The sequence below is a fragment of the Eucyclogobius newberryi genome, unplaced genomic scaffold (genome assembly GCF_026437365.1).
Source record: "Eucyclogobius newberryi isolate DKJ021-1_F unplaced genomic scaffold, fEucNew1.0.hap1 SCAF_5, whole genome shotgun sequence".
Lineage (NCBI taxonomy): Eukaryota > Metazoa > Chordata > Actinopteri > Gobiiformes > Gobiidae > Eucyclogobius > Eucyclogobius newberryi.
In genome coordinates this window covers 16,856,876-17,001,054 of record NW_027316167.1, presented here as the reverse complement: position 1 = coordinate 17,001,054, position 144,179 = coordinate 16,856,876, and the positions used below count along the sequence as shown (strand labels likewise).

Genomic DNA, 144,179 nt, shown 5'->3' with positions numbered 1-144,179 from the left:
GTTTGATGAAGTATCCCTCTCTCCGTTTGGCCCGCTCCGCTATAACATCTGTGCAAAACATAATACAGCAATGTTCCATGGTTGATGCTTCTAAATGAGACTCTTTTGACACCATTCACTTGTTTTGTTTAAGAGCCTAAGCCCCCTGCATTCTCCCAGCATGCTCCTGTGTTAGAGGGGTTATTCAGCTCTCCCAGCTGAGGCGCAGCTGAGTACTTATGGGCCCATATCCGACACTACTTCAACTCCTGCTAATCAAATTGCTTCTATGTAATTAACAAATTAGCAGCTAATGTAATTCTTTTATGATTTCCATGTCCAAACATTGAATTTGAACGCTGTGAATCTACTTTTAAGCAACGCCCATCCTTATTTTTAATTAGCTTAGTTAGCTAGTTTGCTAATCCATTATCTACTTCCAGGTGGAGTTGACCGTGCTCTTGCTGATGTTGACGCGCTTCTCTGGTCGGAAAGATAGTATTCCCGGAGCAGCAGCGATAGGAGAGCAGGGATCCTCAGCGGGACGACTTTATCAGGAGTGTAGGTCAACTAGGCCAGTTAATAATGCTGTTATCTCCGAGGCAGGGCGGACGCAGAGAGGGGAGGGAGGGGGAAGGCGTGCACAGAAAATAAATGTAAATAAAAGAACAGGAAGAAATGCAAGAGGGAATTAGCCGATGGTTCAAAAGAAGCTGTGCCCGCGGAGAGCCAGAGTCCCGCTGTGAGAGCAGGATGAGCAGGTGGCAGTCTGCAGGGCTGCTCACTGCACTGTGCGCCTATTTCTTTGTGAGTGCTATGCAAAAGGGAGCTCTCTTTTCAATATTCCTGTCAGTCCAAACTCAGAATACCAAAGCAACTTTAGCGTATATGGATCTATACGGGTGCTTCTGTACTTTTTTGTTCTCCAGCTACTTTATATCTCTCCTTAACGCTGCAGACATATAGACCGACATTTCAGCAAAGGATAAAGTGGAATTTGTTCCTGTGAATAAAATACTTTACTGATCCATTAGACGTATGCTAATAGATAAATAGAAACACTCCGGCAGAGATCACAGCGGCTGCACAGATGTCGGCTGTTGTAAGAGTGACAATTTACACATTTTGATCTCTGTCAGTGCCACAGCAAAAGACTGTTGCTGAAGGCGCAACTTTACACAGATAACAAGGTTTGTAATCTCTGGTGTAAAGGCACATGAAAATAACTTTGAGATGTGTTTTATGGAGTGGATAAAAAAAACAACCAAAATAATAACATTTTTGTGAATTTCTTTCTCTTGCTTTCCTTCACATTGAGACAAACCTCATAAGATATGCTTGCAGTGTTGAGAAGAAGGCATGCTCCGCAAAACAAATGGTGTTAATTTGCCGTGCCTCTCTGAAGCTGCACATTAGAGAGAAGCCTTCAGGGAGTGGGGGAGGTAGACTGGGGTTGAGGAGGAGAGGGGTAGCAGAGGGAGGTGGAGAGGATGGAGGGAAGAGGAGGAGGCAGCAGCAGCTGTGCTGGAATTAATGTCTGCATGCCAAATTAGAAACACCATGCATCTCCGTCAGAGATTCAAGGGAAAAATTAAGGATGGAAAAAGAAAGAAATGAAAAAGAGTGGCACATGTGATGAGATAGATATGTAAATGAATACTTTAAGTCTTTAAATACTATAGTGGAACAGTGGAATCCATATTGTGCCGGATTGATTCCAGTATTTTTGTTGGCCTTGTGCTGAATACAGACAAAAAAAAGATTCAGGTTCTCATGTTGGCTGCTCCATTGTTTTTCAATAACATGATATTAAACACCAGAACTTTTTCCTATAAAACATAAATCAAATTAGTTTTTTTCCTATATGATTACTCATGTGACAGGAGTGTGTCACATGAAGTAACTGAGTTCACATCCCATAGCAGCAGTGCAGAGTGAGGCCACAGGTCCCAGTGGTGCCCCCTAGGGACGAAACCTCCTCATTCAGAGGATCAATAATGAGAGTACAGGCCCTCTCTAATGATAGCTGCAGGCCACAGGGCCAAGGGCCTCAGGGCAAAGCTCTGGCAGCACGGCCTTTATGAATACAGGATTGGACCAAGAGAAGTGTACAGCTGATGTGGGCCGAGCGGTGAGAAGTATGTCAGCTGAAAGACACAAGAAGCAGATGGCTGGAGCTTCACCTACGGCTACACTATGAGGTGGAGAGAGGTTTAAGTACAGGAGCAATATTTTCTTTGTAAGCTTACTATCAGTAAAAGTGACACATTAAGTTGCTTTAGAATGTGGCCTAGTCTTAAATTGTGAAAAACATTTACAGCTTATCACAAGCCTGAGCGTGTACAGAACTCAAACAGCCATGTGGACACCACGTTGTGGGTGAAAAGTGCAGTGTGTGAAAAGAAAAGTGTAGGTACTTTCTTAGACTTAGACTTATAGACTTTCTTACGAGTGAAACGTCCTGGACTTTCAGATTGCAGGTGCATCTATTACAGCTTTAAGATCACTGTCATGTCTTCACGCTGTTGTAAGCTGCAGCAGGTCATGCAGCCTTAAAGAACAACAACATGCTCATTAGCTCAATTCACTTTTCTCTCTCTCTCACTGCTGAGCTAAAATAACCATCGCATTTCTCTTCTTTGTGTGTCCTCTGCTGAAACAAAGCCCTGTGCCCCCCAGCCCCTCCCGCTCTGTCACTGTGCATCTCCTGTCTGACCAAACGCCCCCTCTCCCCCTTGCCTTACCCCCTCCCCTTGCCTCTTCCCTTCACCCCCCGGGAGGTGACATCTGCCGGGATGCGCTCGGTTGGCTCCAGATGCACCGCCGCCACCGCCACCCGAGCGGAGGGTGCGCAGGCGAACGACACCCCGGCACTCATTTCAATTCCATCACCCTCTCCCAATCATCTTGCCTCTCCCCTGTGCAACATTAACGAGCCTCTTTCATTTGAATACATAATTAGCTGCCCGAGCACTCTGCTTCACTAATTTTGAGACAAAAGGATGGAGGAGACAAGGGGGGAGTGTGTCGAGGGGTGGAGGGTGAAAGGGTGGGGGTGCCATGAAGAGGATGAGGCAGATAATGATAAAAAAAAAAAAAAAAAAAACATTTGCATTTTAATTTTAAGCCTATGGGGGTCTGTTTTTTTTTTTTTCAATCAGGGTTTTCCCTTTGTCTCTTTTCTCTCTGCCTTGCTTCCTATCAAATTACATTTTTACTGTTAGCTTGTTGTTGGAATGCGACTACAAGTGCCTTTAAGTTGTTTTGTGTTTGTGTAAGTATAAGTGATAATGCATGCATGTGTGTAAGTGAATCAAGCAGCTGCCCTGAGGGCATGTGGCACTCCCAAGCCAAAATAAACCTCACTTACTGCTGTACAATAAATCATTCTCCTCAATGAGCTGCAGCCAGCTGAGACGCTGCTCAGTGCATTACAGTATCATCCCCATTCAACAAGCATCGCTCCTATTGCCCCCTCCGTCACTGCTTTCCCTTTGCTTCAAATGGCCTTAAAGCTTTCGAGTAGACAACTCAGTGACAGAATGAACCTTACATTGTACAGCAGTCACATCCATATTATGAACTGGAGATCCATTAGCCATTTTCATATCTGTATGACTCTGTAAATAAGAGCTAAAAAAGGACAGCAGATGAAAAGCATCAAAGCAGTGAGACAGTTGCGAGATATTGGTTGCGACAGAAGAACGCAGCAGCAGAAAAGCAGTGGATGTGAGCTTATGTACTGTAGCCTGTGAAAGTGGTGTCGCGTGGCTTCCTTCTTGGTGGCGTGCCAGCCATGGCCTCCTGTCAGCCATCGGGGGAGCCAAATGACAGCTTTGATCCTATTAGGATCTGCGCCAAATCAACACTTTACTCATTAAGTGGTGGCTTCCTGCATGTGCCAGCTAACGATGCGCCCGCCTGTACTGTACCGGAGCTGTGTGCCAGCCGTGGCCTGTGAGAGGCCCGCTCACCTGGCATGACGAGGAAACAGGCTGCTGACTCAGTGCTGATCTGACATTGTGTGTGTGAGCAAATTGACGGAGTTATGTACAATGGAAACTACTGTTATCAATGTAATTGCACACTATCTATCACTGAATACATCATTAGGTGCATGAAAATAAATATATAACTTTTTGTAGTGGAGACATTTTCTGATGGAGCCAGAACAAGTAATTGTTTTTTAAATTCTGAAAATGTCAAAATATGAAAGATTACAGTTTGTCATAACCATATAATACACAGGGATGGACGCTAACAAATATTATCCTCCTCCATCTAATTTTGCTTGATATTATTAGTAGTAGTTTCACAAAAATCCTTACCCTAAATTGAGCCATCTAAGATGAAGCTGGTCCAACTTACATCTGATCCATATAGCAAAGCACATGATATAGGGTTAGACCATTGAGTATATTTTAACAATAACTAGCCTATGACATATGAAGTGATAAATTAACTCAACTTCAGTGTAGTGCAGTCGAACCTCAGACATTCTAATGCAACGTTCTGGACGATTGGACCTCTTCATTGACATGTTATTGGTTATTGACGGGCAGCGGTCAGGTCGCAGGGTCACGCAGCAGGGTTTAGATTGAGCTCAAGGGAAACACACCAAGTCTTATATAAGTGATGAAACCTCAGCTCCATCTTATTTACTGCTCGACCCCAATCTTTGTCCCTGACCTATGACCTCCACGGGGAATACACGTATGGATCTGCACTGCTCGTGCTCTGCTCCAGCGTATTATTGAACAGGGACACTACAGGAATGCTCAGAGCTCTTTCACAAACAAAGAGCACCCCCTCCCATGACATGTACAGTATTTAATCAGGATGTATGAAGAGGAGTGGCCAAAAAATGTGCTTACATAAAAATAGAAAATAGGGAAAGTAAGCATTCAAACTATGTTTCAAATGGTAACAACTTACTAGCATTGATTTAGAATGCCATTTGTGAAAACACTGAAGAAAAAAACAGGAAACCAAAAAATTTAGACAAAACAAAAACTAATTTATGGTAAAAATCTATACGGACAAACCTAATACAACATTAACAGTGACTGAATTTATGTCCGAATATCTGCATTTTAATGTTATGAAGGGGTTAAGTAAATTTTCATTGTGTTGTCTGCTTTGCATCGATGTACATTATGTACTCCTAATTTGCATACTGCAGTGCGAGCTCAATTAAAATGAACTTTTAATTTCTTACAAGTAAATTAGTTTTGCATGCGATGCGTGCAAATGCCGGGATAATGGGTGTTTTTTAATGAGCTCACAAGCTGAGTGCACCCGTTCAACTCCTGGGTCTGAAGAGAGTGACGCTAAGAACTCTGCACCCATCCTCACCTTGTCTCCTGCACTCAGCAACTACACACTTCATCTTTTAGGACTGATTCTCATTTTTTACTGTTGCAAATTTTGTTACAGATTGTAATAATAATAATAATAATAATAATAATGAATAAAAAAATCACTCCCAAACCCCTCTTATTTAATACAACATGTAATTAACGAGAAAGAGATACAGTAGTGTGGTACATAACATTTCCCACATTCTTCATTCTGGTTTGGCTGTAACAAATCCAGTGAAGTCTATGAAACTTTGTTTGCACACAAACCCCTCAGCATGACTTTCCCTTTCAGTGCTCTCCACTCGTGGTTCTTCATGTCTCTCTCACCCCCCACCTCCACCTCTCCTGGAGCAGAGGTGGTCTTTGTGCTCTGAGTGCTGCTGATGTCAGGACTGCAGAACAGGTGCACCGACAGAAAGAACCCCGTTGTTGTGGCACAGCGGCTGGGTAAACAACTCACCAGAGGTCCCTGCCACATTGCCACTCACACACAGACAGACTATTTCACTATTTAGATCCAGAAAACATGTGTGAGTTCAAAAGAGCTGGGTTACAGATGGACTTAAGGCAGTACTCGCCAAGCCGCTTTAATACAGGTATAACTTATCAGGTGTTATTACACACAGTTCATTACAGACACACATTCATAAGCAAGGTGGGTGAATGCCCAGTGCCACAACAGGGTGCAATGTGAACGCTTCCCAAATCAAGATGAAGTAACTTTAAATATCTGTTAACTTGATTAGCAGACAGAGTGTCAGCACAAAATACACATTCATCAAACACATATAGAACAATACAATCCACAAAACAAGCACTACTTCAGCGCAAAGCAAACAAAGGCCTAATTAACCGTTTAGCAGGCGGATTGAGGTGGAGTGGTGGATGTGGCCCTTTAAGTTCTAAGGGTCCTGAACCTGCCCCCTGACGGTCAGAAGTAGCACCCAAAAGGTAAGGCGGGCAATTCCTTGGGGCCTCTTGATCTCCAGGGCCCCCAAGAGGGCAGTCATTAGGATCCTTACAGTAATTAAATTTAATTGATAAGTGTCTCTTTTGAGTGCATTTTATACTATACCACAATAGGTGCAATGGCATCAGTGAAGCCAATTTCTTGACATACTGTCCTCAGCTATGGGTTCAGCAACTGCAATAACTGTGGCACTATTGTTGCAAAGCAGAAGAACCATACTAATGTTTAGAGCCAGCTTATCAAGAGAAGAAAGGGTGGAGTCTGGAAAGCCCCTTGGGATGTTTTGTTTGTGACCCCAAGACACCCTTGCAATGCCACTGCTGATGGTAACAAAGTGTATTGTGAGCGTGTGAGCTGGATGTGAGCCTTTTCTCAGGACTCTTGTTATTGTAGATGGAAGTGAGTGAATCCTGCTTGCGTCCTATGATTTTGCTGCTGAACATAATGATTTTAGTGAGAGTATTGCGATGGATGAACCTTCTGGTTTCTGTTTCTGTACTTTCTTCAGTCCTACCGGATGTAAGAAGCCATTGTTTCAAAAATGTTCTCAATCACCACAACAGGTACACGATAAAGTCTAAATATTATAAGCATGTACATTTTCTTTGCCACGTTGATACACAAACACCACTACAGACCAAGAACTTAAGCAAAAAAACCTTCAAACTTCAAAAAAGCAACTGATTGTTTTTTGTTTTGCATTATTTTCTCTGTGCCATCACTCTCCTTGTGCCCGCAGCCCTTCTCATCTTCCTCTGCAGCTCTTGCTCTCTCTGCTCCTCATTTCTCCTCCTCCACCAGCCGCACAGCTGTGCAGGGCAGATTAGTGTGTTAGTACCTGTGAGGCACAGGCACGGCAACTGCATGCTAAAACCCAATCAGCTAATGTTGATAAAGGAGGTGGGGTATGGACATCTGTTCACACAAAACACCAAACTCATTTGAATCACAAGATGAAATGACTCACATCTGCTGAATTGGAAAATATCTTTTTGCCCTCCTTGTTTTAATTTGGGTGGAGGTGGGTACACTCCAGATGCCAGGGCGAGGCGCTGAGTGACAGGCCTGTGGAAACACACTTATAGAGTTTTATTTCTCATTCATTTTTCAACATAAATTGCTCAGTAAGATCCACACAGGTACACGACCAGTTGGATAAGAGGCAGTTGTCTTGTAAGAATATGCGTTCATCCATTCTGTGATAGTGAACCCTGCACATAGAAACTTCATTGAGTGTCTGTGTGATGTCACGCAGGCACTATATGTTCTTGTATTTCACATATTTTTTATTATTATATTTTCCATGATTTTCCATTTAGCCAGTTTCAACTCCTTAACGCTTCAACCGATTTCAACATGTTATACCTCATTACGATCGCTTTCGCAGTAGTACGTGCGCTTGCTATTACTTTTGACATTTGAACAACTTGTACTTTTGCAGAATTGTCGAATTTTCAAAAGTATTAGTTTTCCTCATTTAAATGAATTTGGGCATCAAGTGTCTGCGGAATTCTTTAGACTTTATTCTTTAGGCTTTATTCTTTAGAATTTTGTGACGGAGCCAGTCGAGGGAGGGAGGGAGAGAGAGAGAGAGAGAGAGAGAGAGAGGGGGGGAGGGGGAGAGGGAGAGAGGGGGAGGGAGGGAGAGAGAGAGAGAGAGAGAGAGAGGGGGGGGAGAGGGAGAGAGGGAGGGAGGGGGAGAGGGAGAGAGGGAGGGAGAGGGAGGGAGGGAGGGAGAGAGAGAGAGGGGGGGAGGGGGGGAGAGGGAGGGAGAGGGAGGGAGGGAGGGAGGGAGAGAGAGAGAGGGAGGGAGAGGGCGGGAGGGAGGGAGAAAGAGAGAGAGAGAGAGAGAGAGAGAGAGAGAGAGAGAGAGAGAGAGAGAGAGAGGGAGAGAGAGAGAGAGGGAGGGAGGGAGGGAGAGAGAGAGAGGGAGGGAGAGAGAGGGAGGGAGGGAGAGAGAAAGAGAGAGGGAGGGAGGGAGAGAGAGGGCGGGAGGGAGGGAGAAAGAGAGAGAGAGAGAGAGAGAGAGAGAGAGAGGGAGGGAGAGAGAGAGAGAGGGAGGGAGGGAGAGAGAGGGCGGGAGGGAGAGAGAGAGAGGGAGGGAGGGAGAAAGAGAGAGAGAGAGAGAGAGAGAGAGAGAGAGAGGGAGGGAGGGAGGGAGAGAGGGAGGGAGAGCGAGAGAGAGAGAGGGAGGGAGGGAGAGGGAGAGATGCAGACACTCTAGCAATGGCTTCAGCCATTGCAAAGTTTCTAGTTTATTGTGTTATTTTTTACCCTGCTTTTAATCTGACATCCACAGTAACCCTGTTGAAAGGGCTGTAATGTTTACAGAGCTGTTTAAATGAATGAATTGATCCCAACAAAAGGTTTTTGCTCATTTTCTTGTCACTTATATAATGTTATTTCAATAGTGCAATTAGGCCTTAGTTATTTTATTACTTGGTTTACGGATCCGCCGCACATTAGTGATTTATACAATATAAATAAAATAAATGATTGTCTTTTTTTTTTTATAAAGTACCGCCGACAAAGCAAAATAGCATTAAATTAAATGTAAAAAGCGGTATTAAGTCAAAAGACAAGAGCGCGTGAAGCAATTTCTCGCCAAACTCCTGCGGAAGTCTGTGACGGAGCGGGTCTGTCCCTGCGCGCGGTCCCGGGGAGAGAGCGCACGCCCGTCTCTATGTCTGCTGCGCGCCTTTATATCGCAAATACACATTTTAAACCCGTTTACCACATTTTCTTCAGCGCGTTTTGCCGTGACTGGGTGGGTGGGGGAGGGTGCACACTTAAGCGTCAAAACACGCTAAATCTACTGTTACACGCTCCTGCGTGCCGCGTCTCCCCCCACCCCTTCTCCCGTGGTGCGTTTTGGGCAAACCCGGAAGAAAACATCTTTTGAAATTTAAATTATTTTTATATTCCGTCCGCCTGTGCAATATGTTTCATTCAAAAATCCGTAAACCAAGTAATAAAATAACTGTGGCCTTAAATAGTTGTTAAATAATGGCAGAACAATCATCTCTGCAGCACTTCACCGATCAGGCCTGTATGGGAGAATGGCCAGATGGAAGCCACACTGAATGCAGCAGTTACAGAGACATCCTTGATGAAAACCTGCTCCAGAGCGCTCTGGACCTCAGACTGAGGTGAAGGTTCATCTTCATCCAAAAAGACAACGTGCCTAATCAGAGTCAGGATAACAAAGGAGTGGCTACAGGACAACTCTGTGAATGTCCTTGAGTGGCCCAGAGGTCAGACTTGAACTGAATATCTCTGGGGAGATCTAGAAATGGCTGTGAACCAACGTTCACCAACCAAACTTATTGATGTCAGGAGGTTGTGCAAAGAAGAATGAATGAAACTGCCCCCATAAATAGGTGTAGCAAGCTTGTAACATTATACTCAAAAACACTTTTGAGGCTGTAATTGGTGCCAAAGTGCTTTTTATTGTTTTCTTAATAAATTTGCAACAGATTCAAACAACCAGGTTTAACTATGTCATTATGGAGTATAGTTTGCAGAATTTTGAGGCAAATAAGGAATTTAATCAATTTTGGAATGAGGCTGTAACATAACAAAATGGAGAAAAGTGAAGCGCTGTGAATACTTCACTGTATGGCACAATTACTTAGAAACACTCCACCGTTATCATAATAATTGTGAGGAAGGCTTTAATATTCTCATCTTGACTTGATGACATTGTTTAATATGTGCATCAGTCGAACCTACTCAAGACGCTTGGAGTCTGTGGGTGTTTTAGTGCAGCTACAGCAGATGTTTCCTTACAATGGCTCTGCAGATGCCTTGAATTCATTTAAAAAAAACAGTTTAGTAGATATTTTCATTGACTTGTTGTTTGGCCAGTACAAGCTTTGAAGATTGAAAAAGAGGCTATAGTAAATTCACCAGAAAGATGTATGTAAATTGGTTTGTGAGTTTTAATATGCAAACTAGGAAATTAAACTATCAAATAAAAGGAATTAAACAAGAACATCATTTTTGTCCAAGTAAGTTAGATTCAAAAACAGTGAAGATGTGAGCATTTCTTTCTGTGAAACAAATTCCACCTACTAAATAAATAATTCGGATAAATTATTTGGATTCTTTAATGGGAAGAAGGTTGTCTCCATAAAAAAACAAAAAGACATGCTTGTTCTTTTACCCGTCCATAATGCAGCAATTGTGAAGAATTTGCTTTCTGCTCTACCCACAGTTATTTGTAATTCAATCCTGTTTATATCCTTTGAGATATTTTGAGGCTAATCATAATAAACCCACTATAGAAAATATACTGAAGCCTTTCTGGTCTATAGGGAACGAGGCAATCCCAGAAACTTTGAAAATAAACTGTTTTTCTAACATTTGAGTTATAGTTAAGTATTTTAGATCATTTTAGAGCATTAGTGCTAAAAGAGTATTGTAATATTACATATTACAAAGCCAGGAAAATGAATGTTATCTTATCTAACTGTTTGTTTTTCCACTTTACTTCCTTCTAGTGTCGTCTTTGTGTGGATCCATGTTGTGATGGTCTATTTATCGGAACTCTCCTCATGCACCCGCACAGGCTCCAGGCATGCATATTTTCTTTTTACATGAATGGCGATTAGCACTGCTCTGCCAATCACTATAATTTACATTAAATTTTGAATTAATTTCACACTTTTTTCCCTCACTGTAATTATGTCAACAGCTGCTGTGAAACCAAGCTGCACACATGAATTTTAATAGCAGTTTCTTTCAAATCCCTCTGAACTTTGGAGAGAAAAACACAACATTATGGCAATATTTCTGTAATAATCTTGCAAGGATTTAATGTGGGGATGGTGAGGGAAAGAGAAATAGATCATCAAGAATTCTGTGCTTAAGTCTTTACCAAACCACAAACTGTCCTTCCATCCATCTGCTGCTCCATCTGCCTGTCCAAATTTAACTCAAACTCAAATCTTCTCAGAAGCATCCAATAACTTAGTTTTATTTCTTAGACACTGATCACAATGCAATTTTAGCTCCTTTGGTCCTGTCTCTGTGTCAGTGGACACTATAGTTTCGATCAACATGTTAGGCTGTTAAAAGCCACTGTTGGGTAGCATTACTTTTAAAATGAATTTGTTTCATTACCTCGTTCCTGTCCTGGAAAACTAACTCTAAAACTAATCCGTTAAGTTAAAAGCATAATGGACGATTTTTCGCCGATTTGAGAACTGAAGCGGAAGTGCGCATTCCCCCCGTGCGGACCTACACAAGAGCATCGCGGCTAGAAGTGCGTTTGTTTATTAGCCAGACGGATCACATCTCTCGTCTCCCGTAGATTTCCGTCTTCTTCAGAGACAGCCCGTCTTTCTCTGTCTTAATTTTGTCTCGTACACTGAGGGAACTATATCATAATAGATCCATGCACTTAGCCACGGGGAAACGTGCTGCTCTTCTGGGGACGAGCCAACGAGGCTGCAGGTGAGCAGTAGGTGCGTTCTACGATTGATACGTGGCAGGACTAATCGGCTGTACACGCCACGAGGAAATGAGACTCTGATTTGGCCCAAAAAAATCATCCATTACGCCTTTAATGTGCTACTTTGTAATATAAGTAACAAGTTAGAGTACTCTTGCGTTACCAATAATTAACATTAATGTATAACCTATGTCGCTTGCCAACAATCCCTTTGCGTAAGTAACATAATCATTAAAATATCAAATAAACCATCAAAGTAAATGCGTTTGACTGAGCTTTATTTATCTTTTATGTTGACAGATGACCACAATACAATGCCACACAATAAGCACATGTAGGTTTGTTCTCAAGCAATGACAAACATCGATAAAACAAAATTAGTGGATTGGCAAGAACAACGTCGCACAAGAACAGAATGGTTGTTTATTTCATTTTTTTTTTTCATAGGGCATGTCAACCATATCTTGCATCAAAAGAAATGCAAGTAACACATCTGTGGTTGCTTGGTAAATCAATTTTATAATCTTAAAACATGGCTAATACCAGATTTACCTGACCATAAAATGTGAGTATATTTGTGACTTTCAATGAGGCGACCTGCAAGGCATATTAGAGCACTAAACTAAGGATCCAAAACTCTACATGACTCTAACTTCCCAGCAGACTGCTGATCAATGAGTGGAAACAAACACTGAGACAATACCAGCCAGAAAACAGGAGAAAGACGTAGAAAGCAGAGGGAGAATTAGAGGCAGGATCAAGAGGTCAGGATGGAGGCAGTAAAGCTCTCATCTCCACACAGCAGGGGCCCACAGCCAGCAGCTCAGCAATTACACAGCCATTTAAGACCGGCATAAAAGGAGGCAACTGACTGAGACCTCAGCTGTACGGACCCCCCAAAACACCACACACCATGACAAGTCAAGAACAGAGAGGGCGTGGGGAGACTGTGCCCAAGGTCAACTTTAACTCATTAATCTGAAATAGGATCATGTTGCACGGACAAATATTCAACGGTTTGGTTAATGGTAGATCGGTTTCACATGTTTTGTCGATGTATAGATAAGATAAGATATTCCTTTATTGTCCCACATGGGGAAATTTCATTGGTGCAACGCAGGAAGATACAGAGGTAGATACAGAAGAACAGATCACTTATAGGAAGTCTGAAAAACACTTTCAGTAGAAGATCTCCTATAAATAAAAACTCCCATAGACAAATAAATAAATAAATACATAAATACCATTGCATGTGATCACGACAGTAATTGCACATGAATATGTGTCACGAAGGCACATAGATTGCACATGAATTTCACAGTAATTGCACATGAATTGCACATGAATTCCAACAGCAATTGCACATATGACGGAATTGCACATCAGTATTAGGTTAGGTCAGTATTGCGAGTGTTCAGGAATAACAGTGTTTGTTATAAAGTCTGACAGCAGCAGGAAGGAAAGACCTCCGAAACCTTTCCTTCACATATAGAATGTGGTCATTGGTCGATGTAATAGATGATCCGATTAAATATTTCTGTTGTATCTCACAACACCTTTATGAATTTTGAATGAGTATTTTAAACTATTTATTCATCCATTATTTTCCAAAAACATCAATTTACTGTTGATTTAGCTTGTTTACATTCATTGACTAATTTCTGGACTCACACTGGGTTTACACTTTCTTTTTTATTCTAGTTTTTGGCTAGTTTGAGTTCAAATGTAGACTTGGTTTGATCTTGTTCTAGTCCTGGTTCAGTCTGGTCTAGTCCAGATTAAATCCGGAGTTCAGTGTCTTTTTAGTCTCAATTTTGATGTGGTGATGTGGCCAGTGTGATCGTCCCTCTGTCCATTTCATATCAGCACTGGACTTTAAACAATTTCCTTTTATTGCGAGTGCTTCAACTATACATCATGGAAGTATTTACAACATCCAAAAGGCTCATTCTCAATGTCTGATCGTTAACATCTTTTGAATATTTCATTCACATTTTATAAAATTTTCACCAAGGGTTAATATTCGTCATAAGGCGCTGGTACAGCTGGCAGCCCGGTGTAAACGCTCTCTCTTCTTTCTCACACTTATTGTGCTTTATCTCCTATATTTTGTAAATATAGTTAGTATATTTTTTCTATTTTACTGTACGATAGGGACACGCGCTGGAATAGTTTTTAATTCAACTGTTTTTGACTTTTTTCGGCTGGATTTGAGCGTTTTTCGTTGCGTTCGTTTTGTTGTTGTGACGTGAGCTAGCTCCGAGCGAGCCCACCAGCCCCCCCCCCCCGCGCCCTCCGGCCGCGCTAAAGTACGGCGTGTCGTCGGTACACGTTTATATACACGTTTATATGAAAGAGGAACTCCACGAACGATCGGGACACGCACTGGAATCGCTTTAAATTAACTTGTTTTGACTTTATTCGGCTGGATTGAGTGTTTTCGTCGTGTCGTTGCGATGTGTCTTGGCTCTGAGCCCCCCGGCTTCGGCCCCGCCCCCCGCCCGGCACCGTACCGCGTTTACACAAAGGAGGAACTCATGAAACTGCGGAGAACAGTCGTCTTACCCGGAGATCGTCACGTTATCCCGGCGGACATCCTAAGGAAAACGCAACGAAGCAGACGGGCTGGACGTAAACTCCGAGAGAAGAGAGGAGAAAACAGGAAGTCGGTTCCCGCCGTAGTCATGGGTAACGTGAGGTCCCTTCAAAATAAAATGACGGAAATAGCGAGCCTCATGCGGTCCCAGAGGATTTATAGGGACAGCAGCGTCTTGATTTTCACAGAGACCTGGTTAACAGCAGAAATGCCAGACTCTATTGTAGGTTTGGACAATTTTCATCTGCTGCGGGCGGACAGAACTAGAGAATCCGGGAAGAAAAGAGGAGGAGGTCTGGCGGTGTATGTGAACACGAGCTGGTCCAAACCCGAACACTGCACAGTGAGGGAGCAGCTATGTAACAAGGATATTGAACTATTGGCTATTGGCATGAGGCCATACTATCTGCCCCGGGAGTTCTCACATGTGATTTTAATCGCAGTCTATGTGACCCCGTCTGCCAATGCTGAAAATGCTTGTGAAGCACTGCTCTCCTGCACTTGTAGGCTGCAAACACAGCATCCACAGGCTCTCTTCCTCATCTCTGGTGACTTTAACCACGCTTCTCCCTCTTCTGTCCTACCAACATACACCCAGTATGTTACCTGCCCCACCAGAGAGAATAGAACATTGGACTTGTTTTTTGCCAACACCAAGGAGGCTTATTCCTCTTCCCCCCTCCCTCCCCTGGGCAGCTCGGACCACAACCTTGTACATCTGAGGCCTGTGTATGAACCCATCGTGCGCAGGCAGCCTGTGGTGTCCCGTGAGGTGAGGATGTGGTCTGCTGAGAGCGAGGAGGCTCTGAGGGACTGCTTCAGCACCACTGTCTGGACTGAGCTTTATGACCCACATGGGGAGGACATCAACACCATCACAGAGTGCATCACGGACTACATCAACTTCTGTTTTGAGAACATTGTTCCCTCCCGGACGGTGCGGTGTTTTCCAAACAACAAGCCATGGATTAACCGTGAACTGAAGGCTCTGCTGAAGGAGAAGAAGAGAGCCTTCAGGTCAGGGAACAAGGAGGAGCTGAGGACTGTACAGAAGGAGCTGAGGAGGAAGATCAGGCAGGCTGAGGCCGGCTACAAGAGGAGGATGGAGGAGCAGCTGCAGCAAAAGAACATTCAGGGAGTGTGGAGGAGCCTGAAAACCATCTCGGGCTTCAAAATCCCCCCTGCCCAGACAGAGGGGGATCTACAGTGGGTGAATGATTTAAATGCTCACTTCTTGAGGTTTGATCGGTCACCCGCCCCTCCCCCTGCACAGCTGCATGCTCCCTCTTCCACAGCTGGACAATGCCCTGCATCTGTTCCTCTTCGCTTATCTGCCCCGGACCATCGGCTCCCCACTTCGCCTGGACTCACCCATCCCCCCAGCACACGGTCCCCCTGCCAACCACTGACTGTCACAGCAGCACAGGTGAGGAGTGAGCTGAAGAGGATTAAAGTGAGGAAGGCAGCAGGACCTGATGGCATCAGCCCCAGGCTCCTTAAGTCCTGCGCAGATGAACTGTGTGGAGTTATGGAGCATGTCTTCAACATGAGCCTGAAGCTGAGGGTGGTACCACAGGTCTGGAAGACCTCCTGTCTGGTACCTGTGCCTAAGACACCGCGCCCCAAAGACCTCAACAGCTTCAGGCCAGTGGCTCTCACGTCCCACCTGATGAAGACACTGGAGCGGCTAGTCCTGGACCACCTCCGCTCCACCGTGAGCTCAGCCATGGACCCGCTGCAGTTTGCATATCGGTCTGGCATCGGAGTGGAGGACGCCGTCATCTCCCTGCTGCACCGCTCTCTCTCTCACCTGGAAAAGCCTGGCAGCTCTGTGAGGATCCTGTTCTTCGATCTCTCCAGTGCCTTCAACACCATCCAGCCGCTGCTCCTGAGGGACAAGCTGGAGACGGCTGGTGTGGAGTATGACCTGGCAGAGTGGATCCTGGACTACCTCACAGACCGACCCCAGTTTGTGAGGGCCCGGAACTGTGTGTCTGACACTCAGACCTGCAGTGTGGGGGCGCCCCAGGGCACTGTCCTCGCGCCCTTTCTCTTCACCCTTTACACTGCAGACTTCAGACATGACACGGACAGCTGTGTCCTGCAGAAGTTCTCTGACGACTCTGCCATCATCGGACTCATCACGGACGACGATGACGCGGAATACAGAGGACTGGCGCAGGACTTTGTGGACTGGTGTCAGCGGAACCACCTCCTCATCAACGCGGGGAAGACCAAGGAGATGGTGGTGGATTTCCGCAGACGCCACCCCACTGCCCCCTCACCAGTGAACATCCAGGGACGGGACATTGAGAGAGTGGACTCATACAAGTACCTGGGTGTTCATCTGAACCACAAACTGGACTGGACTCATAACACAGACGCACTGTACAGGAAGAGCCAGAGTCGGCTCTACCTCCTGAGGAGACTCAGGTCTTTTGGAGTGACAGGGCCACTCCTGAAGACCTTCTACGACTCTGTGGTGGCATCAGCCCTCCTGTACGGTGTGGCCTGCTGGAGCAGCAGCATCACAGAGAGGGAGAGGAAGAGGCTGGACAGAGTCATCAAGAAGTCCAGCTCCGTCCTGGGCTGTGCTCTGGACTCGGTGCAGGAGGTGGGGGACAGGAGGGTCCTGGCTAGATTCACATCTATGCTGGACCATGAGTGTCACCCCCTGCAGGACACTCTCTCTGCTCTGGAGAGCAGCTTCAGTGAGAGACTGATCCACCCTCGATGTGCGAAGGAAAGGTTCCGTAGGTCTTTCCTTCCTGCTGCTGTCAGACTTTATAACAAAAACTGTTAGTACTGAACACTCGCAATACTGACCTAACCTAATACTGATGTGCAATTCTGTCATATGTGCAATTGCTGTTGGAATTCATGTGCAATTCATGTGAAATTCATGTGCAATCTATGTGCTGTCGTGACACATATTCATGTGCAATTACTGTCGTGATCACATGCAATGGTATTTATGTATTTATTTATTTATTTGTCTATGGGAGTTTTTTATTTATTTATAGGAGATCTTCTACTGAAAGTGTTTTTCAGACTTCCTATAAGTGATCTGTTCTTCTGTATCTATCTCTGTATCTACCTGCGTTGCACCAATGAAATTTCCCCATGTGGGGCAATAAAGGAATATCTTATCTTATTCACAAGCCCTGCTCCTTTCATCAGCTTTCACTAAAAAGCATTTTCTTGTACTTGTCTTTTGGCTGTCAGACTCAACTAAATAAATGATTGTTTTCAATATTTTTTTTCTTTTCCACTACATTCTAAATCACTAAATTGGCTCCCTAAGCAAAAAAGTATGAGTTAAATAAATTATCTTGTGGCTACAACAACAGTTTATCAATTGCTATAATATTATATGAAAATTGCTGTTTGTTTCTAAGGATCAGTTCAATAAATATATTTCACTGAAGCGTTTTTAGTGATCTCTTTAGTCTCGACCTCAAAAAGAATCAAGAAGACATGTGTTTTGTTACATACAATTAAATCTAGCATTGTCTTGTGCCAACTGCCCAATAAATACAATCTCCTTCTACAGTTTTCTGTATTTTCCCATTCAGAAGGCCATTGTAGCAACAGAACGGTTCAAATACCACTCCACCTCACTGGGGACACTGATGACCTTTCTGGCACTGTTCTTCTCACATTACTCTATATAGCGTTACATTTAGTCTGGCTCTATCTCCACTATCCTCCCACTTCAGTGTCCCACATCACTGGCCCAGGACCCTCTTTGCAGTCCCCTCCTCATCACCTCTTTATACCTTGAACCACTCTGACAGCCAGGGCCAGGTTTTCTTCTTCCATCAGTCATATCTGTCACAAGTGCTTCACACCCACTTTCATTGTGTTGACAAAAGAAAAAGAGCCTTCTGATGTGTTTATTCTAAACGTCAGGTGCCTCTAGAAATAGAGCACAATGCAGGAAAGGACAAATATAGGATATGTGCTCTGATCTGTAATTAATAGGTATAAAGACAAAAAATATCTAATCTTTTGCTACATCATTCAACATTTATTGTAATCACGTCACAAGTTGGTATAGTGCAAAATCAAATGACATACCTTTTGCTTAAAACTGCCCTGAGCTTGCAAGCAATGTTTCTTAAAGTATGGGTTGGTAATCAATCTTGGGTTGGTAATCAATGTTCAATCATTATCACTCCCTGTCACAAGTAAATGTTCAGATTATGTATTTTTGTTGTGCATGAAAATTAACAGTTTTTTCATGCACCAACCGAAAATTAACAGAAGGAAAAGTGTCAGCAATATATATGGATAATAATGGACTCAGAGCCCCTCACTTTAACTGCCAAATAAAATCAATGACAGCAGCTTTCTAACATCCAAAACAATGCCAAAATCAAAGGTGTCTAAACCGGACCTGGAGAGACTTATCAATGCATTTGTCTCCAGTAGATTAGACTACTGTAACGGCCTGCTCACTGGCCTCTCCAAACAGCTGCAATACAATATTAGTAGTGTTCTCAGGTCTCTGAGAATAGACTTTAGAATAGACGGCAAGGCAGAGAAAAAATGTTGCAAGTTTGACTCCCGGGCCAGACCGGGCCTTTATGTGTGGCGTTTACATATTTCTCCCCATGTCAGGGTGGGTTTCTTCCGGGGCAATCAAGTTTCTCCCAACAACCCAAAACATGCACAAAAGGTAAAATCCTAAGCTCAAGATCTGGAGATGGGTCCCTGAGCATTGTATGGTAGCTGATCACTGCTCCTTAAGCAGCGTTCACACCACTGCGTCCAAAGCGTCCAGTTTACATTAAAAGTCTATGTGGACGCGCGTCTTGGGTGTCCAGCGTTTTTGCGGTGCAAATCCTGCGTTTTGAGCGTCAGACGCACGTCTGTGGTGTTTTAGCATTGGACGCTTTGGATGCTTTGGACGCTTTGGACGCGCGTCCAAAGTGTCCAAAACGTCCAACGCAGAAATGTTGAACAAAGCTCAACTTTTTTGCTACAGACCCAGCGCAGCAGCCAATCAGAGATTACGCTCCAGTGACGTGCTATGCACCACCCGGAAGAAGACCCAAAACAAACCCTGCAACGATAAAAAACATCCTCAAGACGCAGCTCTTGGAGCAAATAATGATATTCAGTAAAACTCTGCGGGTCTCAGACGAGCCCCGGAGCCCATCGCCTCCGTTTTTGGACTTGTAAAATGTATAGACCAAAGCTAGTTTCTCCACTTGTTCTTCTATTGCACAGCTACACAGGGAAACACAACAACTCCTCCACTGCATGTGCGCGGGACGCCTCGGCGCGTCTGCTGGTGAGTTTATTTTTTGAACGCTTGTCCGAGGAGTCTGCCTTCAAATGTACAGGTGTCCAACTCCTGCATCGGGCACAATTGAACGCCACGGTCTGAACGCTTAATGCCCTTAACAGCTGGCCCCAGTGGCATTGAAGGATGGGTCAAATGACTTTAACATGCCATATGAACCATCTCAGACCCTGAGTATCCCAGGGACCTGCCTCCTGCTACGTGGTCAGGATTAAACATGGGGAATCAACATTTCAGTTTTATATGCTTATGACTGAATTAATTTTATCGGTATTTAATAAAGTAATAATAATCTTTTTTTGTATTATAATCATTGTATTGTGATGGCATTTTTTTATAAACCACTTTTAATTGCTTTTAGTATGTGTATTGTGCTATACAAATAAATGTGAGTTATTTGGTTGATTGATAGAGAAGCTGTGGAGCAGGTATTCCCCATGTGGATTCATTCTATGCCTCTTACAGAAGTGTCTACCTGTGCCCCTTCTCTGCTCTTCACTGTGTACAGCTCTGTAAAGCACCTAACATGATGAGCCAAGGAGCAAGAGCCATGCGGTGCTATAGAGGATGAGAGGATGACAGGCAGCAGGATGGAGCAGGGCTGATCCAGGGATGGGTGCACGGAGGTGGAAGTAGGAGGGAGGAAGGAGGAGGAGTTGATAGTTTGAGGGGTCGAGCACCACCTGGTATGCCTTTACAACCAGGAAAATGCCTAGAGAAATTATAATAAAATAGAGAGAAGTGGTGGAGCCTTCTGTTGCTGACAGGAGTGTGTGCGTCCTGTGAGAGGCGCGTGGCGTGTGTGATGAATAATTCATGGCGTTCATTAAGGACAGAAAGTGTGACTGACTGATTGTGTGTATGGCTGTGTGTTGCTCTGCGCCACGTCGCCTGCCTTGTGGCTGCCATCTGGCTTCACGCCATCAGAGTGCCACCCTCCAAAGCCCTCGCTTTTGCAAACATGGCAGCAGAGGGGTTGCTGGTGTGTTGGGGGGAGTGCAGGGGGGTGCTGGAGGAGGGGGTATATTGGGGCAGCGTCAAACAGCGAGGACACAGCCTCCAGGAGAAGTTCTCTGTTTCACTGATATCACATGACGTCCACAGTCTGGTGAGGGAGACGTGACAGGCGTCTGGTCTGATCCAAAGTGATGCACTGTCAGGACAGTTATGTTAGCCTCTCCATTCTCCTCCTTGCTCTTTAACATACACTTGGTTGCTTCACTAACACTAATCTCCTTATGTTTTATGACCAGCTTAAACAATGCTATGCCAAATAATGCTTTGTGTAATGCATACAATATTCACAATAATAAAGGAGCTAAGTTGGAGACAATAATAGTATTTTAATTGCTCCTGATTACTGAGGGCTATATATATATATATATATATATATATATATATATATAGGGTGAGAAGTAGTAGCTCCCAGAAGTTTTGACAATCATCAGGACAACATCATTTGCAAATAGCAGAAATTATGACCCCTCCCGAGTCCAAAATGCACTGGGAACAGGTCTCACTTACTGCTGACAATGCGAACATTGCCGGCCAGTAACTTCAACACTAGTGCACTAAAAAACATAAAATGGGTAACTGTTTTTGTTTTCAATTTTGAAATAAAAAATCCAATGAACAAATAATGCATGGATTAATGTTCTATCTCGCTATTTCACCTGTTGGATGACAACAAGCATCTTCTCTGCTGTGAACTGCTCACTTCTTTTTTGGATGTAAGAAAATAAATGCAAAAATCACTCACACAGGTCAATGCAACCAGTTATTGGTTCAAAAGCTATCACCATATATGTACTGTATTTACACCATTGCTCTCCAGCCTTCAGCAGCCAAATACTGCCTCTTTACGCTAGTGCTAACGTTGTGAAGAAGCCTGACTTTGAACTGCTCTTTGGCCAAGGTTTCCGTTACCGCTAAATTCGGGGATAAAATAATCTGTTGAGCTAACAGACTTGGCAAAGCAGAGCTTTATATCAGCTGTTTCCTGTTACTCACACACTCATGTCAGGTCCCTAAATATTATAGCTCCAGTGCATAATGCGTCCGATATTATCCAAAACCAAAGTATTACATAAAGAGACAAAGCAAAAATGTGCAGAAAAGAGAAATAAATGGCAAAAACCCATCTTTGAAAAGCTATTCTTTTTTGTATGCTTATTTGGTCATTTCCAAACATGCTTATGCTTAAGATACATGCTGTTTTGTTTCATTCAGGTCTATGTAAAAATAAACAACCAGCCGCTAGTCACACCGAACCGAATCGAAACATCTTTCCATATAGATTCTCACCCATAAGTCAAGCCACCCTCTATTTTCTAGTATATCAACTATGCAGTCTACAGAAGTAAACTTGTGCATCTGTACAGTTTCAGGACAGTGCCGTAAACGGGGTTGCCAGGTGTTGGTATATTTTAAGCATGCAGTTGTGTGTGGATGTGGTTGTGTCCATCTGGAAGGGTCCTCATGGGTCACAGTAATCTGGCACAGCAATCTCACACTGTAATCATGTCAAGGCCCAGCAGGTGGTCCAGCAGACGGCAGGGAGGCAAGTTTCTGCGCTCTTATTCATTCAACATTCCCCATACCACAAGTGAATTAGATGTAACAAAAGCTGTGTCCATAAAACACTGTCTAACCCAGGTGCTTTCTGAACCCAGGTCTGCGTAAATTGAACTGTAATATGGCCATTGACCTTGTATCCAAAAGACTTGTTATACCATTTTGTGCCTCTAGATGGAGTGGTGAGTGATGGGGAAATTGCACCACTGACACCTCCACCTCTGTCCTTGTTGGCATTTCTTTGCCCATAGCGCTTTTTACCAATGTCATCAGAGATCACAATAGTCACAAATTCTATAACTTACAACTAACTAATTATGAAAAAATGTAATCTTAATAACCAGAATTCATGATCATTAGCATTTTTATATAAAGTTTGTCAAATAACAGTTAACATAGCTTAAAAAGTAGGGTGAGCATTTTGAGCTTGTGATGATAGGCTTTATGTAGACTTGGTTTGATCTTGTTCTAGTCCTGGTTTAGTCTGGTCTAGTCCAGATTAAATCCGGAGTTTAGTGTCTGTTTAGTCTCATTTTTGATGTGGTGATATGGCCAGTGTGATCGTCCCTCTGTCCATTTCATATCAGCACTGGACTTTAAACAATTTCCTTTTATTGCGAGTGCTTCAACTACACATCATGGAAGTCCTGGTTCATTGTCCAGATAAATCTTTCCCAAAAAATCAAACTAATTGAATACTAAAACAAAATTGTCGATGAGACTTGATGAGTGAGGTTTGATTAAAGAGTGCAGTGTGTGTGCAAAGATAGGAGAGCATTTTAGTCTGATCATTTGAACTGGGTGCAGCTGTGTTGACAGCTTTGGTGCACTTGACACATTCTCATGGTCTGCATGAGGAAAGAGCCAAGTGTGGCATAAGGCCAGCTTTCTCACAGATTACACAATACTCTATGTGTGGCAAGTAAACATAGAGAAACAGCAACACAAACAGCCATGATAGAGTAGCGTCCAACTATTCAGGCGTGGTGTTTGTAGTCCATGGAAGTCCCAAACATTTTTATTTTAACATACCTTCATGTGTCAAACCAATGCTGTATTTTTCTTGTTACATATTTTTATGTTTTCAGTTACTTACTTTAGTGGTAGTGACAATGAATCACTCATGACTGTATTTAAACTGCAAACATAGTGTATGTCGAATGGAAAATGTTTTCTTGGTTGTCAACACCAAAACTACTGACACTCTCTATGCTGTGCATTGGCTTTGTGCCAAATCTAAATAAATGTATGCATGTTTAATAAATGTATGGATGTTTTATACTGAGTTGAAAATAAGTTAATATGTTTACCATCTAATGGTTAAAATATTAAATTATTAAAGTTCAGGAAATGCTAACTGTAGTGTGAATGGGTAGAGCGGGGCACTGTGAGCCAGGCCTGTTGGCCAGTTTCCAGGGGGATAGTGGGTGTCCCTGTGCCAGCTGGCAGCCTGTCTGTCCCATCTGTGGAGCCTAGGAGAGTGTGCAGTAATCTCCTGGAGACAGCGGCTCAGCTCAGGCCAGATTTGAAGGGATATGGCCAGCTGGCCGGGCATGGACAGGTCTGTGAAAGGAGCGAGAAGGGCAGGAGAAGGCCACAACTGTGAAAGGAGGAGCTGTGAGGAGCAGGTCAGGTGTAATGGTGAGAATGATGGGCGGCTGAGCAGCAGTGTCCAGGAGCAGAGAAAGTCATTACAGTCCGCTGCAGCACAGAACAGAACCAGCCGAGTGAAATGTCTCAGTGAGAGCTACCACTGGACCACTGGTTCACTTAAGGTCATGTCCACAAGTGAGGAGACAAAATACTCTAACTATAAGAGCATGAAATCAACTATGACTTTTAGGTTATAGCAGAACAAATATCACGAAAAGCACATTTGACTCTGTGTTTTTTGTGCACTTCGAGTATATGTATGTTTCTTCCAAAATGTGAAGGAGTCTCCGGTTTGGCGCAGACGCTCAGCACAGCTCTGGTTTACTCCTCTGTGTGATTGTTGCAGATGGTAATCAGAGCCCAGCTGGCACATCCACGGCAGCTAAAGGCCCACATTTCAAAATAATATCAATCTTAGCAAGCCGTTTAATCCACTAATCTTAAATTTATTGGGCACCTTTCCAATACATGATAAAATATAGGTCTGTAATCTTCAATGTTTAAAAATCTGATGCATTCAATATACAAAATAAATTTCATGTAGTCCCATGTACACTGTTTTAAAAATCAAGAGGCTTGAATTCTCAATCTGCAGTCCAGGTCTGAGAATTCAGATCTATCATTTTATAAACATCTGACACTTGAATCCATTTCTACAATGGAACACTCATGGACAAACGGGCAATTCAATAAAAAATTTAAATTGGAGTTTGCAGAACAGGTACGCAGATTAAGAATGATTTTCGAATGAAAGTCAAAACGTCTGGATTTATTCACTACAAACAATTTGGAGGGGTCAATTGACCATTTAGTGGCATGGTAGCTGACTGCCAACTCGCTTCATTGCACTTATCATACTCTCGACTCTCGGGTCGCTGAACTTTTCTGAGCAGTGTTTGCATGTTTCTCCTTGTGTCTTCTGGGCACAACCCCATCAACCCAACCCACAATAGGTAAAATGCCCCATGCAGCTAAGGTTCGGACCAAGCCGAGCTCAAGATCTGGAGATGGGTCCCGGGGTGCTGCCCCAGCGACAATGGGTTTAATGCAATGGAAATATCAATATGTCTATGGATAGTAAGCTGAACATACAGTAACATGAAGGACATCAGTATGACTCTTAGAGAAAGGGTTAATGGTATGGGAACTGAACAAACAGCATCACGTTTTTATTAGATGAATGCTCATACTTGACTTCTACTTCCAACTTCTATTGCCATCTACTTATTTTTTTTCATTGTGTATATACAGGCTGTTCTCAAATAGTTTAGCAATTAAAGTAAACAGCTTCTAAATGAAGTAAGATGATGAAGAGACTTTGAGCAAACCACACTTTACTTGCTTCCTTTCTTTGACTAATTGTTCCACTTTTGTGACTCCACATGTTATTTTGCACCCTCAATTTAAGCTCCTCTATCAAACCACCACAGACTAAACTTACAAATACATACAGGTTGCATCGTTTGCACCTGAAACATATCTGAGCACCATATCGCGTACATATGCATACACAGGTGTGCTCCACTCATCTCTCTCACACAACAACCCATCCACAAAATGCAGCGAGACACAAAGAGGCCCACACCCCTGAGGCTAAAGCTGGAGAATACGCCAAGCCATGCAAATCCCCAGATGTGCAGGAAGAAGAAGATGAGAGAAAGAACGAAAGAGGGAGAAGAGGAGAGTGGAGGCAAGGAGGAGGAGGAGAGGATAAAGAGGAGAAGTGATGGAAGCAGAGACAGGGAGGGGCCGCGGAGGCTGTGGCTCGGGTGTTTACGATTGTTTAAAAGCCAGTGGGTGCTGTGCAGATTAATAAACAGGAGGTAATAGCAGAAGGACTCTATATTTATTTTTTATCTTAAATGTTGCTTGTTTGTCGGGCTGGATGAATATTGACTGTGAAATTGGGATCAGGGGCGACACATGCCAGTGCTCGGCCTTATCTCGTGGATGCAGGCAGGCCCGAGGCTCTTATCACCGTGCCACAGTGGCATGCCGGTACTCCAGCGCTCTCAAAGCCGCCACATTCCCTTTGTATCTGCCTGGAGAAGCCTGTTTACCTTTCACTGGCTTGATATTCCTATTAGAGCCGCTGACTATTTACTCAGTGCCACTGCCGCCTCCTCTGCCTCCATCGGGCAATGGGCTGTCTCTCATCTTCCCTTCACGATTTGGAAAAAAGCCGAGCTGGTTTTGACTCTCTGGCTTTTTATACTATATTTTTGTACTGACCTTCATTGTAACACAAAGTTCAAGACGAGGCTTTGTTGATTAACAGTTCACCAAAGAACACATGAAAAAATACAAATAATAAAATACAAGGCATTCCTGGCTTGAACTACTTGGAGTCACCTCTTTTCGATAAAATTGCATATAAAGATTAGTTTATGTTTTAACTAATAGTTAATATAAAGACATAATTAAAGGCGGTATGGACGATTTTTCGGCGATTTGAGAACGCAGGCGGAAGTGCGCCTGCGCACTCCCCCGTGCGGACTGATACAACACACACGTGCGTTTGTTTATTAGCGCAACGCATCGCTCGTCTCCCGTAGATTTTTGTCCACTTCTGCGTCAGCTCGAACTGTCTTTCTCCGTCTTCATTTTGCCCCGTACACTGAGGGAACTATATTATGATAGATCCATGCGCTTTAGGCACGCCGAAACGTGGGGACGAGCCTGACGCGGCTGCAGATGAGCGATAGGTGCGTTTTATGATTGATACGTGGCAGGACTAATGATTTATCCACGCCACGAGGAAATATGATAAAAAATTTGCTGAAAAAAATCATCCATATCACCTTTAATATAGTATTGACTAGTTTTGTAATGCAACTTTGAAGATGCTTTCAGGTCTCAATTGAACTACCAGAGGTAATCTCAAAATTCATTTGGATATTGTATATCATTTATATTATAAAACATAAGCATCAAAATGTATTTTCATATTTTTTAACCAAATTTTCCAACTGAAATTATTATGGTATCTCGACAAAACAAGTACCACAGATGTAGCAAATTCTCGAGTGGAATAAATAGAAATTTTGCACCAAAAATAAAAGATACCAGACAGCCAGCTGTGATGCAAAACCCCAAAGACGTTCTTTGTTACCATAACCAGGTGTGTACCAGTTAAACTCAGCTCAACCTGTAGCAACAACAACTAAAACAGAAAGCTACTAGTTTTAGCAGCAGATCAGTCACTTTGACCCAGCACACAATTAACCTTGAGACACCTGCACCACAACTTTTCATCTCCTTCTCTGCTCCTTAGCTTCCGCTCCTTCTCTACTCTTTCGTCTCCTCTCCTTCTCTACAACCCTGCTTCATCTCCTTCTCTGCTCCCTGACTTCCTCTCCTCCTCTACTATCTCGCTTACTCTCCTCCTCTAATATTATAGCTTCATCTCCATCTCTGCTCCCTAGCTTCTTCTCCTTCTCTGTTACCTAGCTTCCTCTTCTCTGTTCCCTAGCCTCTTCTCCTCTGTTACTCTCTCGCTTCCTCTCCTTCACTGCTTCCTAGTTTCTTCTCCTCCTCTGCTCTCTCACTTCCTCTCCTGTTCTAATCCCTAGCTTACCCCTTGTTTGCTCCATAACTTCCTCCCCTCTTCTGCTCCCTTGCTCCTCCTCCCTCTCTCCTAGGGGAAGGTTACACAGATTCCTTCAGTGATGAAGACTACCTCTTATGAGAGTGTAATCTTCATGGCAGTTTTTTTTTGTTTTATCTTTTGGCTGCATGCAGACTTTGTTGAGGGGCTTGGGGCACGCTGTGCCACATTCTGTACCATGAGGTGATTAGGATAAGAGCAGACAAACATACAGCCAGTCCTTAGCAACCTGGATCAGAGTGTCTGCCCAGGCCCTGATAAGACCACAGGCAAAAGAGGACAACGAGAGGCCCAGGGAGTTGTGATGGCTGCGGCGAGGACATAAACAGAGTCCTGCTTTAGGCCTCTTCTGTTTTTAAAGAGCTCATCAACTCCATGTAAGTGTTTTTGAATGTATAGATATGAGACGAGAGGTACACTGATGACCTTTGAATATAAATGATGTGTATCTAAACCACAGTTTCACTTAACAGCCTCATTGAACTTGGTAAGACTAAGTATAAAACTATTTTTATGAAATATACATCTGTACATCTTCCATCTGGCTCTTCAGAAAAACAAACAAAGTATTTGCTAATACAATGTAACCTAGGTCTGTTTACAGATCAGTGCTCTCTAATTGGCCCTGTCAGCCCTTGCTCACTTTCAGTCTATCCATTTCAATACTGAGACAATAACAACATTATGGAGCTCCATAGCTCATATTCCTATGTGGCAATAATATCTGGATTCCTCCTCCTCTCACTGCAAATCAATGGAGTGAGATGGCCTTTAGCTTCATTTTTCATTTTTAATATTGATTGCTATTCTACTTCGGAGTGCACTGTCAGTCCAATTACACAGAATTTAATTGATTTTGTCTCACAAGCCGGGTTACATTGGATTGGTTTATGCAAAGCAGATCAGCCCGAAGTACTCCCTGGACTCTCCTCTATGTGTAAAATACAGCTCTAATGAGCAGGAGCACACTGACAGTTTCTTTGGCCCACACTGCCCTCCACACTTTTCCTCCACTCAGCACAAAGTCAAGCATCCGCCTGAACATTTACATACTGTTATTTGCAGGAAGACTACAGCACCAAAACTCTGCTGGAACTAACTTCACAAGCACAAAATTAACCCAAACGTGGCCAGTATCAGATCATTTGGACAATTTACAATTTCTTCAAGCATAAGTACATCAAACGTGCATATATGTAATTATAAAACATTGCTAAAAACAAAATCTGGTTCTAGTCAGTGGTGTGTTTTAGTTCAGATGAGTTCAAATTTAGAGGGAAAAGAGTTGATAATTCATACAATTATAAGTGATGAATAAAGCAGGTGTTTCTCCATTTAAAAATTCCACAATGACCTTTACAGGAAGCCTCCACTCATGAAATATACATGACCCCGAGCACAATATGTCAGACAGCCAGACAAGACTAATTAGCTGCAGGTAAATTCAGTCGACACACACACACACACACACACACACACACACACTTTTGGTACAAAGTGCTTGGCTCTTCTGCACCTCGGAGTGACTGGGATTATTGACTTCTGCACAAATTACTGCACTTGTAGCTATAAGATACTTCCATATTCATGCTACTCTAAACAAGGCTGCTAATAGCCTCATGTTTAGCTGAGGAGACGGAAAAGCCAGGACAGTAGAATGTGATTAAATAGGAAGGTACAGAACATCCTTTCTAATATTGTTGCAAATAAAAAGTAACAAGGAAATTCACCTGACCCTGTGAAAGTGAAAGAGTTTTGCTGTGGCTTTTATATCGACCTTATAATTAACTAGGAACATGCAGCGAATAAACATGTCACTATAGAATGCAATAATCAATTATATAATGCATATTCATTTTGTACATTATGTTCCAAGTAGCTTACACAGCAAACTATTCAAATAAATTAACTTTTAAATTAAATTTGCCTTTTGCTCAAAAACAAAAGGCAAGCCAGTTTGCTCTCTCATCATATAGGCTTTCATCTGATCTGGAAACAACAAAAGTGTCCAATCTGATCCAAATAATGTTTCATTGATTAAATGAATCCACTTGCATCCATATGTTTTGATGGGACCTTGTAAGTTCAAAGGCTGTTCTCTTAGAATTCCTGCTTCGTGCTTCCAAAGAGCGCAGATGCTTTCCTGTTTGCTCCAGCTTGCTATAGCTGCTTTCCTTATTTATTTTGCTTTTTAATACATTTTTGTCTTTTAACTGTGACTTTTTTAAGTAAACCAAGGATTTTAAGAATATTTTTACAGTTTTAAAAACAAATCTAATGCCAGTGTCCGGGAGAAGATGGAAAACAGACCCTGGCGGAAAAATCAACAAGAAATTCACGAGCTACAAGCATGGATATTCACTTTAGAATTTGAAAAAGGACTCCACAATACAATTCCAGTCATCCATTGGTAAAAAGTAAATTTTTTTTACAACAAAAAACAGGCTATATCCTGGAACAAACTCGGAGCAAAGCCCAAACGACACAAAGATAATGTAAAGTCACCTATACACAGCTTACAATCAGCTTTTTACCACTTTCGGGTCCTCAGAGATTCTGAGATCTAACGACCTCTTGCTGGTGCCAGAGTCAAGATTCAACATGGGGAATCTGCGTTTCAGTTTTATGTAACTAAAATCTGGAACAGTCTTCCTGAAGATGTGAGACATCCCCCTACTCTGGCAATGTTCAAATCTAAGCTAAAAACAGTTGGAGAACGACCGAGCCAAGGTGCTCTGGGACTTCCAGATGGTTATGGCGAACCAACCGGACATAGTGGTGGTCGACAAGGGTCAGAGGAAAGCCGTGGTGGTGGACATTGCAGTACCATGGGATGGTAACATCCGGAAAAAGGAACATGAGAAACTAGAGAAATACAAAGGCCTCAGAGAGGAGCTGGAGAAGGCCTGGAGCGTGAAGGTATCGATGGTGCCCGTAGTGATCGGAGCACTTGGGACAGTGACCCTCAAACTGGAGGAATGGCTTGAGCAGATCCCAGGAAAGACATCAGACATCTCTGTCCAGAAAAGTGCAGTGCTAGGAACAGCAAAGATACTGCACAGAACCCTCAAGCTCCCAGGCCTCTGGACCCGAGCTTGAAGGGGGAGAAATAGAGACGGAGGGTGAGGAAGAGTTTTTTTCTTAATATATATATAAATATATATTGTTTATTAAGAATGAACCAGGCTTGTTAACTAATTAGTTTAAAAAAAACTACTCTATTAAGTAGTTACCAAGCCTGAATCATTCTTGATAAACTGTTTGTTCACTATAAATGAAATCTTTGTTCACGCTTTATTTAATGTGTAGTTATAAAGTGGTACTAACACCTTTGATACTACGGTAGATTCACTGGATTTGAATTCACATTGCTCAAACAACATTTCAAATTCATAACATGACGGTAGAAGTATTTAGATTCTGAACGTCCACTATTTAATAATTGGACCACATATTATGACCAAATTGTGTGTGTATTTGTGTATTGGTTGCCATGGAGAGCTGGAAAGGTGTTGCGTTGTAGCATTCAATCGCTTGTCTCCTCACTTAAATCTCTACTTTCACATTCCTGGAGGTTGCTAGGAGAGTGAACACTCCTCGGCACCTTTGCACTCCTTGTAAGTGTCTGTATGTGTGCATATGTGTGTCTGCTGGTGCCCCTCGCTAAGCTGTCATCACTCCCTGGCACCGGGTACACTGCACAGCTGCAGGGGAACCACTCTACAGGGATCCTTCGTTTCCATCTGTCTCCAATTCACAGTGGCACATATTTAGAGCATCTCTGTGCCTGTGCATGCCACGAGCCACAAGAGAGGGGAGCGGCTGGGTTTAAGGGGTCAGAAGATACATAGAACGTCATATACTGTGTACCGTATGCTGACAAAGGCATGATAAACCTGCTATGTTTCATTCTAATTTCACATTATCACTTCATCACCACCAGCAGATTCTGTTTCGCTTTTCATTTACTGTGAGATGTTATCAGATTGTCATCAAATGTCAAATTACATTAAGGGAAAGCAGTAATAAGCTGGAAGGGATGATGAAGATAACGATTTATAAAGGAATATTTGTTCTAAATCTTAAAATAATTTGGCATTACAATTAGAATGTTAAGGGCAGATGTTGGCTGAAATGATATTTGCGACTACTCACGTGCTACAGGCTGTGGAGTTAGAAAGTTGTAGGAGCAGACGTTATCAGACTTGTGGGGGCCTGGGGCAAGAACAATCACATAGGCCAGCTTTAAATAGAAGGGAAAAGGTGGTATAAAGACATATAGTCAAGCCAGGCACATTGATCTTATAGTACACTGTTAAAAAAATTACAAAATAAGACATATTCTTTTCGAGATCCATGCCAGGCTTATTTTTTACTGTGGGAAGTTCCGCCACCTGCTTGTCTCCAATAAGATGGTTGTTGCGTTGCCTGAAATGTCCTACAATATGGAATGTATCTTTCTTTATGAGACAAGCAAGTGGCGCCACCAGACAGAGGAATAGGTAAGATCTGTGGAGAGGCAAGCCCACTCACTATAAGAATATCGGTACATGTTTTTCCAATTCATTTTTAATTAATTCATTAGCCAAAAAATAAAGGAAAATAAACGATAACAAGGGTCAATGCTATACTGTGGAACATTTCAAGCATGGCAACAACATCTCCATGGAGACAAATATTGAAATTCTATGATATTGTCAAGCTATATACCCACACTGAAGATAATGCTTAGGATAAAAAACAATCGTCTGTAAAAATCACTACAAAATTGTGTTCAAAATTAGAAATAGCAAATACTAACTTAAAGAAGATGTAAAAGGAAATGTAAAACAAATATTATGACATTTCTTAAAGGAGTACATCTCTGGAACACTCCCTTCCACTTTACAAAGAAGTTTAAATGTATTACTACACAGTCTTAGTTGGTGACGATATTGTATGCTGTGTTTGTCATTGTACAGTTTCCTTTTGCTTTATATGAATTATGGTTTCACACTTAACTTCACACCTAATAAGCATAAGCTTCAGCCTAAACACCTTTTCGGTCTTTTTGCATGTCAAGTGTTATTATTTTTCGAATAATGTCCAAATATACCTATTACCGAGAAAAACTATTCTAACAAATTCACTAACAAGAAGATGGTGGACTCCTCCCCCCATAGAATAAATGCTACATAGGAAACCTTTAAAGTTATACATTTTCCCCCAAAGACAAAAAATAAAAGTACATTCCTGCCATCATACAACTATTTCACTGTACGAAATAATGTGTAATCAATTATTATTTGAACAAAGACACATATTCACACTGGATTGATGATTGATGAGGTCACGAGTGCTACTGTTAAAATATACATTGTTTATGTGACTCTGAGTATAAACCAGACTGTGAGAGTGCACGTACACACGTACACAGCATGTTCACTTGTGTGTATTTACTGTACGTGTACTTTATACTTGTGCTTTATGAGAACGAGCTTCATTTAGCAGGTGCGCTCTGACAGTTCTTGAACGCGTGCCAAGTGTGCTGCTGTACGAGGATGAGAAAGGCAGTGCATGTGTGGAGTTGGACTGTGACAGATGGGGACGGTTTAACTTATAGAGTTCTGTTAAGATCTGGAGGTTTTCTGATGCCGCCGGTGCTGAACAGGTGTGGAGTGTGAAGACGCCACAGCGGAGGTGAACAGGCCTCCACGGGCGTATTCATCTGCTCTTTAAACCAATAAGGGACGACGCGCCATTAATATATAAGATCATACAGGATGGCACTATTGTGAGGGATCTGCTGGGGTTTCTCACTTTGGAGATTTATAATGTGGTTACAATTACAAAGACAAAGAAATCCTTGAATCCACTTTCCGCCGTCATCGTTTGTCCATATATTCAAATAGTTTTACCATCTTGAAAATGTAAAAACTAGAACTAGTTCATTTGCAGCACTGTTTCACTTTCCTAATACATTGCAAGCGTTGTAAATATTGAGTTTATCAGTGCGCTTCACATCTTTCAGAGGCCAGAGTTTTACCTTCATAATAAAGATAACAACAAGTGTACTTTCTGATTCTTAGATGATCACACACTTTATAATTAGATGCAGACAGTACAGCGGTCTCATTTTGACCAAGGGCTGCTTTGACAATATATCTGTTCAAGATTTTGGACTTAAATTCTCTTCACATATATTATACTGCCAAAGAATTAAAATAAGTGTGTTGCAATTTCTTCAATTCTAGGACTTGAGAGAAACTATTTTTTGGGGGACTTGAAGCATATTTTATTTGTCAGCGCCCAAACAATGCCATATTGTTAGACTTCTGTAGTAGCAGATGTCCTTGCCTTATCCTTCAGAATGACTCATGTTGGTAATATAACTCCAAATGAGGCAACAGAGGAACCAGACAAACATTTTTTAAAAGTGGATTCATGGCATTACTGAGTTTCTGCATAAAAAAATGTAAAATAAAATATTTAAACTTTACATCTGACAGCAATAATATGTGCTATAAGTGTGTGCTTTTGAGTTGAAAGGTTCATGTTGTTAGTGGTGTCCAGGTGTCACTGGAAGCAGACAAGAAGCCACACCAACACCATATGGTCGGCTCTCACCAGACGCCAACATCTGACTCTCACATGCCCGACTGCTACTGTACAAGGTGAAGAGTTACCAACGTCTGTCTCACAGTGATACTGAGTCTTCATAACTCTATTCCTTTATCTTCAACCACATTCTGTTGAAGACGATGGGTGACTCATGTACGCTGTAACCATGGCTCTGAAGGGATTCAAGACAGCCAACAATGCACCAAAACCAGGATTACTCCCCTTTTACACAAATTAGTGGTGCAATAATTAAATTATGGGGTTTGCTTCCTGTACTATGGTAGATATAGTGTCAGAATTCCAAATATGATTTGATGAATTTATTAAGGAAAACAATGCAACTTTTACAGCTTCAAAAGTTGCATTTTCGTTGTCTCAAAAGTAGAACTTTGTGACAAAATTACACAATGTACACTGTTTGCATTTTTAAAATTCATTATTCATTATAAACCTTGAATAAAGGCCTTAATATTGCAAATGCAAGTTTTGGGTTAAGAGCGTGTTGTAAGCAGTGGTGGATCACACAGCTTTTCCAAAAAAGCTGTTCTAAAACAGTGCACGTCATGCTTGTGAATACCAGCTATGTGGCACGCACAGGTCTTATGAGGAACATGTTTAGTTTTGGATTGAAATTCCTACTTCCTCTTTTCACATTTTAGAAAATCAGGTATGCCAGCTTTAACTGTTAAATCAGACCAGATTAATCAACAACAACCAAAGTTGTGACTTGAACTTTATGTTACAAACTGACCTATTCCTCCAAGTTTGTGCCACATTAAAGCAGTGGATGTTTGCTTCTGCATGCTGATTGTAGTTTTAAAGAGGTAATGAAGCCCTGATGTGTCCTCCTGCGGGCCTGTATTTGGTGAGGGGTGCCTGTGTGTCGCTGATAGAGGGATCTCTCTGACACGGATGCTCTGGCCCGACGCATCTGGAGCCAGAGCCTGCAGCCGCTGGGGGGAGATAAGGGAGGGCTCGGAACGTCCTCGCTGCCCTGCTCCCTCCTCTGCACCCGTCCCACCATGGCCTTGACCTTATCTCAGGGGAGAAGGTACCACTGGGTTGCCTCTGTGATAGCACCTTCCACAACCAGAGCTGGCCCCTGGTGATTATGGGAGAATCATTATCTTCCTCTTCCCCCAAAACCCATTTTAACCTGCCAAGATCCGAGGGGAGGGGGCTGAGCCAGGACCCTATTACAGGTACATGCAGAGGAAACCTGTGCATGTTGATGTCCTTTGAGTGCATTGGCATGTCGGGATATTAAATGTAGAATTAATATGTGATATAAAGTGTATCATTAATGTCTGTCTGTACATGTTCTATACTCTTACAATAACATGCAACTGTGTGGAACAATATTTGAAATAAATCAATTATAGAGACTCAAGAGTATGTTTTCAAGTTGTTCCTGGCAATGTTTTTTTTTAGTCCGGACACTTAAAGCTTTTCAGGACTAGCACTCACCACAACACTTTGCTTGGCTCTTCATTGAAAACTCTCTCAGACGTTTTCTCTGTAAAAATCTTAAATGTAGCAAAATACACAGCCCGTTCTCCTGAGACAGCAATCCACCGGCTTAAAGTTACTGGGGCTTCTTGCCTCTGCATGTTGAGCCGGAGGCATTCACAAAAACTATTATTGCTGATGTAACCGATGTATTACTTAAAGATATTCAATTTATATATATAAATATTGACACTTATAAACATATATTATTACTGTCAGAAATGGAGGCAGAAAAATAGCCTTCTGTTACTGTAAACTTGCATGCATATGGGGGGGAGAATTACATAGTAGGGAAATCCTGTTGTTTCTTTTCTGATAAAAGCCTCTGACGTTGAAGTGTGTGGACTTGAGTTCAGTAGTCACTTCTCTGTCCGCCTCCACTCAGTGAGTTAGAAAAGCCAACAGAAGTTTGTCTCACTTCCTCTGAGCTCCTGACCATCTGTGAGGTGGTTTCAGCCAGGCCCTGGCACATCTGTGAGCTACATCCCCTCTCACTTCTCCCCCTGTGTCTCTGCGTTTGACTGTGAGTGAGTGAGGCTGCATGTGGTCGCTACAGTCAGTGCAGTGGAGCAGGGCTGCTGTCAGACTGCACAGTTCATTTAGGTTAGGGGTTAATGAGTGCTCAGGGGTCAGGGGTCAAGAAGGCGATAGCAACAGTGTTGGTAGAGTTTCACATGAGAGCACTTTCAGCTGTTGTGACTCTATAAGGTTTATTTTGGCCACATTGATGTCACTTGTTTGACAGGAGTCTTTTCGCATGTATGGGGCAGAGCACAAAGATGAATTAGTTCTAATGGGGTCAACATGCAACGAGAATTATTTGCAATGGTTTTGATTTTTGTTTTTGAGCTTCATAAGATGATTAAAAGGGATGTACCAGACTTTTTTTTTCATGTAATTAAATAAAATATGCTTTTCCCCAGAACAGATATTTAGAATAATCTATTCTGGTGAAATTGCCACCATTATGGGCTATTTGCATCTAATTATAGAGTGTTTTGTTCTCAGCAAAGAAGGAAGTGCTCTGTTAGCATGCTAGTTGTTTACAGCTTTACCATGATGGCAAAACTCACTCTGGCTGCAGAGACCTGTGAAAGGTGCTTAACTTATTGCGGTTTAGGATGCCCGGAATGTATTAAATGTGAGCAATATGTGGACCACTGCAAAGACTCTTTGTGCTGATATTTACACTTAAGAAGGTAAAAATCAGGTACAACGTCTTTAATGTATGTTTCAATTAAGCCATAAGGTGTCATTATTTATTTCTCTGTTAGTGAATGATTTCTCTGTGGTGTAATGAACAAACTACAAGGCCTTCAAATACTTTCAGATCATAGATGAGTCTGAATTTGGGGGAGTGAAAAGTTTTATAATGGACCTCGAGGTCCACAGAACATATGCAGAAGCACACATGGCCTTAAATAGAGCATCCAGCAGGACAAATGTGGGCTGCAGATCCTGTGGTTTCTGGCAGAGGAAGCCCAGATGGAGGTTGAGGTCCTTCTGCTGTCTGATATCACTGCAGCTAGGCCTCCCAGGGGACTCGCTGCAGCTACTACGACGCACTTCTCCTTTGAGTGAGCGGAGAGCAGCAGAGCAGGAGGAGGGTACAGATCAGAGCACGGCCCCTCAGCCAGAGCATGAGACACACTGACCAGCCGTTAACATGCACTCGCACACACAGCATACACTGGGGAGAGACGCCACACCTCGCATTCAGATAGACAGGGAAAGGCTTGTGTTTTTGTGTATATTTTAGTGCATCTAATGTGGTAATGCAGGTGAAATGGTCAGAAGTCAGCTAAGAGGGTGAAACCAGAGGATTATCCAGAACAATTTGAGCGATGCCTCGAGGCTTTGCACAACTTTGATACATGCTCGCAGGCTTTGCGTGTACTTTTATTTTGGACATATACAGAGAGTTTCCTCATTAAATTGTACACCTGATAGATAATACGATCGAACTACAACATGTCAGCTGAGGTGCACCTGGAGCATCTGCAGAAGGCTCCCTCCTCTCCGCCGTTTGCCCTGCGAGTGCCCACGGTGACACTCATCAGCCACAAACAGCTCCGGGACCGAGCCAGCACACACAGAGCCCAGCACCTGCCCCTGAGTACTGGAGCCTACTACAGATGCAGAGAAGGTAGGAGCGGAGTATCCTTAAGGGCTGTCCTCTGAAGTCTTTTGGCATTGTGGTGAGTGATGGAAGCTCCCACAGCTGTCAGCTCTGCTCATTAAGTCGGAGTGATTGACAGATAATCAGTTTGGTTGACTTACCACCGGCAGCATGTTATAAGGGCAATTTAAGGCTCCTTTGTTTCTTCTGCAACAACTGTCTTGTTATAACAGTAACGAGAACTTTTTCAAGGTGAGATATAGTATGGCCCTGGACTGCAGTTTTGGTTTTACGAGAATAGTTTATTGTTACAGAGGCCAACTTCAGAAACAATGCAGCTTCATGTAAACCTTGAGTTATGGGCATGTCTGTCAAATCTGTCAAAGCATTTTTGAAGGGGACATATTTTGTATGTTACAACAGTGTTCCGTCACCATTAGCTTGTGTTGAATTATATTTGGATTTATTTGGAAATATGAATTTGCCACTATGACAACGCAGGTTTGAACAGTCGATCGACCTGTTTCTGTTACTATGCCATTTTAGATCAATATTACGGTTTTCAAAGCACGAAATGTGAAATAATGATTTATATGTCATTCTAAAAACAAGAGGGGAAAACAAAACACAGTATCGTCTTTAAGTATTATTTAAAGGTACATTATCAAACTTGTGTGTTCAGTGTTTAAAGCATCTACATTATGTATACTGGTACTCATTAGCATGCACCTTGCCGTACCATTAAAAACAAAAATACACATATTGTCTTAAAATAAAACACTATTGCAAAACGCCACTGACTTTTCAGCAGTAATAATTATTTATTTACTGACAGTTTTGTTCAATCTGCTCACAATGAAAAATTAAAATTAAATTAACGTGAATAGAAAAATAACTTAAAGTGCACTCTTTTTTTGCCAAACACACAAGGGATACTTCCAGGACTTCCAGGAAAGAAGCCAAATCGGAAAAAATGTAATTGATTCTTAAAGCACTGAAAGTAGGGCCTCTAGGTAAAAACTGCTGCTTAAATCATTGAACGGTTGAAGGGAAGAAGGAGATGCATTAAGGAGCAAACATTAAAGGCCTAATTCTATAGCCTCTAAATATGTAGAAAGTGTCTATAAGCCAGGGAGCGGCCTAATACACGATGTAGTGCATTACCTGCAGAGCTTGCCGTCTCTTGGCTGTAATGAGCTTTGTGAACGTTGCTGTGATAAGGCCTCTATAATTAGGCTTAGTCATAAGCATCCCCTCTGTAATTCTGTGATAAAACCCAGTCGAAGAACGTATTCACACAAATGCTCAAAGAGGTGAATCAGAATGTGTTGGAGGCAATTGTCAACACGACTCTTTGTCTCAAGTAGTTTACCTGATGTACGTGGTGTGTAGTGGGACGGGGTGTGCAGACTCTATGGAGCTGCTGTGAACGTGTGTGTCTTTGGGAGAGCGAAGCGTGGTGAGTTTCAGCAGGGACTTCCTGTGAGGGAGCAGATGTCGCAGAGCTCAGGCACAGCTGCGACGGCCGATAACCACAGTGGCAAGAATATGTCGGCACGCTGGCTCTTCTGCCTGGCTCTTATCAGCCCAGCGCAGCATCCACACACACACATACACACACACACGCGGGCACACACCCACACTGGTACAGACACTTCACAATAAGGAACTGCCACCCACTCACACAGCCGCACAGAGGGACCAGATAGAGGCACCAAGGCAATGAGAGAGATGCAAGAGCAAGGACTAAATCAAGGGTCTTTGAGGGAAAAGGTGCGAGAATCCCTAACAAAGGCCTGGCTCATGTCTGCTATATCATAGACTTCATAATTTGGACCCAATCCTAATCCCTTATTGCTGTGAATAGACTATTCTTCACAACATTCCATACACGTTATTGTAACTTGAATCAAATACTGTTATACATCTAGACTCACTTTGCAGTCAGTTTACAATAAGTAATGTTATATTCTAATGTATTTCAATAGCTATTACTGTGTAAAGCAGTGATTCCCAAACTTTTTTGTCTTTAAGACTAACATTTGTTTCAAACTCTACCTCCTAAATTGTGTACAAGCCCCCACAAAAAACTTTACTATTGTCAATTATTTATACTTACTTAATTACTACTCATGTCATGATTATGTACAAAACATTTTTTAAAGGAGACATGATAACTTTTAAGAGCTTTTAACCAGGTTCTAATTGTTTTCTCCACGTAAAGTTTTACTGTGATTCATACATTTTTCTTTGTTCTCAGATTACTTTTTTCTTAATCTGTGACACACACTAACCTTGCCAAATTGGTGTAGCACTCTGAGTTGCGTTCTACACATTTATCAATCTGTACAGGCTTTCACAACAACGAAACTAGCCTAAAATCCAAATTGAGAGAAAATAAGCACGGACACTGGTATAAATCTGAAGTAGTCGTTGATGGGTGATTATTTATCTTATTGTTTTATCTTTGTTGGTCATAATGAAAATTATTGGTTATACAGTGTATGTGAATGTTAGAATAGATAAACCAGATAAAGCTGACCCAGATTTTCTTACCCCTTGTACAGTGTTTAACGGTGCTTGTGGCTTATGTCAGAAACTGTGGTCCTGTAACATATACTTTACATGGATAAGGACATTCACATGAACTATAGTTACTTCATTGGAAATGGCACCTACAACCGCCACAAAGAAGCTATTAGACCACCTAAACTTCTTCTGTTGTTCTTTAGCCCTTGAGTGACATTGTTCTGATCTTTCTTAATTTCTGAAACAGTGTCTCTCAAGCATGAATGCAAATTATCTTGATTCGATTCACTTGTTATGGAATAAACTTGACTGAAGTGTGTAAAAACTAAAGGTCACAGAGGGCATCTGTTCTACAGGAAGCAGGATCAGCTAATGAAGCTAATGCTAAATATGGAAAGGCAATGGCACGTGTGTAGGAGGGCTGGTAATAAGGTGTGTGTTAGCCAGAGGGAGCGCGGTGGGCAGAGGAAAGAGAGCAGTTCTCTTCTGTATTTCCTCAGCAGCAGCCCTGTGGTTTCTATGAGGAACAGATGTTCACCACTTGATACAGTGGCTCATCCCCCTGCGCGCCCTATCTCCTGCTCCAGCACACCAACTGTCTGCTCTCACACTTATATTGTCTCTAGGGAAATGCACCAGCAGTGACACGTGATGTTAGGCTGCTTTCACCTGGCTTTTACTGTCCGTTTCCCTCACTCGTATCCTGCTCTTGAGTCAACACTTGATTTAATCAGGTGCTACTTCCTTGTCAGTCTGTTGGTCAGTGTTGGCCCTGTGCGGTGTGGGCAGAGGAAATGCCCATGAAAATAGGACCTGGTGTGCTTTGTCACAAGTGTGAGAATGACATACAAACAAAATGTGAGAGGATGATTTTAGTTGTAATAATTTGAACATGACTTAATTGACCTCAGTAATGAATTAAGAGTTTGGAAGCTCTTGTTTAGCACTCCGCCAAGTTGTGAACACATATTTTTCATGTGTACTGAACTTTGAAGAATATGTTTCATTTAATAAGAAAAGCAAAGCACTTGAAATGTGTGTATTTGTTCAACCTTTTTCACAAAGACTAAAGAGAGTCTAAACACATTATCCAGGGTAACGATCCATTTGTTTTACTTCACACAATGAAGTGATGTCATGGTTCTATATAAAAGCCTTTTGTAAAGTACACAAGTAATTTTACAGAATGTCATGGCCGCAGTAAACTGTTATTATGTAGTGCACTTGTTAGAGTTGTCATGTGGCACAAACAACCATGAAAGTCAAGGGCATTTCTATGGATTAAATTCAGAAATCCCATCATGTCTGAGAGACTCCAACAAACAACACTTTGCTGCTCAATTACAAACAAAATGTCAGGGGTCTGGCGGTGCAATTTGTAAAAGCAGCCTTGGTGAGTGCGTGCTTGAGTGGGCGGGTCAATGATCCGTTACACCACGTCATATTCTCTCACATTCATATTTGTTCGTTGCATTGCAGAGAGGCTTGAAAGCAATATTTTCAAGATGTTAACATAGGAAAACATCCTCATGGGTCATGTGCTACAACGGACATAATAACTTGATGCTACTGGGTGTTAGTAATAATAGTTCTTATAGAAGAATTCACAAGATATAACTGTAATGCCATGGCTATAAAGCTAGTTTATTAACATCTTTTGCTGCAATTATTTCACTTCTCTGTGCCTCTTGATGTCCATCCATCTTCTTCCACTTATCCAGGGGCCGGGTCACGGGGGGAGGTGTCTAAGCAGGGACTCCCAGATTTCACTCTCCCCAAATACTTTCTCCAACTCCTCCAGGGGGGTCCTGAGGAGCAGCGGCTCTACTCCGAGCTCCTCCTGTGTGATTGAGCTCCTCACCCTATCTCTAAGGGAGATAGGGCGGAGGAAACTCATTTCGGCCGCTTGTATCCACGATCTTGTCCTTTCAGTCATTACCCAAAGCTCATGACCTTAGTGAGGGTAGGAACGTAGATTGACCGGTAAATTGAGAGCTTTGTCTTTCGACTCAGCTCCAACTTTACCACAACGGTCCGATGCAGCGATCCGCCTGTCGATCTCACGCTCCATCCTTCCCTCACTCGTGAACCCCGAAATACTTGAACTCCTCCACTTGGAGCAAGGGCACCCCACCCACCTGAGGAGGGCAAGCCACCTTTTTCCGGTCGAGAACCATGGCCTCGGATTTGGAGGTGCTGATTCTCATCCCAGCTGCTTCACACTCGGCTGCAAACCGTCCCAGTGCATGTTGCAGGTCCGGGTTTGATGGAGCCATCAGGACAACATCGTCTGCAAACAGCAGAGATGAGATCCTGTGGTCCCCAAACCGGACACCCTCCGACCCCTGACTGCGCCTAGAAATTCTGTCCATAAAAACTATGAACAGAACCGGTGACAAAGGGCAGCCCTGGCGGAGTCCAACATGCACTGGAAACAGGTCTGACTTACTTCCAGCAATGGAACACAGCTCCTGCTCCAGTAGATAGATAGATAGATAGATAGATAGACCTTCTAGTCCAGGGCCTTCTTTTGATGTCTCGTTATGTAACTCAGCGAGTTTGGTTAATGTTAGATGCATTGATATAATTTTGTTTGTTTTGGCACAAATGGCGTGTGTCGATAAACTGGAAACAGGTGAGGCCCATGTGCACTAGCTTTGTTTTGCTAAGTATGTCAGCTCAAGTTCAACATAGATGTTTCCATTACCGGAAATATTTTATTTTACTTTTGTTGTGAATTTGAAAATGTTTCTGTCTTTATATTTGTTTTTGCTGTTTTCGCCTGTGGTGTAGCTCCCCCTCCTTGTGTGGGATAGACCGCTTTGGGGGGTAGTGCTGCTCGGTACAGTTCATTTAAGAACGTGCGAATACTGTACTAATCCACTCCAGAGCAAAGCCATTGAAATGTGCTTTTTGTAATGGTTTACTTTTCTCTTGGTGATAGGGAAAGATCCTATAATTTACAACCTTCATTTAACCAGGTACGAACCCATTGAAATCGAGACCTTTTTTTCAAGGGTGACCTGGGGCAAAATAAAGACATTTTAATAAAATATAAAAATAAAATAAAGACACATTTAAAATAATTACACATTCAAAAGACACCGAAGCAACACAAACTACATTTAAAACCACAGACAGACAATTGTTTAAAAGAATAAATTTGAAAAATATTTAAAATACAAAATGCTTACACAGTTAAAAGAAAAAAGACTTGCTTCCGAGAACTATAGTGAAAGATAATTTAATGAACAATATCATGTAACAATTTCTGACAGGGCTGCCTCTCCAAAATGATTGCTAACAGCTACGGTACTCAACATTAGTCTTGTGTCTCCTTTAATCAAGTCAGATGTAGTTCTTTCCTTTTTCACTGAGCTGTGGCCAACATCAATGTCTTAAATGGCAGCCCATACAAGCAGGGCCGTCGTATAAGACAGGAGAGGAGAGAAGAGCTTGGTAATACAATGGGTTTCTTTTCAGTAAGCCTAGGGCCTTATCTCCTCTCAACACACCAGCCTGTGACTACCACTATAGGAAAGGATTTACAATGTGTGTGGAAATGGTGCAAGTTCTCATTTTTTTCTCTCCCTTTAACCCTACTGACACACAGAGAAATTTCCATACAGACACAATGGCCAGACCTGGGCCTTGTAACTTGCACACAGGCATTCAGGAGATAGCAGCAACATAATAGAGTCCAGAATAAGGTGAGGGAGTGTGGACTGACAACGTTAGAGACAAAGCCGTTTTCGTCATTAATGGCATCAAAGGGGCTTCAAATTGGCGTATTATAGTGCAAAGAGTTCATCCCACCCAGTGCCTTTCTTTGTGAAGTTTATCAAACCGGCCACATGGAGTGTTGCAGCTAACCCAGTGACCGCTCAACAAAAGGCCAAATTAAGAGGACTGAGACGGGGACGAACAGAGGGGCTGACAGGTTGACTGACGCAGCTCCCGAGGAGAATAGCATCCTGTCAATCTCCAAGCTGTCACCTTGACGCCAATCCTTTTCTTCAGATGCAACCCCCATCGCCAACCTCTGTCACTCAAGGCCACACAAACACATACCTTATTTTTCTTTTCAATATTTTGCATTCTGTGGCAAGAAAAATAAAGTAATCAACGAGCAGAAAAAGTATTGTGGAGGCCTTCAAAACCTTTTCCTGCGGAGTAAACACAACAAGCTACTCATGATGAATCCATATGAACTTGGACAACAACAAGAGTTAAATGTTTGGGGAAAGGTAAATAATCAATAGTATTAGTTCCTCTGCTGTTCCTCACATGCACTCCAGGGAAAGTGTTTAATGCATGCAAGATAGATAAGTTACTGTCATACTGTGGAGCATCACAATAATCAAGACACTTAGCAGGGGGAAATGAGTGCCAGTTAAAGATCTTTTTAACTCTTTGCTATTTGTCCTAATTTTTTTTTTTTTTTTTTTACCAGATTGTAAAAGAAAATCAAATTAAAAGCTTTGAAATGTTGAAGGAATTGGTTTGGAAAAACAGTTATAAATAAGAAGTTATTATAATCAAGAAATAAACAAAGTAACGACTATTATAACCCCCTGACTGAAATATGTATTAAAGCGTATAAATAAGAACTTACAAGGGGAATAATATCTAAACTATATAATGCATTCTGACATTCACTCTACTAAATACATTAAAACTAAATGGGAAAAAGAGGTTACTTTTGTTTTGACGGACAAGGAATAGGAAAATGTAAGTACTTAGCAAAGGAGGTCTACAAAGTCACATGTTTGGAAAGAATTCTGATGAAAGAATGGGATTTGTTTTTTACTACACCATGTCAGAGTGCTCATCATTCATAGGGAGGGGCTGCATGTTGGAGAAACTGTGGTGTCCAGAAGGCACGTAATTAGCATGTGTTCTCGGACTGTAGTGTTGCATAAAATATTGGACAAAAATTAATAAGGCACTACAAACTGTTGTTGACACCAGCATCCCACTCAATTTCCGAACAATGTATTTGGGCAACATGAATAGATAACTTTGGAACATATTTCTGGCGGCAGCGGAAAAGGCCATCATGAAGAAATAGATGACACGTACTGCATGACCTATATGCACTATAAAAATACAACAATGTATGAATGCAATGAGCAGGCATTTTGAGCTCAGTCGGGAGGTAATGTGCAGGCTTACTGGAAAAGAGTCAAATTGCACTACTTCAGCCATGAGTGACGGCAATACAATATTTAAGTAAATATAATAATGCACATCAATAGCAGTGTTTGGAAGGCTGTATGAGCATTATGAGGCATATACCGGTAGGTGGATAACTTAATAGTAAAAGTTATAATGTGATGTTATAAGTGACACACATTCAAATTGTTTTAGGCAATCTGAAAAGGAAAATAAAAGAAAGGGTAGTGCTTTAGTTTAATTCATTTTTTAATATTTTGATTGTTGCTTTGAAGATATGCAACATTTAATATTGCGTGTATTGTTTAGTGAAAAATGCTACAAGAGGTGATTCAAAATAAGATGAGTGTAGTGAATTAAACTTTAAATTGGTTTATTTAAAAAAAAAAAAAGATATCCTTGTAAAACAAAAAATGAGTGAATAGTCATCAGTGAGTCTTTACGTTTGGATCGCAGACACGGATCCTCCCTCTCCCTTGTCTGTGTGGCTTGTTGGTACTAGGAAACAGCGCCGCCCGCGGGCAGTAAGCGGTAATGTCACAGAAATGCACTCACCTACAAACCGCACTTGAACAGTCAGTGACCTAAACAGGAAAAATGAAACAAAGTGGGTCAAGTCAAATTTAACGCTTTACATTTTGACTTTTAACTTATTTGTCTATGTTTTGTCTTTGATAGACCCATGTTTCTGTGATATTCCACAGGGCCATGCTTTATGGGAACCCAGAGTCCCCTGATTGTGCAGCTAATAAAAGCTGCACGTTACTATAATGTTAAAATGACTTGTGTTGTTTGATTGTATTTGTGCTTTAGTGTCCGCAGCTGGTACTCTGGTAGTGGTATCTAAAGAGAGGGAGAGGAGAGAGCGGCTGAGCTCGGGAGGGGGAGAGAGAGTCTCCAGATGGTGTTTAAACGTAGACAGAAGGCTACAGCGAGGACAGAGCGCGAGGAGGAGGAGGAGAGAGCTGCGGTTAGAGCGCGCAGTGGGCCCGCCAGCTCCGCTCATCACTCAAGACTAAACAACTGTACCAAAAAGCTAAAAATACATCAGCTGATCGGACGGTTCGACTTGTGTGCATGTGCGTGGTTTTGTCCTGGAGAAGTGAACTCGTATTTAGGTTATGCGGCGATCTGCTGCGCGCCGCGCGTCTGTGTGAGCGCACCAGAAGAGAGGTCTGGAAGACGTGACACAACGGCAGAAGAACAAGACACTTTGGATGTTTATGGACCACTTTCCAACACGTGGGGCTGTGGCAAAACTGTCAAAACGCGTGTTACGGTTTGAAGTTGCAGAAGGATTAACAGACGCAACCAGGTGGAGCCACTTCTTTATCGCGGGACTCGGACACGAGGATTTGTTGACTTATCTTAACAAAGACTAAAAGACACTTGCGCGAAAGGACACTGATAGTTGTGCCTAGGATGGTTTTAACCAAGATAGAGGATTTACATGCACGGAGAAAGTTGTGATTTTTCGCAAAGACAAAAGAAGCTGAAAAGACAGACTGCAACACCAAAGACACCAAGAAGGAGCCGGGGCTTTGAATTGCCCACTTTATTCCCCTCACTTTAAGTCAGCTAAGAAGAGAGAAATACCTCATAATTTATTAAACTTGGAAACCTGTAAACCCCCAAAGGAACAATTTCTGACCGTGGCTTCAACCTGTGTCTCCTTTCAAAATAAGTAGATCTGTCATATTCAGCACTATATAAAAGGCTTTATTTTTACAAAAATGTGCATCGAGACGGTCTGAGAATCCGTTTTACAAACTCCGGTGTGGATTACCACCGCTACTATTACCTCAGCCTGACCTCGACCTTCACCAAGTGAGTACAAGTCTGCTTGTGAAATAGCTGTTAACTTAATTAAATGATGAAATGCACTCACAGACGCCGGTTACCTGCCAAGTCACCTATAAATCTCTAATGCTTAAAATCTGTTAACTTTGTGAAATCTTTGAATTTTCATACAATGCCTTAAACCTTAAGACTTATAATGAAATCAGAATTATGCAGTCGTCATCATATTAAAATGCTACAAAAGAATCTTTAATTTAAAAACGACTAACCATCACCTTATAGAAAAATAATGACTGAAATAAATAAATGTTAACAAAAAGTTAATAAACAATTTACACTGTAGTCATATGCGGTAAGATCACAGGATGAGTAATAAATAACAGATAAATAAGTTAATAATGTAGACTACACAAGGCATTTGTAATTCATTTTACATTATGGTACATTCAACCCCTTTGTGAGGCAACCAAGCCATGGTCCTCTCCAACTCCTTTAGATCTACAACATCACTCCATACAATGAAAATAACTTTTGTATTTTCATAATATTTACACATTGTAGCCTACGGTTTGTCTGTTCTGGTAATGTAAGTGAGTTAGTGGGCAATCCTGCATTGACTCCTTTACAATGTAGTTATTTTTTCTCTGCTTGTTGACATTGTGTTGTGAGTGAGACTGGCCCCTGTGGTGATGATCAAAGTTGTGTTTGGACAAAGCGATGACACTAAATCTTGTGTAAGTGTGAACCAGAGCTCCACCTGGACAGAGCAGAGAAGGAGGTGTAAGTAATTTGAATTGTGTTTGAATATATATATATATATATATATATATATATATATATATATATATATATATATATATATATATATATATATATATTAGTACATGTATAATTGAGAATTGTATTAGAAATTGAGAATATAGATTTATTAAGTGTTCAGTACCGTAAGTGCCATGGCAAGTGCTCTAGAATAATCTACCATTGAATGATATTAGAAATACACAGATTATAATATTATATCATTTTGTGTCTGGTCTCTGGCTGTGGGGACACTCCCTGGAAGGAACAAGCCAAAAGGTCCTGATCAGAGCACTCTCCTGCCTGCGCCCGGTGAAACACTCAGGCCATTTTCTCTACAGGACGTGGTCCAGTATAATTGGCGCTGGTAAATATCATCTGAATAATTGAACAGCGCATAATAGTCTCCAACAAAGGATAAAAGGTTGCAGGGGTGAAACCGCAGTGCAGACACCCCACCGCACATTATACCAGCCTCCATCACAGAGAGCCAGCATCTCTCTCTATACAGACTGTGTGCTTCCCAATAGGCATGGAGCAGTTCAGATTGGCCCACTTCATCATTAAGTAGCTATCTTAAAAGGCGGCCCATTCATTATGACTCCAGCAAGTGAAGTGTTTATTCAATCTGCATCCAGCACAGGTGCACGCATGCAACATACAATATCATTTTCCCTTAGGCGGGTGCACCCTGGACAGGGGCCAGCTCGTCGCAGGGTTAACACAGAGACACAGACAAATATTCTCTCTCACATTCATTCACTAGGGGCAATTTAGAGCCAACTTTGCCTAACACATGCATGTGTTTGGACGGTGGGAGGAAGCCGGACAGCCAACACGTAACTCCCAGAGATATCATGTGATGTTGGTCTGGCCCGGGAATCAAACAATCTCTTTCTTGGGAGGCTAACCGCTTTGCCACTGTGCACCCCTGAACACCCCTGAACACCCCTAAACACCCCAAACATCGTGGACCCCTAAACATTTGTTTTGCTTTCAAATATGTGCAGTCTGAATGAGTAATAGATATGTAAATATATTTTCTGCACGACTTTCTATTGACTGCAATTTTTGAACATCCCTTTAAAAAGTATCATAATAATCAGATTTTCAAATACTTTTATTGATTGGAAACAGACTGGATTTGTGACATTCTTAAAGTATATTGCATGTAGCACAAATATATATATATATATATATATATATATATATATATATATATTTTGTTATGTAAATTTCACATAATATTTTCTTTTTTCTGGCCCATATTCTTATGTACGCACGCAAAATCATTAAAAAAAAAATTGGCAGCTAATGTATATCAACCACACATCAAATGATCATCATATCTCTACGGCCTCTTTAAAAGTTCAGCTGTAGAATATCAGAGGAAAGTTCTTGCCTTTCCTATATGTTCCAGTGGAGAATGAGTACATGCGTCGCTTGTAGAAGTGTGTGGGCTTGTTGAGTGCACCCGGTGTGTCTGTGTGGTAATTATTGTGATCTAAATGCGGGCCGTGCAGGTGAAAGCGGCTGTCTCTTAATTAATGAGGGAAGCAGATGGCCTTGTGGTGGGCGGGAGCTGCAGCGGCACAGCGCACACGGTCAGGTGGTCAGCAGAAGACACACACACACACAAACACCTGGGCGGTCAACACAGGCTGCCTGCATGTGTCCAGGGAGCTGTTTGCATATTGTTATGTCTGTATTGTGCAGGTTTTGCATGTTTCTATGATTGTATGTTGTCAATCAGCCAGTGGTGAGGGTTTTAACAAAGAAAGACGAAAATGGACCGAAAAATGTGTGTGACAGTCACTTGTAGATATGTAAAGTGATGCATATAACCAGAGATGTCAGCAATGTGAGGGAGCAGATTTGATGGTGAAGGTGAAGGGTGGGAGGAGACACAATTCCCATTAGAAGGCGAGATTGAGTCCAGAAGAGCGAGACAAGACAAGAGTCTGACAAACATTTTTGTAAATAAATTGTTTGAGTTCACAATTTTTGATTTCGATTGATTTGTTGTCGTTTTAACACTGCTTTATGGAATTACAGTTTCTCAAGAGGTGTAAACCTGTTTTTGGTCTCAAAATTGCTCTACATGTGTGCACCTTGTGACAATATTATCTTGCAAGATCTTATGGCATGCGGTTTGGTCCCATCTGTAGTGAAAGTAAGACACTGGTGATAATATAAAGAAGACAATGGAAGCTGGCCGGGCTGATAGTTCTGCTGCTGTAGTGGAGAAGGTTGGAGGCAGGTTGCAGTGGATAAGTAAAATAAAATTACTTGGAAAAATGATGTATAATGAATTGGTTGAGGGTTGTGTTGTTGATCTGAATTTGATTGATTGACTGCATAACAGGTGATCAGAGTTAGAAAGGACAGTCAGTCTAAATAGGTTGAAAATGCACTTGGTGTTAAAGGGGAAACAATATTATAATCAGGTTATGACAAGACAAGTCAGTGCATTGTTAGTACATTTTGTGTAATTCTAAGCAACACAGCACATCATTTGAATTGGTAGTTTAGTAAAAGATTGCTAACCTATGGCTCTGTGAATAAAATCAGATACAGGACTCACAGAGTCCTGTATCTGTGCAGCCCCGGTGTAGTTCCAGCTGCCTCCTACTCTGCGGCTCTGGTCCTTTCTGCCTTTAAGTCTGTTCCACATGTGTTTGACATTAGTGTGACAAGGCTGGCCGGCCTCTCCGGGGATATGGGGAATGTCAGAGAAGAGAACAGCTTCCCAACATCTGATGGAATGAGGAACAGGCTCGGAGCGTTGGACTGGCCTGCTGACGCCACTGTGTGGGAGTGCTGGGCGGAGGTACAAACCAAAACCTCAAATGTGTGTGAGAAATCAAGCTTGTATTGCCTTTAATCACAACAGCATGCTCAGAAGGATTCTTAAGTCATCCAGTAACATCCAAGTGGCCTAGTTGTACGACTCAGCATGGAGTGTGGAAAAGTAGCACAAAACAATTAAGCGTTATCAAAGCACGAGCTAGGCTACAGTTCTCTTGCATCCAATTGCTTTGTTTTGCATTGTGTTTCAAAAGGCAGGCCGCTGCATTTCTTGTATGTTAACATGCCACCAAGATGCAAATGTTGTCAGAATAGTTGAGATGGGTATACATCTCGATAATGATAGTAAGACAATATTAAGTCAGTCTAACAGTAAATGTGTTTAAAAATATCTTAAAACGCATTACTTGAGTTTGAATTATCCAACAAAAATAACTCACAAAACTGCAGCAATATCACCACTGTTTATACAACATTCATTTTATTTTGAATCAGCTCTTTTAGCATTTTTCATTATAAACAATATATGCAATATTCAAATTTTGCATATCTTCAAAGCAACAATCACAGTATTTTCTCAATTTTGATATATTGCCCACCTAGATGGCAGATATGATGACACTGCAACAAGATAACAAATAATATTGTTATTTTTCAGCCTGACAGAAGATCCCTTTTTTCCTCACCTAGATGACATCGTTGACCACCCATTTCCATTTTGCTTGATATGACATATCTTTTTTTTTACATTTATAGTCCATAGTTTAAGCCAAACTTCCTCCTCCTCCCTTCCTTGTCTTGTGCCAATGTCACCCTCTGCTCTACTTCCTACTTTTCACTTCCTCACCCATTTGTTGACCTTTGCTCCTCTTCTGACCCCTTTTCTCTCCATTGTCCCGTCCGCTTTCTCCCTCTGCACCTACTGCCCCGTGCTTCATATGAAACATCCCCAGTAGGAAGCGTCTCCAGATCAGAGACAGACACAGGAAACAGCTGGGCTAATCTACAGTAGCACCAAGCCCTGTTTTAATCAAACCACCGCACAGAGACAGTATAAATGGGAAGTTGATATCGCAACTGCTACCTGATATAATGAATCCCTCCCTTTCCTTTAGGTCCACACACAGGGTCTTTATCAGAGGCAGCGGGTAAACAAGCACAAAGGAGCGCACCCTGAAGTTATTAAGGCTCTGTCTCCAAAGTCTCTGGACGTCTGTGAGAAAACGCAAGGAAGCAAAGACTGGGAAGGAAGGCATGTTTCCCTTTCGCTCTTCCTCTCTCTCTTTCTGCTCCGTCTCTGTACAGTATTTTCGAAATTAAAAAAGCTGTTATCTCCTGGAAACAGATCCCTTGCCACACACAGATGGTTCCGTCTCTTCAAATGGGAAGCTGCTGTTGTGTTACCAGTTAGTTGTACAGACCTTAATCTCGGCACCAGCCTTCCTTCCTCTACGCACACGAAACACACACATACATACATACATACATACAGGGAGACAAGCTCAAAGAGATGTCTAAAGTGCTTCATTTGGGCAGTGAAAAGCACATTTTATCGTCCCAGTCCAAGATTTCTCGACATGTCCGCAGAGCAGTGGTCACTTTGAGGTGCGGGGTATTACACTAAAAAGCACCGTGGGCTTTGGGAAGGTGGGGATTATGCACACTCAGGCTCTAAGGCACACTTCAGAGAGACCTCTTTAAAGTAATAAGCTCTGACATTTGTGGTTATCACAGAGGAGATTGCTGGGTTCTGAGTGCTTTAAGGCCACTGGTAAAGAATATACTCAGGACTTAAGACTTTGCAAATTTAACAATGATCTGTAAGCTTTTGAAACATATACCGACGATATGACATATTAGTTTTCACCACTTTACACAAGCTTTTGACAAAAGACCGGGCATTCCTACAATGACCTATACTGTACAAGGCTTATGGGAAAATCACCAGCTTTTATATAAAGACTTTACAGTACAAAGTTTATTATGTGGATGCTTCATTTGACTTTTTCAGTTATTCCCTGCCAGTCAGTGGGTCATGTTAATTTGCCACCAGCTCCCAGAGTTATTGGCACTGTTGTCACTCCTCGTAGTTGACTGCTCTGTTTTTGTGGCGGCGTCCCGTAGTCGGCTCGTATCCCAGAGGAGTAACTGGTATTTATTTCGGCAGCTTCCAGCATGAGCAGGCTGTAGGCTAAATGGAGAAACTGTCAGAGCTTCTCTTGAACCTGTCACATGATTGTTCCCCCTCCTCCTTGTGTGTTGCTTTCCCACTGGTCCGCAGTGTGAGTCCTACAGGATAACACACAACACTCTGCCCATGCCTGGCTAATGTCAGGAGCTATTGTTGCCGTGCCTGCGGGCCAAATGAAGAGCTATGGGAAGACTGGCAGACTGGGAGCAGTTCAGGCTAGGCACTTGTTTCGGTGCTGACAGCTCATAGTGACAGAAGAGGCGTTTAACAGTGAATCAAATGAAATACATGACATGGAGCGGCAGAGTGACTAATCTGCTGTTTGTTTTCCCATCTCAATGACTCCGTGTTCATTTTTACAGCTCTCAACGCTTTAGAGAGGGAGAATAATTCACACTTATGTTATGTTCGCATATGCTTTGAATTGGGCTTTCTGCAGAGAAAGTGTTGTGATGCTTCATTTGCTGTTGTGTGGTCGCGTATGTCTCCATGTTGCCAGGGTCAGATCCAAGTCTTTTGTCCTCCATAAATCAGTAGGCAAAGGCACTGACGTAAGAGCAAACAGAGCTGTGCTGCAGCTGGCTGCAGAGGGAGAAACAGGAGAGATGAATACAGCGGGCGCAAGAGCAGGACAGCAGCTGTCAGGCCTCCGATGCGCACCTGTCACACAGGAAGTGAGCCTGGCCACTGTTTCCTGGATACACCTCCTCACACACTGTCCTGCGGAGACAGAGCTGAGGACATCTGCTCCATCTGAGAGGACTGGCATATCTAGTACATGTGTAGAGGACATCTGCTCCTTCTGAGAGGATAGGCATATCTAGTACATGTGTAAAGGACAGGGGTAAAACAAATGGCAGGGTTTCATATTGACTGTGTTCCCATATCTGCTGTTCTTTCTGCTTGTGTGTGTCCAGTTAAAGGATGTTTGTGTTATGGCTGAGCTCTTTGGCAGACAGGTCACTTATGGAGTCCAACTCTCCCACAAATACAATACATGCCACAAACTTACAGTGGGACATTCCCACGCTCTGTCTGTAATATGGACCTGAAGCTACACCAGACCTCCTTGTCTGTGACTAATATGAACTGATCCAGATGTAGCAGATTCTTCTTTTTCTGCTCTGTTGTTATTCTTGACCTTAACAACCACTCTCATCACCCTAGTGTTCGGATGATGTACACTGTGTTTGAATGCTGAAGCAATTTAGAGCACAGTAGACAACCGTTCAATTTTGGCACATTCCAATCACAATTTATTTGTAGCCTTTGTCTCTCATTCATAGGTTATTGTATCAGTCAGAATAAAAGAAAATACATTTTGTTTCATTTGTTGATTCAGCAGAAATCAGCGTGTTTGTTCTCTTCACCATTTTCTTTTCTTTTTCTACTGCCATATTTGTTTTGAGACTAAAGGACCATGCATTTTTCTGATTGGTTAATCTGCATGTCCGTCACACCAATCGGAAATCGTACAAACAGAATCCATTCCAAACCTTGCGTCTTTGTAAAGTATTGAAGAAGCATATGGTTGGCTGGCTAGGCAACTGAAACGTAGACTATTGTTCATAAAGATTTCCTCCGCTCACAGTCTCCAGAGTGATGGTGTTGTGGTTGCTTCTCTCTGTTTGTCAGGCTTGTCAGGCTGGGTCCTCAGGAGGCTCCCCTTGCCCTATTCCCAGGCTGCCCTTCATGCCGCCTGTATGCAATTAACAGGGTAATTAAAAGCCTGATGAGCTAATTGGTACTGGGTGAGGCTGCAGGTGTTCACATCAGCACATTCATGCCAGTGAGTGCACATAAATATGATATCTAATCTGAGAAGGAGGAACGTTCAAAGCATTTATTCAAAGTGAACACTTTGAGTTTACAAGTGTTTTGTTATTGAGAGTGAATCAACTAAATATGTGTCAGAGAAGGTTTATGTAACATAATTTTCCAATCGCTTTCATAAATACCAAGTCATGGATGCAATGCAATTTTTTCACAGATCCACTTCTTAGATACATTAGATACTTTCTCTAATTATGAATATTATCATGGAATATATTCATCAAATACAACTTTCTCAAAAGGGAAATAATTTTTAAAATTGTCACTCTTTAGCATCACATAGGAAACATCAAAACATGTTTCAGAGGAAACAAAGTGAGTGGTACAGTATTTCTTTGTGTCTCGCTGCCTGTTCCCAGATGTACAAGTCACTTCCTTCTCTAGCTGCCTCGCTCGTCTCCTTCTCGTCTCCTCCTCCCTCCCCCGTACTCCTCTCTCTGTGGCAGCTGTGCTGGTGATGGCTGTGTGCCCATGGAGCAGGCTGGCTGTGGGGTCCCAGGTGGCCCGCATGACAGTTATTGATGTTCAGGTGTTCAACTCCCCTCACACAGAGACCCTAGAGCCACAAACACAGGCGCCATACCCATGCACTGTATTGCACCTCAGATTAGACATGCAACTAAACAGCATTTGTAACATGTACGGTTGGAGGTTTGGCATACAAAACTGTGTCAATACGTGTTGACTGGTGTTATAAAGCGAAAAGACAATATTGTGTGAATATTTGCTATAAAGCAGACATTAAGGCGCTGTATATGTGATGTATTCATATGTTTATAACCATTTAGTGCTGGAGCGCTGGTCCCATACCCACTGCAGGTCTAACACAGTCCAGATGTGCTGCCGTCCTGGGAGTTGTTCTTGGCACTGCCTGCCTCAGCTGAATGTCACAAATACTTTCCTTTATTTAGGAATGGTTCTGGGTTAGTGGCTGGAGCGAAAGAGCCGGGCGAGGATGGATAGACTGTGAATCGAAGGGAAGGAAAGGTAGATGAAAGCCTGAAAATAAATGATTAGCAATGAGGAGGAGGAGGGGTGGGAGGTGGACAGGACAGGGAGATAGATAGAGCGAGAGCGAGAGAGAGAGAGAGAGAGAGAGAGAGAGAGAGAGAGAGAGAGAGAGAGAGAGAGAGAGAGAGAGAGAGAGAGAGAGAGAGAGAGAGAGAGAGAGAGAGGAAAGAGAAGGAGAAATAGAAAGAGGAAGAGGCAGAAAACAGCTTAAGTCTAGCATCTGGATTTTATTAGCAGCCGTTGGGAAAATCTGAAAAGGAAGTTTTTTCTGTGTGAGCACATCGACAGCAGTGATACGCCGCACATAACCACTTCACTGCCGACGAGAGGAGCCAGGCCCTCCCAACGGAGAACAGATGGTCGCTAGAACTTCAATACAATTACATCAATAACAGCTTTCACAGATATAAGCCCGGTATGACAGCATCCCTGTAGCTCAGAGAAAGAGAAACACAACTCTTCTACCCTTAGCACCTCTGGCCTTGGATAAACGCTCTTTAATCTGTCTGTCCTAAGCTCCCTCTGGCTGGCTGGACTTTTTCTCAACAAATAGTGCTATACTACTATTGCAGTTTATATATAATTGTGACTTCCTCATTGTCCTCACTCTCTTGTTTGTTCAGCCAGTTCTGCATTTCTCATATGGAAAATGGTCTCAAATACCATGTGGAAAATATCTTAGGTCTGTGTATGCATCCTATATAATACACAAATAAAAACATGTTTTTCTTTTTTTATGCTTATCCATGATGCTCTGCACATGTCTGACTCCTGCTCTGTCATTAGTACGAGCTGTAAGCCTCTGAACTCCAAAGCAGCTCAAGATGAAGTGGAGTCTGGGATGTGTCTGCTGAGGCGGCGTCTCGCTCACTCAGCCTTACATCTGATGCGGCTTGTATTTTCCACTGATAACATAAAAATACACTGAAAGAGGAGTGCTCATTTTAGATTGCCCTATGTGTTCACAAGGCTTGTTATTGGTCCAGTGCTGCTAACTGGGACTTTTAATGGGATTTGGTTGGCTGGTGTGAGAGAGTAGAGGGGGTTGTACAGGCGTTGTACAGCCCTGTGTTTTAGGTCCATTGCACATGGGCTACAATTCCCATGTTTTGATATGAAGTCCTGGTGGGGGGGCTGGGGCCAGAGGCTGCGGCGCTGTTTGTGTGGACTCCTCAGCGGCCTGATAGGGAACAGATGTGGGAAGGCAGGCGGCTGGGCAGCCAGCCAGAGCAGCTGGGAGAAATTAAAAACAACAGCATTCCTGGAGACTGGGGGAATTACAGTGAGAAAGAGGGAGGATGTGAGAGCGGGAGACAGAGGAGTGCACTGTGGTCACTGTGGAGGCTCTCTGCGGACTACTGACGGGGAACAGGCAGCAGGGATTTAAGAGACTATTCTACAGCGGTTAGGTGATGCTAATAGGTTGCAGCTGCATTCTAGTGCCTATACATATGCAATGCAGAGATATGCCAATGCAACATGAAACTTTTATAACAGTTATCCGGTTACATTTGTTTTTATCCAATGCAAAATTAAAAAAAATATTTTAAAGACCACATAAGTTTTTGGAGTTTGAATGGGTGCAGCTGCATTTTAGTGCTCAATAGCAGCGCTAAGACGCAAGGATATGCAAATGCAACGTGAAACTTTAACCAGTCTTTTTTTTTTTCTATCAGACAAAATAAACATTTTGCATTGCTTCATTTATTTACTACTTTGCCAATATGTTGATATATTCCACCTCTAATAAGATGTGTTTTGAACACGCTGCTGCATTGTAGGGTGCACTTGTACAGCCTGAGATCTATGGTCTGGCTTGTCTCACAGTGAATTGTTTTTCATCTCATTTCATCATGGCACAAAGGGAGTGCAGGAGAAAAACATTTTTTACAGCTCCGACTGCAGACAGTTTCTTTGGTGAGCAATCTTTTAGTCCTGATTACGTCAAATGTGCAGACGTACAGCTGTTTGGAGAGCCAGGCAGATTGTAGCAGAGATGATGGATGCTGTTTGTGGCTCGGTGATTTGATCTTGTGTCAGTATCTGATTGTTACAATTTTTTTTTCCATTGTCAAAAGTTACAATTAATAGGTACATTTGCCCTCTATAATGACCCAGCTATCAATGCTACTAGGACAACATGTCAAGAGTTGGTGACCGCAGTGCAGCAACCCATCTCCAGATTTAGGGGTTGGCCAGGATTACCTAATTTGAGGATTTTTTCAAATTTAGTACATGGTTTCAGTTCTTTGCAAGTTACAACACCTATACAAGTACACTAACTATAATTTCTAATATTATCTTTATAATTATCATTATTAGACCAGAGAGAACACAAGAAAAGTAATTATACATGACATAGGAGGTGGGGGAGGTGGGGGCTGGGGTTTTATTAGGGGATAAATGAAGCTCCTATGTCAAGTGGTCAAGTTAAGTTGAAGTTGTTCCCACCCCAAACCCAGATCAACTCCAAATGTAGAACAATAGTCAGTGCCATAAAATAAACTAAAAACAAACAGACATTAGGCTTGGAGAGCTGTTTCATACAATAAAGAATATACATTTCCGTCTGATTTCTATGTTTGAGAAATGAATCCTGGCTGCTATTTAAGACCTTCACCTCAGATCTTCTCTTACCTCTCTTTGAGCAGGAGCATTTCGTCCTTCAGCACAGACCGTGGCACAGATGGCTGCAGATGGGATTTCAGACCTTGCAGACTTCCTAATGTATTAAAAGTGAAATCACCATGGGGCGTATGTAGTGCCCTGTCCCTGTAGCTGGTCAGATTAAACAGCTGTCCATAATCCTACAATGGGAGCAGACAGACTGGGAAGGCCTTTCTTTCCTCCATTGCCTATAGCATCACTTAAGTAACCAAAGCCTGATGACACGGTGGTTCCAGTTCAAACCAATAGCAGACATACCAGTGCAGTTACTTTTAGATACATAATTTGGAGCATTTGAGGTCCTATATTACATGCTGTGTGAAACAGAGACTTCCTGATGTTTATGGCCACCAGTCTATACCCATTCTGCCCTGCTTTCTGCTTGTTTGTGTGTTTAAGGTTCAGTTCTATTTATACCAACTCAAGCGTTTGCCTTTATCTGCAACCCAGTGTTTATGCTCTGAGCTTGTGGCATGAGACAAACAGAGGCATGCTCTTCTTCTTCAGGATCACTGTGTCAATGGCCCTCACTGGACTCATTGCAGAGGCACTTTGAATACAGACTGCAGCAGCTGTTAAACACTTCTATATGAGCTTCTAACATAAAGAGAGCTGTAGGTTTAGCAGGACATGGTTAACTTTATAGAAACATTTTGCCTCTGTGTCAAAACTTTTTCTTGATCGGGTTGTTTTTCTGTAGGATTTCTGAAGAATGGTCTCTTTTTTAATGATTTGTATATCCATTTCTTGATGCTTTGTTTGCTTGATTTTTTTGTATTGCACATTTAACACATGCCCTGCGCACATATTCGAAAGCGATTTTAGTGCAATCTGCAGAAGCCATCACACCTTAGAGCTCAGGTTTACATTACAGACAGATCTGGTTCCAGCAGCTGCAGGGACACATCGACGGAAAGAGAGACAGTAAACATGCAGACACTCACCTCTCACATACTCCTCGGAATAATAACACAGCTGTTTATGTACTGTCAATATAGAGCACAGCGCATATGTACCACTGAGTAACCTTACCCCTATTACAAGTATTGTCGCTTCTAAATTCAACTAATGTAACTAAAATTACATATTTAACATTTTCAAAACATGTGGTGATGGACAGAGATAAACTGTACTCCATGCATGTTCTCCGGGTGTACTTTCTGACCGTCTTCAAACTTGTCTTGCCTTGTTTGGTGCTGGTGAGTGTCTGGCACGGAACAGACTGTGGGCCTACGATGACTAGATGGGGCCCTAGTCACCGTGATGGACAGCAGCAGATCCAGCTGCACTTGTCACTGACTGTCAAACTGTCTGGTGCTGAGGACAAGCGGGGACAGGCGGAGGTGCAGTGTGCATGGGACCGGGGAGGCTTCAGAGGGCTGGTGGAGGTTACTGCAGAAGGGCTCTGATTGGGATGTCAGAGCTGCGTGGAGAGCAGTGTTGTGTGTGTGAAGGAGAGAGCGAGGGTGAGAAGGAGGGAGGGGGAAGGCAACAGCTGAGCGAGTGAGCAGGTGTTGCTGTAGCTCTCCCAGGCCATGAATCTCCAACAAGACACAATACAAGTTTGGGCTCATGTCCACTCCCTATTACCATTTGTTTTGCTTCTTGTATGAAGGGTTATGGACAGGATCTATGTATGCCAGGTTTAAAATCTGCTTTCTCTTGAACTAGCTTTTTCTGTTTGTTTCTCTGATCTCTGTTATTTTTGTCCATATTACAGGTAGCAGAGTGCAGAAGGCTGGAACAATGCCCGATTCACCTGCAGATGTGAAAACCCTGCCCAGGTCCACCCCGCCTACCATGCCTCCTCCACCTCCGGCTGTCAGCCAAGCAACCAACCGCAGCGCTTCATTCACCCCCACCACAAGTAAATCAAGTAAGAGCAACCTGCAATTTACACCTATACTTAGTATGAGTAATTATCTATGATATACATTATTTATAATTATATGTTTTGTCTCCATGCACACGTTAACAGTATATTCGGATACATGGCATGTAGATGGCTTTTCGCAGGACATTTTTATAGATCTGTGAAAAGGTGTGCTACAGTTTAATGATGTGAAAAAATTAACAAAGTGAACACACAGTGAATTTGCTTTTAAAAAAATATGCTTAATTCATTTGACCAGCTGGGGCATATTTTGCGGCCTCCCAAACGTGGCATCACTAGCTCTGCGTACACAGCAAACATAAATCCACGCTGCATCTGTCCACAGTGGGCCTCTTCCACTTTGATCAACTGTCCCCTTGGTGCTTGACTAAAAGGAGGGAAATTCCAAAGATTTCTCCCATGTTTTCAAATAACAAATGTCCATATGTGTCAGGTGTGTTCCTTAAGTGTCCTGTCCAAATGTGTTTTGCTGTTCTGAATTTCTTTTCTGATTGAACAAGTGTCACAGAGTGCCAGTGGACACTGCGGCTGTGCCATTGTTAGGACATTGGTGTATGTGTGTTGTTTACCAGCTGGATGTGTGGTGTGAATGAGTAGGAGTTGTGTGAGCGTAGACTACTTTCTTCCCTATATAGCAATGACAGGCCGTGTTGTTTCACCTGTTGTGGCGGGCGGTCAGCAGTCCAGGCTCTCTCCTTGCACCTCTCCATATCTAAAACCAGAACACAAGTGCTGCCTGTTGGGATCACATGGGTTAGTCCATATGTGTTCAGGCGCTGCGCCCTCAGATTAGAATATGACAGAGAAGAACCGCAAGCACCAGACCAGTCTCAAACTGCTAAACTATAGTTCTCTTTTCAATTACAAAGTACACTCCACAGTGCCGTATTGTGGTTGACTGCATTTTGAAAAAAAGCTGTAGCGGAAGCACAATTATAGTCTGGATGCCATGCTCTGTGTAAGTGCTTGCATATGCTAGTATAATGAAATCATGTCACTTTATTACAGGCCCCAGCTTCTCTTACAAAGGCAACTCTATCCATTTAATCACAAAGAAAACCGTTTTTTAGCATTAGCGACTCATATTTGTATTCAATCCAAAATGTCAGAGTGACACAAAATGTCTTTGACAGGGTATTTCTTAAACGTTTAAAACAGAAACCTACTTGCACTTGGGTTAAAAAAAATGGTCAGCCTTATTTATTTGTTTATGCACGGCTTAAAAATAATATGCTAGTGATTATAAATGTGTAAGAAAACGCGGACTATTCTGAACCTCAAAGCTGCAAATCTACTTTCAGCTGGTGGACATGTGCTGAGCCAGATTTAGCTGCACACCTGCTATTGGAATAAACGTAACACAGGCCAAAAGGCTATTTTTGGCACCTCTTTAACAAGTTCCTCTTATAGTTGTGTTCTACTAGTGAGTGACGGAGCAGGGGTGAGCAGCAACATGAAATAAAGTGATAGAAGGAGATAACACAGGTCATGGGGGGCGTGAGGGGGGAGGGCGGATAGTACCACTCGTGAGACAGCGGAAGATGTGGCAGGCTCACACTGACAGCCTTCAGTCATACAGACACTAAACACCACTTACAGTACGAAGTCACTGGTATTCTGGTATATAGATTAGATAGAGTACAGTGCAGCACTTTGAAGGAGGCCTTTGAATTCATTAAATGTTTCTGATGTTCACTATTACTTTACACACTACACTATCAATCAGAAACAAAAAAAAATATCTAAAGCAGCAAACAACAGAGTTATGCACTCAGAAAGCATTCAGAAAGCATTTTAAATGTTCATTATTCATTGACAAATAAAAAAACATTACAATTAAGTAAACACGGGCTAATGATTTGCTTATTTTTTGTCAATAATTAGTGAATGTTTTTATAAACTTTTATGAATGCTTTGTATATAAGCCTTATTATAAAGTGTCACCAGTAATTATTTTATGTTTAATTTATTATTATGTGTTCGTGTTTAGCAAACAAAGTGAGGAATATTCAAAACTACTATCCAAAACTAAGACTAATACTTTTATTTGGATACTAGTATTACTTCTATTATTCTTAAGTAATACAATTTCATTAGTTTAACCATGCATTTTAACGTGGGTGCTAACAGTGTGTCTTTGTTGCAGTGTTAAACGGGAGCAGTCACTCTCCCACCTCGCTGAATGGTGCTCCGTCTACCCCAAACGGCTTCAGTAACGGTCCAGCCATGTCATCCACTGCGTCTCTCTCAAACCAGCAGCTGCCTCCGGCCTGTGGCGCACGGCAACTCTGCAAACTCAAGCGCTTCCTCACCACTCTACAACAGTTCGGCAACGATATATCACCTGAGATAGGAGAGCGAGTACGCAGTCTTGTGTTGGGGCTTGTGGTAAGTGTCTATTTTGATTTATGAGATCGCTGCATTGTGAAAGAGAAAATGTTTCTTTTATGATGCATTTTATGAAACCAAATTTCTTGTTTTGTGACAGAACTCATCCCTCACAATCGAAGAGTTTCACTCTAAACTTCACGAGGCCACAAATTTCCCTCTGAGGCCTTTTGTCATTCCCTTCTTGAAGGTAAACAGCTACAGAACTGTCTTACATACGCAAAAATCAACACAACACACACAGACATAATCGTATTTTTTTGTTTGTTGCAAGATACTGTAGATATAGACAAACTATGTTTTGTTCCATTAATTGCAGCTCATCCTACTCAATTTAAAAAGGTGTTTGGCTTCAGCTGGAAACTCAAACTTTGACCCGCCAAGATGTTTTTAAAACCATTGCAAAGTCCACCAATTTCTTAATTTACTTCTTGATAAAGTCAGATTGAAATCACAACACACTTGAGTGACTATACTTGTAAATGTCCAGTCTGAATGGAGTGTATGTGTGTTTTGGGTGGGGGTTAGACCTCCCGGCACGCACTGATCCTCCACATCTGGGACATCGCGGCTATTACTGTGCTTTATCAAACAGACAGGTCTCAAAAGAGTTACGTGACAGCAGTGTTACATACAGCAACACAGCCCAGCAGCTCATCCCAGACAGAGAGCGACACATGGCAGACCAATGTGTCAAAGCACCTGTCTTATCTCATTCTGCCTCCCCATTTATCACCAGATCTATTTGTTGTGCCTTTGTAGCTGCTTTCAGCCAATTCCTGTCTCCTTAACTCTTCTACATCTACACTTTTTCAATAAATCTATATACCCCCCCACAGCTAGTTATTTCATTGGATGTCTTTCTTTGTTTCAATTCAGGCAAACCTACCCTTGCTTCAGAGGGAGTTGCTCCATTGTGCGAGGCTGGCCAAGCAGACTCCGGCTCAGTATCTGGCCCAACACGAGCAACTTCTCCTGGACGCCAACGCCAGCTCGCCCCTAGACTCCTCAGAGATCATGCTGGAGATGAATGAGCATGGCAAGAGAAGGACCCCAGATAGGTACACTCACAGACTTGCACAAAATATACATATGCCTTGAATTACTTATTACTGCCTATTTATGAATAGAAGTAACAGAGAGGCCATACATCCGTGTTGTGGGAGGTGGACGTCTGGACAGTCCTAATGCCATGTTGCCTTCTGCCAGCTGCTTGTGAAGGAGGCAGTGTGGAAAGAAAGGCAGAGGAGAAGAGAAGTGATTAGGGAATCAAGTGCGGTACACTGGATGTCCATAGCACAACCCTAAACAAAGCATCTTTAACCAGTCTAATATATGACGCAAAACCTTTGGTAACATTTAAATATCACACATTTTGTTTATTTCATATTTTTTGAAGTGAATCACTATGCAAATATCTTTCTTACTTTGTATTTAAAAGTTGATTAAAATAAGTACGGTATTAGAGGTGGGTAATATATAAGAATTTAGATAGCATTGTGAATGTTGTTTTGATAATGTAACATTTGAATATCGAGTATATCCTTTATAGTATAAATGTAATATAATGAGCAACATGACCTTAAAAATGTTATGTTGTAAACTCTCAAATAAGAGTACCGAGTATGTTTTCTGCACTTTTGTGATTCATTTTACAGACATTTCACATTAGCCTGATAATGAAACCTCAACTAATATGTTTGAAGACACATTTTAACACATTTCCATTAGATTGACATAGTATTGTTTGAATATAGTTCGAGATACTCCCAAAAATTATCCAGATATAAATTTTTGTGTATTTCGCCCGCCCCTATTAAGTAATGCTCTCCATGTAACATATCTGCAAAACCATGTACAACAAGACACAATTTGAGGCCATGCTCAGATGCAACGGAGAATCTGAATCTCAATTGGACTTTCCTGGTGAAACTAAAATAAGATTCTGGTCTATTTTTCCTCCCCCCCATACATATACATTTATGTCCATATATAAAACGTGCATCCACCTTTTGAACATCAGCGTATCTGCTCTCCACATTGGACGACCCAACCCTTCTCTCTCCTGCCTCCTCTCTGGCTGCCTGACCTGCAGTCTCCCAGCAGCTGTCCATATGTCAGGGCTGTGTCCAGATGGTGATGTGCTGACCCTAACACTGAGCACATCCTGAGCTCAGTGCGAGATGGTGGGTGCTGTGTAGAGGGTGAACACTCAATCCCACTGTAATCTGCACACCTCTGCCTCCCGACCTCTGCTTCATCAAGCAGCTGGGGAGGGCTTGGATTGAGCACAAGGGGGAGGGGTCCACTGGGCTAGAGCCAGCTGTTCTTGCGATTTGCCAGGTACCAGAGGCCTGGCAGTGTAGGGTAATGTACTCAACATACACATGGATAACCACACACATTAGCGCACACACTCTACATGTTGCATTTATTTGATCCGCTGGAAGATTTGATGCCTGTCTATCGCCGTCCAGCTAAACAGATTAATATCAACACTCCCATTTAAACTGTCCAGATGGTGCAAAGACACAGCTTCACGTACACATAAACTAAAGGCACACAAATAGATGAGCGCCACTGAACATCTGCCAAGCACACAGTATTCAGTCCATGCCCCTTAAGCTTAAAAGTGTAGCAGGACACAGAGAGATCTAAGAGTGGGTACAGGGATTGAGATTTAAAATTAGAGATGCTCTACAGCGGCTGCAATCTTTGTTTTGATGGAGAGTACAGATGTGCAGTGGCTTTGTCTTACTGTATCCGAACAACGACGAGGGAGAGGTTGCTCTTTTGTGTTTGCAAACATCAGGGCAATGGACTAATTAACCTTTTAATTCACATCCAGAACAGAATAATATCTAATGATGCGCACATGCTATGTATTACAATGTACAGTGTTGTCTATTGAGTTTTCTTCTGTATTTAACTGAGTGGAATTTATACAATTTGAGGATTGGCATCTTTTATGTCAAGACAAATCTGTGCTTACTTTGTGCGGTAGAAATGTTTTCACATACAGTAAGGGGCAAAATATCCTCCCAGTTAGTTGCTTTGTTTACATTCTTTGCCAAATTCTGAATATGTTCTGATTTCTGGACTATTATTACTTATTTAAATGACATGCAATCTGCAAAATCTATGATTTTTTTTATTATTTTCTTAAACATATTTTAATCCATCTATATTAATCTATATCATACATTTCCAAAAATCAGATGAGAATCAGATTGTGAGTGCGCATGTAAGCATAGCCACTGTGCAGCATTGTGTAGTGAAATGTGAATTAACTTCATATGCAGGAAACTCCCAGAAACCAATTGTTGTTATTTGTCCCTGCAGGACCAAAGACAACTCAGACAGAGACCTCCACCCGGAGCACCTGGCAAAGAGACCGTGCACCATCAGCCCGAGCCAGCGCTTCAGCCCGAGCACAGGGCTCCCAGCTCACGCGCCCCCCAACGGCCTCTCCACACACCCACCTAACGGACTCCCCCACCCGCCCAACCCCCAAGTGGGACCCCAGCACTACCGGCTCGAGGACATGGCCCTGGCACACCAATACAGAGACGCTTATAGACACAGTGAACACCGAGATGGGCGGGACAGGCACCGACAGACAGGTATAACAGCTGACAGCGGTCACGTGGCTGCATATAAACCGCATGTAATCATAGGGGTCAAGTATAAGGCTAGTGTATGTAAGTAGGGTGCATGTGGAGAACAAAGGCCAGTTGGCAGTCCAGTGTGATAATCCTTATGGCAGTGTGCCTATAATAAGCTCACAGCCATACATGCCTATGTGCTACAACTGTGACCACCATATATGCCGTGTGCTAGTACTTTCCCAAAAAGAGAGACAACCTGTCCCACTTGAATAGGCTTATGGTCCAGGCTGAATGCTGTAAGCCTTTGTTTGTGGTTAGAATGACATTTATAACTCCTTTAGCCTGTCCAGTCTATAGTGTACATTTCATCAAATGAGTTATACTAATCAACTCACATTTGTTAAACTACAATTAATTTGCAATGAAAAAGAAAAACTTTGTTGTTGAAGGTAATGATGGTTATTTAATCTTTTGTCAATAATCTACACAACAAATGATGTAGCCTGGTCAATTATTCAACTTACTAAATCTCAAATAGTAGTAGTATTCATTAATATGTCCAAAATAACACAAATGAAAAAGGAGCATGTTATTGAAACACTTATACACTACACAGGTGTAGCTTTATGGCGCATGTGCTGACTCTAACATAGATACTTATACTTTATTTTGCAGCTGTGCATGGAGCTCGCCAGGAGGAAGTGATTGACCACCGGCTCACAGACAGAGAGTGGGCAGAGGAGTGGAAGCACCTGGATAATGTAAGTCATACTGTGTTCTCTGTTGGACTCCGTTATAATAAGGTCAGTGGGTGAGGGTGGTTCTGGGGCTAAAGATGGCATGCAGATGACACAAGACACTGCCCTTGCTGAACAGCCGACCCCCATTAGGGAACAAACATTTAACAAAAACACACAGACACCTTTCTATCTGGCTTTCTGGCACCCAACACCACCACAACATCATGTAGACAAGACTTACTAATGCACACATACGCTGCACATGGACGCACAAGAATAGGGGCCCAGATGGAGAGCTGTGACCCAGCCGAGAGTAACTCCAGCTGGGGATAGCAGCTGAGAAAAGAGCTGGAGTCATGGAGGGAACCGGCTAGGTTTGGACCTCTGCCAAATTAGAAACACTTCAACAAAACAAATATAGCTAATTTGGGGCGACAGAAGGGGTGAGGTAGTCAAGGGACAGAGACACACAGAATAAAGATGTGTTAAAATAAGAATATAGATTGAATGTTAAAGACAGTGAATTCACTTTACAGCCAGCAGCAATGAGCAGTGTGAAAAACTGTGACGCTGTTTACGACAGACTGAAACAGAGAGGAAATCTGTTGGGTTGGCAGCGAACAGAGCAGAGTGGTGGAAGGAATTGGATCAACTTTTTCATCAGCAGGCCAGCTGTTACATTACCATTGTTGTAAGGCTGTTCCTGCTGAAATTTAGTGAGAGACATGCAAGCCCCAAATTAGCACACAGAATCAGAGATGTACATACTTGATTTTGTTGTTTATTTTTGCCCAGCAAGGTGTTTTTTTTTAAGTAACACATAAGTAACACATCTAAATATGTATCAAACCAACAAGCATATTTATCAAAGGGACATATTATGCTAAATCAACTTTAATGAGCTTTTAACCATTTTTCCTCATCATTAGGTGACTGAAAGTTTGAGTAATCCTTTTTTGTCCTGCTTGAGTCGTGAGAAAATGTCTGTTTTCACCCACCCCCTATCCCTACCCACATCCCTGTACTTTGTTCTAATTGAAAATATCAGGCTCTGAGGGTTCTAAAATGTCACATAGCCACTTTTCAAAAATAAAAAACATGTAAACAACAAACACTGTTGGCCCTAATCATGTGTCATTCAGCTTTTTATTATTCATGTGCAATACTGTGACATAATGTCAATCATCCCTGGTGCAACATTTTCAGTCCATAGCTGTAAATTAGAGTGCTATTATTATTAGATAACTGTTGCTGTTATTAGATAAGATTATAAGATTTATTTCTACATTATGTGTTTTTATTGTGCCTAATCTGTTTCTGTACCTAATCCGTGTTGCAACCCTAGAATTTTCCCATTGTGGAACAAATAAAGGTTATCTTATCTTATCTTATACAAAATGTAGCTATAATAAAAAATTGTTCAGTCACAGAGATCACATGGTAGGTTTCCATTTGTATTGTTCCAAGCTAAAACTGGTTGAAGATATGTATGCAAATTATGGCTTTGGAGGCTCATTTACTTTTACATAGCACCTATACAGAGAATGATATACCGCTATATAATAAAGACCACTGTTACCTGCTGTACCTGATGTTCTTGAATGAGGTTCTAATGTGTTCCCCTTCTCTTCTGCCTTCTTGCAGCTCTTGAACTGCATCATGGACATGGTTGAGAAGACGCGGCGCTCGCTGACAGTGCTGCGTCGATGCCAGGAGGCAGACCGAGAGGAAATGAACCACTGGATCCGACGATACAGTGACGTTGAGGAGATGAAAAAAGGTGGGAGTAACGGACCGCACTGCCTTCCTCCTCTTCCTCCTCCTCATCACAACTCCTCCAACACAACTAGCAGCAGCGAGCCACTGCCCCTAGGAACCAACCCGGCCGCTGAAAGGCAGACAGGCAGACAGACAGGTAGACGGACACAAAGCAGCACATACACAGGGAGGTAGGGGTTGACCAGATTTGAAATTATACTTATACAACTTATCTTGACTGAATGCAATTTCTCCACCCACATTGGTCATGTTCATTAGTGATTGACATGACAGGAAACAACAAAGTGACCTGAAATTAGTCAATCATGGTGTATAATAAACACTAAATACCCTAAACTCATTATACAAGATGGCAAGATTTGTTATAGAGCAGTCTTTATCTGCTTTATGAGCTAATGTTGACACTTAGTAGTACTATAGGGATGGGATGAGACACAATTCCCACAAGATGAGATGACACATTTAATATTGTATTATTTTTTTATGTTTTTGCTTCCCAAGCTGTGTAACCCACCAGAATTTGACCCTCTTTTTTGGGTTAGGGTTAGTTTCCATATACATGGGTAATCTTGTCACACGATATCTTGTCCCATCCCTAACAATTATACAAATAGGAGAAAGAAGCATGGAAACTATTCTGGAATATTTAAGAATTACAGGTGCATTCACACACTACCAATTTGAGCCTTGTTTATTTCTGATGTAGAATTGATTTGATTCTGTTCTAGTCCTGGTTTAGCCCTGGCCTTGTCTATGTTTAGTTTGGGTTTAGTTTAGTCCCAAATTGTATGATGTGCTTCTGAAAACACTCTAAATATGTTTTGTTTTTTCCTGTATGATTCAGAGATCCACAGAGACTTCTTGCATAGGCCTCCCTCGGGATACCTGCCTGAAGAAATATGGCGGAAAGCTGGTAAGAATTGTCACTTATGCATTTTTAATGTAGTATTTTATGATATTGAACATCCATCATTGATTGCCTTGGTCCTCACTCCTCACCCTGGCTAACTGAGAGGGATAGTACAGAGGCCTCCGAGCCATAGGTCCATAAGGCCAGAGGATTGGAGGTCCTCTGTGTCATTAAGGCTAAACGCTCTCCATCTGTCACTGCGATGAAAGGCCACTGCAGTTAGAGCTGCAGCGAAAATGCAGTCACCTGGCCAAGGGCAGGCCGCAGCAGCAAGTCTATGTGGAACAATAGTTTCTATTGTCTTGGATTGTAATAAATGACCAAATGTCTAATAGTTTCTTTGTGACAGCAACATTTTATAGCTATATATACATCACCTGAAAGACTGTTTGCATATCACATAACTTACTTTACAATACCCTTGTGTAAAATCCAGCTTTTTATGATCAATGATTGGGAAAGTGTGTCGCAACATTTGACTAAAATAGTATTTCACTCATTGTCCTCCTAATATGTGTAATAGATGTTTCAATAACTACAAATTTGTCGTTACATAACAGTGGAGAAATTCACTAAAGTTCTTGACTTATGACTGTACTTTTTCTAGACGTTATAAACAATTCAAACAGACAATTTAGATTCATATAATAGAAACATTTTATCCCTTGTTTATTGCCTGAGAGGCGCAGGTGAGCGTGTTGCCTGGCTCCTCTCGTATATATTGCATTTTAGATCGAGCCCATCCCAGGAGTCATCTGGCTCAGCCATGGTTCCACCCCAGTCCCAGCACTATTATGTAGCAGTCATACTCTAATACCCTGTGGAGGGGAAGATGCTGCTGCTGTCGGCAAAATACTGTGTACTGCATTTTCACCTGCACAAAAAGCTATTTTAATTGCAGTTGTTTTTCAAACAGGTACTACTACTACTACTACCACAAGCATCCCGCTCTCCCCAGCACTAAAGCACCTCCAAAACAAGCAGGGTGAGTAATTAATCTCACTCAAGCCCTTAAAAATGTAGTATTATAATGTTGAATGTTGTGTTAGACTTTTATACTACACTTTAGTCCTGGCTCCAAATGCGAGGAACCTATTATACATGTTTTTAGTGTACCTTGTACCTTCATTCATTAAGTACAATATTATAATAATAATATTAGCACTGTGTAACTGTTATAACATGCAACTCAAATCTTCATGTCCCAAACCAAACCCTATGTACAATGTAATTACACTTTAATTACAGGTTGTTAAACAGTACATTAGGTTGCTATTAATGAGATAGGTACAGGGTATCATGTAAAATGTAAAAGTGTGTGCCTGCAATATTGTTACACTATGATTAAACCAAGATAAGTCAAATCAAATCAAATCAATTTATTTTTGTAAGGCCCAAAATCACAACAGTTGCCTCTGAGGGCCACAGGGAGAAATTAATCAACAATGAGATAAAGCTATTACAGGATAGTTGTGTAGACAATTTATAATGTTCAATTATATAGGGTGTGAACTGAACTGCCTCTCGTTAAACCACAAATCTATTGGTCTGAATCAGGTCAAATGATGGGAGGATTTTTTGGGGTCTGTAAAAGTCATCTGAAATAACACTCAGACTTACCAAATCCTTGTTGAATTAAATGTTAATATTGCTGCTCTTGTGTTTTCCATTAAGTGCTAATTGCCCCAGCATCTGCTATGTCGTCTCCTTGATAAGAATTAATTAAATTTGCAAAGTAATCTTAGTGGTGTATGCATTAGGCCAGATAATTGAGAAGCACAGGATAATGCAGATAGTGTTTGCAAAGTCGTGAGTTTGCTGCCTAAAAAGGAAAAACTGAAATTAAAGGGCTGATAAAAGTAAAGCTGGCATTAATTCAAGAAATGTGTTTTCTGTTTGAGTGAGTAGTCTAATGATCTGTGACACAGTAGTGAAATAGTTACTGTAGGTTTACCTATAACCTTCAAAGAATCGTTATATTAGAAATGTATTCCTCAATCCAACAAACATTGACCTGACATTGAACAACTGACCTGTGTTGTATTGTGCAGTTGAAAAAAAGCATGCATACTTATTCATCATTATGGTTTAAAATTACTGCCCTGGTTATTTGCAACTAATATAATTCTAGCATTCATTTGTGTTACTGATTAACTGTGTATATTTAGCAACCTATTTCTCTGGAGTAAGCTTCCAGGTATAAAATCATGTAGTGTACATTTGTTGTTCACTGTGCGGCCAATAATGAAAGACGGCAAAATATAATCACTCTTGCCTCATACTGGGAAGGGACTGCGGGATGTTTCTATTTTCAACTACCATCTGGAGTCAACACACCTGCCTGTTGTAAACCACCCTCCGCTCTCAGATATTTGTTAGGAAAAACAGAAGGTCTCTAATAAAATGTATATCAAATCAGTTTTACTTTAATAATAAACAGTGTAACCATTTTATTGAAGACCATGCTCCAATTTCTAAATTGTAATAGCAAGAGGACAGCCGTACGAGCAGGGAATCCCAAATAATAAGGCACAAAGCCAAACCACAGACAATATTTGAGAGACATCTGCTTGTGACAGATGAAATTATTATGACCAAACATGTGGGAATTAATGAGTGAAGTCATTTTTTTGGCAGCAATTTTGAATTTTGGATGATGTGCATCTGCTAACTAAGCTGTAACATAATGGTAGTTCAGGAGGCTAAGAAGGGGAGATCAGACTGGGATTGGTCAGTGGGTATTAGAATTTTCTATTCTCCTTTTTTCAGAAGAAGCAGTGAACGAGGTGAAGCGTCAGGCCATGTCAGAGCTGCAGAAGGCAGTGTCTGATGCTGAGAGGAAAGCTCACGATATGATTTCTGCTGAGCGCTCCAAGATGGAGAGAGCCCTGGCCGAGGCAAAGAGACAGGCCTCAGAGGACGCACTAACAGTCATCAACCAGCAGGAGGACTCCAGTGAGGTGAGCACAAAGTCCTGATCTTGCCTAAATTCATCCCAAAAACATACTCTCACCTCTCTGTCTTTGCTCCCAATTATAGTCCCTGTGAAGTCCTGACAATGTTTTATCATTAGGCCCAGCTGGCTCAGTATGAGACACTCTGTATTGTCATATTATTAAAGCAATCCAGCCTTGGTAAATATGGCAGACAGACGCAGATGGCTGGTGCACACGGCCAGACTGAGACTATTACAGAGCAGTTGACCACCACCTGCTGGCAACACAAATCAGTGGTCTTGGACCCAGGCTTAATAACAAATCCTTACAGACCAAGCCACATACAAGCTCTTCCTATGCTCAAAGATTCCAAAACTAATGTCTTGTGCAGAAGAGTAAGGCTTTATTAATAATTATTCTTCCTGTTTCCCCAGAGCTGCTGGAACTGTGGGAGAAAAGCCAGTGAGACATGCAGTGGCTGCAACACAGCTCGCTACTGTGGCTCTTTCTGCCAACACAAAGACTGGGAGAAGCACCACCACGTGTGCGGCCAGGGCCTGCAGGGTCTGCCCGGGGGCAGCAGTGTCCCTCTGGGCACGCCCTCCTCCACCTCCTCCAGCGCTCCCCCCACACACTCAGAGAGCACCCCGCCCGGACCCCTTTCACTGGCAGCTCAGAGCGGTATGACAGCAGGCGCAGGCAGCGGCAGCGTGAGTGTCTCTGCCAGCCCAAAGGAGAGCAGTTCCAGCAGTGCCTCTCGCTCCACGACCCCAGCCACACCTGCCCTTCTGGACGCCACCTCTCGCTGACCCCTGATCTTTGAACTCTCATGTTTACTGATGAGACAATGCCCACACTCCACTAAACCAAACTGAGGAATCTCCATCACACTACACTCCCCTTCTTCAGTGGTCCTTGTTTCCTCACTTTCTCTGAATGCGTCCCTCTGAATTTCAGAAACATATCAATTATGTTTAGCCAAAATATGAGTAAAACTTGAAGATGCCCTATAATGATGATTGATGTCCACATAAGGACAGAAGACAAGGGCTGTTGAACTGCAGCTGTGATGAAGAATGAAGCACTTGGGTAGGATTTCCCTTTAATTCAGTGAATATTAAGTGAATGACACCCAGCCTTTAGATGTGCACTACTAATTGAAACTATTTACTTTAATAGCGATAGACAGAAGATTTTTTTTGTCTGTCTTTTAAAAAAGAGGGAAACTTGTTATGCGATTCATTCCTCAGACAAACAACTTAGTATTTATTTAGTTCGTTCTGGCTTTAAGGGAAATGAAAAGTCCAAATATTCTACGTAAAGAATAATGATGATGATATGAAACAAATACATTTTAAACTGCTAACTACCTTGCTAGCGAGCCAAGAAATCTACACCGGACTCACCTCTCTCACCATTGTGAACCCAAATGAATTCAAAGATGACAAATAATAAACCTGATCCAAACTTTTGTATTACACTGCCAAAGTGAGTAAGTAAGCGATAAAGGAGAAGCACTCAAAACCAAACGCAAAAGCAACACCACCTCCTCAGCTGCAGAAAAAGCCACTCTTGAGAAGACTTAGCTGCAGATACCCACAGCTGTCAATCAGTGATGGCCCAGACTGTGAACAAGGACTATGCTGTGAACTACATGAGAGACTTCATGGATTAGACTAAACCCTGCCACTTTGTGATTTAGGTAAATGGTAACCAAGACTGGACAAAACAAGAGGAAGGGAAGACAGCCTCAAAGGATTTTCGGAGCTGCCAAAAATCTCAACTCTGCATAATTGTTGCAGATTGTTTGTAAGTTGTTTTTTAAAGGCTCCAATGCAACACGGAATAGCTGTTACCTTTACCATCCTTTTCCAAAGCATGAGACAAATAGAGCATATCGAAGTGAATGGCGGTGTAGACTTGGTTCTCCTCTTTCTACCTCCCCTTCGCCCCAAATCTTCCTTAGACGCTTTTCCCTAAAGACTACAAACATGGACGCCCAAAACTCCCTGAATCCTGCTTTGGACTTTGCCTCACATTGCAGTGGGAAACTCACAGGACTTTTACTTGCTTGTAGATATTGTTCCTCTTTTCAACTTTTCAATAATGTCTCTTGTCGCTGATGTCCACATGTGCTGCCCAATTGTGTATATTCTGAAAAATGGACTTTGTTTTGATTCAGCTACTTTTTAGTTTCATTTCATTCTTGTCCGTTTGAAAATGAGCAGTGAAGTCAAGAGTTAGGACGCTCTTTGAAGGGAAAAACTGTCCCACGTTGTACTTATTGTTTGATTTGTTGTATCTATATTAATGATGAAATGAAAGCCCACTTGTAGAATATTTTGTACTGCTCGCATTGTAAGACAGTGAGAGGACAGAGGTGCAATATGAAGAGAATTCAGCTACTGAATGGAACCTCAACAACTGCCCATAGGGTGTCATATAATATAGATACATATAAATATATTTAAAACATCAGTAACTTAATTAATGTGAATGTACATAGTATTTAATGAGGTCCAAAAATGTGTTTGCCAAATAACAGAAACCTTTAAGGATTAAAGTCAAGAATATTTTTTTTTTTTTCACAGTACATTTGTTTCTTTAATTTAGTTTTATCATTTCACAACTGAACTCAACTGAAAAAGATGACCCAATGTGGAAGAGATTGTTTGGAACAGAGGTAATGTGGCTCCAAGGATGAAAACAGAGCAAGAATAGGTGCTGTCAATCTTTCCTCATCAAGAGGAAATTCTACCGCTAATTGTACTTTGATGATGTAGCACCACGGTCATATCAAAAACGAATTAATATGCTGTTTTTTTGTATTTTAACACGACATGCAAACCAATAAGATGCAAGGAAAACTGAATCGCATCTCGTATAGTCCAAAATAATATACCAGTGTTAAGCTAAAGCCAAATTTGACACTCAATCTAATGTAACGCTTTATTTTAAGTTTCTTTAACATACAGTTTACGCTAACAACCTTCCCAGATTCATAGTTACCCATTTAAGCCCATTCTGTAGCAAAAATACGGACCAAACAAGGGAAAACTAAAATCTTTTGGCATTGCAGACAACAGGAAAATGACTGTTGCTATCTATTCATGCAGAGATTTGTGCCATTCACTTCTTAGCATTGGCATCACTGATCGCTATTCCACGATCTCGTTCAGTTCACGCACCAGCTACCTCCAGTGACCATACAGCTAACCACCAGGAAACATTGGCCTGGGTTTTTGTAAAGCACGGCCGAAATGCAGACATGGATTCATACGAAATGAAAATGTTGAAAGGAGTTGTCCCGAGTAAAGTGCAGTTTCCATAACATACAAATAACATAAGTCTGCCCTTGCATAACACTACTTCAGACTGGTTACATGTGCAAGGGTTTTGGGAAGTAATCGTGCTTTAATAATCCATTTGAACTATTCATTTCGCTTTGTATCCAGATAACTGTTAACCGTCCAAACTTCCCAAGGCAATTGCACAATGCTGTACACACCATAACTTTACTGTATAAACCATTTCTTCAAAAACATGCTATTATAGTTAAACCAATAGCGCGCAAACCAAAGTTATCCTGCCATTGCTACATATACTTTGATGTGCTGTTTGTTGCCAGTAATAATGGCGTTAGAGCTCTCCTCTTTGCCAGATAACCAAAGCATCTGAAACACACATAGCAAATGAATAGCAGTGAATAAGCTGCATCTTTACATGTGGAGATCTTACTTAAGAAATTAAAGCTTTTGTTCCTTACACAGTGAATAGTGCTTGGCTCAAACAATGTGAGCGTCTTCTTTACAAATGCCTGATTACAGTTACAATGCCTTTGCAGAGATATTACGAATGCATGGTGGATGTGTGATTGTAATTGTGAATGGCAATTTATTGTTTTTTTAATCATCCTATTATTTATATCAATAAAAGAAACTACTTGAAACCTTAAAAGCTTTAATCAAACATCGTTGACAAAGTTATACAATACATAATACATTTACATCAAATGGTGACAAGGTCTTCTCAATAATTTGCGTTTTTCCATGTCTGCACGTAAGCCTTCACATAAAACAAATCAAACCCAACATATCCAACAATGACCAAAATACAACCAAAAGCATTTGTGCAACTTTTGTTTGGCTTTTTGAGCCCAAAAACAGGTGGCGGATTTTACTTCAGCATATATTTTGTTATTCAGAAAATTCGTAATGCTTTTTTGTTGCTATAGAGATGTTGTAAATGGCAAACACAGGAGGACTCTGTCAGTGAACATGTGAGATGTCAGAATTTGGTAAAGATAACTGAAACACAATACAGTAAAGACATAATTTTGACTTAATACTAGTTATCCTGCTCCAGAAAAAAAAGAGTCCTTTAGTCAAACTGACACTGAAGACAAAAGTGGAAAAGGTTTCTTCAAATGCCATTTCTCTAGACAAGGGGTGTCCGAACTAGCCCAGGGGCCAAATGTGGTCCTCAGACCAATTTTTGTTGGCCCTCTGGCTTCCTGCTGAATTGGCCCAAACAACCAAAAGTAGTACTTTTTAAAGTAAAACTGGAAATATTCTGCTATCATAACCTAAATTACCACAATTTTGATGTTGTACAGACCTAATATTAATGATCCAATTCTCATTAAATATTAAACTACATCAAATGCAACATTCAGAACAATTCACTTCAATGTGTGTGGCCCTCCACTCCATGTATATTTCAAAGATTTCTGTGAAAAACATTTGGACACTCCTGCTCTAGACGGTCCAGTTTCTTTACTTTAAAAGGTATTGTTTCTTTGTTGGGAAGCATACTGTATTGTGCAATAATATGGAAAACACATTCTAGGAAAGGTTGGCTCTTTAATTTTTCTCTTTTTATTTTAATTTTCCTCCTCAAAAAGGTCATGTTGCTGTTTTTAGATGAAGTAAACTGTGCCAGATGAATTAAATTCTGATTTATATTTATTTCTTGCATGCTTTCCTCCCTGTGGCTATACTGCTCTTTAACTGTTCGCTCTGTTGGATGTGTGAAGCTGTAAAACATTCTAATTCAGGTTATTGTCTGTGTTGAACAATGTAACTGTGTAATTAAAACATGAAATCAAGTATTTGTTGTGGCGCTCATTCAATCATGCCTCTTAAATGTGCAGACATAATAATAATTATAAAATTAACAATGTGTTTATTTATACAGGGATTTAAGGCTTCATGTTTCATACACACACACACACACACACACACATATATATATATATATAATATATATATATATATATATATATATACATATATATATATATAATATATATATATATATGGAATAAAAGTGGCACTTGTTCCTTGTTCCTGACAGACGTTTTTTTATGGTTAATAATTATTTCAGTTATCAGCGTCACATTCATAAGAACTTAAGGTCTACGTTTCCATTGATAAGAAGCAAAGTTATGAATGGGCGTGGCTCTGGGAGCCTTGTGCCAGCACGTGCTCTGCGCCAATCATCATCAGCTCTGTGCGTCATGCGTCCCAGTCACACAGGTGATTTCTATTACAGCCTGAGTAGCCGCTGTCAGGTGCGCAGTCTGGAGTCCACTGCGTCTCTTTTCTGCGGGAGCTGCAGTGTGACAAACTACTGCAGTTAGCTTTGCAGATGTGCAGTTTGAGCAGTGAACATGGCGGACAACCACATGGATCAAGATTACATGGGGGACGATTCCTTCGGGGAGCATTACGCGGAGGACCCTGTAAGCAATTTTCTCTTTGAACGCTGAACATTACTCCTGTGTGAGAAGGAGCATGCTTGATTGCTTTGAGGTGCGCTAATAAGACAGTCTAGCTCTTTCTTGCTAATGCCTTTTTATATTACAGTTTTGGGAGATAAAGGGTGCTGAGTGTTTGTCATGATTCTGCAGAAGACGCCAATCATGCTGCGTAATGTCGCATTTCCGGCAAAAATGTGGGGCAGTGTGTCGCGTTATTTTACTTTGGATGTTGCTCTATTAAACCACTACAGATATCATAAATATGACTGATCTACACATGAGACATTTTGGACATATGCTTACTCAAAAGTGCACAAAGACAACATTGTCACAAGCAGACTTTGATATGCTTAAAGTTGTAAATATCTAAAAATTACTGTCACCGCAGTGTTTGGTCCATGAGAGGAAATGACCGGTTAAGCCTTTAGATAATCTGGAGATATAGGGGATATTCTGACAGATGCCCACTGTTTTGGGCTTTAAATGTGAACTTTAAGCTTTTCTGGTGTAGGGTCTGCCATAGAATGCACTCAATGGAGGTTTTATTAAGTTGTAAACCTTTTGTTTCCATAGGAGCTGGCAGCAATCAAGGCCAGGGTGCATGAGATGGAGATGGAGGAAGAGTCTGAGCGGCTCAGAGAGGAGGGGGAGCAGCAGTGTGATGCTGTTGACATGCAGCTCCTGACCAGCGGCCCTCGGCTCAGTGAGCCTAAAGGTCTGTTACTGTTGTCTGTTTGGCTTACCTACTTTTGCTTAAATTGCGTATGAAAGGTTTTCACAATTGTGTGATTTAGACTTTATTTGCTGTATTGATACCGGTTTACATATAAAATGTTACATTAATAAAGTAGGAATTTGTGCAGAAATTGTCAGGAAGTGACATTACACTAGGATACTAAGTCAAAGTGTGTGTAACGTACACAACTTTTGACCCTCTAAATATGAATTTAGAAATGAAGTCACTCAAACAGAATTATAAACCTAAAAAAATGAAAGCTAAATTTAAGATTTAAGTCAAAATGTATTTATCTTCAAAGCATTTTAGTTTAAGGATTTGTCCAAACTGTACGTAAAATTTTATTTAGAGCACCTTTCACAGACAGAAGTCACAAAGTGCTTCACAAAACACAGAATAAAACAATAAAAACACATAACTAACAGTGAACAATACATATACAACAATATACTGTAAAATCAGGCCGTAAAACAAGTGCATTTAAAAGGCTTGACTAAATAAAAAGGTTTTAAGCTGACCCTTAAAACCTGTCATACAATTGGGAAGTCCAGAGCATATTTTTAGCCAGGTGTGGAGCTTTTCAGCCTCCAGGCAGGTGAGGCAGTGCATCCTTCACCATCTGGTGAACACCTGGGACACTTCAATGTGTCCGCAGCAGCATTCACATGTGCCTCATCACTGCCCAATGAGACGAGAACCAGAAGGTCCTCCTTTCTGCCTCCAGACATTTTCTGCCTTTGTGGTTCTCTTGTCTTTAAGTCCTGTTCATTTAAGGGCTTGGACATGTGTATGGCCCAAGTGATGAAATCAAATCACAATATTTTGAATTAATTTGTTTTTCAGGACCGTTTTACAACATGACACCTGATGAGAGAATAGATGCTGACAACAGATCGGTCTATGTCGGAAATGTAATATATAGTTTTGTTTATATACAAGCGTATACATACAATCTTTTAACCTGAAATTCAAATGCCAGGTGGACTATGGGGCAACCGCAGATGAGTTGGAAATCCATTTCAATGGCTGTGGTCCAGTGAACAGAGTGACCATCCTTTGTGACCGGTTTTCTGGTCATCCAAAAGGGTATGAACATACAAATGAAAATAAATGTACTGATAAAGTCCCATATAAATTGTCCCTTTTTCTCTTTAGCTTTGCGTACATTGAGTTTTCTGATCGAGAGTCTGTGGAGAATGCCGTTGGATTGCATGAGACCTTGTTTAGGGGTCGAGTTCTAAAGGTAAAAATGCTTTTGTATAAAATTAACTCTGAGCTGTTTAAAAAAAAAAAAAACATATGTAACCACACATGTTTTAATCCATTGCACTACATGAAACACTTAATGGATTTTCAGGTTTTGCCCAAAAGGACAAACATGCCTGGCATCAGCACCACAGATCGAGGAGGTCACCGTGGAGGTCCACCCAGAGGAAGGGCCCGAGGTTTCCGGCCTCCCAGATACCCCAGCAACTCTCGGGGCAGGTTCAGGTACCAGACAACCAGACCACAACATGAAAACCTACACCCGTACTACAGAGGCCCACCTGTGGGCAAAAGGCAGTGGGGACACATGGATTATCAAGAACAGGTGCCCAAACGTTATCCTTGTCTTCTCCTCATCACACCACCATCAGAAGAACTGGGAGCTGGATCAGCTGGACACCACTATCCACACCAGCGTTAAAATGAAAACTCCTGGGTCAAATGATGGAATTAAGGTGGACAAAGGTTTGCCTACTATAAGTACACAAATCTCAAAGGATTGTTGTGCATATTTACATTATTGCATGGACAATCTACATCTGTCTTTTTAAATTATTGTAAAGTGATTTGGCTTTGTATGTAAATAAATATTCCAGTGTTTTTTTTACCAGCTTGCAATTTATTTACAAATTCAGTGTTCCATGTACCACACCACATTCAAAGGGAAGGTTTATGTACAGTGGAGATGTTGATTGTAGAGGTCAAGCAGTTTGAACCATCATCCCAGACACGATGCCATCGAATGCCCTGAAAAATGACTAGTGTAAATGTAAAGTTTGATTAACACATTGACATTGTCTTACTTGGACTGAATCTGGTCTCCGGGGTTGTGAAAAGGGTTGCACATGACATCAGTGAAAGAATTGTGCAACTTTCTAAACATCTGTAAAAGTAAAATGAAAAGTTTAATCATTTATTTCCAATGTAAAAGTAAATCCACTTACACTTCTAATTTCGTTGTCTCGTAGAGATGTATTTGATGAATCCACAACAATAACAAATTTTACTTTAGAGTTGGTTACATGACCGTAGCTAATTAAATTGTCAAGGAAGGTTATTCTGCAACTTACAAGTTTAAAAAAATGTAACTAGTTTTACAAACTTGAACTTTAAAGCAGGGGTCCATTTTGAAACTTCTACAGAGCTGAAGGCCACAAACAACCAGACTGTCAAATTTGTCAAGTTAATTTCAATGAACACCTTAAGATTTTGAACATTAGGTTTGTATAACATCAAAATGCTGGAGTTTGACCAACTAAGCTGGAGAGCCAACAAAAAATGGTCTGAGGGCTGCAGTTTTGACATGCCCGCTTCAAACCCTACAATTTTCAATCTTATTACCATTAGTCCATAGTGACCACCTGTTCATCTGCACAGCTATTTTGGCCCACTTTCCCTCATCCCGTGTGTGTGTACTGGCATTCTGGGTTGTAATATGTTGCCACCTATTCCAATGTTACGATTGATAAATTATATTGCAGTAATTTATTAAATACAACCCACCAAATTATTAAACTTCACCTCTTTTTCTGCATTTGAGGTCACCCTATTGGTATAACGTTTCTTTTTAGCTTTCCTATTCTGGGTGCTGGACACTTTCTATAAAAAATATGGGCCTTATGTAGGGTACACCGATACAAAGGTGTGTGAGTAAAGAAACAGAAGGATACACTTTGTAGTCCTCGGTTGGGTAGAGCAGACCCAGATACAGCTCTCTCTGGTCTCCAATAGATTTGCCCACAGCTGAGATCTTTTCCTCCACCACATCCAGAGACGTGTGGACTGTGTAGTGAAATTTCAGCTCATTTTGAGTAGGAACACTTCGGATATACAGCGGGTAGTTCTGGAGAAGACAAGGCAGATCATATTTCAGTGATAAAACATGCCGCACACAGAATCCATCACTGGAAAGATGCTAACGCTGCTAGCTTCATTTCGTTAGATTGCCTGGTTGCCGCATAAACAGACAAAACAAGAGCCTAAGACTTTCACTAGACTCTAATCACATTGGGAAAATGTACAAGTGATCAGATCTACGCATCCCGGTTGGTTTTTTGCATAGATTTAAGTGTAAAATACCTCTTTTGCGATCACCGCTATGCACACCGCCATGTTTACTTCCGGCTTATGCTCTGTGACGGTCATGTGACAAGCGGCGAGTTTCAAGAGGAAGGAAAACGCAAGGCTCTCAAGGGAAACATTTTACACAGCAAAATTATTACTAAAATAACGTTATATGTTACAAATATAATCGATAAAGCGTTTGGTTTCAAAAAAACTAAACCAAAACCCAAATATCTTGGTTTTCAGACCGAGCGCGCATGTCTCTACTGGACACGTGACGCGTAAAGAAAAAACAGAAGACTTCCTCAACCAGACGCTCACATGATTTAATGTTAACAATGAGAGGACTGTCTTTTAGTACTAGTTTAAGTCTGTTCTATGTAATATCATGTTTTTATCTGACGAATACAGTTGCAACTGCCAGGCTTCCAAACATCATTATTATGCTAATGGATGACGTGAGTTAACTATTCTTTTACAAGTAGTTTACAAGTTATATTTGCATGTCTTTATTATCATTATATCGTGTTCAATTAATGTTTGCTATTTACGATGCTGTTATTATTGATACCTGGACCTTATTTTCAGATGGGTTGGGGAGATTTGGGGGTTTTGGGTCAGCCCTCTAAAGAGACTCCAAATTTGGATGCCATGGCAGCTCAGGGGATGTTGCTCCCAAACTTCTACACTGCAAACCCACTGTGTTCCCCTTGTAAGTCTGCATCCATGCTGGTATTTAACTAGTATAACCAGAATATCTGGTCGCACATAAATGTGTTTTCAATGATGAATTGCATTTTATTGACAAGAACAACCTGTTCTCTCATAGCTAGAGCTGCTCTTCTTACTGGGAGGCTGCCAGTCAGGAATGGATTTTACACCACTAATGCACATGCACGAAATGGTACAACACTCACTGGTGTTTCAGTGTTTTAAGATTTTTGCAATACACATTTCTATCATATGACAAATATTTTTTACATAATACAGCATATACTCCTCAAGAAATAGTTGGAGGAATCTCTAAAGATGAGATTTTGTTACCAGTAATGCTGAAGAAGAAAGACTATGTCAGCAAGATAGTTGGCAAATGGTATGAACCGGGATATTATGTTTTAAATATATACATACAATAAAATATACATTTGTATTTTGATGATAACTTGTTGATAACTGCATTAATAATATTCAGTTGTGTTAGATGTTCCATGCATAATTAATATCAGTTATAATGTATGTTTTTATATACATATATGTGTTTTTGCCTCTTGTCTCGTGTCTATTACAAATTATCTAGTAATAATAGTGGTAATAGTAATAGCAGTAATATAATAGTGCACATTAAGTAAGTAATTTAATGCTGTATGTAGTTTTAAGTTTCTTTTCATGTATTACAGGCATCTTGGCCACAGACCACAATATCTTCCCCTAAAAAATGGGTTTGACGAATGGTTTGGTGCTCCAAACTGCCACTTTGGCCCTTACAACAACACAAATCGACCTAATGTTCCTGTGTACAACAACAGTGAGATGGTTGGAAGGTAATTTTCAAGCTGTCACCCATAATAAACCTATTTAAAATGTCTAGGATCTATTTAAATCAACTTCACTCAGTGTGGACTTGGATATGGTAGTTAATTGTGAATGGTATGCTATTTATTATGTAATTATATGGTGACAGAACATAATGCTCTGCCAATTAATTTGCCACAAATGTGTCTAACGTGTAAACAGAAACGGTTCACCAGAAACAACAAGGTTGTAGAGTTGTATCTTGCAATACTTCGAAGGGCGTGGCTGAATAAAAACAAAATTACCTTTTTGTGCATTTGTGTTGCAGATACTATGAAGAGTTTGAGATTAACAATGCAGAATCCAATTTGACGCAGATATATTTGCAGGTGAGAGTATTGACTTTGATGTTCTGTCTATTTTTAAATCTGTAATAATAAAACTGTCCTTAGAGAGACCTGCTTATTTTTAATAAAATTAGACAGAACATAAGTGTCACAAGTGTACATCAGCCCAAATTACACAATGCTTTAGATTTTTGGGACCATGTATGAAACACTGGTATAGATTATGTTTGATATGGGAACAAAACCATACATCATGAGTATAAATGCATTTTTCTACCCTGCACTGTAAACAGGTATTGAAATATTAGGACAAATAAGTTGATAAGTGCCCCCTTTGACATTGTGTAAAATCTCTTCCTATCTATCCAGGAGGGTTTGGACTTCATACTCCGTCAGACTCGAGCTCAGAAGCCTTTCCTCCTGTACTGGGCGCCTGATGCCACGCACGGCCCGGTGTACGCATCCAAGCGCTTCATAGGAAAGAGCCAACGTGGAAGGTGCTGGCATTTTACTCATATGACATTACTTCAAGATGCACAATGTAACTTTTCCAATGGAGGATCTGCCACCTGTTTGTCTCATGGTAATGCTTACGGGAATGTTCCCCCGTATGGCATTTAAATTATTTGTTTCTATAGAGACAAACTGGCCATGTCACCAGCCAAGTTAAAGGTCAGTAGATGTGGAGAGGCGAGTTAAGAACACAGTAAACTGCTTTTTACGCTCATGTCGGCAATAAAAACATTGAATACATGCAAGATAAATAAGCTTAATGCCAACTGTAGGACATCTCCACGGAGACAGGAAGGTGACGGACCCCTTCAGAAAAGTTACATAATGCACTTTTAAATATATTTTTTAGACAATAGTGGCACTACTATATTTAATTGTATTTCTATATCTATAATTGTTTGTAAAGCACTTTGAGCTGCTTTCAGTTTGAATCATGCTATACATGTCTGTGTGTTGCAGATATGGGGATGCTGTGATGGAGCTGGATTATGGTGTGGGTCAGATTTTGTTGTTGCTGAAGTCTCTGGGCATAGACAACAATACTTTTGTGTTCTTCACCTCAGATAATGGTGCTGCACTGATATCAGGGACTCAAGGTAAATTTGAACTTGTCTAATAATTGCAACAACTTTACCCGAGGGACTATGTGACTATTTTTAATTCACAGGTGGCAGTAATGGACCTTTTCTCTGTGGGAAGGAAACAACTTTTGAAGGGGGAATGAGGGAACCAGCCATTGCTTGGTGGCCTGGACATATTAAAGAAAGCTCAGTAAGAAATTGACTTTATCTTTGAAGCAAATCACTCTTTTCATAACAAACTCACCAAGGACAATTTTCACATCATACTTGTAGAGGAGAATATGACTCATCAGATCATTAGTTCCTCTAATGTTTCCAATCAACAGTTTTTCAGAGTTTGCCAAAGCAGAAGTAAATTGCTCTCATAGTGTATCCACTTGTTTGCATTATCCCTTAACACAGAAGATACGGGACAATGTTGAACTTGCTTCAGAAGATTGAGCCCTGAACACAAAAGATGTACTGCTTGATTGGAGCAGCAAAGTGTGTGGGCGCCTTTTACTGTTTCCTAAAATACTGGATTTTTGGCAAAAGCTGATGCCCCAACTCTTTTCCCCCTTCCCAATTTAACCCCCCACCCACACGGTGATCCTCTAAGCCTATGCATTCTACAAATGACTTTTAATTGTATTAGGGGCAGCTGTGACACGGGGCTGTGACGCAGGGGGATTTGATGCGGAGCGTGCAGAGGCTGCAGTCTGCGCAGTAAGCCTTGCCCCTGGCTCATCTCACAGGGGTGTGCTGCTGCCTGATAGCACTGCAGAGGAGCCAGGGAGAGGGGGATTGGGAGCGTCTTAAGCGGCTAATCTGTTTGTGTGTTTGCTGAGGTTGGATTGAGCTGTAATGAGGACTTCAGTATCTGAATATGCCAGGCGCGCAGGATAAAGGAACCAGAGGAGGAGGGGGGCAAGGAAGGAAGCAACTAAGAAGTAATGGAGGTGGTTGGTGCAGGAGGAGAGCTGAAGAAGCTGGCACGGCCTTGCTGCCAGGAGAGATTTTACGTTTGCCATGCTCCGCCACATTTTAATTGACAGCTGTTTTTACATTTGCATGTGCAAGTGTGCAGAACATGTCTGTGTCCTTTGTTTTATCCCACATGCCAATGTAGATGCTTGATTAGTGGTGTATGTAAACACTATACAGAGGCTCCATATTGAACTGAATGCAAACATGTACATACTAATGCATCATTATGTGTCATGAGTGAATGCACTGAGTATGGAGATCCGCAGATCCTCCTGAGGCTCTCAAAGGTTGTGATGACAAACCTGCTTTTTCTGACTTGTACTTTAGCACGGATTTATCACTTTGTGCTTCTTTGGCAAAGGACAAAGCCAGAGTGGGGCTCTTCAATTTCACATACTTGTGAAATCTCTGTTGATCTGCAGGCAATAGTCTATAAGCTGCTGGAACAAAGCGTGGTAGGCAACAAAAAGCAAAACATGCCATTGTTCAAAGGGATTTGGAGCAGTTTTATTATCCAAATGGGATGTACAAACATGTACTATATTCACAAAAGAAATGCAGCTGTTCTGTTCTAACAATTTAAAGTTTACAAACCCTGGTGTTTGAGAACTCAGAACAGCTAGAGAGTGTAGTGGAATGAAGCTGCCCAGTGTAAATGCATTCCCCCAGTGCCTGAAGAGGCCAAGTCTCAGTCGTAGGGGGTGTGGGTGGTTCATGGACCTGCACTATTGTAGTGTATCCCATCTTCTATTGTTGTATTTTATCAGACTGTGGACACATGAGCAAAGGCGCAATAATAGGGATTGAAACACTGGTTTTGTGATAACCAGCAGGAGTCACAGAGCTGGAAGAGACACGGAAGAAAATATTTTTTTTTAAACAAAAAATAGGAAATCCGAGGCTGTCTTAAAATGAAAGTCCTTTATTGTCTATAGGAGCATACCAACCACGTCTTGATCTTCTTTAGGGCATTCATGATTTTTCAAATATATAATATTAAATAGTACCTGAGAATATGCTGCTCCATAACATGAACCATATAACCATCCAGAATGTTAGTGGAATCTCAAATTATGCCTTATTTGTTGCTTTTAATTGAAGCCAGGTTTTGCATTCTCCTGTCCTTTTGTCCTGTCTTTAGTTTAGCTGCAGTGTTTGCATATATCTGTGTGAGGGGGACTTTTAAAAGTGAAAAATGGAGAGGAGCTAAATGTGTTTGTGTGTGAGAATGAGTGTCTGGATGTGCAGATAGATCAGGGAATGCATTGCAGAGTCTTTTTCGCAGCTAGTTCAGTGGCGACAGAAGAAAAGGGAATTCATTTCAGTGCTCAGAGTTAGTGTGTGTGAGTGGAGCCGTGTGTGTGCCGGCCGGCGATAGCAGCAGCGGCACATGGCGGTGCAGCTGCAGAGCCCTGATAGTGCTATCTGATTGTGCGCGTGCCGTCTCCCTCTAAGGCTCGCTCAGGAGAGAATGGAATGGAAGATCAAGGATGACAGCAAAAAAATGGCATTTTATCTGAAAATAGTTCAAAGTTTATAAATAAAATAAAGCTTTTCAGTGGGACTGGGAAAGGGAGATAAAACAGAAGCTCGCTCCAGCTCTAGCGCTGCCCGGCCCGTGTCCTCTCAATACTTTTACCATTTTCTCATCCAATAAACTAATTTAAACACACATTTGAAATTTAAAATGAACGCAACTGTGTGCCTAAAGACACACATATCACATCAAAACTATGTAGTGAAATCATGTTAATCATGTTTGTGTAACATGTTAAAAACACAGATTTGTTTCCCTGCAAACATTTAATGCATGTACTTATGTTTTGAATTGTAGGTGAACTTTCAGCTCTCCAATGTAATGGATCTCTACACCACAAGTTTGGCTATAGCTGGCATTAGTGCTCCTGGTGATCGAGTCCTGGACGGACTAGACTTGACCCCTGTGCTGTTAAATAACTCTTCCTCTCTGAAAGACAGGTATGACATCACTTGTATAGGGAACATGTTGCTTTCTAAATGCAAACAAACATAGTAATAATGTATTTTATGGCTATTTACCCATTTTCAAGGCCTATCTATTATTACCGTGGGAATGAGCTGATGGCTGTGCGGCTGGGTCAGTACAAGGCCCACTACTGGACCTGGAGCAACTCATGGGAGCAGTTTAAAACTGTAAGTCGTCTACAGACTCTGTCTTAACTGTTTTATTTGCTCACCCTTTTGTCTCTCCTAATCTCTCTCCACCACACAAACACTTTCTCTGTTGGAGTTATCTCTAAAATGCCTCATCAGTTGACTGCTGTGTACATCAGAGCATAATGAATATTAATGAAGAGCCCCCACATCAGCAAACTTACATCATTCATCAACTAGTTGACGTGTTTGTTAACTCCAGTGTTTTTTTCTTCCTGTCTGTTTGTGTGGCTTGCTTCCTGCTGTAGTCATTCTTTTTGGTATCACGGAGCTTAAAAGACGGAGGCAGCAGTGTCTCTGTTCTAATTACTTGAGCAGTGCTGATTAGATGTAGCAGAGGAGCTCTGACTCTGAGGCAGGACACGAGGGTGCGTCTTCACTTCTCTGTCCATAAAAACATGTCCCACTCTCCTCTTCTTTGATCCAGTTTGTTTTATGCCCCATCGGTCGCTTAAATTGCTCTCTCCTTCAGGGCTGCTGAATCAATAGTGGCCTCCTTTATCAACTCATGTGAACTGAAGTGGAACTTCACAAATAATGGTGTCTGATTGCTTGTGAGTTGCCTATTGATTGGTGTGTGTACATGAAAGGGAGAATAAGAAAAACATGCACTTGCATGTTGTGCCCTTCATACAGAGGCACATGGCTCTGTTGAATAGAGCAGCTCAGCTTGCTTGTTTTCAGTTATTTACTTACAGAGTTACTTATCAGATTTTGAACAGAATTTAAAATGCAATTCAATTACATTTCATACAAGTTATGTACATTGCCCATTTTGGTTGGTTAGATTATTTCCATTTTTTACATTTTTATTGTAAGCATAGTGATGTTTTAAATTAAATTAGCTAAATTTTACCAGAGACCAAAGGAAAATAAACAGGGGGAAAAAATAAAATAGCTGGTTAATAGCTGCTGAAATTGTTGCTCTGTCTGAGCTGTATTCTTGCTGCTCAGCCAAGGAGAAAATGACAATTTTCACAGGATTTAAAAGGCTCTCATCAAGTTCTCCTGAGGCAGAAAAGTGATGTTAATAGTATAGTCTTGTCTCTGGATTATATAAAATCAGTTATGTTGCTCCATGAGATATGTGGCAGACAAATAAGTCCTTTTAGCCTTGATGAATCCTCTTTGTGCTAAATGAGCACCGACATGAGGTTTCCTAACACTTGTTCTTGTGCATGCTGCAGACTTGTGTGGCAGTAGCAAGGGTTCAGAACCTTTATAGTCTTACATTATGCATTTCAGACACACAATACTATTCTTTTAAATATATGCTGTACAAAATACAAATAAACAATGTGTGATTATATTGGTTTAATTAGATAAAATGTGTGCAAAAGTTACAGAAGAAAAGTTAGATTTTTTTCCTCACGCTTCAGAGCAGCTGCAGAATATTACCTTTTCCAAAAAATCCATCTGGCCACCCCTGGGTGTCTCTGCACCTTATCTCGTAATAGCGAGCGCTCTGTTCCAGTTTGAAAGCGGCCTAGTTGTATCCATAGCATTAATGTCAAGGAAGATAGGGAGTTCTTCTATTCAGTCTCACTACAAGAGACAGTCAGAGAGATACACACAGCAGGCCTTTTTCTCGTTGCTCTGCTGGGATTGGAGGCTATTTTTTTTTACTTTTCTGCATTTCTAAGCTGCTGGCTTCACAAGACAGGACAAGTCCAGATCAGACGGGGTTGTGCGGGGCGGGGGGTATCTATCTTCTCACACACTCTCTTGCTTCTATATGTATTTTGAGGTGCTCTGTTTAGTGATCACAGAGGGGTGCAGCAACAGTGGCTTACAGATGAATGCATTCTCAATATTGCTTCATCAGAAAGTGTGTGTATGTGTGTGTTTGAAGGCAGTAGCACATCTCCAGGGGGTTGTGGAGGAGTGAGAGAGACTCAATCAGCCTGTGATCACTGCCAAACCCTGGAGAATGGAGTCAGGGCAGGGCTCACAGAACTGACTGAAGGATTAGACCATTTACTTATACAGTAGACCTGCTTTATGAGCTGCAATGTGTGACACACTTTCCTATTTATCTTAGCTGCAATGAGGCAATTTTTGTTCTGTTGGTCATAATTATTTTGCAAGCCGAGTGTTGTAGAGGTAGAATACTTTTTTTTTATTAGGAATATTTGTTTTATTAATTCATCTATTCTAATTGTGTAATGGAGTAATCAAGATTATCAACAAGTGCATTCAATATAGGGCTGCAAGATTAAGTGTAATGGAAATCGCAATCTGAATGGACATAATTGGCAAAGACTATATTTTTTTGAGTACTCCACAAACATCTTCTCTTTTTCTGCATAAAAACTGCTAACCATGTAGTTAAGATCTGTGCCAACACATTTTGAAATGTGATCTAGTTTGTCTGTTTAAAGGCCAAGTTCAGCCTTTTTCTCAATTTTCCTGTTTGCATTTAAAAATGGGAACTTTGAACAGAATCCTATTACCGGTAATAAAACATGAATCACAACAATTGCAATTCAATATTTTTTCCACAAATCAAAATGCAGCCCTTGATCAATGCGTAAGCACGTGCTTCCTTGTAGAGATATGTTCATCAGGTTGTTCTCTTAAGATAAGATAAGATAAGATATTCCTTTATTGTCCCACATGGGGAAATTTCATTGGTGCAACGCAGGTAGATACAGAGGTAGATACAGAAGAACAGATCACTTATAGGAAGTCTGAAAAACACTTTCAGTAGAAGATCTCCTATAAATAAATAAAAAACTCCCATAGACAAATAAATAAATACATAAATACCATTGCATGTGATCACGACAGTAATTGCACATGAATGTGTCACGACTTATTTTATTCATTTTATTTGTGCTAATGCCCCACTTTAATGACAATTATTTTTTCCACGTACTCAAATATAAGTAAATACTACATCTACTAGACTACAGGAACAGATTTTGCATTGAAAACTGTCTACTGTCTACAAAAAAGGAGATTGGTATCGCGTATCGAGCCTATTCCAATGCATTGATATTGAGTGTGATTTTTTTTATCTATGGTTTACTAAATAATTTAACAAACTAAAAATGACAATGCCTAAGGCCCAAAGTCACTGGGATAGGCTCCAGTCACACGCGACCCCTTACGGGAAAAAGCGGTAGAAAATGAATGAATGAACATAACAATTAATTTTAAACCATATAACATTTCTATCACTGGGCATTGTAAATACTAAAACATAACATTAACTTATCCAGGGTATTATGGACTCAACATGAAGCAAAACAAAAACAATAGAAGTGGTACTTTTGTCTAACCCTCAAAAGATTAAAACTAATAATTCATAAATACCAACATTTGTGAAATTAGAAACCGATACAAGCTCAAGTTTTTCCTTTTGGTCTGGCAGGGTATAAACTTCTGCCCTGGTCAAGAGGTTCCTGGCGTGACGACTCATGATCAAATGAACCACACTTTGCAGCCAGTTATCTTCCACCTGGGGCGAGATCCTGGAGAGAAATACCCCATCAGGTCAGTCAAAACTGTACTACTACATCTACTTACTACTGTTGCCACCGTGGTACCATTGGGGTATATTTGTGTCTGATGCTAACACGCTGTATGTTGGTGTATGATCAATGGTGATTTAGTGGTATAGAGAGGTGGAGTGCATTGATTTGCTCAGCTGCTGTGCGCCTGATTACACTCTCGTCTTTGTGATTGCAAACAGCTCAGTGAAGATCACAATCTGCCTCTCGACCCTCTGCAGGTCACAAATGCAGGAGAAATGGTGCAGCTCTAAATTGAGACTGAATGCTGTTTAATGGGCTTTTGTGTGTCTCTGCTGCGGCTCTGGGGAGAGTTAAGAAACACTAAGGACACAGACAATAACGGAAATGTGTAATTAGTCCACATAACAAGATCATGATTTTAGTTTTTTAGTTTTTAAATATACAGTCAGCTCAAAATATTGTATTTATTTGTATCCATGTATAATTTATATTGCAATTTTAAAAGGACATTTATTCTTATAGGCAAACATTATTCAAATAAAAGCTGTTGCAAATTGGCAAGTTAGATATAAGAAGCTTACTACTATCTAATTCATCGAATTTTAATCGAGATTCAGTCACTACTATTCGTTATTTTAATCAAGAGGTCCACAGCCAATCCTCTGTCAGTAAAAGCATATGGTTTGGAGCACAGTTCAGACTTTGGAGGAAGAAATTTGACTATTTTTATGTGAAATGTGAATAATTATTATTATTAATGTTCAGGGCATCAATTTGAAAAGCCATTTCTTATTACACAAGACAAAAACTTGTTTGTTTCTATAAAAGCAGTGTTAACAGTTTGACCTTTCTATTCTCTCTACCCACGTCTAATTCACCAAGGTCCTCTCTGGCCTCTTTTGGTGTGAAAACTTTCCTTTTTTTTGCCTTGCTTTTTAAGAAGAATAAAGAATATACAAGGCTAAATTCAATCAGTATGTAGAAAAGTGGCTCTTGCTGTAATACAAAATGTATATCAACCCTTAAAATACCCAGCCATAAGTCATGTCCACAGAGACAGAGACGGTCTACAAGGTCAGACGCCGCGCCTTTCTGCGTGACACTGTCAATGCAATCTGCTGTTTTATTTATTTCACTCTGAAATCTTACTGGCAGGGTTTATTTCACCGCTTATACCACAGGCTGTCCTTCTTGTATCCACGGGGACCTCTCTTCTCCGTGCTGTGTGTGTGTGTGTGTGTGTGTGTGAATGTTTTGTCCATGTGCTCCTCAGTCCCCCAGCTGGACCGACTGCCCAGATATCATTAATCTCTGTCTGCACCTAAAGAGCCACTTAAGATGATGTAGGGGCTGTCTGTGCACATACCTTCAGTAATGTCGCACAGCACTGTACACCGGGCACAGTCCCGAATCTAAAGCTGCCATTAAGACTAAGAGAGCTGGTGCATCTCTGATAGAGTCTGAGGTTTGTTCTCATTCTGGTACGGCTGCTATATAACAATTATTTTAGTGGTTGACCTGGCAGCGATTGTTTTTTTTTATTAGTTGCCTAGTCAATAGATTATTTCTCTTGTACATTTTAGACTTTTTAAATACATTTTTCACTAAATAAGGTTAAAATAAGATATGCGAGTTTGTATTGATATAGAATATTTTCAAAAAAGTAGCTATTGGTATTAATAAACATAATAAATTACTTGGCAGGTGTTGGAGTCTGTTTAGAAACAAGACTGTGGTCTATTGACTATGAACAAGGCAATATGCAATCTATAACGCGACACATAGACAAGATATTTCATATAAAAAAAAATGTAAAAAGATAATTTGAAGGGAAGAGACGAATTCAGAGACATTTAATGAGCTACAGATTATTTTTTCTTAAACTTTTACCATAACTGGATGATTGGAGAGGTTTCTGTCAGAAGAAATCTGGTATATCATCATAATTAATATGAGGATCACTACAGGCAGGGGATTTGCTGTGGCATATACATACATATATACACACATACATTATATGTATGTATGTATGTATGTATGTATGTATGGATATATATACACACACAAATTTGGGGCGACCAAGGACAAGGTGGGAAACACCTCCAAAGGTGGTGGAGAACGACAGAGCCAAGGTCCTCTGGGACTTCCAGACACAGACAGACCGAATGGTAATGGCGAGCCAACCGGACATAGTGGTGGTCGACAAGGGTCAGAGGAAAGCCGTGGTGGTGGACATTGCAGTACCATGGGATGGTAACATCCGGAAAAAGGAACATGAGAAACTAGAGGAATACCAAGGCCTCAGAGAGGAGCTGGAGAAGGCCTGGAGCGTGAAGGTATCGATGGTGCCCGTAGTGATCGGAGCACTTGGGACAGTGACCCTCAAACTGGAGGAATGGCTTGAGCAGATCCCAGGAAAAACATCAGACATCATCTCGGTCCAGAAAAGTGCAGTGCTAGGAACAGCAAAGATACTGCACAGAACACTCAAGCTCCCAGGCTTGAAAGAGGACCACCCGCGGAGGGTGAGGAAGAGTTTTTCTTTTTATTTATATATATATTTTCTTCAGACTTTTGTTCTAATACCTACATTTGCTATCTATATTTATACTTGTAGTTTTGGTGCTTATACTAAATTACTAGATGGCCCTCAGTCTCTAATTGGTTATTTTAGTTGCACGTAGGCTGGGACAAGACTGATCTGACCGGTTTGGGGGCAAAGGCAAATTAATTGAGTTTGGGCGTTTAGCTCACTCCGAGTTCTCATGTAAACGTAGCAATGTAGTTGTAGTTTTGGTGGTCCACGTCTCTCTGCTGTCGGTGGATCCCATCTGGTAGTAATCCTTTCCCTGCCTTCTCCTTGTCCATCTCTGACCTGTATAGCCATAAGGTTAACTCATCCTCCGCTCTTAGCAGCAGCCTTCCTCCGACTCCCCGTCCCAAGAGCCCCCCTCGGTCATCCCAGGCACAAACCAGGCCCTCTCTCTGCAGGCTCAGACTGGCCTCATCTGCTGCCTGCCACCAAGCACTTGTATCGCCAATCAATAGTCCTCAGTGAAGTGCTCAATTTCCAGTGGGGAGGAGAAGACGCAGAGGGGAGGGGCTGGGCAGGACAGATGTATTTGATTGTCTCGTCAATTCCCCCACCTTCTGCTCCACGCTTGTGTGTGTGTGGGTGCAATCCTGTTATGAATCAGTAATCAGAGTAGTGACACACCTGAGCAATGCCCCCATCCCCCTTGGGTGCCATACATTATAAATCAAAAGACTTAATTTGCATACTTGCTGCTTATTATTCCAGATTTTGCCTCTACACCACTAAGCTAAGGGTTATAATCATGATAATGAGCTGTGCTGACTGTGGGCTTTTCATTATGTGTTTGCGGAGGGGGCATAAACAAATGATATTATTAGTTTTTGATTTAGAGGCGTGCACTATAAAATGTTCAGTGCATAGACAAAACAATAGAAACTTTGTGTCCAGAGCAAGTTTCTGGGTGCATGACCGTGCTTTGCTTGCAGACACGTTTGCAGGAATTGAATGCCGAATGCACTCTGATAAATCTTCCTTACATTTACTTGTAATAAGATGCTTTATCAGTTATCATTAAATTAATCGCAGCTATCGGGAAACAGAACAGATAGTAAGAAATGAAATATGCCCTGTGCTGATTGGAATCATGGGAAGCAGAATTTGCGATTTTAGATAGCTGAGGCAATTTAATCTGAAGCCACGTGTTTTTCCCTGAAAGATAGAAGATGTAGCCTTATCTGCTTTGGGTCAAATTCAAACATTAGCATACCTATGATGAGCATGGCACACAGAATGAGACTAATTAAGCCAAAGCAGTACCAGTCGAATAATTGTGGGGTAAACCAAAGAGTGAGTATCGGGGATAGGAGCAGGTGCTAGCTGATGGAGCAAGTGTGGTGCCCGGTGGGAGATCCGAGAGGGAGGGTAGGTGTGAGCTGGACAGAGCCTGAGGTTATTACTCTAATTGACACTTCACCTCAGGCACATGCACATGGTCCCTGGGGGCCAATCAGAGGGCTGGCTCAGAGCACAGGGAGGAAGCCGCGCTGGCACAGGTGCTGCTGGAGAGTGTATCAGGGGTGTAATTGCACTGCTCATATTTGTCTATACGTGTGTCACCACCAGCACAGAGCCCAATCCCCAACACACACACACACAGCCCATTAACCTACAGGTCCTACTGAGAGCAGCGTTCCTTTGAAAGCCTTCGGGGCCCCATGTTTTACACTCTGAATATAATAATACACAGAGGTGCTCAGGCTCGCCGCTGTCCAACAGCAGTAATTGAGAGACAGGGGATGGGATCGGGGTCACACAGATCACACACTGAGTGGGTTTTCCCAGAAGCTATGAGCAGATGACCCATGTATATGTATGCACTTGTCCTGGCTTTCTCATCTGAAGTGTAAAGCTTGTACTGTATATTTACACATGCATAACAGCATATTTACTTGAGATTTTAGCGCACTTAATTGTTTAGCTTGAAATCCTTGCTTTATTTTGTTTGGTAGAATGACTATTGTTGTCTTTTTACATCAATAATAATGGTTTGAATTTGAATGCACCTTTCAAGCGAGAGCTCCTCAAAGCAGTACATTATAATCCCTTATTAATCTATTTTACAAGCTTCTTCCTGTAGCCACATCTGCCCTGGGGATTTATGCTAACATGTTTTCCAACCACCATCACTCACTGACCACATTCACACAGCAGCAAAGTGTGAAAGTCTTGTCCACAGACACCATAAGAGTATGAACTGATCGTGCTGGATTCAAACCACCAACCCACTCTTGCTGCTTAAAAGGGGGATTATTTCATTAGATTACATATTTTCCTATAATGATCTCTGTTTTTGTAGTGTGCTGAGCAAAGAGTACATGGATGTCTTAAGTACATTCACGCCAATTGTGCAACAGCATCAAAAAGACTTGATCCCTGGAGTTCCTCAGCTCAACATGTGTGACCTGGCTGTGATGGTGAGTGCAAGTCATGTTCAGTGCTGCCCAGTCGCAGTGGTGTGAGTTCAAATCCAGACACAGGCAATTTACTGCATGTCCTCCCCGCTCTCATCCCCCATTTTACACTTTCCTCTCCTGTCTAATAAAGCCATAAAATCATGTTTAATGATTAAAAAGGACAATCTACTTCAACTGCACACATCAGAGGTGTTGTTCACTGTGTTAACTTAGCAATGGTACAAAATCTGTAGTAAAGCAGACACTGGATCAGACCATGATCTATTGGGCTCACAATTGATTCATGTTGTAGCATTGCCCCCTTGTGATGCTAAACAGAATCACACCTGTGGGCAGAGAATGACCATTTAGACACAATTAATTATGGACATGTTACTGTCAATTACATGACATGTTACAGTCTCAGAGTTCAGTAATACGTGTAATGTAATGCTAAATGGTATTATTTGGGGATAAACAAAGGGTGGAGCAAATACATATTTGTGATATTGTAATATTTGTGTCTCCAGAACTGGGCTCCTGAAGGGTGTGAGAAACTGGGGAAGTGTCTGAAGCCACCAGATTCCAAACCATGGAAATGCTTTTGGCCGCACTAAACTATTCCTCTGGGACTAAAGCACAACTTGCACAGAATGATGGTGAGGGAATGTATTATCTGTATATTTTTGATCAGATGTAAAAGACAACATTTTCAAAAGGGGTTCATATGTTTTGTTTTGTTTGAGTAACACTGATGCTTCTTGCTAAGGACCAGTGCTTGTTACAAATGATTGACTTATTTTTGTATTATTCATGTTTTTTTCAAAAAAATTAAATAAAAAAGGGAAATTCTGCTTCCAAGTGAACTTTAAATAATTGCATTCACGAGGACATATAGTCAGAGCAATCATAAACATTGTATGAACGTTGTACTGAAATATATTTCTGCTTAGCGTTCTTCTCCATTCCACTTCTCCATTCTTAGTACATTTGTAAGAAGACAACTTTTAGTAATTTCAAGTCATTTCCTCATCACAAAGGAAATGGCTTGATGCAGGAAACTGAGCAACCAGTTTCAGTTGTACACCATCATGTCAGAGGGCCACAGCAGAACACCACAGATGGAAGTGGACTTTGCTTTTCTGAGATCCTCCAGAGGGATCCTGAAACTCGCTGAACTGGTAAGAAACGCGCACATTCACACGCAAACTGTGGTTTCCAAAGCCCTAATGAAAAGTGACCTGAATGTGACGTGTTCCAAACTGTGAGTACAGTGCTGCCCTCTGCTGGACACTTGTTACACTGCATTACAGCGAATACAAGTCATTTTGGTGTTGTTTTTCCCTTTCATAGACGACTCTGTTTGCTGCTTTTGTGAGTTTTTGTGTAGCTTCAACACCAAAATACATCACCGCTACAGCCATAGAGTGTGCCTTAGTGTTACTCCTGATTCTACTGTATGCACTCAAACTAAACAAGAAGATTCTGTTCATATTTTGGCCTCTTGCTGTAAGTATTTTATAAGACCAATGTTAATATTATTTATAGCAATTTTAAGGTAACTTTTTCTTCATCAGGATGCTTTCAATTCACTATTTGGATCACTCTTCATCTTGGTCTTGAGCCTAATTGCAATGGTGACATATACTTCAAACGGGACACTGGCTGGAGGGGTAATACACCTAAATCTAAAATGTGTGTTATTTTGGTCCTTTGAAACTCATTTCCTTTTCTTCACAGGTTATAGGTTTCATATCATCTCTGCTGCTGGGTGCAGACTGCTACTTGCTTTTTAAAAACATCACTCTCAACAAGCCAAGGACTAGTGACCCTCAAAATTGAAATGAAAATGTATTGTACACTTAGTATGTATTAAAGCAATTATCGTCCATAAATGTGATGGTTTAAAGTACTTTGAAGTGTCATTTACATTATCTTTCTGGGCACTTAAGAGAAAAGAGAGAGCGACAAAAAACATAAACTTTATATTAGATTATCCTCTCTTAGGAATAAATGCCTACCAAATATACACAGTGTCTCATAAAAACCTCTTCATGCAAGCTCCTGCTTCAGGGCTGACAGTAACTAATTACAATACAAAAGGTACTGTAATTGAGTGGCTTTTCTAGTTAATTGAATATTTTTGAGTTGGCTATACTTTTAAACATGTCATCTACTTGTAATTGTATCATCCTAATCCTGTAGCACCTAACCATCTATTTGTTACACTGTCAGTAATGTATGCAGCAAATTTAAATAGCTTAATTCTACCATCATAACCTCAATAAAATGAAAGCTATGGAGGCTTTGTCTAGTCTGAATTGTTCACTGTGACTTTATCACCAATAAGCTTGGACACCACTGACCAATAGCACTGCACAGCCTCAGACAACATGCAGATTGTGTTTCAAAAAGACTTAATTCAGCTTCAAACTGTTTGATGAATCAGAAACTAGTACTTTGAGTATAGTCTGGTACTATTGGAGTGTTCTAAAGGTGCACTATGTCACTTTTCAGGTGGAGGGCCCCGTCTGCTTAAGTTGCTTTGTACCCCACCAAATATCTTCAAACATTAACACTGATACACGTCTATGTTGCCACCAGGCCAAGTTACAAGTCAGATCTGTGGAGAGGCAAGCTTACTGAAGAACAAGAAAACACTCGTAATTACAGAATAGAGAGAGAGCTTTGAATAACTGTTTTTTTCCCAATAGCTTTTCTATAAACACACCACAGATGTTACATAGCCCACCTTCAAGTACACGTTTGGCAGTACTTGTAATAGTGTATTTCTGTACTTTTAGGCTACACATTATCACTAGGCCAGCTCTTTCCACCTCTGCTGGCCGGTTTTATGATGCTTCTTTGTGCACCCGGCCCTTGTTCAACATCTGCACAGAGAAAACGGTCCAATCTCTCTGTCAAACACAAGCTGTCTGCAGTAAATGTCTTCACATACAATAATAACAGTCTTTCTCGCTCATGAGTCGCACACATGAGTGGGAAGAGCTCATGGAAGAGCTCCGTGCAGCTGCGGGCGTCACATTTCAACATGTGCACAAAGCAGATGTTTCCGCGCTGTCATTGTTTCCGTGTCCAGCGCGCCCGCCCCCGCCCGCCTCTTTTTTACCCCGAAAAACTCTGCTCGCGCTCTCCGGGCTGTTCAGAGCTGTAGAGAAGGGCCAGAGACAGTTGTTTGGCGCCATGGGGGACATCGAGGCTCCCAGATCCAACGACGCGCCCTCGTGCCTCACGGTTCTTATGGCGGTTCTTCCGAGCAAAGAGTTCTCCACCTCCAAGAAAGGCGTGCTGCTCATTGGAGAAGTGGTAAGCATCACCACGACTACTGGAACTAACCCATCACCACGACTACTGGAACTAACCCATCACCACGACTACTGGAACTAACCCATCACCACGACTACTGGAACTAACCCATCACCACGACTACTGGAACTAACCCATCACCATGACTACTGGAACTAACCCATCACCACAACTACTGGAACTAACCCATCACCACGACTACTGGAACTAACCCATCACCACGACTACTGGAACTAACCCATCACCACGACTACTGGAACTAACCCATCACCATGACTACTGGAACTAACCCATCACCACGACTACTGGAACTAACCCATCACCACGACTACTGGAACTAACCCATCACCATGACTACTGGAACTAACCCATCACCACGACTACTGGAACTAACCCATCACCACGACTACTGGAACTAACCCATCACCATGACTACTGGAACTAACCCATCACCACGACTACTGGAACTAACCCATCACCACGACTACTGGAACTAACCCATCACCACGACTACTGGAACTAACCCATCACCATGACTACTGGAACTAACCCATCACCACGACTACTTCTGGAACTAACCCATCACCATGACTACTACTGGAACTAACCCATCACCATGACTACTACTGGAACTAACCCATCACCACGACTACTGGAACTAACCCATCACCACGACTACTGGAACTAACCCATCACCACGACTACTGGAACTAACCCATCACCACGACTACTGGAACTAACCCATCACCACGACTACTGGAACTAACCCATCACCACGACTACTGGAACTAACCCATCACCATGACTACTGGAACTAACCCATCACCACGACTACTTCTGGAACTAACCCATCACCATGACTACTACTGGAACTAACCCATCACCATGACTACTGGAACTAACCCATCACCACGACTACTGGAACTAACCCATCACCACGACTACTGGAACTAACCCATCACCATGACTACTGGAACTAACCCATCACCATGACTACTACTGGAACTAACCCATCACCATGACTACTACTGGAACTAACCCATCACCACGACTACTGGAACTAACCCATCACCACGACTACTGGAACTAACCCATCACCACGACTACTGGAACTAACCCATCACCATGACTACTGGAACTAACCCATCACCACGACTACTACTGGAACTAACCCATCACCACGACTACTGGAACTAACCCATCACCACGACTACTGGAACTAACCCATCACCACGACTACTGGAACTAACCCATCACCATAACTACTGGAACTAACCCATCACCACGACTACTACTGGAACTAACCCATCACCACGACTACTGGAACTAACCCATCACCACGACTACTGGAACTAACCCATCACCATGACTACTGGAACTAACCCATCACCACGACTACTGGAACTAACCCATCACCACGACTACTGGAACTAACCCATCACCACGACTACTGGAACTAACCCATCACCACGACTACTGGAACTAACCCATCACCACGACTACTGGAACTAACCCATCACCACGACTACTGGAACTAACCCATCACCACGACTACTGGAACTAACCCATCACCACGACTACTGGAACTAACCCATCACCACGACTACTGGAACTAACCCATCACCACGACTACTGGAACTAACCCATCACCACGACTACTGGAACTAACCCATCACCACGACTACTGGAACTAACCCATCACCACGACTACTGGAACTAACCCATCACCACGACTACTGGAACTAACCCATCACCATGACTACTGGAACTAACCCATCACCACGACTACTTCTGGAACTAACCCATCACCATGACTACTACTGGAACTAACCCATCACCATGACTACTGGAACTAACCCATCACCACGACTACTGGAACTAACCCATCACCACGACTACTGGAACTAACCCATCACCACGACTACTGGAACTAACCCATCACCATGACTACTGGAACTAACCCATCACCATGACTACTACTGGAACTAACCCATCACCATGACTACTACTGGAACTAACCCATCACCACGACTACTGGAACTAACCCATCACCACGACTACTGGAACTAACCCATCACCACGACTACTGGAACTAACCCATCACCACGACTACTGGAACTAACCCATCACCACGACTACTGGAACTAACCCATCACCATGACTACTGGAACTAACCCATCACCACGACTACTGGAACTAACCCATCACCACGACTACTGGAACTAACCCATCACCATGACTACTGGAACTAACCCATCACCACGACTACTGGAACTAACCCATCACCACGACTACTGGAACTAACCCATCACCACGACTACTGGAACTAACCCATCACCACGACTACTGGAACTAACCCATCACCATGACTACTACTGGAACTAACCCATCACCATGACTACTACTGGAACTAACCCATCACCACGACTACTGGAACTAACCCATCACCACGACTACTGGAACTAACCCATCACCACGACTACTGGAACTAACCCATCACCATGACTACTGGAACTAACCCATCACCATGACTACTACTGGAACTAACCCATCACCATGACTACTACTGGAACTAACCCATCACCACGACTACTACTGGAACTAACCCATCACCACGACTACTGGAACTAACCCATCACCACGACTACTGGAACTAACCCATCACCACGACTACTGGAACTAACCCATCACCATAACTACTGGAACTAACCCATCACCACGACTACTACTGGAACTAACCCATCACCACGACTACTGGAACTAACCCATCACCACGACTACTGGAACTAACCCATCACCATGACTACTGGAACTCTTTTAAACATGACATTATAGCAGCCAGAGCCTCCCACAAACCTAGCTCTATTCCCCATGTTACTTTACTTTACTTTACTTTACTTTACTTTACTGTGCTTTACTTTACTTTACTTTACTTTACTGTGCTTTACTTTGCTTTGCTTTACTTTACTTTACTTTGCTTTACTTTACTTTACTGTGCTTTACTTTACTTTACTTTACTTTACTTTACTTTGCTTTGCTTTGCTTTACTTTACTTTACTTTACTTTACTGTGCTTTACTGTGCTTTACTTTGCTTTGCTTTACTTTACTTTGCTTTGCTTTACTTTACTTTACTTTACATTACTTTGCTTTGCTTTGCTTTGCTTTGCTTTGCTTTGCTTTACTTTACTTTACTTTACTGTGCTTTGCTTTGCTTTACTTTACTTTACTTTACTTTGCTTTGCTTTGCTTTGCTTTACTTTACTTTACTTTACTTTGCTTTGCTTTACTTTACTTTACTTTACTTTACTTTGCTTTGCTTTGCTTTACTTTACTTTACTTTACTTTACTTTACTTTGATTTACTTTACTTTACTTTACTTTACATTGCTTTGCTTTGCTTTGCTTTGCTTTACTTTACTTTACTTTACTTTACTTTACTTTACATTGCTTTACTTTACTTTACTTTACTTTACTTTACTTTAATTTACATTACTTTACTTTACTTTACTTTACTTTACTTTAATTTACATTACTTTACTTTACTTTACTTTGCTTTACTTTACTTTACTTTACTTTACTTTACTTTACATTGCTTTACTTTACTTTACTTTACTTTACTTTACTTTACTTTACTTTACTTTACTTTACTTTACTTTACTTTACACATATCATTCATAACCTTCTAGTTCCTCTGGGGGGAAAACAACTCAAAAGTTTCTCTTGTTTTGTCTTAAATCTTGCTGCAGCCTTTATTGTGTTGCAGTACTTTTATAGCTACTTTTTGAGCACTCCAGCCCTGTTATTCTGTTATTCTGTTATTCTGTTATTCTGTTATTCTGTTATTCTGTTATTCTGTTATTCTGTTATTCTGTTATTCTGTGTCATGTGACGTCCCCGTCTCTGAGCCACCGCCTGCAGCTCAGTCACACTCAGTGCCCAGAATATAACCCATTCTCTCTCAAAAGGCAGAACCATCACATCTGTGAATCTGCTGACGTTTGAATGCAGAAGTTCTGCTCTGTGTATGTTTCTTGCAGTCTCTAGATACCGTTTTAGAGCTAAGATTGAGTATCGCTGCATAAAATGGTCAAACATTCCAGTGTTTTACATCGAGCCCCAGGAATTCAGCGTCAACAGACAGTGTCATTGTTTCATTCAAAGTTTAAGAAGTATTCTAGGTTTACTTTAGGGAAGGTAAAGCACAATCGCCTATACTTTACTGCAGTACAAGACTTCATATCAAATAAGGACACAGTATTTTCAGTAGACTATATGGAACTTTAGTTGTTCAATAGCTTTTATGCTATTCATAATATGGGGTCTAGTATTGGCCCATGTCTTCAAAATGTGTTTTCCATTATCCGTCTCTTTTCGAGCTGTTGCAAAACATTTCTTGTGCTTGAAATGGGACAAGCTCAGTCTGTATTAGGCCGTCTGTCCTTGGAGATAATCAAAGTATGCTTCTATATCTACACTACTAAGTGAGAAAACGGCTCGTAGCAGTCCTCGTCTGCATTAGTCAGTCACATGTCCTGCTGAGCTTGCTTTATTGTAGTTTGTTGGACCACCATGTCACTCTCATAAGGATGTGTCTACACAGCCCCAGAAGGAATGTGCAATCACAGGGAACGTGCTTAATATGCTGCACGGAGCATGCTTTGTAGGTCTTAAATATTTCTACAAATATAACAAACTGTTTTATGGAGACAGCAGTGTGCCAAATGTTTGGCAAATGTGTGCCAAGTGCTGCTCCTCTGGTGCTATTGCGTTACAACTATGGCTTTTCAAAATACTGACTGCAGTATGTAATGCGTTTTTGACTACGGAGTGTGCTTTTATAGTATCCACTCCACTTGAAACAGTGTTTTGATTCTGAATTTGAAAGAATGAGAATAAGTTACAGCGTTTGAGTTCAAAGAGAGGGAGGACGTGGCCTCGGGCTGGACTCAAATGAATGACTCAAAGACAAGATGTCTGCACTTAGCAGCAAACTGTCTGGACTGAGACTTATCATCTTTGTGTGGGTCTATTTAGGCTTTATTCCTACTACACTACTACTACTACTACTACTACTACTACTAATACTAGTACTACTACTACTACTACTGCTACAACTACTACTACTACTACTACTGCGACTACTACTGCTACTACTACTACTACTACTACTACTACTACTACTGCTACAACTAATACTACTACCACTACTACTACTACTACTACTACTACTACTACTACTACTGCTGCTAATACTGCGACTACTACTACTACTACTACTACTGCTACAACTACTACTGCTGCTACTACTGCGACTACTACTGCTACAACTACTACTACTAATACTAGTACTACTACTACTACTACTGCTACAACTACTACTACTACTACTACTGCGACTACTACTGCTACTACTACTACTACTACTACTACTGCTACAACTAATACTACTACCACTACTACTACTACTACTACTACTACTACTACTACTGCTGCTAATACTGCGACTACTACTACTACTACTACTACTGCTACAACTACTACTGCTGCTACTACTGCGATTACTACTGCTACAACTACTACTACTAATACTAGTACTACTACTACTACTACTACTGCTACAACTACTACTACTACTACTACTGCTGCTACAACTACTACTACTACTACTACTGCGACTACTACTACTATTACTACTGCTGCTACTACTGTGACTAATACTAATACTGCTGCTACTACTGCGACTACTACTGCTACTACTACTACTACTACTGCTACAACTACTACTACTACTACTAATACTAGTACTACTACTACTAATACTGCTACAACTACTACTACTAATACTACTGTGACTACTACTACTACTACTACTACTACTACTGCTGCTACAACTACTACTACTACTACTACTGCGACTACTACTGCTACTACTACTACTACTACTACTACTGCTACAACTAATACTACTACTGCTACAACTACTACTACTAATACTACTACTACTGCTACAACTACTACTACTACTACTACTACTACTACTACTACTACTACTACTACTACTACTGCTACAACTACTACTACTACTGCTACTACTGCTACTACTACTACTACTGCTACTACTACTACTACTGCTACAACTACTACTACTACTACTACTACTACTACTACTACTACTACTACTACTACTACTACTGCTACTACTACTACTACTACTACTACGACTACTACTACTACTACTACTACTGCTACTACTACTACTACTACTACTACTACTACTGCTACTACTACTACTACTACTACTACTACTACTACTACTACTACTACTACTACTACTACTGCTACAACTACTACTACTACTGCTACAACTACTACTACTACTGCTACAACTACTACTACTACTGCTACTACTGCTACTACTGCTACTACTACTACTACTACTACTACTACTACTACTGCTACTACTGCTACTACTACTACTACTACTACTACTCCCACTTCCACCATTCTTACGACCCTAAATGAACATTAGTCAGCATTATCTCCAGCTGTATTTCCTCACACAGGAAGATAGGCCTGAAGGCACAGCACAGCCGGCTGGAAGCTTCAAGGAAATAAAACCTTTTGTTTTATTTGATTATAAACTTGCCACTGGCTGTCACTTAGACTAACAATTGAATAGGCAAGAACAAATAAACAGTAACAAACCCGTGGTGAACTGAAGTGTGCACGTCTTTAAAGAAAGAAAGATTGAGATGACGGCTGTTTTCACACTTTTTTTGTCCTAAATTGAGCCCATTTTAGCCCCGATATGGACTTGGTTTGGACCTGTTCTAGTCCATGTTAAATCCCAATCTAGTCCAGGGTTAGTGTAGGGTTTAGAACGGGTTTAGTCCCAATGTTGATGTGGTGAATGAGCAAGTGTGAACCAACCCAAATATGAAGACAGATTCACCCAATGAAGGAACAGAATCAACAATTATCTACTAAAACCATCTGTTCCCCTTGAGTGAAAATGTACCATCAAAATTGTAGCATTCCCATAATATTATCCTCAGTTAACAGTACAAATCTTGGTGATTTTTTACCCTTTCTTATATTTTAGGCCATGTCCTTTATAGCGTTTGTGTGCTTCGCTGCAGCCTCGGCAGCAGCCTTCGTCACTGTTCCTCTGATCGAGTTCTTGGGAGCGCTCTTCATACTGTTCGCTTACGTCACCAAATTCAACGAGCGGTTTAAAGGGTTCATATGGCCTCTCATGGTGGGGTTTGTAGTTTTTGCTTTATTCAATCTGATTGTTCTTTTATTGTGTTCAAAATAGTAATTCAATACCTTCTTTTGTAGGATTTCCTGAGGTGTGTGACAGCGTCCATTATTTATTTCATTGTCTCCATTATTGCCGTATTCAGTTATCGAGATGGCTCCTCCAAAGCTGCAGGGGTAAAGAAACTACAGACTTCTGAGGAATAAGACTCTCACATATGCAAAGCTAATCACGTGTCATCTTTGCAGATTTTTGGGTTTATTGCCACCATTATTTTTGCTTTAGATTTTTATAACATTTTTATGGAACTGGCAGAGTTCCTCAAGCAAGGAGGAGAACCCAGGGAAGAGGCTGCACCACAAGGCGAGTTCTTTTAAATATTTTGACAAATGAGAATTTTGATTTTTGTTTTACAATAACAATATAACAATATACCAAACCTTTAAATGTAATTTAAATTAATTTACCAAAAAGGCTATCATCTATAAGTGTTAATAGTTTATCTCTTCTGATTTGTTTATTTTACTTTTTCAGAAAAGTATTCAGAGTCAGATCAGGATTCGGACTGAAATTAAAAGTTCAACTTCAACAACAACAACAACAACACCAGTAAAATGGGGGCTCCCAAACAGGACATACGGTTCTCCCACTGGTGATTACTGTATCTGTTTGGTTTGTAATACTAGCTCATTTTATACTTAAATGTGATGAGAACCAGGCTTGTCTTTTGCCTTGTGTAAGCTGTGATGTCCACACTTTATATAAACCCTACGTACATGTGTGTTACTGATAATAAGGTACTTTTCATCTTTGAAGTGGTCTTAATAAGGATTCAGGGATCACAGATGTAGGTTGGCTGGTTACAACCTAAGTTTATACACTTTTTGTTAGAGATAACTTGCTCAAATCGGCTCGAGATATCGGTTGGCAACTGCAAGAAAAGTGTTACATGTTGTATTCATACTCACAGTAAGGGCAAGGATTACAGTGCTCCTTGATGGGTGATGGGCTTTTATTTTGCAGAGCAGTGCATTCTATAGACAGGAAGAGTTTGTGGTCATTTTAAATAATATACTTTGGGGGGAAATAGTGGTTTCCAAAAATAGTGTTGGCCATAAAATCCCTTATCCGTCTCAAACACTTCCTCTTACACTGCCTCACATGTTAACAACAGCTAAAATAAATCTTGCATACACTGTTATTTCCAGCTTAAAGTATAAACTATGTGTTTTATTAACCTTCGTCGAAGTACTTGTTTGACTAAACTTCACTTTTTACGTTCACTGTTCCTCTTGTTAATGCCACAGTGACTGTACTGCACTAAAGTATATTTGTTTGGGAGCGATACCACTTGCTTTTTATACATGATTTGTCTTGTGAGACAAACTTTAAATAAAAACATTTGAAAATGTTAAAATGTATTTATTCCAGATCAATTAATCAAAGCTCATTGAAAGAATATTAAATAGGCCTGTGGTCTTCATGTGTTTACTCTACATAAATAAATGTAAATACAGTAGATGTTATGATCCATTCATTGAAGCTGTTGGAGTATTTGTAGCAATTTATTTTACATTCAGTTGATGAAACAGTTATAATACAATGTGATTGTCATTATAATTTAGCAACCTTTGGTCATCCAAAACCAGAACAATTCATCATTCTTTGTAGTGTGGCGCATGATGCCATTGCTACTGTTAAACCAAGAACAAACCACCCCTACATTTAACAACAGTATTTTAGTGTTGGCATACCATGTGACATTGTGACACATTAAACATTCAAGTACTGAGAACATACGAAACAAACCAGCAGAGGGAGCTGTAGAGTGACTCTTTGACTGCTCTTGTGTAGAACCTGCCAGCTTCACTCAGTTTGGATTTGCAATGAGAAACATCAATTAAATATAAAGTTACAAATTACATATTTATGAAAGATATTATTCATTATTAATACAACATGATACATTGTCATTTCCATCTAAAATCAGCATATTATGTATTATTGTTGAACTGTTTTGAAAGACTAATATAAAAAATAATGTAAATGGTTTGGATTTGTGTTTAAGGCACAACAGTAATTAATAAAGAATTAAACATATCAATTTAAGGTTTAGCAATGTTTGTCTTGTTTGAACTAATTTATGAAATTTCTAACAAAGGTTTGTCTTTAGAACAAAACATAAGAGTTCTGTCATTTGGATCGTTTTCATGGTTAACCCTGTGTAATAATTGAGAGGATCTCATAAGCTGCTCAAAGTCACATGACAAAACAGAATAGAGAATAAAATGGTTAAATCAAATCTTCCAAAACCACACATGTGTTGTCCACAGTGAAAGGGTTAAAAAACAGGGGATTGAATCATTTTCTTACACAGCAACTCATTTATGTCGTTTCTTCTGTTTGGTCCAGTATGCGAGAGTGGAGCTTAGCAAAATCCATGAATGTACTTCTACCAACTACGATGTCATTCACAGTAAGGTCAATCCACCAGGGGGCAGTCTTTCTTTGGCTCAATAGAAACGACAGCCAATATCTTCAGCCATGGCACAGTGGCCAGGGCTGGACATCACAAATGAGTCTTCATCTGTTGGGTTTTGTCTCATTTGCCAGCTGCACGTCCAGTTCTGTAACTTCCATTCTAAAAGCTCAGGCGAGTTCAGGCCTGGCCTCCATCTCTCCTCTGGATGCAGTGCGAGCTCTCGTGTACTCGCCCGTCTGTGCTCCGCCCTGACTGTTGTTGCCACGGCGCCACCTGCGAACGGCCAAGAAGGTGTTGACGGCGTAGACAGCTGTAACCAGGAAGCCAAAGATCTGCAAAACAGGGGGTTCAGTTTATGTATTAAAACTTATTTATAGACCTGTTGTAATTGGGGATGTCAAGATTATTCCATTAATCAATATTCAAGTATTAAAGGTCACAATAATAACAATTTTAGAAGGTAAAATGTGTCATTTCAATTCAACCTATGCTCTAATAAAGAAAGTGTGTAAGATCATAAGCCACATTTAACTTTCTTGTTTGATTTAATATAATATTGCCATAATGCTTAATCCATTAGACATGCTAATGGAGGATAATGAAATATTTCACTTTTGTTTAGTTATGATGTCAATAATTGTGAATAATTGTAAAATCATTATGTTTCTTTTTACAATAATCTACCTGTAGTCACAGTACCACAATTTGATATGTGATTTATTATTACAGAAAATATTACTATATATAGCCTATATACAGACCACATACTGCCTAGGGCCGGGAAATATTGAGAAAAATCAATCATTTGTGGGTTTACAACAACAATCTTTAGACAATATTATGTCAGTCCAACAGAAATATGTTCAAACATGTCTTTAAACTTGTTACTTAAGTCTGTGAAATGTCTTCAAAACAACATTCATAGTATGTACATTTGGATATATAGCCCATCTTTAATATGGCTACTAACAAAATAACCCTGAAACAGTCAATCCTTTTTTCTACATAAACCATAAAGGAGTTGCAAACCTTAAATGGAAAGCACAACTGTAACTTGTAAGTTAAAATCTATAATGTTTACTAGATGTGTTAATTTTCCTTCACTCTACAGCTCCTCCCCACTAGAGCAAATAAAGGTGCAGATGATAAACACTGAACTCAAAATGACACTGTTCCTTTTTCAAATACACTTATCTCTCATAAACGGTTAAATTGACCAAACGTACTCACCGTAGCGGCTATTTCTGCCCCTGTGCTGTGATTGACAAACGCCAACACCAGAGAGCAGAGGAAGAAAAAGATGGTGCTGGTGGCTGTGTTGGCCAAGTCCTAAAACACAAAATAAAAATAGTTTTAACAACATGAACACACAAAGTGAATCATTCTTGTGACACAAACAGCCAGTCATAAAAACAAACAAAAAAATCACATTTCATTCAACATTTAGGTTTACTTTTTGGGAAAAAAGGTTTGAAAGTTAAATTATGAATTATCATCATCATTATTATAAAATTATTGATATGTCGATAATGTTGATGGAAAATATGATTTATTTTCAATTTATGTTGGAACTAAAATGAGCACAGTAAAAATACTTTTTTTTTTTTTTTTTAAAAAGCACAGTATTAATCTAGCTTTTCAAAAATTATCATAAAGTATAATTAAAAAAAAACAAAATTAAAAATCATGATCAACATTGTGTTCTTTTGTGAGGCTGTACACTTTTACACCACTAGAGGGCAGTGTACCAGAGCACAGAACTGCAACTCTGAAGTGCTTTTGCTGTTGGTCAAGTCTTTTTCTATGAAACAGGTGAAGCAGAGTTTTGCCTTTGAAGTCTTGCAGCTCAGTTTTAGGCAGGGGAGCTATAAAAAGGAGGAAGGGTCCATAATAAAGCGCTCAGCGTGACTGGGGTTAGGGCCTCGTGACCGCAGGCCTGATGGTAATAGATGGAGACATGGCCTCTCATATGACACAGTTTCACAATGGGGATTACAGTGCTTTTCCTAACTTCAAGATTTCAGCTGTGCATTTATAAAGCCATTTACAACAGTAAATAAAAACCCAAGTGTATTTATAATGACGTAGTAAGTAAACATCTACCACATTCACAGTTTTCTGGAGGACTTTGAAAGAAGAAGTGTATTAAAGGGCTTGAGTGTAATAAATAGACACAACATTAAACTGTTTACTAACCAACACCACCAATGTCCACAGTAATCCTAATCCAAACATGTAATCCTGACTCCGCCCACACTCATTTGGATGAGTAGTCTACAAACACAATGCAGCCCTGTCTGTCCAGACTAACTAGTTTAACAGGACGCGTTCACAGTCCAGTGTCCTGTTCTGTGGAGCAGAAACGATCTATACAGTCTCACTCTACTTTTGACTTCACATTCCACTGTTTAACCAGAGCAGCGGGCCGGAAACCACAAATAACACACAAAAAAACGGGAAAATCAGTGGGTTTCTGACTCTTTTGTTATTCCTACAATTTTCTTGCTACCTGCAAAAACAATTTGACTTGGGTGATTTCTACCAAAACTAGGTTTAGTTTGTCTAAGAATTACTATGTATACATTATGTATGGCTGAAGTAAGAAAAGTATTTGGCTTTGAATCAACTATTTAAAATGATCATATATTAAATTACAATATGAAAGTATGAAAAGTATGAAATAATCCTCTGTGTTTGGTCAACTTGGGAGGTAGACATGAGCAATCCAAACTCAGAATAGTTTTATTGGACAGCACTTAAAGTAAGTTAAAGCAGTTAAAGCAAACATTTGAGAGAAGTGGTTTGAAGTGATAGATTTATGGCAACGCAGTGTCATATTTGCGTCAATAAGGAACAATATACTTAACACATAAATGAGAAGTTAAATTCCATCAACAGAACCAAGCTTTACAGAACCACTTATTTTACTTTAATTTAGCAAATAACAAGGGTCAATCCAATTTGTTTTTGTAAAGCCCAAAATCACAACAGCAGTTGCTTTGCAGGGCTCAACAAAACTGTTGATTTCGACAGCAAAAGGTTAGAAAATCAAACAATGAAACTGAAACAGAATAACACACGTTCATTATGACGAGTGAAGATAAATCTGTTCAGACACTGGCCACTCGAAGATTTGTACTAAAATACCGTATTACCTGTTGCTCCAAACTAGATCTTTATTCACAAGTGATAAAAGAAGAGATTTCATTGTACATGAGAGCCGGAGAGAAACATGGAAGCAGAGTTAATGTGAGCGAGCGTTCAGGAAATCTCCTTGGTGAAATAAATTCCCAAAGGCCTGAAGAGACTGGTGCAGCTTTGAACCTGATACACACAAACAGCAGAGTTCAACAGCCCACACGGCAACCAAGAACAGGCTCATTACCCACTGGAGCCAATTCAACCAGGACTTCACTTCATAGATACCACGACCAGGAGGAACAGCCCTACAGGCTTCAAGATAATCTATATCCATGACAACAAGAAGATGATGCCAGAAGGCCAAGTGGGAGAGGCGACCTCGCTCTCAGTATTAATGTGTATTTTTCAAGGTACCAATAAAAACAGGTGTATATTAACAATAACATCTCCATGGAGACGTGCAGGCTGAGGATTTGACTGGTACCTGAAAAGTTACATAGTGCACCTTTAAATGTGTGCACTTTATCTTCCTGTGTCACTCTAAAATTCATCCTGTGGTTAGTAGGTGGTTAGTAGGTGGTTAGTAGGTGGGTGGGTAGTAGTAGTAGTAGTAGTAGTAGTAGTAGTAGTAGTAGGTGGGTGGGTAGTAGTAGTAGGTGGGTGGGTGGGTAGTAGTAGTAGTAGTAGGTGGGTGGGTGGGTAGTAGTAGTAGTAGGTAGGTGGGTGGGTAGTAGTAGTAGGTAGTAGTAGTAGTAGGTAGGTGGGTGGGTGGGTGGGTAGTAGTAGTAGTAGTAGGTGGGTGGGTGGGTAGTAGTAGTAGTAGTAGTAGTAGTAGAGGGTGGGTGGGTAGTAGTAGTAGGTGGGTGGTTAGTAGTAGTAGGTAGGTGGGTAGTAGTAGTAGTAGGTAGGTGGGTGGGTGGGTGGGTAGTAGTAGTAGTAGTAGTAGGTGGGTGGGTGGGTGGGTAGTAGTAGTAGTAGTAGAGGGTGGGTGGTTAGTAGTAGTAGTAGTAGTAGGTAGTAGTAGTAGGTAGGTGGGTAGTAGTAGTAGGTAGGTAGGTGGGTGGGTAGTAGTAGTAGTAGTAGGTAGGTGGGTAGTAGTAGTAAGTAGTAATAGTAATAGTAATAGTAATAGTAATAGTAGTAATAGTAGTAGTAGTAGTAGTAGGTTAAATCGTTTTTGGCCACAGAAACAAAGAGAAAGTGTTAGCGGTCACCTCCAGAGTCTCGCTCTAAAACCTACAAACCAAATTAGAAATCTGGGGGTAATAATGGACTCAGACTTGAACTTTAATAGCCACGTCAAATCAATAACATCAGCAGCTTTTTACCATCTAAAAAACATTGCCAAAATCAAAAATATAGTGTCAAAACCAGATTTAGAGAGACTTATCCATGCGTTTGTCTCCAGTAGATTAGACTACTGTAACGGCCTGCTCACTGGTCTCTCCAAACGAGTTGTAAAACAGCTGCAGTACATTCAGAACGCTGCTGCTCGGGTCCTGACCAGAACCAGGAAGTACCATCACATTAGTCCTGTTCTCAGGTCTCTGCACTGGCTCCCTGTGGCTCAGAGAATAGACTTTAAAGCAGCTCTGCTTGTGTACAAGTCTCCATGGCCTAGCACCAAAGTACATCTTGGATATGTTAGTGCCATATGAACCATCTCGGACTCTGAGGACCTCAGGGACCGGCCTCCTGCTGGTGCCCAGAGTCAGGACAAAACATGGGGAATCTGCGTTTCAGTTTTATGCAGCTAAAATCTGGAACAGTCTTCCTGAAGATGTGAGACAGGCTTCTACTCTGACAATGTTCAAATCTAAGCTAAAAACAGTTTTGTTTAGCTGCGCACATGACTGAAAGGATTTTTTCTTTGCACTCTTCTCTTTTGTTTGTGATTTTATTAGTTTAGAAAATCAGTTGGATTGATAATTTTTAATTTAGTTAATTTTATTGTATTTCTGTAATTTCTTTGTGATTTGAATGCATTTTTCCTGCTGTGTGAAGCACTTTGAATTGCCTTGTGTATGAAATGTGCTCTACAAATAAACTTGCCTTGCCTTGCCTAATAGTAGTAGTAAAAGTAGCAGTAGTAGCAGTAGCAGAAATCTGATGAATGGTTCCTCTGGTTAGATTTGGACAAATGCCTTGACATCCAATGGTTTTACAGTACAGTATAATCTGTGTGGTCTCTGAGTTTAATGGCATTTTCCACTGTCTCTGCAGCCAGTATTCTGTGTATAGTAGTATAGTCGTAGGCAAATGGAGGCTGATCAGTGCCAGAGATCACCCACCAGCTCATTTGCTTCTAGCTGACAATGCAGATCCTACGTGCTATGAAATGGAAGCCACCCAACTAGCCTCAAACTCAGCCTCAGAGTTTATTATGTTAAACAATGAAGCTAAATCAAAGCCAATACAAGAGTTACAAGCAGAGTGTGAACTCAGAACATTCTACAAACTGAATAATGTTTTCTATTGTGCCACTGTCATCAATACCATGAAACAAAGCAAGCAACAACATGCTAAAAAAATACAGATAAATACTTGACAGATCTAGGGATGTCACGATTATTAGGTTAATCGATAATCGTGATTATTCAGGTCACAATATAATCACAAGAACCAAAATAATGATAATTGTGACAATTTTAGAAGCAAAGTTAAGTATTTTTAGTCCAATCTAGAATCCAAAAAATAGACAAAAATGTAAATAACTTTTTATCTGGCCATTTTTGTCACATTTAACTGTATTTTGTCTTTCAGAAGGTTAAATTTCGAAAAGTCAGTTACAATTTTGAGGAAGAGTAACATGTGAGACAATGGAAATAAAATGTTCATCACAGTCTCAATAATCGTGAATAATCGTTAAATCGTGATGTTTTTTCTCATAACAATCGCAACACTAAAATTGTACACCGTGACATCTCTGGTCATAGATCTGAATTTTGCTTTGTAATAAAACAGCAGCTCCAAATACAGCAGATTTAACAAAGACCGTCCTCTCCCATTATGACATCACTGAGCTAACGTGATTGTATAGATAGTTTTGGAGAAGCTTTAGAGTGGGCGTGGCTGTGTCAGAGATCATGTTCTTAGCCAATCATGAGGTGTTATTGTGATACTCCACAGCCTCAACAGTCCATCCAGCAGTTGGGCCACAATCTAGATGTTGCAGAGGCGGCTGTACTATACGACACTACAGTTCTGCAGCCGGCTGGGGAGGACAGAGCTGAAGAACAGAAGGAGCACCGTGTGGCTCCAATGACTGCAGGCAATGGAGGAAACGTATTCAGTGTTTGTTCTGTTTACAGAGGAAGTCAATCTGATCCACATTATATGCAAAAATCTTACAAAAAAAAAAAAAAAAAGGTCATCCACAAAATAAAACTACCATGTCCTCATAGTTATGACACAGATCTTATTAAAATGATTCAGGAAAGGTGTAACTTCGTCCTTTTTATGATTTTTCAAAGTTTCAGCACTAGTTTTAGTATAAATTTGTTTTAATAGTATTGGATGAGCAAGCAGACCTGGGGTGTTCGTCAATATTTAATGGATAACACAAAAGTTACACAGAAAGATTCAATGCAAAGTGGGGCTTTGAACCCCTGTCTCCCTCTGAGCTAAACTCTCATACTTGATCAAAGTGCTGAATGGATTAAAACAAGTCTACTTCACCAATCAATTCATACAGAAATTAGCGCTCTGTGTTGTTAAATAACTGCCTGTATTTCTAACTAGCGTTTAATCATTATTAAAGTGAACAGAGCCTTAGCTACAAACAAAGACTTGTCTCTAAAAGATAGCTTTAAGTCCGTTTGTTGAAACTTGGCGCTGCTATTGCTTCGCTTCTCCTCTGCACACGCGCAGTTAGGCCTTAACCTGCAAACATTCAAGATTACCACACAGGTTTATTCAGCGTGGTTTGTGGTGGCATGTCCAGACCTTAAAAGAAGCTGCCGTCTGCTCTGGTTCTAAAAGCTCATGTTAGAGAGCGGAGCATGAACGAGCCTCTGAACACGATCACAGACTAAGCAGCTGTGGGAAAAGAAGAACCAAGCTTCCTGCAGTACTGCCCAGTGGCCTCTAACGTAACTTCAGCCAAGCTTCAGCAGCAGAAGTGAGTGAAGTGAGTGGATAACAGGCTCATTATGATATATTTCAGAACAATTTCTATATCAATTTTGACAAATGGTAATTTTAGATTTCATTGGTCAATCACTGCTTGCCTTGATTGCCCTGACCGCACGCCACCGAGCCAAAACATCTACTGCAATATTTTCAAGTTTTCGATAATATATACTACACTGTATATAGTCATTTGAACACATGGAAACATAAAACGAACAAAGTTGGACTTAACAATTCCAAATGTTCTTATATCTATATCAGATGTAGTATAAGACCACATTGTACTAATACTAGAGAAACTAATATTACTTTGTATTATATTATATTAAAAGAAAGTTTGTTATTATCATTGTATATTGCAAATTTGTAATGAGTATCAAACCTTTTCCTTAGAATCAAAATCAAGTTTGATATTCTAGTATTGTACACTACTTACTGTGAGGCTCCAGTTGATTTGGGGCACCTTGGTGTGTAAGTTGAGGCAGAAGAGGAACAGAAGGACCCCCGTCATCACACAGGCCGTGCAGCTGACAAATTCAAAGAAGTAGATTCCTCCACAGGGCAAGCACTTATTTATGGTCTCTATAGAGATGAAGCCAATCAGCGACAGAACCTGGGAACAAATATGGAAGAATTAATTATAGGATGAAACTGTTATTTAAAAGCTGTAAAGCAGAAGGAGCAGGTGATATTGACAACAAAAATCATTGTTGTATGTTATATTTTACACTTTAACGCCCAAACAAGTTCCTATGTTTGTGAATTTTGTTCTCTGATATTGGCAATAAACCTTTTTTCTGATTCTGAAGTATTAGACAAACGTGAAACTGCCCATTAATGTGCATAAATGTCACTTTGAAAGATTAGATTTATCTTCAAGCAACTCTTATTGCCTCATTCACGCTAATTTAATATATTCCCGACCTCTACTGTAAAGATAAATTAAGCAAATCGAACCCATGTTGAATTTAAGTTATTCTTGGCCTTGTGCGTGAAGGGCGTTTTGGGTCGAGTCATATCTGACGTTTATTATGATTTGTTTCTCCAAGTGTCGAGATGATAAAGTGATATTTCTATGAATAGACTTGAGGACATATTTTAAGCTGCATCGCTGAGCTTAGATTTAGTCAAATTCCATCAACAAACAACTTTGAAAAACTCATAGAAGAAATGTTTGTGATTTAAATATTTTAAACGCTTTAAAACACCAACTCTTCAAGTTCCCTCAACTAAAAGGGAGGCACAGGAAAATAGCTGTTTTTATTGTTAAGTTGGCCATTTGTATACAGTATATATTATTTTTTAAATACCGATTACATTTCAAGGTAAAATAACAACATAGCAATGGAAAGCAGGGAGCGCAAACACTTAAAATTATTGATTTAATTTCATTCATTTCTCTCGCTTTCAGGCGAACAGTTATACAAATCCAAAGAAGGAGAAATTTAAAAGAATTTTGAAGGTCATACTTATTGAAAGACTGTATTATTAGTAAGAACATGAGGTCATGGGCAAGTGAATGTTTTAGAAAAGGGGACAGTGACAGGTCTTCAGCATGATGCCAAATTCCTTTTCTGCTCAGTGTTCTCTAGTATTTCGTTTGTTTATGTGCTCTAAAAATGCTGTCTGTTATTAACATTCTATGACAAGCAGCCCAAGAGACTTGATAAAAGTGTAATATGTAACTTCTGGTGAGAGTCTGCCACCTGCTCGTCTTGTGGAGATGTTATTACTTTACCAGGAATGTTCCACAGTATGGCATTTATTGATAGACAAGAAAAAAAAAAAGGCTTCAGAAACGTGTATTTTTACTGGGACGGGATCGCCTCGCTGTAGATCTGACCTGTAACGGGGCCTAGTGGTATCCCTTTCCTGACTCCATGGCGACACATTTAATGCTACAATGTGGAGCATTCAAAGCAAAGCATTGGAGAAAAAAATGCATTAGATTATATTGCTGTCTATTCTTTGCTAAATCATGAAAACAAATGAGGTGATGCCCAGATTTCCAAGCACATGGTCTGAATTTGAAGTGTTCAGTTTAACAACCTAAGATAACACAACTTAAAAGGTTACACCCAATCGTGAGGAGGGTCTCAGCGCTGGCTGATGTCATGGCTGTTGAAGACATCATTTCTCAAAGTCCCTGCAGCAGGTGGAAGAGGGCAAGTCCCACAGGAGGATCATAATACATTTTACCAAATATCTGGTCAATAATAATTTTCTTACAACATTTTCTACCTACTTTGGCACATAAAATCTATAAATCACATTCTAATCTATATGCTTATGCAGTTTATTGTCGTCTTTCATCGTCTTGAACTTGGATTTCCTCCTTAAGCACCATCTGTCTCTCCTAAAGGGGCGAGAAAAGCCTTGCTGAAAAGATTAAGCCACAATATGCTCCACATGTACAGGATATGGTGCCCAGACAAAGGATCATTATTTAGACTTATTGTGTTGTAGTATGCACGACTGTCACTGTAATACTGTGTGCTCTTAAGTCTGTGTTTTGGTCCAATAAGCGGTAAATAAGGGAACTGATGGAAAAGGAAAAACACATTTGCTGAGGCATAAGTTCAACACATGGGTGAATCTTTTAACTTAATCACACGAGCTTTTCAACTAAAATAATGATAAAACGCACACGAAACATGAAGTAAAGTGGAAAGAGTAATCACAGTTAAATATCAATTTGAACGCTTGCAATCAGCAAATTTCCCAAAGTTGCATCTATTTTAAGCAATAGAATGTACAGCCTGCAGACAAATATCCTGTCTCATGGTGTCTTAATATGTAGGCTATTAACCACGCTGACCCTTTAGACTTTTACAACCGTGCTCTGAAAAGCATGCCATTCATTCTCATATTAGTTTAGCTGTTTATATGTAAGCTTTCCATCACATGATAATGACCCGGGACTCGTTTCAAATAAGCCTTGTGAACTGACCATTTAAGAAATCGAATTGAAATACAGGGGTAAATGCAATTAGATACCGTTCCAAACTCTTTCAATCCTTGTATGAAGTCCTGTTATGATAATACAACTGAGCACATGGGCACTGGATTTCCATTGCGCTTTGTTTACTTAATCAGCAATGAGACAAAGGATAATCGGCGGCCAAAAAGGACACGCCTTGCTCATGTTTCATCCTTCTGGTCCTGGGGCATTTCTCTGGCCAGTCCAGAAGAGGCAACATCCATTATAATATCTATGATAACTCATATCAATTTGTTATTCCTGTTTTTATTGCTTTATAAAATCAGGAGTGTACTTTTCCTATTTCATGCATTAGTTTTATGGGCATGCATTTTAGGAATGTCAACATTAAACATGGGACAACATTGATATTTTGAGTGAAGATGATAATTGCCAAAACAACTGCGATAACGATAATATCACAATAATGATTTAAATTGCTGACTGTTTAAAAATACAAGGTAAAAAGACATGAATAATTTCCTTTCATGAATAAGTTCTGTGTTTCTCGAGCTCAGGATTGTGTCATAATGCTAAGTAAACTTCTGACTCTATAGTGGATAGTGGATGTATTTGCAGTAGTGGCGCAGTAGTTTATTTGTCCTACAGCTCTTTTCTTTACTGTTTTACATTGTTTTTGCTAATGCGGTTATTTCACAGAATTCCATTTTGATAAGTGAAAACCACAATAATCTAGAGGAAAACCAAACATATATGTATCTTTTCTGCACAATCAGGTGATATATAACAGCAATTATCTTAGTTAGCCATAATCAACGATAATCAATGTCTTTCCTTTTCATCACAATGAGAAATATTACTTCCTTACAATGAAAAACATCACGATTTAACGTTTAGTTACAATTTTCATCATGACCAGTGAAATCTGTATTTTTGTTAATGACCTTTGTTTAATTCATTTTCCTTCCTGTATGTGACCAGCTTTATGAAATCTAACTTCCTGAATGATAACATAAAGTCAATCTGTTCTGAAAAGCCACATGAAGAAAAAAAAAACACTTTGAAATTGGGATTTACGTTTTTGGATTATAGATTTAATTGAAATGATTTAATTAATGTCACAAATATCATATCTTTGTTTTTATGGTTACAGTATGACATGATTAATCACAATGATCAAGTATCTGAATAATCCCTAAAGCAGGGCACAAAAAGAGTGGGATAAATTTAATAATACTGTATATAAAAAGGCTCAAATATTAGTGTGACAATATTTCGCAATCAAACAAAGCATTTTTGAGGCAGTAATGAAGCAGTGTAAATGACAGGGCAAGGTCAGACACTGCTGAAATCACTATTTTAAACACAAACACGACAAGAGCGGGGCGACTTTACTGTATAATAAACATTTTCTTTGGCAAAGTTACCAATGATTGTAAAGATTTACAGCCAGTCAAGTACCACTACAGATAAATGCTCATTCTGTCCAGTTCTGTTAAATCCTCCGCTGTAGCAAATGAAAACTTACTGGTGAAGCAATTCAATTATAACGTGTCACAAAAGCAGTTGCTAATGAGATGAGGTTTCTAATGTATGGACAGTTAGACACATTGAAGCTTACTTTGAAACGCTACTTCTAGATTCATTCCAATGTGAACTTGGAACTTGGGAACATTTTGATATGAGAGATTGCAAAGTACTCGTGATAATAATAGGGCGATGGCATTTGGCTGATTAAATATTTAGTTTTGCAGATAAAATATAGCCTGTGGGCGTCTTTTATTTCAGATTGAAGCTATTGCTCAATGTTTTAGTCTAACAACAGGTGTCTTTTTTATGCAAACGTCCCACGCATAGAAAGGTAAACATATGTGCAATATTGAAAAGGAAGTTGTGCAGCATACAGCCTTTTTCCTCTTTGTGCTCATGGGGTTTCTCTGGCTTATTCTACCCACACGGCTCTTGGACATAATTGCTAGTTTCCTCGGACGCATGAGTTTTCCTGTAGTGGATCCACTGTGTAGTCTGGACCTTTTGGCAAAATTACAAATTAGTACAACTTTGGTTCCCTGGTAACTGTTACTGAATGTCTTGGGTTCAATGCAGTGGGCAACAAACAATATACAGTAAAATAACTTATATATATAGCGCATGAAATAAATTGAACATACAACATCAACATCCCTTTACCAGATGCTTGTACTTGGGAATATACTTCAGCTGTAAATATATAATGGCAATGGAAAAAAACAGCTTGATGAAATATTAACTTTTATGTGATGGCACTGGGCAAACAGTTACTAGACTGTGCAATGCTCACATGGTGACTCTCTGACAATAGGAGGCCACTATTGTGACTTGCAGAGTAGGTGTAACCTGAAACTAGCAGCATCAGTGCATGCTTTGTTTTGCATTCATTCACTCATTGTAGCAGTGGAAACTCCATACAATGTAACGCATGTCGAGTTATGCATCTTTTAATCTATTGTGTTATGAAACTCACCACTTCGACAACCTTCAAGATCCCGAAGTAGGACTTGAGGTAGTCCATGTCAAACCTAAGTCCCCAGAACATGTCTCGTGAGTGCACGGGCTCTGTGGTGGGCTGGTACGGGCTGCTGGCACCAGAAATCATGGAAGTGTTGGAGGCCTCGCCGTCAAACGCGTCCCCCTCCTCCGAGGTCCTCATGATGGCTTTGGGCAGTGCCGAGTTGAAGGACACAATAAGAAACCTCGCAGTGTAGTCTAAGTGACAGAGAGCACACGCAGTCTCATGGATGAGCTCTTCAAATGCAGGTCCACTTTTCTAAGGTGCGCTTCACATTGCGGCGCCGCTCTCCGCTCTCTTCACCGCGGGCTCGATCCAGAACACTCGCTCTTGTGAACTCACTTGTTAACGCACCACGACCATAACACACGCGGGGGAATGTTCACTCACCGCGACCTGGAAGCGCCGAGAGACAGCACGTCGGTGTTTACAAATGTAAACTTAAGAGTTTGCTCTGCTGCCGCTCGCGCTGAGGCTGGACGCGTTTGCTCGGTTTGTGGATGCGGAGGGGCCTCGGGAGGAGTCAGCTTGTCTCCGCCCCTCCAGAAAGGGCACATTCTTGTGAGAGGACGTGAGCCAGTTTAAGTGTTCCCGACAAGGCTGCAAAAGGGACCAGACCAGAGCCGCGCGGAAAGGACCATCCGTGCCGAGTGTGGGCTAAATGTCAACGCAAATGCAGCGGCCTCGTGTGCAATGGCCCGGACATTCTTTTATCTCATTGATCCTCTACAAACGCCGTCAGGATCTTCAGCTCTGTCGTCTGCCTGGTTTAAGAGAGGCTTCTGCTCACACACGTGTTATCAAGATGGTGATCATCAGCTCATTTATTAATGACGGCAATAAGACCCATCATAATGTAAAGAATGTGTGTATGTTCTGAATAAACATCTTACACTCTGACACATGAATACGATAAAGTGATATTGTTCCAAAGACCTGGCCTCTCTCTTTAGTGACTTGCTGCCCTCTTCAGTTTGTCTGTTGTAATGACATGTCACATCAGCACAAGTCTGAGTGATCGTTCTGTCATTACATTCACATGAAAGGGTGGCCTAGAGTAAGGATCATTTTGCATTCCGTTTGTGGAACAGAATGGACTAAACTCTTTCCCCTCCCCAGACACTTCCTTCTGAGCCTCTAAGGCCTAATACCAGCTCACCTATGTCGATATATTAGCCTTCATTATAAAAAGTGTAACTGGTGATAGTCTCAGCTGGCTCCTAGGTTCTCAATTCTAAAGGAAATGCCAACCACCCTGTGAAGAACGTTTTTCTTTAGCACATTTATTTGGGATTATGGTCCTTTTTGTTATTGCCAAAAGCGAATGGCCTTGATGTGAAAGTAAGAATGAACCTAGACTAAACCGATATTGATACAGGTGAATTTAGAATCATCAGTGACAGTAACCAATGTCATGTGTTATTAGTGTTGTTAGGAGCATGTAATGCAAAACAATAGACTCACTACAGTTTGGATTCTTGTTTTATTGAAGCCAGGGGGTTCGATTAACATGGTTTCTTTGTAGCATGAGCTAGAATCCACATGGCTGCTGCTTATAAGCGACTCGTGTTTTACAATCAACCTTCAGGACAGAAAAACAGCCATGTGCTCACAATGGACTTATCCTGATTACAAACAGGCTAAAGCGGATGCTTGTAGCCCGTTAAATGTGTAGACGCCAGTCAATAGTGGTCGAAGGCAATTGAGTTAAGAAGTGAAGAGGCAGTTGCGTTCCAACAGTATTCAGTACAAAAGTTAGAACTGATCATGGTTTAGTTCAAACTGTACAAAGAGCAAGTGCAACTTTCAAAGTGCGCAGCATGGGAGCATCATTCCACTCAGATAATGCCAAATTTAACAGTGGTGGCTCTAATGTATAGGATGGGATGACTTCATACCAAGTTCCCAAACAACAAAACTTGCTTGTACCAAAAAAGGAAAAAAAGTAAACCGCTTTGAATAAATCAAAATAAAGGCTTGAAATGTGTTAAATAATTCATTAACTGTATTTCTTATGTCAAAGAAACCATTAAAAGGTAGCACTTTTCAAAAGGTTTCAGAGGCAAATGCATTTATTTACTTTGCTGAGAGTTAAGGTTTTTCTTTTGCCTGAGATGTTTCATGCTTATGTTATTTGCCCAGACAAAGGGCTGGTTTGAATTTACTGTGCCACTTCCAAGATGTTTAAATTGTGCTTTACCAACTTAGGGGGCAGTTGTTCCTGCTGTACAGTCTACAAGATTATATCAAAGGCAAAAACATAAAAAGTGGGGGGGATAAGTGCCTAAGTGTTGTCAATTTGTACTAGAATTCGAATTGTAAAGATAAATGGTGTTAAAGAGTTTCGGTTGTCACATTCCCAAATGTAATGCCGCATTTTGCATTTCAAACTGGGAATTTGCAACATCTGAGGATCTATTTACTGTAGTGGAAGCAGCAGCATCAGGCAGAGGCCTGGGATGCACAGGCTCCATGCAGGCCAAGGGAAAACTGGTTAATCATATGGATGCAAAACAACATTTTACCTTGATTTTTCTTTGGTTACATGTCATTTATGACTACTGTATGAAAGTTGCATCCCCTTCTGCTTCTATTTTGAAGAAAGAGGCACTTAACATCCATAGGATTAAGCAAGTTCTTGCATATGGTTTGATATTAGGTTGACATATGACATTATGGTGTAAACCTTTAAACAGTTGATATAACAGAATTGTAAAAAAAAAAAAAAAAAAAATTACAGGAAAATAACAGACTAGAATACACATATCAATAGAGTCAAGGCAAGGTGCCAGTGTGAAGAACATAGCAGTACAGTGAAGGCAATGGTCAGACTGAAAAGGGCACAATCACACACCCCAAAACAAAAAAGCTAAAAATGTCTGCACTGGTGTTCCTACAGCAGCTACATTTGGGAATGTTCATCATGCAGGAAACAGTTTGAATAGTATGAGAAACCCTTAGCTGCAAATATGACGCTTTTTAGATCAGATTTCGTTTCAACAACAGCTACTCAACAATATATCTGGTTTGGCAGCAAAGCGAGTGGTTTTAACTGTTCAATTGAGATACGGATCATGTGGTTTCTAATAATACAGTATCAGCAGTTCGCTTGAAGGCATCCAATCTATTTCTCTACAGATTTCAAATTTCTAGGCCACATATATCATTTCAAAATAAAAGACCACAGGCTTGTTGCACAATGACAATAATGTAAAAAGAAATAAATTATTTGAATGACAAGAAAAGGGCAAACACCTTTAACCAATAACACGACAGAGCATTTCCTCAAAGCACGTCCACAATGACAAAACCAGCTAACTCTGCGAGGCACTTGGGAGTAATAGTAGGAAAGACGCTGCACTGTTCCCTCCCCAAATATACACAGCTGGAGCTGAAGAAGTCATTTTGTTGCAAACTCTGGCCTATCAAATATCTACTCGTCTCATTTAGTCTACGCTGAAGCTCAAAAAGAATTGCATCTTTGAAATGTCAAAGTTAACCTGAATAGATTTTCAAAGTATATTTACAGGATCTTTGAGATGGCGATATGGTGCACTGTCTGGACAAGTCATTAGTGTCGTGACGTCAGTGGCATTTTAAAGTGTTATACAGATGAATGTTTAAACCAATAAATGGTGAACAAAAATAAAATAAAAATAACTTTGTATAAATACATAAGTATATCCAACATTTTGTACATACTACATAATGTTTGCAAATAGTTTAATTTATTTTCTAAGTGAAGAGTAACATTTTAAATACCTTTCCAATCACAACAAAATTCCTTCCATAACTTAAGTTGAACCAGAAGTATTTCCACTTATTTACCCCGAGAGAGAGCGTGTTTTACATTAGCGACCCGCAGCCCAGCGCTTCAGGGCTGTTGCCAGGGAGTGTGCACACGTTTCCATAAACCGACATCCGTCACAAAATGACATTTACAGTTGACGAGAGAACAGGATAAAGCCAAGCACAAGTCCCTCATCAACACCTGTGTCTCCCATCTCTCCCTCTCCTCTGTTCTCCCATTATCACATTCGATCGCCACCTAAACCTCATTTTGTCCAAACCACTGTGTGCTGTCTGTTAGAAGAATTGGGAATTTGGTCATTATTTTATGCTCACATACACATTTATCTTCCAGAGGATTAACGCTGTGGATGATGATGCTGATTTGTTGCCTTCACGCTTCGCTCTCTGGCGCCGGTAAATTGTTCGCTGAAACCATGGAGTCCTGCTTTCGTGTCATCCTGTCCAACTCTGCCTGGACGTCAGTCAAACCCGGCTTCTGCCCTTGGAAAAGAGGCAGAGAACAAAAACACCAAAAGTAATCTCCTGTAGCGTCTGTGTCAAAGATGAGGTCAGCAAGCAGATGGAGGGAGGATGGAGGTGAGATGCTGCCAATGGTGGGTTCACTGCCACAGGTACATGCTACAAAGGGTACTCATGGAGTGTTATATCTATGTTTTATTTTAGGTTTGAGGTACTAATATTGCTTGTGAACCAATATGCAGATGTGTTTTCCCAAGCTCAAGTCTCAAATCCTGAGGTACTGCATTGTCTTGCCGGTTAAAAGTCAAATGAAGCATGACGAGAACACATGCACGATAGGAAACGTTATAAGTTAGTCGAGCCATGACAATCAAATGCAAACAGACCCACTCAAAATCAACACCAAGGAAAAGATCCAAATAGTTGTGACTTTTCCTTGGTCTTGAGTGTGTGCCTGGGGCTGTATAAGGGATGCAGATGGGTGGATGCTGAAGGGAAGAACATACAGGCCTGACAACTCCTCAGATTTAAGAGGTTCAAGATTAAAGGCACGTTCTCCTTTGAATGTTTATTTCAGACTGAAAAACTCAAGACAATCCTCAAGACATGCTGCTATTGTAGCAATTGTTTTCTTGACTTAAACAGACTTTAGACGATACCTGTTTTCTTGGCAGAGCCTTGTACTCCGGCCCCGACAGGAGACGCAGGGCCCCCGGGAGACCCAGTCTTTTTACTCAGCAGACTGTTGAAGAAGTTAGCCAGCACTCCCTCATTGGCTGCACCTGCTACAGGAAATACAATAAATAGTTTTAGAGCCATAGTTAATCAGATGTTGTAAATGCCCTGTTTGAAATGCAAAAATAATCGAGACATTAGAGACTAAAACATCCAAAAACAGTTTATATACTTCACAACAAACCTTGGCAATACATTTCTCATGGCACACACAAGTCCACATCTGTGTTCAACACTGCCCCCCTCAGGCCCTGTTCTGTAGCACACTTAAAGGCTGACGGGCAGTGCAACTGAAGCTTAGCTTTAATGTCTTTTTGACTTCTACCTTTCATGTTTGGATCCGGCTTCTTGACAGCAGCCATGGACCCAGCCGTGACACCGGTTTGGCCTCGGCCTGCAGGTCTGGGTGAACCTGAGGCTGTACGAGCTGGAGACTCCTACAACAGAAAAAACACTGCAGTGACTCTATAAAGGGCATTGTATGATGACACTGTACAACAACTCACTGTGGCTCCTCTTGTCGGTGTGGCTGGCTGCTTTGCTAGTAACGACTAGGAAAGTAGAAAATATAAACATTACACAAGAACTAAACTAGAAAAACTTCAAAGGCACAGTCTTTGTGACGTCAAATTGATTTGAACTGAATATCGAATGTCAGCGCAGAGAGTGAAAAGTGTAGTGCATTTTAAAACACTGCCATGTGTGTAGTACACACCTGCTGCTTCATGAGGAAAACCTGCTCATCCTCAGAGCAGATTTCTTTGTCATGCACCAGCTGAAAAGTAAATTTGGGAAAAATGGGTTGACAAAGGGTGACCGCCATCAGTACAATGTGTTTGAATAGTTATTTCCTTACCTTTCGCACTGGTGGCTGTGTAATAAAATCCTCAAAAGGATCTTCTGGTCTTACTGTTGATAAGTTTTCGTGCAAAATTCCAATTTTTTTCTCATTGTCCCATCCAGATGGACTGAAAAAAAACAGGGCACAAATAGTGTGGGTGCTAACACTCAAAATATAATATTATGGCATGATTATTTTAAAAACAGTTACTTACATGAAAACTGCATCTTTCTCCACCACTAAGGCAGGCGTGGTGAACCGGAAGTCATACAATTTATGAACTATATATTTGTAAAGCAAATCCAGATTCTTTTCTTCTTTGACTGAAGTGTAGATCAAGCCAGCTCCATCTAATTAGTGGAGTTAAAGACATAATTTGATTCAAATGATTCAACTAATGCATTTTAAGTTCTATATGAAGCCTTGGAACACAGTAGCCATAATATATTTGAAATGGAAAGGATACATTGTAGACAAAATGTTCTGATGTGAGACTGGATGAAATCAAAGTGCTCATCTCTGTAGTCTTGCTCCTTTTCCAATACAGCGACTGCATCACACTGAAAAGGAAAGATTATTTTTAGGTCGCAATTTGTACACAGAGTCATTTAATATATTTATTTAGAGACACATTAAACTCACAATACAAATAAAAGACGGGTAATAAAGTGAAGCCCTGACAAACGGGCTCGGATGGTAGAGGGAAGTATGAGGTAAATGTTCTAGTCACAGAGGCATGTGAACCTGGGCTGATGTTTCACTGTGTTCTAAAACAAGCTGTTGCCTTATAATACAATAATGCAGGCTTGTTACAGGACAATGGTTCAGAATATATTACAATAACGCCATGGAAATATGATACTAGGCATTTAAAGTATGATGACTTGCATTTATTTAGTAGTGAGCACTTAAAAATGTAAATACATACAATATATATAATGTCTCAGACTGTAGCTGCGATGGTCAAATGTCATTGGCAAAATAGACTTTTTTTAACATGCAATTTACTCCCTTGTCTCTCATCCCCCATTTCACACTGAACTTTCCTGTCAATAAACCCTATGTGCAACAAAATTGAAAAATAAAATATCGGTAACATTAAAACAAACCTTTTTGCCAAGATTCAGGACACAATTAGTTTAAATAAAACTTCATGTTATATGTAAGTGCAGCATATTGCTAAAATATAAAAGGTTATCATTTCATTGTTCAGTTTAGGACACTGATCTTTTTGTTGGTACTCAATGATGGTTAGGATTAGCGGCTTTGAAACTAAATGTTCCAGGTGAGACCATGTGTTTGTCTTTGGTTTAAGGCCTCCGCCTTCCTGCTTATGGGAAACTCTAGTACTCACCTTTGTGCAAACTACTAGCACTGGAATGCCCAGGTTGTGCGTTAGTACGTTGTCTCCAAGCGGCAAAACCACAGCGTCATCCTCTGGCCCTGCAGGAGCTCTTCTCTGAGGGGAGGACGGGGTGGCCTCCTCGGGCTCTGTGTACTCCTGAAAGGATTTTACCACTAGAGGAAACAAAGACATAAGATACAAATATTATATACAGTATATTGATCAAGGAAATCTACAAAAAGCTGCATTTGATCATGTGCTTTAATAAACCAGAAGCTTCCTGTGCTCCCAGCTGTGCAGAGCTTCAGCTAGGTTCACAACCAGGATGTTTTGGCCCACTTCCTCAGCAGCAGCTCAGGGAATGCAGACAGGGACAAAACACAACGCCTTCACATTCACACATGGGATTAGCATGTGAGGCCAGCAGTTATTTCATGTAAACTTAAGCCCTCAGTAACTAAAGTATGTGTTTAAGTCCACCAGACTGAAATGTGACAGGCTTTTGAACATGGACAGGATCTTCTATTGCATTTTAGGTTAGTAATAATAAGAAAAAATCTAAAAAAAACAATATTTGCATTTAAATATAGAAGTCTAAAAACTACATTCATGTTTTATGAAAGCAGCTGAGTAGTAAGGGTACAATGATTAGGGTGCATGATTTTCATTGTAACAACCGTACAAAGTTGTAAGAAAAGTGAAAGAGACTTTGGCCCTTTATCTATTTTACAAATGAAAGGTGAGGTCTACAGACACCAATATAAAGTAAACCAATAAACCAATGCCTACTAGCGTCTCTAAGGTGACAGTTTGTTCACGCAGTAAAACCAACTTGAATAAAAGCGTCATAGTTTACAAGTTAAAGAGTGAGCAGTGAGTGGTATGTTCAAACCAAGCGTTGGTATGAAAATATAAATTTTCCGTGTTTCAAACCTTGGCCCAACAAAAAGCATAACCTGTAATTTGACCAAGAACAATTCCAGCAGCAGCAGCAGCAGCATGAGTTTCAGCACAGCGGGCGTTTGGGTGTCCGGCCTACTGCCTGAACTCAAAGCGGCTCCGTTTACTTCCTGTCGCTGACGCTGTTGTCTGAGGGCTGTACCCATGATGCAAGAGGCCTGCAAGACTCACAGGACCCAAGCCACCCAGAGAGGAGCAGGGCGTCTGCCAGCTGCCCTCAACAAATATGTCATCCTACTTCCCAGCAGTCTCACAAATATAACACTACAACTCTGATCCGACGGCTTTAAATACACATTTACTTCAAATCTTCTAATGTAATAAAACATTAATAGTGACAATGACAAGAGGTGAATAACATGAAAAGGTTATGTCGCGGTTAAGGGTAAAGCCCAACCTTTAAAAGACACTTTTGTAGCCCACATTGGTGAGCATAATATCACGGGACAACCTGACAATGTATTAATAGTGAATTATTGACAGAAGAGATTTACCAATATTACGGCTGCAACTTTTGATCGATTATTCTAAGCTAATTTCAAAACAATAATCGTAATTTTATTTTGATAATTATAATTGTTATCTGGACTATACATACTCTAAACCACATACAAAAATACCTTGTATGCAACAAAAGACAGTGATATTATTGTGAAAATGTATAACCAGTTTCCTATTTTCATAAATAATATACTTTATTCTTAAATATTCTGTCTAGAAGCCTTCACCATTTTAAAATGATTGTGTTGATAATGTATTTTAATGTACAATAGAAATAATGGTTCGACTAGTAGACTAATACTTTTAAGTTTGAGCTTTTTTTTTCTTAAACAGATTTAATAACTATAAACATAGTTCCTGTGCCTCACTCTTCATACAAAATCTCGATGATTTATTAGACTCACAATCCTGTTTCACTACTTCTTTTAAAATTGTTTTATGTTGCACCGAATCACCAAGACAAGTTCCGATGTTTGTGAATTCAGTTCATTGACAATGGCAATAAACCCTTTCTGATTCTATAATCAGATATATTGAGCTGTGCCCTTCTCACAGTGTTCAAATACAGCTTAATTTTAGCTTCTCAAAACATCAGGCTATGATTTAAGATATGCTATGCTTTAAGCTGTGAATTTGCCACTGAGTGCAAATATCATCCTGAAAAAAACTTCTGCATAAAGTTAATCAAGTACAAGTGCAATAGGGCTGCACAATATATTGCAATCGAATCCTAATTTGAATTGGGGCGATTACTAAATCACAGATGTTGCCATTTTTGGGGGGGGGAATAGAATGTCCACAAGAAAAATATATTTTCTCAGACATTATTGCTCATGGACAATAAATTATTTTTTTATTAACAATAAAAATAATGTACAAATTGCAATACTTTTTTTTAAACTCTGAACTGAAATCGTGCAGCCCCAAACTCATGTTGCTTTGAGGGACCTGTATTCATATTCAGTCATTGTTCAAACAGCATCACCTGAAACAAGGAAGTTGAACTAAAACCATCAACTTCAAATTAGCTACACCTTTATCAGCGTAGGCCCATGTTTTACCACTTGACACTTGAGACGGCATGTAAAGACACGTTCTGATGAGCAAGTCTCACATTAACGCTTAGCAAGAAGCTATGCAAATGTCTCCAAATGCCCCACAGACATGACATTTAAAAGGACAAAATTATCAAAAACAGTTCATGTGAAACAAGGAGACTTTGAAAATGAACAAGAACAACCATTGATCTGAAGTGGCCTGGAGGCAGAGCACACAGCTGAGGATCATGGGCCTCGCTGGTGATGACCTAGAAACAGCCATGATAAAGTCAAACATTATAAAGAGCTTGCCTTTCATGCTACACAGTGACCAATCTCCTTTTTCCCCAGTTCCAAAGCACCCTGTGTATAGCATTATGTAAGAGTTTAACTATTTCTACCGTTAAACACATTTTCTATGCACCCTGTAGAGGCAATTGCGAATGTTTATGTGGCCCGATACACTTTTTAAATGAAGATGTTATGAAACAGAAACCGCTATTCTCTCAGACATATTTAGTCAGAACATATTAAACCGTACTTACTTTTTTGTTCCATTTCTCTGATATCCTCTGGTGTAACCTTGAGCTTGTCTATGTGATCGCGAAGCACGCTCGCCCACTTCTTCAGTGACTCCATAACGGTCCACGGCCGTGACATATCCACAACGAACATAGCTAAACAGTCAGGTAAGGTCTGAGGCGAAACCGCAAACTTAAGCAGACCCTTGTGGTAAAGGTCTCCATCCAGAATCCAAACATTGCACCGTGTAAGATCTGAAATAACGGCAAATTAGACATATTAATTGATACATTTTTGAGTTTATTTCGGGGCTGTCGACTCATTACTAAGTACACTCACCGTCTCGGTCTTCATCGTGAACGCTTAAGTAAAGATACTCCAGCCCCCTCCCTTTTTTGTTGTGGTCTGCTCCTTGAAGTTTGGCCATAAGTGTTGTTTTTCCTGATCCATCCTCACCTGAAAAAAAGTCATGTTATTGTCACTACTAAACAATAGTGTTCATTATTATTTGACACATATAATAAAAATACCATACATTTGTCATTAATTCTACAACAACACTGACATTAAAATATACAATTCAACAATGCATCGATACTTACCAAATATCAGAATATTTTTCCCTGATGGTAACTTTGAATTTGATCTGGTTGAGACTTCACTCAGTATGGAGGTCCTGCAGAAAGAAGCACATTTTAGACATGTATGTACAAGTTTACACTGTCATATTATATCATATTGAAGCTTTTTGTTTTGTTCTCATTTTCAGCACTGGAAAAACAGGGGCATTGGCATTTTCAACATGACAAAAACAGGAAATGGTCAAGTATTTTGCAGAAAACCAGTATGTCCTACAAATAAAAAGCGTATTATGTTCAACAACCGAATACTCATTCGTACATAAGTATTTAAAACTGCTGTGAACAGACATTGATCCAGATAAATATGTATTTATTTGTACTGTGGGATCATCAGCTGGGTTGACTTGGATCCTAAAGTTACAGCTAGCTTGTTCCCTTCTGTCGGAACAGCTAGCTCTGAACCAGGCAGGAGCTGTCAAATCTCCCCCTAACACAGACAACAAGTCACACGTGACGATTATATTAGCAAGGTTAAGACAATTCCTCGTGGTGTTATTATAGTTATTGACTGTAGTCTCAGTTTGCGGCGCCGCTCACATAAAAACATGAAGTAGGTGCAATCACTGAAGCTAACTCTGCTGCTAGCACTGTGCTTAGCCGGTGGTGCTTGTTTGGGAGCAGCAGTGACAAAGCAAAACTTTCATGTTTATGGCTTTATTACAAGACATTGTAATTAAAGAAATTAGACAGGTAAAAGAGAGACTTGCCAGAGGTTTTGACCCTCTTCGTCTTCATTGTTGTTGTCGCCTGCCCCAGCAGCGGCCGGGAGTTGTTTCTCCAGGACGGGAGCCATCTTCTCTCTGAGACCACAAAGACGAGGCCCTGCCCGGGCTCCGCTAGCGCCGCCTTCACGCACAAGCCAACAGGGCGTTTGATTCAGCCACAGCGAGAGCCCGAGCTGCTCACGCAACTCACGCAGCTCACGCAACTCAGATAAAAGGATCACACCGTCTAATGCACTGCCCGCTACACTGTCCCCTACACACTGCCCGCTACACTGTCCCCTACACTGTCCCCTACACCCCTACACTGCCCGCTACACTGTCCTCTACACCCTGCCCCCTACACTGTCCCCTACACCCCTACACTGCCCGCTACACTGTCCACTACACTGCCCGCTACACTGTCCACTACACTATCCACTACACTGTCCCCTACACTGCCCGCTACACTGTCCCCTACACTGTCCACTACACTGTCCCCTACACTGTCCCCTACACTGTCCCCTACACCCCTACACTGCCCGCTACACTGTCCACTACACTGCCCGCTACACTGTCCACTACACTATCCACTACACTGTCCCCTACACTGTCACCTACACTGCCCGCTACACTGTCCACTACAGAGTCCACTACAGAGTCCCCTACACTATCCACTACAGTGTCCACTACACTGCCCACTGCACTGTCCACTACACGGCCCGCTACACTGTCCCCTACACTGTCCCCTACACTGTCCACTACAGAGTCCACTACACTGTCCCCTACACTGCCCACTACACTGTCCACTACAGAGTCCACTACACTGTCCCCTACACTGTCCACTACAGAGTCCACTACAGAGTCCACTACACTGTCCCCTACACTGTCCCCTACACTGCCCGCTACACTGTCCACTACACTGTCCACTACAGAGTCCACTACACTACCCACTACACTGTCCCCTACATGGGCCACTACACAGTCTACTAAAGACAAACGGCCGTATGTGGCCCGCGGGCCGTAGTATGCCCACCCCTGTACTAGAGTCTACTACAGAGTCCACTACACAGTCTACTACAGAGTCCACTACACAGTCTACTACAAAGTCCAGAGTCCACTAAAGATTCCACTACACTGTCCACTGACTACACAGTCTACTACAGAGTCCACTACACAGTCCTTAGGGACTGGTTGTGTGCAAGGACAGCAAAGGGAGGCGATTGGAACTAAACGTCTGGGTGGAAAGGACATTCTTGTGTCTGATGGTGAAAGAAGCACGGTCAGAGGAGTTATCGTAGGCGTCCCTACGACGGACTGGAGCTACAGTGGTGGAGGCTAGGCGGTTGAAGGTGACCCGGTCTGGGGTAAGATGTGGCAGCCTGTCGATAATGATAAAAGTTGAAGGTAAATGTCTGCCTAGTGAGGTGTTCATTGGGTACATGTGCTATAGCGTCAGGCCATATGTTCCGCCGCCCCTGCGTTGCTTTAAGTGCCAGCGCTTTGGGCATATTGCAGCCGTCTGCAGAGGGAAGCAAAGATGTGGTAAATGTGCAGGAGATCACGAGTATGGGAAGTGTGACGAAGGAGCAAAACTGAAGTGTGGGGAAGAACATAGCTCTGCCTGCAGGGGATGCAGGTTTAGCAAAAGAGCAGCTGAGGTGCAGAAAATGAAGGTCTCTCAAGGTATATCCTATGCAGATGCAGTCAAGAATTTTTCAAGTAACGAGGTTAAAGTAAATACAGTGAGAGAAGCCAGCATGGCTCCCAAGAAGTGTGAAGGTTCCAAGTGTGGAGGTTCCAAGTGTGGAAGTTCCGGAATTAATGAGAATAGCTTGGTTGTGGATAGAGGATTTTGTACTCTTTATGTTGGATGTTTTAAACTGTGCTGCTTAAACTCAAAGCAGAACTGAAAGGATCAGGATCATTGCTAAAGCTGCAGGAAGATTCCTTGGAACAAAAGAGCTTGAACTGGCAGAAATAGAAATCCGGCTAAAAGCGCTAAATTATGGAGGTCTACTTTTGGGGAATCAGAGTGATCAGAGTGAAGAACTAGAGGTGGGGGCGTCACTGGTCCCCAGTCTCGTAGATGCACGGCTGCCAAGCAGCGACATCAGTGGAAAAATCAAAGCCTAAAGAATGAAGCCTAAAAAATAAAGCTGTACGGCAGAAGCACCAAACATCAAAGAAGGAGAGGAAGATGAAGAAGAGTCAGTCCTGGAATGAAGCCGGTCGGACTCTGGAAAATGAAGTCTGAAGAATAAAGTCTGGCGGTAATGCAACACTTGGATGCCAACCGCCATAAAAGAACAACAACAACAACAACAACAACAACCACAGATTCCACTACAGAGTCCAGTACACTGTCCACTACACTGTCTAATGTTGTACAAAATGACACTTGGCAGGGTGCGTGATGATAAAATACACATTCAGCTCTTCCTCAGTTTTAATATTAGCGCACAGCATTGTGTTTTTAAAAAGGCCTATTAAAAATATAGGTAGGATTTTATTTTATTGAAATGAAAACAAATAAATAAACACATGATATAATTAGGCCTATTGAAAATAAAAATGATTGAAGCCCCAGTCATTGAGCTTTCTTCTACTGCTGTAGCTGTAGGTCCTCCATGAAGAGGTATGTGAAGTGAATTAAGGATTAGTGGACTCATTTCCCTTCAAAAGGCCAGTCAAAAACAACAAGACTATGCATGAGCCTGCAGTGAGAAGCCACAAAGGCAAAGGCACAAAAATAGGCCTATTTAGACTTGTTTTTATTTCAGCATGTAATCTTCATATTCAGACAAACAAAATTTAATAATTTCCAGTCCCCTTCAACTACTGCTTAATAAAGCTTTGCAAAGATCTCCTTTGTTTGGCTATTGATTCATTTTAAACAAGATTATTTTTCCTGCTGATTTAAAATAATTGAAAATCATTATTCATGACTGGATGAGCATAAGACTATTAACAAAAAAGCTGTACACATTCTCCAGTAGATGGCGGACTTGAGCTTACATGAGCCTTCAACTTCAATGATTTCCCTATAACCTGTTATCAATGCATCTGGGGTCTGTAAAAGTGGTGTACTTTTTGCCTTCTTTTTTATCTAATACATTCAGTTCAGACAAAGCACTATATTATCCAGGTCACTTTGTTAGGGAAAAACATATTTAAAGGGTGTTAATAATACAATCACCTACCTGTTCAAATAAACATTTTAAACTTACAAATATTTAGAACATACCCCATAGATAAACCTTATTTCTTCTCATTATGCCACTGTGGCCTCAGCATATCCAATACTAAATCAAATGGGCAAATATAAGCGTGTGATCATGTTGTGGACATTGCTATTTAGCAAACAAATAAGCCTAATATAGTGAAATTTAAGACAAGAAAATAAAAAGCGTGTGATAATTTGAGCAGAACAAGTGTCGGTCGGAAAGGGAGTGGGTGTGTGCATTAGAGGAGGGATTTCTCTGGGAGGGCAGCCTATTGTGGGCAGGCTGGATTGTGATAGCGACAGATGTCTGGAGAATTGCGAGGGGCGCTACTCAGTTGAGTCCCAGTGCACTTGGGAAAGCAGGGGCGAAAGCTGCAGCTGTCACTCCAAAGGTTTATCTTCACAACCAGGAATCCAGCTAAAAGAACTTATAAGGTGGGTGCTCAAATACTTTCTTTTTGAACCATAATTAGACAATTATTGAAGAAAAAAAAAAAGTGTGAATAAAGGTATAAATGAGCCTATGCCCTTTCCTTGCACGCTATTTCAACTGGTTTGATTTCGTGCGTATTTTACAGTAGTTTTACCTGCTATCGTAAATTGAATAGTCGAATTTTACATTTGATAGAACGTGGTTTGTGGCTGTTGAAGACAGACATGTGTGTTTGGATTACAGATCTAGTTACTTTTGCGCAAATATGCGACATTTTCTAATCATGAACAAAAAAGGGCAGAGCAGCTGAGAGGCAGTGGGAGGGTAGAAATGGGGGATGGAGGAGACCACTCCAGCTTCTTATCTTGATGGTTGTATGAAGCATGTAACCTGTCTATAAAGTCCCTTTGTTGAAGCTTAGAGTCTCCTTGAGCGCAGCTGAACATTGTTTTTTTGCTATCCAAGCCCAGCTCCTCGCTTTCGTCAGAAATACGCTCTGCTTTATGGTTCATTCCTTTGTTACCGGCATTGCCTCTTCCTGTGCGCGCAGACCTCTCGCGCATCGGAGAAACCTGTTAACTCGGAAAGAAATTTAATCATCGCACATTTGCTGCATTGGGCTGCAACGCACCGTTGTATAGGCCGACATACACACACATATTTAAACAGTAATTCAAAGGTGCGTAATGCGTAAAAAGGACCAACATAGACACCGCAACCTCACTTTAACAGGCCAGTTGATGAGTAATTGTCCATGGAGCGGCTCCACTTAAGCTACTTAAGCCAAAAAGTCCACTGGGCATAAGCTTTTATTCACTGTGCTTGTGACGTCACGTCTTAATTGCCCCATTGCAGCACTATGGACAGTTCCCGGATTGTCTCTTACCTGTGCCAAAGTGCTTCAAAGTACATTGCTGGTATTGTCCTCATGGACATTTGTATTGGCCTATAACATGTTGTAGATTACAAAAATGCATGTTTTACTTTCAACTGTGTACAAAACAAAGCTTTACCACCAGTTCTCTTTTAGTTCCTGAAGGGAAGTATTGCTGTGTGGCAATCTCTCCCCCTATGGACTTCACAATGACACAGATAGACAGTGTGACATAAATGTAGACATAAGCTGTATGTCATCTGTTATGTTATATGTTATTTTTTTGTATACTTATCATATTCATGTTTCCTTAAAGGTAACCATGGGGAACAAACTGACTAAGAAGAAGAAGAATACCTATGATGTGACTGATCCCAAAGAAGCCAAGAATGACATTGCTGCAGTAGCAGCAGCCCAGCTAGCGGCTAAAGTAGAGGAAGCCCTGCCACCTCTTGTGGAGGAAGTGACTGCTAAGGCTGTTAATGCTGTGCAGGAGGTTGTTGGTTCAGCAGTCACTGCTGTGAGTGAAGCTGTGGGCATCACAGAAAAACCTAAACCCTCTGAACCAGAGCCTGCTGCACCAGAGCAACCACCTTCCAAAGAGGAGCCTTCTCCGGCACCTGAACCAGAGCCTGCTGTTGCTCCGACACCTGAACCAGAGCCTGCTGCTGCTCCAGCACCTGAACCAGAGCCTGCTGCTGCTCCAGCACCTGAACCAGAGCCTGCTGCTGCTCCAGCACCTGAACCAGAGCCTGCTGCTGCTCCAGCACCTGAACCAGAGCCTGCTGCTGCTCCAGCACCTGAACCAGAGCCTGCTACTGCTCCAGCACCTGAACCAGAGCCTGCTGCTGCTCCAGCACCTGAACCAGAGCCTGCTGCTGCTCCAGCACCTGAACCAGAGCCTGCTACTGCTCCAGCACCTGAACCAGAGCCTGCTGCTGCTCCAGCACCTGAACCAGAGCCTGCTACTGCTCCAGCACCTGAACCAGAGCCTGCTGCTGCTCCAGCACCTGAACCAGAGCCTGCTGCTGCTCCAGCACCTGAACCAGAGCCTGCTGCTGCTCCAGCACCTGAACCAGAGCCTGCTACTGCTCCAGCACCTGAACCAGAGCCTGCTGCTACTCCAGAACCTGAACCAGAACCTGCAGCTGCTCAAAAAGAACCAGAGCCTGCTGTGGCTCCAGCACCTGAACCAGAGCCTGTTGCTGCTCCAGCTAAAGAACTAGAACCTGTCACTGCTCCAGCACCTGAACCAGAGCCTCTTGCTGAACCAGAGCTTGTGGCAGAACCAACTCCTGAACCAGAGCCTGCTGCTGCTTCAGCACCTGAATCAGAGCCTGCTGCTGAACCAGCACCTGAATCAGAGCCAGTGGAAGAATCAGCACCTGTGGCAGAACCAGAACCAGTGGTGGTGCCATCCCCTGAACCAGAGCTGGTTGAAGAACCAGAACCGGTGGTAGTGTCAACCCCTGAACCAGAGCCGGTGGAAGAACCAACTCCTGAATCAGTTACAAAATCAGAACCAGAACAGGAGGTGGTACCGACCCCTGAACCCGACTCGGTGACTGAATCAGAGCCAGTGGCAGCTCCAGCCCCAGAACCAAAAGAGTCATCAACAGAAGTCCTAGAACCACTAGCTCCTGTAGAAGAACCAAAAGTGGAGGAGGTAGTAGCAGTTGAGGAACCTGCATCAGTTGTGGAGGAGCCACCAATAATAGCATCAGAGTCACCTGCTGAGCCAGAGGAATCTGAGGCACAAGAAGATGTGAATGAGCCAGTGGCAGCTGCAGATGATGGACAAGAAACCGAGGATGTCCAGAAAGTTGAGATCTTGGAGGAAGGGTCTAAAGAAGAAGTCGTTGCACAGGAATCCTCAGGAACTGAGACGACTGCAGAACCGGAAGTGGTCAATCCAGTTCCAGAGATTGTGATTTCAGAAACTGTCACTGGATGCGAAATTCCTGCTGAGGCTGAAGAGCATGCAAAATCCTCAGCAGAGATTGAAAATGGAGATTTAGAAGGCCCTGTTGTTGCGGCAATCACAGAGATGAATGGGGAGTGCGCAGAACCTACCGACACTACTATTAAACAGACAGAGGAATGTGTTAATGGAAGCGAAAGCCCAGAGGAAATACCTGTCACTAAGATTGACTTGGACATTAAAAAGGACATAAGCTTGAGTGGAGAAGTTGCAGAGGTTCATGATGCAGTGGCTAACATTGTGGAGGGTCTCAGCAGCACTGAGATCACACAGGCAGTTTGAAATCATGCAAATATTCAGTCAAAATGTGGAATCAGTTTAGTATTTGAATGGTGCGAGAGGGCCATCAAGGTGTCCAAAATGCAACTGATGTATTGTGGTATCCCAGGCCTATTTCTTTTAAATACCAAATCAAATGTGACCATTTGAGGACAGACAGAAGAGGAAGGTTAAATCTTAGAGGCCAGGACAGAAAGCTATCCAATCTGCAGAGTGAAAGTGTTGGACAGTCATACTAATCAATTTCATGTCTTTGGGTGCACGCCAGAAGGATAATCTGCCTTCTTGGAAATGGCAAAAGTTTGTTATTCTGTTTTAGAAATTCATACTGTATATTCTTACTATAAACTATATGCAGAGACATGAAATAATGTGTTGGGCTTTTATAAAAATGTGCCTGTGAGGATTGGATTAAACTGATTGTTCAAATAGAGAATAAAAATGTGTTATATCCTACAGAGATCTGTTGGTTTCCTCAGCTTTTGTAATGTTGAAATGCTTTTAACACAAAGTCTAACTTCATTGAAACATATTAACATTATAAACATATAGGTCCTGTTAATTAACAACCATAGATTAGCATTCTACTGCTGTTGGGCTGGTGCTTGGATATACTCGAAAGAGCAATGTCCCCTCAGTCACCAGGTACAGAGCAAATATTTGGGTTGGTTGAAGTGTTTGGCTATTGTATGAAGTCTAAATGACGTAACTGTAAACTGTTGCTGTATTCAACTGAAAACCTTCTTTAATGGTTGCTCGCTTACTTCTGGTGTTTTTTATATGCTAACACTTAACTAATCCATACCACTGTGGGGAACTACAGGGTGAAGGAGTGCTGATTTGCAGAAGGAAGAGAAAAAATAGAAAGGAAGCATGTTGTAATTCAAAGAGAAGTACATTTTGTTTAACATGAAAGGTTAAACAAATTCGGATTCAGGAATACAACGTACACAATGTTACAGCTAATCCGTTGTCCCGTGTTTTGATTTAATACAAACTTGCAGAATGCTGCCACGCCTGCTCCTCACACCAGTGTCCCACATTAACATGTCATTGTCATACAGGTGCACATATTTTAAAGAGCAAGGCTAAAGCAGTCTCCAGGTTCATTCAAAAGGGGCAGAGGCAATGTTTGGGGGTAAGTGAAGGGAGAAGAGCGTGTTCATCCAACCCTGGAATAACTATGGACCATGGGTCAAAGAATAGGGTGCGATGAGAGAGTGATAAAGGAGCCCTCCAAGAAGAGAAGTAGCTTCATAAGGAGCCCATCCACATACCAGTACTCTGGTTTCTAAAAAAAAATATGCCGCCACTGAACATTTATGAAAGGAATGCTGTAAAGAGGGCTTGGGGGCCCAGAGGATGAACTTGCTGGCATGTTTTTCTTTCTTCTTGCGGTACAGTTATGTCTCTATTTGCATGTGGGTTGCTGCTACAGGCTTCTACAAGCAAACAAACTCGTACTTTGGCAAATAAATGTAAAGATCTAAATAGTGTTAAAGAACTGTCCAAATGTTTAAGGGCAATTCTTGTAATAGTAATATGCTAGAATATAACACATCTTGTGTTAGTATTACTTAGAATTATAGTAACTTGCATCATGCAAGTTACTATGATGATGTAAAACAGTTCATAAATTCTCCTCTACCTCTCAGTATATCTCCCACTGTGTGTGTGTTTGTATGTCCTGTGCATCTTGATTCAAACAGTTCTTTAAAGTGGCATAGTTTGGAAAGGCCAGCTGCACTGCCTGGTTACGCTAACACTATGTTCTCTATATGCAGCCTCTCACAAAGCAGGGACTGTGTTCAAGCTCCTTTTTTCACTGTGTGAAAACTAGTCTGCAGACTTTTGCTTTTCTCAAATGAAGCTTGTAAGAAGGAAACGTGTACTAAATCCAAAGTGTATGAATTCCAGGAGGTCTTGACCTGCCTGAGTCAAGCTTAGATGTTGTGTTTTGGTAGGATATCTCTCATTATTTATTTTTTCATGATCAGGATTTTGTGTTTTGAAACAAGCATTAATTTAGAGAGAGACTGTATATACAACAATTTACAATTTAATTAAGTGCCTGTAAATCATTATGCAAGTTGACATTTTATGTGGAATGAATTTGCAGCAAATTTCGGGCAGATCAGTTGGTTTCATGTGAAGGTAAATAGATAAGTTACACTGATCAGTATTTATTATTTTATCTGGAGGCTGCAACAGGGGAACTGCACTCTAAAAACCTCTTCAGTCAAACACATTAACTCATTCTGCTCACTGTCGTGTGTGAACATGTTGATGGAGCTGCATGAAAAGAACAATGTCTTTAACATAGTGCTAAGTTTGGTATTTTGATCTAGCTGGCACCTGGTATTGGCACACAATAAGGGCATTCGCACCTTTCTTCTTCTTAGTAGTGCCTTGTTCATGTTCCAGTGTCCTCCGTTCTGGGCCCATCCATCTGGACATGTCCACTAATGCTGTCATTGTATCAGGATGGCCAGAAGCCTATTAGACAGACTTCAGTGGTAATAAGGATCAATATTGATCCATTGGTTTTGCCTAATGGATACTCAGAGAGGCAGTGCTTCCCCTTTGTCTGTAGCAGAAGCATCACCCCTGAGTCTGCACACACGTGCCCTGCATCTCCCTCACTGTACTCACAACACACACACACATACACGCACGCACACGCGCACACACACACACACACGCGCGCGCGCACACGCGCGCACACGCGCGCACACGCGCGCACACGCGCGCACACGCACACACACACACACACACACACACACACAAAGACAT

The 144,179-nt window shown here is 41.1% G+C and overlaps 9 protein-coding genes across 12 annotated transcripts; 6 read left to right on the top strand and 3 right to left on the bottom strand.

Annotated features, from left to right (window-relative positions):
* Window positions 1–37,335: 37,335 nt before the first annotated feature.
* On the top strand, window positions 37,336–77,910 carry cbfa2t3 (CBFA2/RUNX1 partner transcriptional co-repressor 3). 2 transcript variants are annotated; one of them, XM_072465878.1, is made up of 12 exons: window positions 37,336–37,760; window positions 60,266–60,421; window positions 62,586–62,827; window positions 62,928–63,017; window positions 63,707–63,888; window positions 66,170–66,450; window positions 67,111–67,196; window positions 68,820–69,090; window positions 69,799–69,867; window positions 70,781–70,849; window positions 72,634–72,824; window positions 73,235–77,910. In XM_072465878.1, exons 1-12 carry the CDS (start codon window positions 37,586–37,588, stop codon window positions 73,607–73,609), a joined length of 2,187 nt encoding a protein of 728 aa, XP_072321979.1. In that variant the 5' UTR covers window positions 37,336–37,585; the 3' UTR covers window positions 73,610–77,910. The 2 variants fall into 2 exon arrangements, with proteins under 2 accessions (XP_072321979.1, XP_072321980.1); XM_072465879.1 differs by lacking the exon at window positions 37,336–37,760 and adding an exon at window positions 46,345–47,264.
* A 358-nt stretch (window positions 77,911–78,268) lies between these two features.
* pabpn1l (PABPN1 like, cytoplasmic) lies at window positions 78,269–81,167 on the top strand. The gene is made up of 6 exons (XM_072465381.1): window positions 78,269–78,543; window positions 79,135–79,276; window positions 80,141–80,208; window positions 80,277–80,383; window positions 80,453–80,540; window positions 80,655–81,167. The coding sequence occupies exons 1-6, from the start codon at window positions 78,472–78,474 to the stop codon at window positions 80,982–80,984; spliced, it is 807 nt and encodes a 268-aa protein (XP_072321482.1). The 5' UTR covers window positions 78,269–78,471; the 3' UTR covers window positions 80,985–81,167.
* On the bottom strand, window positions 81,164–82,694 carry trappc2l (trafficking protein particle complex subunit 2L). The gene is made up of 5 exons (XM_072465382.1): window positions 82,643–82,694; window positions 82,234–82,406; window positions 81,508–81,595; window positions 81,367–81,446; window positions 81,164–81,310 (listed from the first exon to the last, which is right to left on the bottom strand). The coding sequence occupies exons 1-5, from the start codon at window positions 82,673–82,675 to the stop codon at window positions 81,265–81,267; spliced, it is 420 nt and encodes a 139-aa protein (XP_072321483.1). The 5' UTR covers window positions 82,676–82,694; the 3' UTR covers window positions 81,164–81,264.
* Window positions 82,695–82,934: 240 nt separating this feature from the next.
* galns (galactosamine (N-acetyl)-6-sulfatase) lies at window positions 82,935–97,882 on the top strand. The gene is made up of 14 exons (XM_072465334.1): window positions 82,935–83,085; window positions 83,216–83,339; window positions 83,457–83,531; window positions 83,618–83,720; window positions 84,025–84,168; window positions 84,468–84,528; window positions 84,856–84,983; window positions 85,459–85,595; window positions 85,667–85,770; window positions 88,381–88,523; window positions 88,616–88,718; window positions 92,116–92,237; window positions 97,111–97,228; window positions 97,738–97,882. Exons 1-14 carry the CDS (start codon window positions 82,957–82,959, stop codon window positions 97,822–97,824), a joined length of 1,578 nt encoding a protein of 525 aa, XP_072321435.1. The 5' UTR covers window positions 82,935–82,956; the 3' UTR covers window positions 97,825–97,882.
* A 312-nt stretch (window positions 97,883–98,194) lies between these two features.
* On the top strand, window positions 98,195–99,119 carry LOC140381301 (chemokine-like factor). Its single transcript, XM_072465335.1, has 4 exons — window positions 98,195–98,388; window positions 98,561–98,716; window positions 98,785–98,880; window positions 98,948–99,119. The coding sequence occupies exons 1-4, from the start codon at window positions 98,299–98,301 to the stop codon at window positions 99,047–99,049; spliced, it is 444 nt and encodes a 147-aa protein (XP_072321436.1). The 5' UTR covers window positions 98,195–98,298; the 3' UTR covers window positions 99,050–99,119.
* Window positions 99,120–100,349: 1,230 nt separating this feature from the next.
* Window positions 100,350–108,172, top strand: cmtm3 (CKLF-like MARVEL transmembrane domain containing 3). The gene is made up of 4 exons (XM_072465295.1): window positions 100,350–100,534; window positions 107,637–107,792; window positions 107,876–107,971; window positions 108,044–108,172. The coding sequence occupies exons 1-4, from the start codon at window positions 100,412–100,414 to the stop codon at window positions 108,170–108,172; spliced, it is 504 nt and encodes a 167-aa protein (XP_072321396.1). The 5' UTR covers window positions 100,350–100,411.
* A 1,173-nt stretch (window positions 108,173–109,345) lies between these two features.
* On the bottom strand, window positions 109,346–123,280 carry cmtm4 (CKLF-like MARVEL transmembrane domain containing 4). The gene is made up of 4 exons (XM_072465294.1): window positions 122,994–123,280; window positions 117,986–118,162; window positions 111,508–111,606; window positions 109,346–110,609 (listed from the first exon to the last, which is right to left on the bottom strand). Exons 1-4 carry the CDS (start codon window positions 123,177–123,179, stop codon window positions 110,445–110,447), a joined length of 627 nt encoding a protein of 208 aa, XP_072321395.1. The 5' UTR covers window positions 123,180–123,280; the 3' UTR covers window positions 109,346–110,444.
* Window positions 123,281–124,502: 1,222 nt separating this feature from the next.
* dync1li2 (dynein, cytoplasmic 1, light intermediate chain 2) lies at window positions 124,503–134,772 on the bottom strand. The gene is made up of 13 exons (XM_072465395.1): window positions 134,600–134,772; window positions 133,854–133,927; window positions 133,591–133,707; window positions 133,275–133,505; window positions 130,241–130,404; window positions 129,353–129,446; window positions 129,101–129,236; window positions 128,902–129,013; window positions 128,761–128,820; window positions 128,552–128,596; window positions 128,371–128,482; window positions 127,970–128,095; window positions 124,503–127,331 (listed from the first exon to the last, which is right to left on the bottom strand). Exons 1-13 carry the CDS (start codon window positions 134,683–134,685, stop codon window positions 127,222–127,224), a joined length of 1,467 nt encoding a protein of 488 aa, XP_072321496.1. The 5' UTR covers window positions 134,686–134,772; the 3' UTR covers window positions 124,503–127,221.
* Window positions 134,773–138,081: 3,309 nt separating this feature from the next.
* On the top strand, window positions 138,082–141,842 carry LOC140381346 (uncharacterized). 3 transcript variants are annotated; one of them, XM_072465393.1, is made up of 3 exons: window positions 138,082–138,254; window positions 139,443–140,625; window positions 140,656–141,842. In XM_072465393.1, exons 2-3 carry the CDS (start codon window positions 139,449–139,451, stop codon window positions 141,387–141,389), a joined length of 1,911 nt encoding a protein of 636 aa, XP_072321494.1. In that variant the 5' UTR covers window positions 138,082–138,254; window positions 139,443–139,448; the 3' UTR covers window positions 141,390–141,842. The 3 variants fall into 3 exon arrangements, with proteins under 3 accessions (XP_072321494.1, XP_072321495.1, XP_072321493.1); XM_072465394.1 differs by having other exon boundaries at window positions 139,443–140,747; window positions 140,790–141,842; XM_072465392.1 differs by having other exon boundaries at window positions 138,083–138,254; window positions 139,443–141,842.
* The last annotated feature ends 2,337 nt before the right edge of the window (window positions 141,843–144,179 follow it).

Coding starts and splice junctions, on each gene's coding strand:
- cbfa2t3 (XM_072465878.1), top strand. CDS start 37,586: ATGTCAGCTGAGGTGCACCTGGAGCATCTGCAGAAGGCTCCCTCCTCT. Junction 63,018..63,706: donor TTGTCATTCCCTTCTTGAAG/GTAAACAGCTAC, acceptor GTTTCAATTCAG/GCAAACCTACCCTTGCTTCA. Junction 67,197..68,819: donor AGTGGAAGCACCTGGATAAT/GTAAGTCATACT, acceptor GCCTTCTTGCAG/CTCTTGAACTGCATCATGGA.
- pabpn1l (XM_072465381.1), top strand. CDS start 78,472: ATGGCGGACAACCACATGGATCAAGATTACATGGGGGACGATTCCTTC. Junction 78,544..79,134: donor AGCATTACGCGGAGGACCCT/GTAAGCAATTTT, acceptor TTGTTTCCATAG/GAGCTGGCAGCAATCAAGGC. Junction 80,384..80,452: donor TTTTCTGGTCATCCAAAAGG/GTATGAACATAC, acceptor TTTTCTCTTTAG/CTTTGCGTACATTGAGTTTT.
- trappc2l (XM_072465382.1), bottom strand. CDS start 82,675: ATGGCGGTGTGCATAGCGGTGATCGCAAAAGAG. Junction 81,447..81,507: donor GAGACAACGAAATTAGAAGT/GTAAGTGGATTT, acceptor TTACTTTTACAG/ATGTTTAGAAAGTTGCACAA. Junction 81,311..81,366: donor GGAGACCAGATTCAGTCCAA/GTAAGACAATGT, acceptor GTCATTTTTCAG/GGCATTCGATGGCATCGTGT.
- galns (XM_072465334.1), top strand. CDS start 82,957: ATGTTAACAATGAGAGGACTGTCTTTTAGTACTAGTTTAAGTCTGTTC. Junction 83,532..83,617: donor TAATGCACATGCACGAAATG/GTACAACACTCA, acceptor TACATAATACAG/CATATACTCCTCAAGAAATA. Junction 88,524..88,615: donor TCTTCCTCTCTGAAAGACAG/GTATGACATCAC, acceptor CCCATTTTCAAG/GCCTATCTATTATTACCGTG.
- LOC140381301 (XM_072465335.1), top strand. CDS start 98,299: ATGTCAGAGGGCCACAGCAGAACACCACAGATGGAAGTGGACTTTGCT. Junction 98,717..98,784: donor TCATATTTTGGCCTCTTGCT/GTAAGTATTTTA, acceptor TTTCTTCATCAG/GATGCTTTCAATTCACTATT. Junction 98,881..98,947: donor ACGGGACACTGGCTGGAGGG/GTAATACACCTA, acceptor TTTTCTTCACAG/GTTATAGGTTTCATATCATC.
- cmtm3 (XM_072465295.1), top strand. CDS start 100,412: ATGGGGGACATCGAGGCTCCCAGATCCAACGACGCGCCCTCGTGCCTC. Junction 107,793..107,875: donor GGTTCATATGGCCTCTCATG/GTGGGGTTTGTA, acceptor CTTCTTTTGTAG/GATTTCCTGAGGTGTGTGAC. Junction 107,972..108,043: donor GCTCCTCCAAAGCTGCAGGG/GTAAAGAAACTA, acceptor TCATCTTTGCAG/ATTTTTGGGTTTATTGCCAC.
- cmtm4 (XM_072465294.1), bottom strand. CDS start 123,179: ATGAGGACCTCGGAGGAGGGGGACGCGTTTGACGGCGAGGCCTCCAAC. Junction 118,163..122,993: donor TCTTGAAGGTTGTCGAAGTG/GTGAGTTTCATA, acceptor ATTTGTTCCCAG/GTTCTGTCGCTGATTGGCTT. Junction 110,610..111,507: donor GGGCAGAAATAGCCGCTACG/GTGAGTACGTTT, acceptor CCTGTTTTGCAG/ATCTTTGGCTTCCTGGTTAC.
- dync1li2 (XM_072465395.1), bottom strand. CDS start 134,685: ATGGCTCCCGTCCTGGAGAAACAACTCCCGGCCGCTGCTGGGGCAGGC. Junction 133,928..134,599: donor GAAGAGGGTCAAAACCTCTG/GCAAGTCTCTCT, acceptor TTCTTTCTGCAG/GACCTCCATACTGAGTGAAG. Junction 133,506..133,590: donor TCACGATGAAGACCGAGACG/GTGAGTGTACTT, acceptor CCGTTATTTCAG/ATCTTACACGGTGCAATGTT.
- LOC140381346 (XM_072465392.1), top strand. CDS start 139,449: ATGGGGAACAAACTGACTAAGAAGAAGAAGAATACCTATGATGTGACT.